Consider the following 129,537-nt stretch of genomic DNA (forward strand, 5'->3'; position numbering starts at 1 on the left):
TGTATCGTCCATGCTTCCGGTCACCTTGCCCTGGTTAAAAGCAGTGGTTCGCGCTTTCAGTTTCACGCGGAATGCTGCCGTCAATCCACGGTTTCTGGTTTGGGAATGTTATCGTTGCTGTGGGTACGACATCGTCAATGCACTTCCTAATGAACTCGCTCACCGAATCAGCATATTCGTCAATATTGTTGTGGACGCGATGCGGAACATATTCCAATCCGCGTGATCGAAGCAGTCTTGAAGCGTGGATTCAGATTGGTCGGACCAGCGTTGAACAGACCTGAGCGCGGGAGCTTGTTGTTTGAGTTTCTGTTTGTAGGCTGGATCAACAAAATGGAGTCGTGGTCAGCTTTTCCGAAAGGGGGCGGGGAGGGCCTTATAAGCGTCGCGGAAATTAGTATAACAATGGTCTATGTTTTTCCAGCCCTGGTAGCACAATCGATATGCTGATAGAATTTAGGGAGTTTGTTTTTTAGATTAGCCTTGTTAAAATCCCCAGCTACGATGAATGCAGCCTCAGGTGTGTGGTTTCCAGTTTACAAAGAGTCAGATAAAGTCGTTCAGGGCCATCGATGTGTCTGCTTGGGGGGGAATGTATACGGCTGTGATTATGATTGACGAGAATTCCCTTGGTAGATAATGCGGTCGACATTTGATTGTGAGGAGTTCTAGATCAGGTGAACAGAACGACTTGAGTTCTTGTGTGTTGTTATGATGATCACACCACTTCTCGTTAATCATAAGGCATACCCCCCCGCCCCTCTTCTTACCGGAAAGATGTTTGTTTCTGTCGGCGCGATGCATGAAGAAACCAGCTGGCTGCACCGACTCCTTAGCGTCCCTTGAGTTAGCCATGTTTCCGTGAAGCAGAGCACGTTGCAATCCCTGATGTCTCTCTGGAATGCTACCCGTGCTCGATTTCATCAACCTTATTGTCAAGAGACTGGACATTGGCGAGTAGTATGCTAGGGAGTGGAGCGCGATGTGCCCGTCTCCGAAGCCTGACCACGAGACCGCCACGTTTTCCCCTTTTTCGGCGTCGCACAGGGTCGCCGGCTGGGATCAGATCCATTGTATTGGGTGGAAGGCAAAACACTGGATCCGTTTCGGGAAAGTCATATTCCTGGTAGGAACGATGATGAGTTGACGTTAATCGTATATTCAGTAGTTCCTCCCGACTGTATGTAATGAAACCTAAGATTACCCGGGGTACCGATGTAAGAAATAACACGTAAAAAAACAAAATACTGCATATTTTCCAAGGAACACGAAGCGAGGCGGCCATCTCTTTCGGCGCCGGAAGTCCAGGTGTGGGAGGAGGCTTCTGATGTTGACATGCATGAGGCCAAGGCTTTTTCGATCACAGAAGTCAACAAATGAGGGTGCCTGGGGACATGCAGGGCCTGGGTTTACCTCCACATCACCCGAGAACAGAGGAGTAGTAGGATGGAGTGCGGCTAAAGGCTATCAAAACTGGTCGCCTAGAGCGTTGGGGACAAGGAATAAAAGGAGCAGATTTATGGCCGTGGTAGAATAGATTCTGGGCATAATGTGCAGACGGGTATGGTGGGGCACGGGTACAGCGGAGGCAAGCCCAGGCACTGGGTGATGATAAGAGAGGTTGTATCTCTGGACATGCTGTCTCAATGGGTGACGTCACCGCATGTGTGGGAGGTGGGACAAAGGAGGTATCAGAGGTACGGAGAGTGGAACTACGGGGTCCATTGCAAACCCAAACAATGATAACTAGCTGACAAACAGTATACAAGGCATATTGATATTTGAGAGAGACATACAGTAAGGCATAAAGTGATTGCAGGTCTTGATTGGGAGAGCTAGCTAAAACAACAGGTGAGATAACAGCAGCTAGTCAGCTAACACAGCAACAGCAGGTAAAAATGGCGACGACTAGGCAGAGAGGGTCGGATTGACTACACACAGAGCCTGAGTTAAAACACAGAGCCGACAGATAAAACACAAATAAACAGAATGGAGTACCGTGAATTAATGGACAGTCCGGCAGGCATCAGCTATGTAGCCAAGTGATCATAGTGTCCAGGGGCAGCCGTAGATGGAGCAGGGGAGCCGCCCACTAAGCTAGCACGCGGTGTTAAAGTTAGTAGCCCGGGGGGGTGGTCTGCTCAGACGGAGGGGGTCTGCTCAGACGGAGGCCGGTTGAGGGCACAGCGGATGGGGTATTCGTCTGCAGACCAGACGTGGTCGTGTCGACAGAGAATCCAAGCCAGATGGCGATGGCGAAAGAGAGGTTGTGATTGTAGAATTGTGTTTGCTAACTGATGCTAGCTTCGTGGCAGTGGCTCTAGCTGCAAGCTAGCTGTGAGGATCAGAAGTAGTGGCTCAGGGATTACGGCAGGAATCCGGCGTTGTTGTCGAGAGACAGTCCGATGCTGGTAAATTGGTGAGTAATATCCAGGCTAATAACAGGGCTGGTGTCTGTGCAGAAGGTAAAAGCTGCTAGCAGCGGCTAAAAATGGCTAAGATAGCTTGTAGCTGATTAGCTGGTTAGCTACTGGGGGTTCTTGAATGTGTTCCAAAGTTTAAAAAAATTATAGCGATTCCGTATCACATTGGTGAGGTAGGTTACCGGAAGGTATAATCGAGTTAAAAATCGAAAAGAGATAGATTTTTTGTAATATATACAAGAAATACGAAAAAAATAAAAATGTACACGAGAGGACTGAACAAACACGTCTACAACTGCTACGCCATCGTGTGACAGCACATCATGGTACCAACACAACATGTAGCAGCACAAAACATGGACAAACATTATTGGGCACAGACAAACAGCACAAAGGGCAAGAAGGTAGAGACAACAATACATCATGCAAAGCAGCCACAACGCAGGAAAGTGTCCATGATTGAGTCTTTGAATGAAGAGATTCAGATAAAACTGTCCAGTTTGAGTGTTTGTTGCAGCTCGTTCCAGTCGCTAGCTGCAGCGAACTGACGAAACAAGCAACCCAGGGACGTGTGTGCTTTCGGGACCTTTAACAGAATGTGACTGGCAGAACAGGTGGAGGATGAGGGCTGCAGTAGATATCTCAGATAGGGGGGAGTGATGCCTAAGAGGGTTTTACAAATTAGCATCAACCAGTGGGTCTTGCGACAGGTATACAGAGATGACCAGTTTACAGAGTATATAGTGCAGCGATGTGTCCTATATGGAGCATTGGTGGCAAATCTGATGGTCGAATGGTAAAGAACACCTAGCCGCTCGAGAGCACCCTTACCTGATGATCTATAAATGATGTCTCCATAATCGAGCATGGGAAGGATCATCTGAATCAGGGTTAGTTTGGCAGCTGGGGTGAAAGAGGAGCGATTACGATAGAGGAAACCAAGACTCGATTTAACTTTAGCCTGCAGCTTTGATATGTGCTGAGGGAAGGACAGTGTAACATCTAGACATACTCCCAAGTACTTGTATGAAGTGACTACCTCAAGCTCTAAACCCTCAGAGGTAGTAATCACACCTGTGGGGAGAGGGGCATTCTTCTTACGAAACCACATTACCTTTGTTTTGGAGATATTCAGAACAGGGTTAAGGGTAGAGAACTTGTTGGACACTAAGAAAGCTTTGTTGTAGAGCATTTAAAACAAAATCCGCGGAGGGGCCAGCTGAGTATAAGACTGTATCATCTGCGTATAAATGGATGAGAGAGCTTCCTACTGCCTGAGCTATGTTGTTGATGTACATTGAGAAGAGCGTGGGGCCTAGGATTGAGCCTGTCACCAAGGCTCAATCCTAGGCCCCACGCTCTTCTCAATTTAGTCTTCTTGTCAGTAACAACCACATCATCAACTTTAAGGGACATGGGCAGCTGTGAGGAGGAGGGTTTATTCTCCAGGTCTTTAACCGTTTTCGAACTTCTTGGGGTTAGACCCACAGAGAGAGAACTGCTCCTTAAAGTAACTAACTTTGTCCTTCCGGGATAGCCTGAGTGCACTTATTTCTCATTTGCCTGAACGAGAGGCAGTCAGCCTGAGTATGCGTGTGCCGAGCATTTCGCCAAATGCAATTCTTGAGGTGGAGGTGGAGTAACTCTTCAAGACCACGGTCGAACCAGGGGCTGAACTTGATTTTAATTCTCATTTTCTTTATGGGGGCGTGTTTTTTAACAATACCACGGAAAATATCAAAAAAGAAGGTCCAAGCTGATTCTATACCATTTTACATTGTATCTATCTCTCTCTCTCAACTCTCAAAATGTGATGGCTCAATTGGCTTTGTAAATAATGGTTGGTGCAGATTTAAGGTCCGTTTGTCATTGATTGTACCTTTTGAGACTTTAGATAAACGCCGTGACTTTACTGTGAAAACGTTTGTTCGTGATTGATTCAACTCCATAGAAGCTGAGTGTGAGCCAAGTCATTATTATGCCTGTTCCATACACTTCAAAACAAGGTGTTATTGAAGTGAGTCTCTGTCCATCTCTGGCATTCAACCTGTGAGAAATTAGAGAAATGTTTTTCTCACCTTTTTTATTCATTTGGTCTAACACAATTTTACCCCAAGTACTATTTGGTTCACAAACAAAGCATTATGTTATTACAGTTTTTTCCAACTGCTTACACACTTTTTCAAAACTGTCTCCTTTTTTCAAAACTCTACACACAATTCCCAAAACTGCACACACAAAATGCAAAATGCCTCACATCTCCTTCAAAATGTAACACTGCATTCAAAATGCCATACACACATGTCAGAATGAAGCATTTGCATCAAATGGCAAACACTGCTTTCATAATAGTACATTTTTGGATATACCATGTAAACACTGTTGTTCTAAATCTAAAGCTCTTTGGTCTTTCATAGGCTTATATCTACATTTTAATACAATGTTCTACAGTGAAAGTAATCTGCTGAGAGGGGTAACAAGTACACTGTAAACACCAATGCAATGTAGAAACAGAAAATATTTATTAGGCCAAACATTACTGTTGTATACAGTAGCATACAACAAAACCATAAACATATGTAAACCAAAAGTATATTCTTTAGAATACAGTAAAGAACACAATTGTATGTGTGGGGTCCCGGGGGGGCAGTCCAGGAATTGGTAGGGGGGAGGGGGGGGGGGGCAGTCACCAGTGCTAAGCTACGCTTCATCTCTTCTCCGGCCTGGGTCTGGCCACAATACTTCGTCCACATCACAAGATACGTTTTCTCTTGCCAAACATCGAGGGAAGTATCTCCTAGCATGGCGTATCCAACCTTGGACAGAGGCAACCTCTATGTCCCCACATGCGTCCTCCATTGCCTGGAGAAGCGGCATGCGGGCATAGGGTTGGCGATCATACACTTTCCAGCGCCAGGCTGAGAAGAATTCCTCTATGGGATTTAGAAAAGTTGAATATGGGGGTAGGTACAAAACTACAAATTGTGGATGGGTGGCAAACCAGTTTTGGACCAGAACAGCCCGGTGAAAACTAACATTGTCCCATAAAACCACAAATCTAGCAGGCTCCTGATCTGGATCAGGGACAAGCATTGTGTAAATTGCATCCAGAAAAGTGAGCATATGGCTGGTGTGGCATTGTGATGGAGGACCCCGTTTTGAGTGATGGCAGCACACATAGTTATTTTACCCCCACGCTGTCCAGGGACATTGGTAATTGCCCTCTGTCCTATTACATTTCTTCCGCGGCGCCTGGTTTTGGTGAGGTTGAAGCCAACCTCATCCACATAAATAAATTAATGGCGAATTACATGGGCATCCAGCTCCAATACTCTCTGTAACAGACAAAAGGATATACAGATGAGTAAATATGGTATGTCTGAAGTACTGGAAGTAGTGTTGCATACATACCTCTACAAAGTCATGTCGCATATTCTTGACTCTGTCAAAGTTTCTCTCAAATGGCACCTTGTAAAGTTGTTTCATCGTCACTCGGTGCCGTTGGAGGATGCGTTGTATGGTCGACAGGCTTACAGCATTGATGTTGTTAAATATGGTGTCATTATTCAAGATATGCTCTCTTATCTCTCGAATCCTAATTGCATTGTTGGCCAAAACCATATTTATAATTGCAGTCTCTTGTACATCTGTAAACAAGCGTCCTCGTCCTCCATGATGTTTTTGCCTTTCCACTCTGTACAGAATTCAAACACAGTATGTGTTCCGCATAGGAACTGTAAACAATGTACAAAAAAAGGTAGTACAGCATGATAACCAACCTCATTCATTCAATGCAGTGCAGTACATGGATGGCTTAGAGTTACAAATGTTTATGCAATACTATGCAGTCATACGTATTTTACAGTACATTACCGTAATGCTAAAATAGTCATTAGATAGTTGCATACCTGTTCTCATTTCTGAAGGTTCGAAGTATGGACGCCACTGTAAATCGACTCAAGATCACATGATCAACAAGTGTTGCCCTAATCTCATCAGAGATGGCTCTCCTTCCTTCTCTTCTTTGCCCTCGTCCTCTTCTTCCTCTTCCTCTCCCTCCTACTCCTCTTGCTCTCTGTCCATTGTTGGCGTCCATTGTTCAAAACAGGTAATCTGACCTTTGACCTATTTATAGGCCTATACTACAGTAAAGCAGTGATTGGTTAGTGATCAGTTAAGCTATTAGTGTTTGCACATGTGAGGAGTGTGTGTGTGACCTGGTGAATAWGTGTAGCATTTTGATTGGTTGTGTTTGGAAAAGGAAAGCAAGTCKCTTCCTGTTAGATTTTTGTGTTTTAGGTAGAGAATTGTGTGTAGTGTTTTGAAAAAAGTGTTTTATGCAATTGACAACTGAGTCAAAGGCTGAGAAATAGCTTATGGTTTTGGATATTTGGTGTGTAGTTTTGCACTTTGAGTGAGAGGTTTCAAAAATCGTGTGACATGAAAAGATTTTGTGTGTAAGCAGTTGGAAAAAACTGTAAACGAGGCTTGAAGTGAAGTCATAATATTCACAACGTATTTTTATCGTTAATTTAATTTCAGTGTTTCATCTTCAACGGCCAGTTTGTGATTAGCTGTCATACTTATTATAGTATACTCCTTTCTCTACTAAGCCATGCTGGCAGACAGACAGTCCATTTAGTCACGTCTTTACTCCCATTTACCTGCAATAAAACACCCCAGAGCCTGGCAGCTTGTCACAGCAATTACTCAGGACGAGCTGTGTGCGCGCCTGCATGTGTGTGCGTTCAGGTGTGCGTGTGTGTGAGATCTGGCTGTGTTCCAGACTCTGATTAATCAGTGTTTATTCCATTCCAGTGCCTAGTCAAGACATCCGGGAGGTGACAGGGCTGACTCTGTTTGAGGATGTCATCTATTGGACCGATGAGAAGTCCAAGTCACTGAACCGGGCCCACAAGACCTCTGGGGCTCAGGGAACAGAGCTGCTCAGATACTGGAGAGTCATCCACAACATCAAGGTGTACCACCCTCTCCGCCAGCCCGACGGTAATTATCNCATACTGTAATAATTTCGCCACTATATACCTATTTATTGCCTCACCCCCCTTATCCTACCTCATTTGCACACACTGTATATAGACTTTCTCTATTGTGTTATTGACTGTATGTTTGTTTATTCCATGTGTAACTCTGTGTTGTTGTTTGTGTCGCACTGCTTTGCTTTATCTTGGCCAGGTCGCAGTTGTAAATGAGAACTTGTTCTCAACTAGCCTACCTGGTTAAATACAGATGAAATAAATAAATACAAATAAAATTGAGTGTACTTTTTCAGACTTTAGATAAAAACCTTGACATTACTGTGAAGCGGTTTGTCCGTGATTGATTCAACTCCATAGAAACCGAGCATGAGCCAAGTCATTAATATGCCTGTTCCATACACTTCAAAACAAGGTGTTATTGAAGTGAGTCTCTGTCCATCTCTGGCATTCAACCTGTGAGAAATGAGATAAATGTTTTTCTCATCTTTTTTTGAGTTATTCATTTGGTCTAACACAATTTTCTCCCAATACTATTTGGTTCACAAACAAAACATGTTATTAAACAAGGCTTAAAAACCTCTTAAGGATCCGACCCTTTTCATAAATGTTTGCCTAAAATGACATACCCAAGTCTAACTGCCTGTAGTTCAGGCCCTGAAGCAAGGATATGCATATTCTTGATACCATTTCAAAGGAAACACTTTGAAGTTTGTGGGAATGTGAAATTAATGTAGGAGAATATAATACATTCGTTCTGGTAAACGATAATACAAAGAAAAACGCATGCATTTTATTGTATTTCTTTTGTACCATCATCTTTGAAATGCAAGAGAAAGGACATAATGTATTATTCCAGCCCAGGCTCAATTTAGATATTGGCCACTAGATGGCAGCAGTGTATGTGCAAAGTTTTAGACTGATCCAATGAACCATTGCATAGCTGTTCAAAATGTGGTATCAAGACTGCCCAAATGTGCCTAATTGGTTTATTAATACATTTTCAAGTTCATAATTGTGCACTCTCCTCAAACAGTAGCATGGTAATCTTTCACTGTAATAACTACTGTGAATTGGACAGTGCAGTTAGATTAACAAGAATTTAAGCTTTCTGCCCATATCAGATATGTCTATCCTGGGAAATGTTCATGTTACTTACAACCTCATGCCAGTCACATTAGACATTAGCCTACGTTAGCTTAACCGTCCCGTGAGGAGAACACCGATCCCGTAGAGGTTAATTAAAGTGAAGTCACGACATTCTCAACGTATTTTTATTATTCATTTAATTTCAGTTTTTCATCTTCAACAGCCAGTTTGTGATTAGCTGTAGTACTTATAGTCTACTCCGTGCTCTACTAAGCCATGCTGACAGACAGACAGACAGTCCATTTAGTCACGTCTTTACTTCTCTTTTCCTGCAATAAAACACCACAGAGCCTGGCAGCTTGTCACAGCAATTATTCAGGACGAGCTGTGTGTGTGTGTGTGTGTTCAGCAGATTCCTCCTAAAGCAGTATCAGATGGACGTAATGTAGAAGTGGCATGTTAATCCATTGTGTATGTGTGTGTGTGTGCGTGCGTGCGTGCGTGCGTGCGTGTGTGTGTGTTCACGCGTGCATGTGTGTGTGATCTGGCTGTATTCCAGACTCTGATTAATCAGTGTGTGTTCCATTCCAGTGCCTAGTCGAGACATCCGGGAGGTGACGGCGCTGACTCTGTTTGAGGATGTCATCTATTGGACGGATGAGAAGTCCAAGTCGCTGAACCGGGCCCACAAGACCTCCGGGGCTCAGGGAGCAGAGCTGCTCAGATACTGGAGAGCCATCCACAACATCAAGGTTTACCACCCTCTCCGCCAACCCGACGGTAATTGTCTAGACACTCAGTGTGTGTCTGCATGCCTTTGAGAGAGAGAGAGAGAGAGAGAGAGAGAGAGAGAGAGAGCGAGAGAGAGAGAGAGAGGTGTTTCTTTTTAATTGTAATGAGCAAATGTGCCCTCAGACTAATGATGCTGACAGCAGAGGGGAAAGGGCTCTAGCTGTGGATGTTGGTTTTACTCTTCCTCTCTCCGCCGCAGTGCCCAAACACCAGTGTCAGGTGACCAACGGAGGCTGCAGCCACCTGTGCCTCCTCTCCCCCGGGGGAGGTTACAGGTGTGCCTGCCCCACCCACTTCTACCTGGCTGCAGACAACAAGACCTGCCTGTCCAACTGCACAGCCAGCCAGGTCAGTGGCCCTTTTCTCCTACTGCTTACAAAAACATTTGACATAGTCATTCAGCAGACGCTGTTATCCAGAGTGACTTACAGTTAGTGAATTCATCTTAAGGTAGCTAGGTGGGACAACTACATTTCACATTCATAGTAAGTAAATCTTTGCTTAGTAATAATTGGAGGAGTGCTTATATTTGACCTGTTACACACTTGCTTATCCCAACTCCCCCTGAGACACCCATAGGTAGTCGGGTCAGGGCCAGGGTCACCATTATCCACCGCCCCTGGATCAATTGGGTTAAGGGCCTTGCTTAAGGGCACAGCGGCAGATTTTTCACCTTGTTGGCTTCGGAATTCAAACCAACGACCTTTCGTTTACTGGCCCATTGCTCTAACCTCGAAGGCTACTGTATCTGCCACCCAATAAAGCAGCTACCAGCTAAGTCCGTGCTAGTTGGAGGGGAGTGGGGGGGTGCTGTGGGATAATTCAACATACATTTTTAAGAGGTACTTTTTAATATATTTTTGGAAGACGTGCAGGAACCAGCAGGGGCTCTGACATTAGTATTTGTAGTTTCAAGTAAGGTACTTTAGTGTCCCAAAATCTTCCTGAATGATGATGATGATGACAATGATGACGACGATGATGATGATGATGATGACGAAGATGATGGAGATGATATCTGAAGCTTTCTGCTGTTTTTGTGTCCTATAGTTCCGCTGTGGGACAGATGAGTGCATCCCCTTCTGGTGGAAGTGTGACACGGTGGATGACTGTGGGGACGGGTCGGACGAGCCTCCAGACTGCCGTGAGTCACCATCAACACACACTTGACAAGGACACTTGACAAGGTCCCTTTAGGGCTTGTAACATTTTCTGTACACACCAATTCACAATTACTCAATCAATTCACAGCCCCCTAGTGGAGCAGGACTCTAACTGCACAGTACAGTACAGAAAATGTTCTTTATCCATAAAATGAAGTGGGCAGAGAACAAACCCCTTTTCACATTATTTAAGATCGAATTTCAATATTATTTTTGAAATGATCAGTAAATGTAAAAACAAAAAAGCAATACGCACCATAAAAGTATTTATCTTGACATGTAATACCCCTGTCTGTTAGGTTTATGTACTCTTGTTTGTATTTCTTTTTTTGTGTGTGTGTTCATAATAAAAATGAAAAATAAATTGAAAAAAAATTAAAAAAGATTTTTTTTTTTTTTTAATAAGAAAATGTTACAACCCTTTTTCCTCGTCTTGTTTACTAGCTGTGTTTCTATAAAGTCGGTGCAATGTCTGTGTGTGTGTGTGTTTCCTTCCTCACAGCTGAGTTTAAATGCCAGCCAGGGAGGTTCCAGTGTGGGACTGGTCTCTGTGCTCTGCCTCCGTTTATCTGTGATGGGGAGAACGACTGTGGGGACAACTCTGATGAAGCCAACTGTGGTAAAGACCTTTTATTATATCATTCACATTTCTGGTCATTATTGTAAAAGACAATGCATCCTCATTCCTTACCTGGAAAAATACAGGAAATAAATATGACACTCTCCATCCTATTCTGAATCCGCCCAAACGTTTCCCACAACTAACAAAAACTACATTGTAGACTACCTTGGCTACGGCTAACACCTTTGTTCATACTATCTACAGAATCCTACATCTGTCTATCTGGACAGTTCAAATGCAGGAAGCGTCAGAAGTGCATCCCAATGAACCTGCGCTGTAACGGACAGGACGACTGTGGAGACGGAGAGGACGAGACAGACTGCCGTAAGAATCAAATAGTCTGTAGATGGATCTCTATAGATGCGGTCTTAAAGAACAGGCTGACTATGTGATGAAAGTTTGCCAGCTCCGTACTTTGTGTCGGGGGATTTCAATTTCACTTGGCCATGAAAAATGAGCCTGCGCAAGACATAGATAATGAAGTATTGAAAAGGCTTTAGTTGTTAGCACTCTGGTCATTTCGTTAGCGGGAGAGACGACCCTTTTGATGAGTGACAAAGAGAAAAGAAAGGAACAGTCAAGAGATACTCAGACCCTGAACAGACAGACTCTGTGACTTCCCCTCTGATTTTTAAGTCTTGGTCAATGATTCACCCTGTTAACAATTCTCTTTGGATTATAGAAAGCCCCCAGCCTTCTATGTTCATACTGCCATACCTGGTTAATTCTGCTCAAAGACACAAGGAAGGTCCATTATTAATAAAAGCCACATATCCTTGTTATAACAAGAAAAGTATGTGTGATACTTTTTAGTTGACCTAGTTTGACTTCGCTGTGGAGTTTGATTGGAGTTTCATCCCCTGCTTGTTACCCCTCTAGCTTGACATTTTAAAGTTCTGAACTTCTGGATGCTTCTTTCGCTTGTCTGAAATGTACAGTACCAGGTAAAGGTTGAGACAATTCCTCGTGTGTGAGAGAGACAGAAAGAGGGTCTTCATAAATACCTGTAATCACACCTGTCTGGTTGTCATCATAAATCAAAGTGACAGCTCTAAGATACACTGGAGCAAGGCCTCAAGACACACACACACACACACATACACACCATCCATGAACACCTTATTAGATCACAGTGGCGGGTTAACGACTCATCTCACAGCTCCAGCCCTTGAAGCAGTCTAATCTCCCTCCCTGCACCCCCTGAGCCCCTGTCTCTGGCTGCAGTCACATCCAGCCCCAGCCTGGCTCAGTGGTTGAGCTGTGTTGCCCTGAGGCCACTGGGAACAGAGTGGGAACAGAGAGGAAGACACTGATAATTGCACCAGCAGGGGGTTGAGCCATGCTGGCAGGCTGGAGGGAGGGAGGGGAAGGATGGGGAGTCTGGAGGAATGTACAGCACCCGGTAAAGTGTGTCTCTGTAGGGTCTATTTTAACAAACCTAACACAAGTGTAAATCTAAGCGCTGGCGGTAGAGCTGTAGGTTGGGTGGGTGTGTCAGAAATATTTGTTGCTATTTTCGCAACCAGATTTATGGGCGCAGTAGCTGGCAGTAGCGCAGAAGGGCTGGGTTTCGATTAATAAACAAGTTGAAGGTGTATCAAGGCTTGACCTCTCACTGGCCAATCAGAACATGCTCCATGGCTAAATATGTGGTTGCTTCAAGTTATCAAGAGCTTGGGATTATAAGGTTCTATCTGCAAAAATATGATTCTGCAATGATTGGCATTAGAATTCCGAACCCGGCGTAAGTTCTTAAGGACACACCTAAAATATTTCCACCCCTCCCACCTCAGCGCAAACCAGCTGACATTAGACAGGTAAACGGACAAACCTGGCGTTAGGGCAGGAAAATGCCAGTTTTTAACATGACGAAATAATGTCAACTAGCGTGCATTTGACACTTGCGCCTCCTTACCCGCCAGCCGAAAATAGAGCACTGCGTGTGTTTTTGCGTGCGCGCGTGTGAGCGGCAGAGAGATACAGAGAGGGTATTCCAGGAGCTGAGTCTCACCCTGGGTGCAGATTAGGGCAGACAGAAGGTGGTTTAGCCCGCGTCTGAGGGGATGCCTTTCTGAGACGCAGGGAGGTTTAAACAGGGCTAATCATGCTGGGAGGGCTGAGGGTTTAGAGATGCAGCTGGAGCTCTAACCACCTCCATCCTCCTCTTGCTGGGAAAGACTAAGCTGTGCTCTGGGTGTCAAGGTACTGTGGCATAAGGAGGGTGTAGAGGAAAAATGAATTTGACTTTCTCTGTTGCTCCACACCCTAGTTTTGTATGCCACGTATAAAATGATTTGGGTGAATTTGATGTAACTACAATACATGTGTATTGCTATTGTTTTGGTAGTGTCTTTATCATTTTGGTACCTTCAGTCGCATTAGCCGACAAGTTTTGCGATTTTATAACTGGCCATTATTGTATAGCTCGTGACGACGTCTCTTTTCGTCTTTATCCTCCCTGTTGATCTCCTGTGCCATCGGTCTCCATCCCCAGCTGAGAGTACCTGTTCTGCCAACCAGTTCCAGTGTAAGACCTCCATGCACTGTATCTCAGCCCTGTGGGTGTGTGACGAGGACCCGGACTGTGCCGATGGATCGGACGAGGCCAACTGTGGTGAGTTCTACTATTCTATGCTATTGTACCTTCAGAAAGTATTCACACACCCCTTGACTTTTCCACATTTTGTTCTGTTATAGCCTGAATTTAAAATGGTTTAAATTGAGATTTTGTGTAAATGGCCTACACACAATACCCCATAATGTCAAAGTGGAAATATGTTTTTTGAAATGTTTACAAATTAATTAAAAAATGAACAGCTTGAGTCATTAAGTATTTAACCCCTTTGCTATGGCAAGCCTAAATAAAACAAGAAGACATTCAATATAGTTATTGATTACACTTTGGATGTATCAATACCACCAGTCACTACATAGATATAGGCATCCTTCTTAACTCAGTTGCCGGAAAGGAATGAAGGCGCTCAGGGATTTCACCGTTAGGCCAATGGTGACTTTAAAACAGTTACAGAATGTTAATGGCTGTGATAGGAGAAAACTGAGGCTGGATTAACAGCATTAATCTAAATGACGGAGGGAAAAGACGGAAAATATTCCAAAACGTTCATCCTTTTTGCAATAAGGCAGTTAAGTTATACTGCATAAAATGTGGTAAATAAATTAACTTCATGTGCTGAATACAAAGCGTTATGTTCTGGGCAAATCCAACACAACACATCACTGAGTACCACTCTTTATATATTCAATCATGGTGGTGACTGCATCATGTTATGGGTATGCTCATCTGCAAGGACTGTGGAGTTTTTTTAGGATAAAAAGAAACAGAATTGAGCTAAGCACAGGCAAAATCCAAGATGAAAACCTGGTTCACTCTGCTTTAAACCAGACACTGGGAGAGGAAATCACCTTTCAGCAGGACAATAACCGAAAACACAAGGCCAGAAATACACTGGAATTGCTTACCAAGACGACGTTGAATGTTCCTGAGTGGCCTAGTTACAGTTTTGACTTAAAATGGTATGAGAAAGTATGGCAAGACATGAAAAAATGGCAACTTGACAGAGCTTGAAGATTTTTTTAAAGAATAATGTGCAAATATTTTACAATCCATGTGTGCAATGCTCTTAGAGACTTACCCAGAAAGACTCACAGCTGTAATCGCTGCCAATGGCGATTCTAACAAAACGCAACACAACAAAATGTGGAATAAGTCAAGGGGTATGAATACTTTCTGAAGGCAATGTATGTTATCTTATATTATATTCTAGTCTACAGTCTTAGAAAAAAGGGTTCCGAAAGGGTTATTCGGTTGTCCCCATAAGAGAACCCTTTTTGGTTCAAGGTAGAAAGAACCCTGTTGGGTTCCATGTAGAATCCCCAAAAGGGTTCTACCTGGAACAAAAAGGGTTTCTTCAAAAGGGTTCTCCTATGGGGACAGCCGAAGAACCCTTTTTAGGTTCTAGATAGCAACTTTTTTTCTAAGAATGTCGTCTAGTCTAGTCTTTTGTAGCGGTTTTTGATCACAATGGAATGGCCTACTCTACGGGGACATTTCTATCTCGACTTTGTGTCTCATTGTACTATATGCAAGCTTTGAGCGGGTAAACGCAAATGTGTAGAATTAAATTGAATGTGATAGACGACGTTATGCAGACATCAACTGACATTTTTTATTGGTGACCACCTCATTAATGCTGGCTGGTCTTTGATATGCTCATAAAGCACTTGTTAATATGGCCAGCTCCAGAGATTAGCTGGAGGAGGTTAAGTCATCTTACTGGCTCTTCCTCTCATCAACTGGACTGCTAGGGCTTGACCTTGGCATTTCCACTGCTGCCTGTGCATTTAATGGTGACATTTCGGGGGATTGAGGGGATGACAGTAAGTTCTCTCTATGATTTGAGTCGTTCTCTCTGGTTTTCAGTCAGTGTGCAATTTTTTTTAAATTTCTCTATGGGTCATATTTTAAAAGGTTTCTTCTCTTACCGATGATAACCCGACAGATATTAAGCATGAGAGGAGACGTACACACTTACAGAACATATTGTATACACCCACTGGCTTTGACTTACCTTAATCGACGAGAGGCAACATAGAGTTCTGGAATCCCCAGCGTCGTATTTTTAGAATGTGATATAAATCTTTCAGGCATGGGAAGGAATGGATTTAGTATTCAACTGCCGCAGTGTGCTCAGGTCAAGTTTGAATTCTGTTAATGCCATACTAAGTTTGGGAATTAGCTCTCAAACATGGTACTGTGTGATTGTCAATTAATAATGCATTATGTATTTATCTTTTCTCCCCATAGTTCGATTAAAAGTCTGACATGGAGATTTTACAGTGTTGGGACACCATGTAAAGACGGATTATTAGATTGTTATTTTAGAAAGGAAACAGGAAAGTTACTGTTCTTCTAGTCTTTCTTCTTGACAGTAGCAGGCGTTTTATATACAGTATGTAAAGTAATGTCTTAGTCTTTATTGGTCATTGTCTTGTCTTCCTTAGAGAGAACTCAAGGGACTGACGCTCACCATCACACACACCTGGCAATATGCAAAACATCAACATGGATACCGTTCCAGACACTTTGCTTGTTTTACGCCTTTATGGACTGTTGTTTCTGTGCCTAGATGAGAAGACATGTGGTCCTCATGAGTTCCGGTGCCAGAACAACAACTGTGTCCCAGAACACTGGAGGTGTGATGGACAGAGTGACTGTGGAGACAACTCAGACGAACAGAACTGCAGTAAGTCCCTCATCTTCGGTCTGTTGTTTACGCTGGAAGGAATGAACTTGGAATGAACTTTTGTGTAACACTATGTAACTTGCGTACTCCCTGACTACTATAACTAGAGCATTGAGTTTTGCGCAATCATGTGACGTAGCACAATGCTATCCTGTATTTGAAGCCTTCTCCAGAAATGATAATTGCACCAAAATTGAAAGCGATTGTCTGAGTATGACGCTGGATCATCTGACACAAAAAGAAAAGACACAAAATGAAAACGCTTTAAAGGTTAAAATCCGGGTCACGTTACATGACTGCGCAAAATACAGCGACCTAATATAACTACCAACAAATACTTCTGCTTGGTATGACGGGGAATGTCCTGGGGAAACATGCCTCACTGTCATGCGCCTAAAATCACTGTCATTCCTTATTCCCTTACACCTCTCAGAGCCAGCCACCTGTCCCTCCAGGGACTTTGTGTGTGACAACGGAGAGTGCATCTCTGCTCGTTTCCATTGTGACGGTGACAGGGACTGTGCTGATAACTCTGATGAAAAAGGCTGTGAGACGCGCTCGTGCCCTGCGGACCAGTTCCAGTGTCTCAATCACCTCTGCATCTCCAACAAGTGGCTCTGTGACGGCCAGGAGGACTGTAAGATGGGGGAGGACGAGAGGAACTGTCAAGGACCTGGTATGAGCTCACAGACACGCTCGCACGGACACACGCACTCACAGACGCACACTCACACTTGATTACTTACTGTATAGCTGTTGGATATATGTTGGATAGCTGTTGCTGGCTGCGGCTGTAGGTGGGGACTTGCTTTCACTGTCTCACTCAAAACAACCATGTTAATACTGCCCTCCGTTGGAAAGCATGCTTGTGTGTCACACATCTTGTAATAGGGGGACTCTTTGTTCGTTTGTGTTTGTTTGTGTTCAGCAACAGTTGCCGTTTTATGATGTCACCAGTAAGCATAGATACAGTTGGCTTACTGTCTTGCATTGACAGCTAGAAAATAACCCTTAATACCTTTAGAAACAAACTGAGGTATTCCCACACGTGGACCAATTCTCCGTTGACAGCAGTTACAGATTTCACTCCACCGTGGTATATCCTGACATTCACGTTTATTCTAAGATTTGTAATCCCTTTGTGCTTCATTGCAAGAATTGAATGTATGCCAAACTTGAAGTCTTGTGGAGAAATAGATGCAAGGCCAGTGTAGCTTCGAGGCACTTCAAATCTCGAGCAGATGGTTCAATATCAGCAAGCTGGTCTTCTCTCCTGTCTGCTAACCGAAGGTGTGAAATTAAAATGAGCTTTGTCTCTCTCACCGAGATGCCTCTGCCTCGCTGTCTGTCTGTCTGTCTGTCTGTCTGTCTGTCTGTCTGTCTGTCTGTCTGTCTGTCTGTCTGTCTGTCTGTCTGTCTGTCTGTCTGTCTGTCTGTCTGTCTGTCTGTCTGTCTGTCTGTCTGTCTGTCAATTCAATGGCATGACATAACAATATACTATACATATTGCCAAAGCTTACTTTGGAGATTTACAATATTAACATCATTTAAATAATAATAATCAATTTTGTCAACGGGATAACAGTAACAACAATAATCAAAGTTCAAAATAAATATACATTGAACAATAACAATAAGCATAGAGGACATGTGCAGGTTGGTTGGTCTGTCAGACACTGTCCCTATGGCAGGCAGCAATGTAGTGTGCTGCCAACCCATAGCTCTATGCGTCCTCCCCCAACAGGATGGGTAGCTTATTCTCATCAGAGAGGTCTTTGAAACCTTGAATAAGGATTTCAAATATGGGGAACTGACTCTCTAAATGTTTGATATTTTTTACATTTTGTCAGGAAATTCAGCTCCGTCTCGGGTTCTGCTGTGGTGCAATGGTTGCACAGCCTTTCCCCTACAGGGAGCCAGGTTTTCCTGTGTCTACCCTTCCCAATGCCAAGAGCCTGTACTTTGTCAAGGTTTTTCTAAGGTTTTGATCAGTAACCATGGTCAAATAGTTTGCCACGGTGTAGTGTCGATTTATGGCCAGATAGCACTGCATTTTGCTTTGTGCTTGTGTTTCCCTGTAAGTAATGTAGTTTTGTTTTGATCGTGTTGTAATTTGGTTTATTCTGATTGATTGGATGTTCTGGTCCTGAGGCTTCAGTGTATTAGTAGAACAGGTTTGTGAACTCAGCCCCAGGACCAGCTGGATGAGGGGACTTTCTCAGCTCTTGATATTGCATGGCTTGGTAATGATATGAGAGGGGGTCACTGTATTTTAGATGTTTTCAAAACATTATTATTAGTCAATATTGGCCTAATTCTGCCCTACATGATTTGTTTGTAGTTTTGGAGGAGAATCTTACAGAACTCTCCATGCAGGGTTTCAATCGGGTTTTTGTCCCATTGGGTGAAATCTTGTTTTGCAAATGGAAACCACACCTCGCTGTCATAAAGTGTGATTGGTTCAATGACACATTCAATTTGTTTTAGCCTAATTTTAATAGGTATTTCAATTTTAATTTGTTTTTTAATGGCATGGAATGCCTTGCATGCTTTCTCTCTCAGTTCATTCACTGCCTCATGAAGGTATCCAGTTGAGCTTATTTTTAAACCTAAGTAATTGTAGTGTGTGCAGTACTCTATATACTTTGGTCTACTGTAATTCCCTGAGATCTGGGAATTGGTCTGTCTCTCTCTGACTCTTCTCTCTCTGAGTCTTCTCTCCCTGTCTATTCCCTCTCTCGCGCTCTCTCTCTCTGTCTGTCTGTCTGTCTGTCTGTCTGTCTGTCTGTCTGTCTCTGTCTGTCTGTCTGTCTGTCTGTCTGTCTGTCTGTCTGTCTGTCTGTTTGTCAATTCAAGTGCTTTATTGGCATGATTTAACAATGTACACATTGCCAAAGCATACTTTGGAAATGGAATGATTCATTAACGACATCATCAAAAATCATCAAGATTGTCACAAAGAGGAAAATCACTAAGTACAATAATCAAGGGTGTGGTGGATGGGGTTGTATTAGAAATATAAATCACTAAGAAAATAAATAACACGAAGGCATGTGCAGGTTTGTTGCTCTGTGTCTCTCTCTCTCTTTCTCTCATAATAACTTGTTTTTTAATATTTCAGCTGAGTACTTTCTTTATATATTTATATGGAAAGTACCTGTGGACAGCCGTGGCTGCACTTGCACTGTAAATACCTCCAATTGGAAGGACCACACCGTGACATGCATGAAAAAGCTTTTCCCCCTCTCTCCCAGTGAGTCCAGATGGGAGTGAGACTGAATTGCTTTGATTTGTCCAAAGTGCTCCAAAACACGTTAGGAATAGCACTCAGAATGGACCCTCTGAAGAAGCTCTGTTTCTGTATCTGCAGCCATTGTGTTGCACTTGTATACCTGGTGGTGTCGTGGCCAGTTGAGACGTATTTTCAGCACCGGTTTATTAATGGGGATTGTCTGTGTCGTCAGCTTCTTTTGTCTAGTGTGGTCCTGCGTGGTTCAGTTGGTAAGAGCGTGGCGCTGGCATCATCAAGGCTGTGGGTTCAATAACTACACATAATACGAATGTATCCACTCACTGTACTGTAAAGTAATTTCGAATGAAAGTGCTACGTTATCTGTTTCAGCGGTCCTTCCGTCCTGCGCCCTGAGTGAGTATGAGTGTGTCGGGGGAGGCTGCGTGTCGGCCCGCCTGAGGTGTGACGGCCAGAGAGACTGCTCAGATGGATCTGATGAGGTGAGTGCTCTCTGATGAAGCCCTGATTGTCGTGGCTGAGCCTCATCTGTGCGATAATGCAGGATACCTTTCGTGTCTGTTTGCCTTTAATGTATGCCATTTGTTCGTAAGGTCATCAACATCGGAAAATGTGTCCTAATTATCTTGCACCATATTTTCATGGGATTCATCCCCCTGAAATGGTATTGAATGATTGCTAGGACTACTCATCTTTGTGTAAAACGTAAAGTCTGCGTTTTGGCAATCAACATCCTTATCTCTCAAATACCTGGATACAGGTAGTTTGGTCTTTTTGCCTGTTTCCTCCAAACATCAGGGTCCCTTTAGGATCTCAGTGTAATTAAAACCATGCTCTTGGTTCAGAGTCAATAGTTCACGTCCATGTTGTGGCAGCCTACCTCTTTTAATAAGGTCTTTCTCCTCAGCCAACAGAGTCCCCTGGAGAGAGCGACGTCATCCTAGACGCATGCATTATATATTAAAAGCAATTTCACCAAAGGCCAAGTACATGTTGATTAATTCAACCTATAACTCACAGTTTGTAACACGTCATTCTGTCATGTTTTGTACAAAATAAAATGCGCATTTGATCTGAAAATGACGATGGTCATTGTCATTCTTCGTCTTCTTCTTCTAAGCATACATCATAATGTAATGTTAAGGCTTGGACAAGCCTTTTTCGAGATCTGGCAGTGGAATGGCTTGGTGGCAGACAGGGGTGTATGTGTTTGTTGTTTTTGAGGTGTGTGTGTGTGTGTTGTGCCGACAGGTAGACTGTGTGAGGGAGTGCAGGGAGGATGAGTTCCTGTGCCTGAACCGAGCTCACTGCATCCCCAGCCGCTGGCACTGTGATGCCCTGCCTGACTGTGTGGATCACAGTGATGAGCATAACTGTGTCCAGGGTGAGCCTAGAACACACACGCATACATGCACAAGCTCATCCCACACACACACACACACATACACACACACACACACACACACACACACACAATGTTCTTTACAACATGTGTGATGTATTATTCACTCAGTCAGTATTATGTTAAAACTGTGTGTCCATTGCGGTCTCCCTTCAGTCAGAGTGCTCTCTGTAATTGTGAGGAAAGGTTGATGGGTGCCGTGGCGTAAAAAGTACCCAATTGTCGTACTTGAGTGAAAGTAAAGATACCTTAATAGAAAATGAGTCAAGTTAAAGTGAAAGTCACCCAGTCAAATATTAATTGAGTAAAAGTCAAAAATAATTTGGTTTTAAATATACTTAAGTATCAAAATAAATAATTGCTAAAATATACTTAAATATCAAAAGTATAATTAATTTCAAATACTTTATATTAAGCAAACCAGACAGTACTGATTTCTTGCTTTTTTTAAATTTACGGATAGCCAGGGGCACACTCCAACACTCAGACATTTACAAGCAGAGCACATGTGTTTAGTGAATCTGCCAGTTCAGATGCAGTAGGGAGAGATGCACTTATCTCTTGATAAGTGCATGAACTTTCCATTTTCCTGTTCTGCTAAGCATTCAAAATGAGTAATTTGGGGTGTCAAAGACAATATATGGAGTAAAAAGTACATTATTTTCTTTAAGAATGTAGCGAAGTAAATGTACATGTTATCTAAAATATAAAAAGTAGAGACTTTTTATAAAAATATAAAAAGTAGAGACCACCAAAAACGACTTAAGTAGTACTTTGAAGTATTTTTACGTAAGTACTTTACACCACTGGATGGGTGAGGCAAGTAGAAAGATGGTTGCAGTATTAATCAATATAATGAGAAACCGTTGTTACCTCATCTTCTCAGAAAAGCATTCAAGCTCAACATATTGCAGAGGTGTGGACTCAAGTCACATAACTCTGACTCGAGTCTGACTCTAGTCACAAATTTCATGACTTGAGACTCGACTTGATAGAAAATAAAATAACTTGAGACTTGACTTCGACTTGGAGCCTCAAGATTCGGGAACTCTGACTAGAGACTGATGACTTTAAGTTATCTGGCCAGGTTTGTCAATCATTTTGAGTCACAGAGTCTTAGTGGAATTACTTTCCACGCAGGTAGACACAGTAGTCGCAGCATCGCACTTTCAAAATAAATCAACCGATTGGAACCGATTGGCTAGTGAAACACACACACTGTCCACTGATTGGACCAGCAAACGGTCAATCAACACAGGTTGGATGAGCTAGTGAACAGATTGCTAATTTGCTGTACAGCTATAGGATCGGGTGCAGCGCAGTGTCAAATTGTAGGGGGAGAGGATTGCCATAAATAAATATGCAGCTCCCCCCAAGAATTTGATAATAGAGAATATTAACTGTTTATTTGGCAAGCACACCATCAATGGTGCATCAAGCAACAATTACTAGAATAGGCCTACTGGTCTTTTGGTATGTCAATCATATGTATGGGACAAATCTTATTTTTGGTGAAAAACAAAATGTTGGTGAAAAATCATATTTAGGGAGAAAAAAAATTTGTTTCCTACTATATTGTTTCTCTTGCAGCAGCCCACACTTGCCGTGCGGATGAGTTTATCTGTACCAACACACTGTGTAAGCTTTACATCTGGGTGTGTGATGGAGAGGATGACTGCGGAGATAACTCTGATGAAGACTCCGACATGTGTGCTAAACTGCCGTGTCCACCGAGCAGACCCTACCGCTGTAGGAACGACAGGGTGTGTCTGCGCTCGGAGCAGGTGTGCAACGGAGTCAACGACTGTGGGGACATCTCCGATGAAGAGGACTGTGGTGAGTTCAATCGTATCTGTTAACTTTTGAACTTAAATCATTCAGATGATCACAAATAACCCAGAATCACAGATGTTTTATTTCACCTTTATTTTAGCTGGGAGTCCCATTAAGACCATTATCTATTTTACAAGGGAGTCCTGTACATACACAATTTACAAATATAACATCATACAAACATACAAGATTACAAATCATACTCAAGAGAAACAATCCCATTCGCACGCACACGTCCATCATTGTTGGTGTAAAAAATGAAAGCTAGAGATAGCAATGGCCTAGCTATGGTGTTAAAACATGCCTGTTCTGTCTTTGGCCCCATGGCTGTTACCTTCTCCTTCTCCCTCTGGCTTGCCCTGTACCCTGGATCAGAAGACGTGATGCGGACCCCAAGGCCCTGTGGTAAGGTGGAGTTCACCTGCAGTAACCATCGCTGCATCCCGCAGGAGCTGCAGTGTGACCTGTTCGATGACTGTGGAGACGGGGGCTCGGATGAACAGGACTGCAAAGGTGGTACGTGGCTTCTAAAGTTCCTCGCTCTTCCTTTGTCTCTCTATCTCTCTTTCTTTCAAAATATCCCTCCCTCGATATCGATCTCGATCTCAGTCTTTGTCTCTCTCGCTCTCTGTATCTGTCTCTCCCCCTCTCTGTATATCTCTCTCTCTCTCTCTATGCCTGTCTGTAAGATTGTAAGATTGTATAAGGAAGGAACAGAGGAAGGAAGGCAGGATAAGTCCTACAAAATCTTCCAAATAAATGCTCTCTCCTGGATCGAACATTCTGAAATAAAAACATAGCTGAAATAAAACATAAATAATGCATTCTAGCCCCTGATTTTGGGCACTGTCAGCATTTGGGGCGGCAGGTAGCCTAGTTGTTAGAGCATTGGGCCAGTAACCAAAAGGTTGCTGGATCGAATCCCAGAGCTGACAAGGCAAAAATCTGTTCTTCTGAACAAGGCAGTTAACTGTTCCCCAGTAGGCCGTCGTTGTAAATAAGAATTTGTTCTTAACTAACTTGCCTGGTTAAATAAAAAAATATCTGTGCACTCAGGGTATGTTTATTCCCAGCACGTAGAGTACTCTATTTACAAAAGCTGAATGAGAGAGAAAAGGGCTGTGCTAATGGATGTTTTTATTATTCAAATCACCATGTTACACTTTCAGTTTATTAATCAATGCACACTCTTAGAGAAAAATATATGAAAGGGTTCTTCGGCTGTCCCCATAGGAGAACCCTTATTGGCTCCAGGTCGAACCCTTCTGGGTTCCATGTAGAAACCAAAAACGGTTATACCTGGAACCAATAAGGGTTCTTCTATAGGGACAGCCGAGGAGCTCTTTTCGGGGACCCTTTTTTCTAAGAGTGCACAAACAGCATCCAACTTACACCATGTATGATGTGTTATTGTGATGTCCGTGTTTTATACAGTGGTTTCCAAGGACGGAGTATGTGGAGAGAGAGTGGGTCTATGTGGAGATGACGCATTCTGCAATAATACAGGAACAGATTCACTCTGTCAGTGTAAGGCTGGCTTTCAGAGGAGCCAGACGACGAGGCAATGTGAAGGTACAGTACAGTGAAGATTTTCGCCTTTGATCTTCTCCGTCTCAGGGTTTTCTTTTGCATTCACTTGCTGCTAAGAGTTTGAAATGTTACGTTGCCTTTCGAATAGAGATCAGACAGCAAAGAAGGCCACACGTTACAGTACCATGCACCATCGCTTCAAGTCGGGGCTTATCACTGCAGAAATGCTCTGATGGCTCCTGTTCACTGGACAATGGCAATGCGTAGCGTAGCGTAGCGTAGCGTAGCTACTCTGCCTTTGCCTTCTTTTTGATAAATGTGTTGGGCAAGTTTTAGATATGAACTATCAAAGATAGAATTCGTACTACTCCTAAGAGGTTATCTCTGTATATTGAAGGACAGAGCTCAGACAGAATTGTGGCGAAACCTCTTAATTATTTGTGGCTTGACGGAAATTATAGCCTTCATTCTTTATCTTTTTCTCAGAGATCAATGAATGCCTTCAGTTTGGCATGTGCTCTCACTACTGCACCAATACCAAAGGATCCTTCAAATGCACATGTGACCGTAACTTTAAAGAAATCGACGGTGAATGTATAACCAAAGGTAAGAGCTTGCCATTACTATTTTGATTACATATACAGTGCATAATCAGATGCATGACAATTTGATATTCACACATCACATCAAAATTCTACTTAATTATGCTTGATCAATTATGCATCACAACTATTCTGATTGCTACGATCTGTTTTGATTACAATATGCTAATTGTGTACACTCTTTATTTATATTATTTCCTTTGTGTTTTTTCTTCTACCTTAATGAACTCAACGGGCAGGACCAGAGGATCAGGTGCTCTACGTTGCTAATGACACTGAAATCCGAAGTTTTGTCTATCCGTTTAAGCAGAGCCACGGACAGAAACTGCATCCTCGCATCGAGGACAACGCTAAAATCATTGGGATGGACGCTCTTTTTCACCGACACAAGTTTGTCTGGGCCACACAGTTTAACCCTGGTGGAATGTTTTACAAAGACATCGTAGACAGAAGTCTCACTAAGTCAAATAGCGGAATCATAGTAAGTAAAGGGTTTGAGTGGGCTGAAGGTGGAGGGTTATTACTTATTATAAACTAGGTAGTTCAAGCCTTGAATGCTGATTGGCTGAAAGCCGTGGTATATTAGACCATATACACTCTAAATATGCTCCCAACAATTCAAATAGCGGAATCATAGTAAGTAAAGGGTTTGAGTGGGCTGGAGGTGGAGGGTTATTACTTAATGTAATCATTGTTATTACTGTATCTGAATGTTTTTGTTTTTGTATCTGTTAATTCACACTCTAAATATGCTCCCAACAATTTAGTTGTACCCGTTAAATTGTTGGGAGCATAATTTAGTATGCGACTTAATTATTTTATACAGTTTACTCTCAGTCAGCACCTCTATAAACATTTTTTGGGTTTGCATTAACATATTCATCTGTTACATATTAACAGTGTTGGGATTAGTTACTTGAAAAGGTAATATATTACTTTGTGGAAAGTAATGCATCATATTACTCGTTATAGTACTTTGTGATACTTTCATGAAAAAAATCTCTAACTCTCGCAGTTTGTTTGACAGTCGGAGGGAGCAAGGCGAGCCATTCACGTTCTATCAAAGATAGGCTACTTACTAACTCAGATTTGATCACTAATTGCTCATTTCATCTATGGCGATGCTTTACTTCTTTGTTGTGAACAATATTTATTTTGTTTTTCTTGCAAGTCCTAGACAATTACAGTTTCAAGATACAATACATACTAATATGTACATACCAATATGTACAGGGGGAAAAGAAACAAACAAGATATAAAAAAAATAATAATAAAACGTACAAATAAAAAAGAACAAAACAGATTAAAGACATATGTCTCAGTGTTTACAAATTCAGTCAGTCTATTCAAATGTTATTCTCAAAGGCTACCAACCCAGAGCCACATAGGAAAACAGATTGTTTAAAAAGACAGAGAAGGACAATGCTATCTCCCATCCGCAAGACCAAACATTGTTGTTAAATTAGCTCTTGCAAGTGGGACATAGCATGTGACCAATTGACCAGAGTTTAGGGCTTGGCCCCGCATAGTCTGACAGTGGCTCTTTCCAGCTGTGCAATGTCCAAGTACATAAGCAACCAAAATCTGCAAAGGGCAATACCCAGTTCAAACCAATTCCATAGAATAGTTTTTTTTTGCCTGCTGTTATTGCAGCCATAACAATCCGCATCTCTTGATAAGATAACGAAATGCTAGGGTTACAACCAAGCAAGAGGAGGGATGGGCCTTGCAGGTATGTTCCTGCCTTGAATAACATTTATAATATTAACAACATGAACCCAAAGAGTCTTTACTGGTACACAGCTCCAAAACATATGCATATAATTGCCCACCTCAGATTGGGTACATTTATTACATAAATGATTTAAATAAAGAGTGGTAGCCTGGTTTATGGTCCTGTAGGTTTTCAACACTGTAGGGAGTCTGAGACAATAACAAAAATATATTAAATAAATAGGAAGAACCAGGGAGAGAATATTACTTGAACAAATCCCTTGCAGGTTGAAGATATCCTTTAAAACATGATTATCTTCCTTAGACCAAGGAGGGAAGTTAAAGGGCATAGAGCCTGATAAAATAAAATAGTTATTGCAAATAGGAGATAACTCGTGAAAATTACAAGTTGTTCCCAGATAATTGTTCATTTGGTACCAAACAGTCAATGTATTTTTTGCAATCGATCCCATAAAAGATGAGGCAGTATTTTGCTTTATCCCAGAATTAGGATCCCAGAATATTAATGTCCATGATTTTGGAATTAGACATTCGACGAGCAGCTGTCCACATACTTTTGGTCAAGTAGTGTATTCCTATGTCCTTAAAGAATGAAGTTGGGGGAGGAAGTTAATTAATACTGGGGAGTATATTCATTTAAATAACCAAAACCCTCAAATAAAGAGTAACACGATATGGACACCATCTACTTAGAGCTTTATTTTCTCTAATGTTGCACTAAAATTCTCATTAACAATGACTTTCAAATTGGATCGAATTGAAATGCCCAGTTATGTAAATCCCTAAAGTGATAGGTACAGAGGTATAGGTATATGACTTGTTTGGCTGTCGTCTTTAGAGGCATATAGCCAGAGAAGGAGCTGAATTATTTAAAGAGGTCAAGTACGGGTGATATACTGTGCATTAAGAAAGATTTCAGACCCCTTGACTTTTTCCACATTTTGTTACGTAACAGCATTATTCTAAAATGTATTAAATAGTTTTTATTCCTCATCAATCTACACACAATACTCCATAATGACAAATCAAAAACAGGTTTTTATATATTTTTGTATAAAATAATGTAAACTGAAATATCACATACACATAAGTATTCAGGCCCTTTACTCAGTACTTTGTTGAAGCACTTTTGGCAGTGATTACAGTATCAAGTCTTCTTGGGTATGACACTACAAGCTTAGCACATCTGTATTTTGGCAGTTTCTCCCATTGTTCTCTCCAGATCCTCTCAAGTTCTGTCAGCTATTTTCATGTCTCTCCAGAGATGTTCGGTCGGGCTCTGGCTGGGCCCCTCAAGAACATTCAGAGACTTTCCCGAAGCCACTCCTGTGTTTTCTTGGCTGTGTGCTTAGGGTTGTTGTCCTGTTGAAAGGTGAACCTTTGCCCAAGTCTGAGGTCCTGAGCGCTCTGGAGCAGGTTTTCATCAAGGATCTCTCTGTACTTTGCTCCGTTCATCTTTCCCTCAATCCTGACTAGTCCCTCAGTGCTTGACACTGAAAAACATCCCCACAGCATCATGCTGCCACCACCATGCTTCACCGTAGGGATGGTGCCAGGTTTCCTCCAGACGTGACACTTGGCATTCAAGCCAAAGAGTTCAATCTTGGTTTCATCAGACCAGAGAATCTTGTTTCTCATGGTCTGAGAGTCTTAAGGTGCCTTTTGGTAAACTCCAAGCGGGCTGTCATGTGCCTTTTACTGAGGATTGGTTTCCATCTAGCTACTCTACCATAAAGGCCTGTTGGTGAAGTGCTGCAGAGATGGTTGTCATTCTAGAAGATTCTCCCATCACAGCAGAGGAACTCTGGAGCTCTATCAGAGTGACCATCGCGTTCTTGGTCACCTCCCTGACCAAGGCCATTCTACCCCGATTGCTCAGTTTGGCCTGGCGGCCAGCTCTAGGAAGAGTATTGGTGGTGCCAAACTTCTTCCATTTAAGAATGATGGAGGCCACTGTGTTCTTGGGGACCTTTTTTTGTACCCTTCACCAGATCTGTGACTCGAAACAATCTTGTCTCGGAGCTCTACAAACAATTCCTTTGACCTCATGGCTTGGTTTTTGCTCTGACACGCACTGTCCACTGTGGGACCTAATACAGTTGAAGTCAGAAGTTTACATACACTTAGGTTGGAGTCATTAAAACTCATTTTTCAACCACTCCACAAATGTCTTGTTAACAAACTATTGTTTTGGCAAGTCGGTTTGGACATCTACTTTGTGCATGACACAAGTAATTTTTACAAGAATTGTTTACAGACAGATTATTTCACTTATAATTCACTATTATCACAATTCCAATGGGTCAGAAGTTTACATACACTAAGTTGACTTTGCCTTTAAACAGCTTGGACAATTCCAGAAAATGATGTCATGCCTTTTGAAGCTTCTGATAGGCTAATTGACATCATTTGAGTCAGTTGGAGGTGTACCTGTGGATGTATTTCAAGGCCCACCTTCAAACTCGGTGCCTCTTTGTTTGACATCATGGGAAAATCAAAAGATATCAGCCAAGACCTCAGAAAAAAATGTGTAAAGCTTCACAAGTCTGGTTCATCCTTGGGAGCAATTTCCAAATGCCTGAAGGTACCACGTTCATCTGTACAAACAATAGTACGCAAGTAAAAACACAGTGGGACCACACAGACGTCATACCGCTCAGGAAAGAGACACGTTCTGTCTCCTAGAAATGAACATACTTTGGTGCGAAAAGTGCTAATCAATCCCAGAACCACAGCAAACGACCTTGTGAAGATGCTGGAGGAAACAGATACAAAAGTATCTATATCCACAGTAAAACGAGTCCTATATCGACATAACCTGAAAGGCCTCTCAGCAAGGAAGAGGCCACTGCTCCAAAACCACCATAAAAGCCAGACTATCGTTTGCAACTGCACATAGGGACAAAGATCGTACTTTTTGGAGATTCTCTGGTCTGATGAAACAAAAATAGAACTGTTTGGCCATCGTTATGACCATCGTTTTGTTTGGAGGAAAAAGGGGGAGGCTTGCAAGTCGAAGAACACCATCCCAAATGTGAAGCACGAGGCTGGCAGCATCATGATGTTGGGGTGTTTTGGTACAGGAGGGGCTGGTGCTCTTCACAAAATAGATGGCATCATGAGGCAGGAAAATTATGTGGATATATTGAAGCAACATCTCAAGACAGTCAGGAAGTTAAAGCTTGGTCGCAAATGGGTCTTCCAAATGGACAATGACCCAAAGCATATTTCCAAAGTTGTGGCAAAATGGCTTAATTATGGATAGGTGGGACAGTAGCGTGGGCCAACATCCGGTGAAATGGCAGAGCGCAAAATTCAAATTAAATTACTATAAATATTAAACTTTCATGAAATCACAAGTGCAATACATCAAAATAAAACTTAACATGTTGTTAATCCAGCCAAGGTGTCAGATTTCAAAAAGGCTTTACGGCGAAAGCAAACCATGCGATTATCTGAGGACAGTGTCCAGCACACAAATGCATAACAAATCATTTTCAACCAGGGAGTTGCGACACGAAAGTCAGAAATAGCGATATAATATATCCATTATCCTTGAAGATCTTCTTCTGTTGACACTCCAAAATGTCCCAGTTACATTGCAAATGGTCCTTTTGTTCGATAAATTCCTTCTTTATATCGATAAAAACTCAGTTTAGCTGGCGCGCTTCAGTCAATAATCCAAAGTTTCCCTCCGTCAAAATGCATACAAAATGAATCACAAACGTTACCAATAAACTTATCCAAACAAGTGAATCAACATTTATAATCAAACCTTAGGTACCATAATACGCAAATATACAATCAAATGTAAGACGGAGAATCGTTATTGTCTTTACCGGAGATAAACAAAAAGAACGCGCTCTCTCGGCCATGCGCTTGGAAACACTACAGCCAAAATGGGAGCCACTTAGAAAAACTACAACTTCTCCCTAATTTTTCCAAAAACCAGCCTGAAACTCTTTCTAAAGACTGTTGACATCTAGTGGAAGCCCTAGGAACTGCAATCGGGGACGATTTCGCCCTATTATAAAAGTGCCAGGCATTGAAATCAGTGGTATGCTGAATAAAAAAATAAAAAAATGGTTTGTCCTCTGGGTTTCGCCTGCCATTTCAGTTCTGTTATACTCACAGACATTATTTTAACAGTTTTAGAAACTTTAGAGTGGTTTCTATCCAGATCTACCAATTATATACATACCCTAGCTTCTGGGCCTGAGTAGCAGGCAGTTTACTTTGGGCACGCTTTTCATCCGGACTTCAAAATACCACCCCCTATCCCAAAGAAGTTAACCTCTATGGAATCGATGCCCCCCCCGAGGGACGATTGAGCTAACATGCGCTAATGTGATTAGCATGACATTGTAAGTAACAAGAACATTTCCCAGGACAAAGACATGTCTTATATGAGCTTAAATTCTTGTTAATCTAACTGCACTGTCCAATTTACAGTAGCTATTACATTGAAAAAAGACCATGCTATTGTTTGAGAGTGCACAACAAAAAAACGTATCACGGCAACTGGTTTGATACATTCACATCTGAAGGTAAATAATGTACTTACATTCAGTAATATTGCTCTGATTTGTCATCCTGAGGGTCTCAGAGATAAAATGTTGCGTAGTTTTGTTTGATAAAATATATTTTTTAATTCAAATGTAGGAACTTGGTTCTACAGTTTGAACCCCTGCTGTGTCTGTCCCCCCCCCATCTAGATGTGTGAAGGTTACTGTCTTTTCTGTAGGGAAGCTAATTATCCATAATTTATGACATTCCTGGGAGTGTGTAAACTGACATTTTTTATTGTATGTTCTCTATAGTTATGTACTTGAAAATGTATCAATTGACCAATTCGGTACATTTGGGCAGACGTGATACAACATTTCGAACAGTAATGCAATGGTTCATTGGATCAGTCTAAAATGTTTGAAATACACTGCTGCCATCTAGTGTCCAAAATCTAAATTGCGCCTAGACTCCGAAGTGATATAATGGCTTTTCTCTTGCATTTCAAAGATGATGGAACAAAAACAAAAAACAGAAAACGCATTTGTTTCTTTCTTTGTATTATCTTTTACCAGATCTAATGTGTTATATTCTCCTATATTAATTTCACATTTCCACAAACTACAAAGTGTTTCCTTTCAAATGGTATCAATAATATGCATATCTTTGCTTCAGGTCCTGAGCTCCAGGCAGTTAGATTTGGGTATGTCATTTTAGGCGAAAATGGAGAAAAAAAAGGTCCGATCCTTAAGAGGTTTTTAAGAGAAAGGGAAGGAAGTTCCTAGGAATTTAAAAGGACAACATCTTCCTACAGTCTTTAGGAAACTCAGAAGTATACATATTGGAATAAAAAGTAGTGAAAGTAAGATTGATTAATTTGGGAGGGAAGGGTACAAAGTTCACTGTTTATTGTCCCTAATGACATCAATAGATAACAAATGTTCAGTTTGCTTCAGTTTCATTGCCAAGTGCCTACTCAGTCTATTCGCGTTCTCATAGTCATTCTGTCTCGCTTTCAAATGAATAAATTCAGCCCTAGAACTAGTCACCATCTTTTTCTCAGTTTTAAATGTGGTGAGTTATCGCTGCCCATCTTTGTTACTTCCCATAATGTATGTGGGCCTACCCCTGGTTGTGCATTGACTTGTAAGAAATCATTCATGGCAGTCAAAATGTAGTTTAAGAATTCCCTACCACCATTTCTTAAAACTTGTGAATCCTGGAGAAATCTCAAAATAAATCAATAATGGAGAATGGTCAGATAACAGCATAGTTAAAATCTCTGCATGGGATGTACATTTCAGAAAAACAGGGGAGGTGAAGACATAATCAATTGGTGAGAAAGACTGATGATGGGGAGAAAATAAGATCATCTCTAGTACAAGGATTTCCTAGGGGCCAGGCATCCACACTGTTCATGTCATCTAAAAAGGTCTTAATATAATTTGATGGTGCCCAGAGTGCCAAGATATTATCACTGGTGGTATTAATAGTAGGATCTAGAGTCAAGTTAAAATCTCCCCCAAGGATGGTCACTGAGTCTGGGAAGTCTAACAATTTAAGCTTCAGGTCTTCAAAAAAGGATTTATCAAAAGCTTTTGGTGAGTAAATGGAGGACAAACATAATGTAGTGCCATTAATAGTAACAGAGGTATAACAACTCTGTCTATCAGTGTCTCCCCCACAGACCCCCACCTTCATATTAAGATTCCTCTTAATTACAATCATAGCACCTTCGGTTTTGTTTGGGGCACAAGAGTAGGCTATTATATTATCAATAGACTTCAGAACATATTTTATATCAGTGGCTTTCAAATGGCTCTACTGTAGGTAGCCGATATCAATATTTTTACATTGTAAGTACTCTAAACAAGTTAAGACGAATCAAATCAAATCAAAATGTATTTGTCAAATGCTCCGAATACAACAGGTGTAAACCTTACAGTGAAATGCTTACTTACAAGCCCTTATCCAACAATGCAGTTTTAAGAAAAATGTGTTGAGTAAAAAAATATATATAATAACAGTAGCGAGGCTATATACAGGGGGTACCGGTACAGAGTCAATGTGCAGGGGCACAGTTTAGTCTATCCATGAGTTAGCTTGAGATGTAAATATATCCAAGAGCCTGTGATTTGAAAACAGATAGTAATACTGTTTAGAGAGACACGTAAAATAAAAACATAACATAAAACCCCAAATTGATCGTGCAGACTACAATTGTGAATGCATACAATGCGACGGACCGCAGACCTGAGTTGGCAGTCCCTTGGATGCTGACACAATGTGTCGACGCCATGCAAACCTTCCCTGTGCTAGTCTACAAGTGTTGCGCTATCATATGGGCTGCTTAATTATCCATATATACTTTAAGCCAAACATTTGTGAAGATTTCCTATCTTTTCATTCAAAATCTTTCTCTCGAGTCGCCACTTCTGGTTATAGAACATGCACATAGGCTACACGGACCCATAGAGATGTATTATTGGCCAACGTGCAATCATTGGAAAACAAATTGGCGATCTACGATTAAGACAATCCTGCCAACGGTACATTAACTGTACTATCTTATATTTCACCGAGACGTGGCTGAACAACGATATGGATAATATAGAGCTGGCTAGCTTCTCCGTACATTGGCATGACAGAGCAGCTACGTCTGGTAAGACAAGGGGCGGGTGTGTGTGTCTATTTGTCAATAACTGCTGGGGCGCAATGTCAAATATTAAAGAAGTCACGAGGTATTGCTCGCCTGTGGTAAAATACCTCATGTTAAGTTGTATACCACACTATCTACCAAGAGAGTTCTCATCTATATTATTCGTAGCCGTCTATTTACTAACACAAACCGACGATGGCACGAAGACCGCACTCGTCGAGCTGTATAAGGCCATAAGCAAACAAGAAAATGATCCTCCAGAAGCGGCGATCTTAGTGACCGGGGACTTTCATGCAGGCAAACTTAAATATATTGTCATAGATTCCAGTCACCCAAGTCATAGACTGTTCTCCCTGCTACCACACCGCGATTGGTACCGGAGCACCCAAGTCTAGGACCAAACAGCTCCTTAACAGTTTCTACCACCAAGCCAAGACTGCGGAACAATTAATCAAATGGCCACCCAGACTATTTATATTGACCCCCCCCACCCACCTTTGTTTTTACACTGCTGCTACTCTGTGTTTATTATCTATGCATAGTCACTTTACTCCCACCTACATGTACAAATTACCTCGACTAACCTGTACCCCCGCACATTGACAACCTTGAATATATTACATTAGTTTTGATGGTAGCAATTCCAAGTTCCACACTGTCATACGACAGCCATAAGTGTAGCAAAGCGAGACGATTTACTCAGTGGGTCTCTATACTCCTTAACTGCTCTGCCTATGAGACCAGACCAGAACAGAACAGGATCTAACAGCCACTCAATATCTCTGACATTAATTGGTTTGATTTGAGCCCTGGGAAAGGGAGTGAAGGGGACAGAAAGCCCCCAAAGACCACACTGTGTGACTTCAAAGAGCACTGTAGCACTGATTTGACACTTGAACTGAAATTACACTATATATACAAAAGTATGTGGACACCCCTTCAAATGAGTGGATTTGGCTATTTCAGCCACACCCATTGCTGACCGGTGTATAAAACTGAGCACACAGCCATGCAATCGCCATAGACAAGTATTGGCAGTAGAATGGCCTTACTGAAGAGCTCAGTGACCTTCAACGTGGCACTGTCATAGGATGCCACCTTTCTAACAAGTCAGTTCATCAGATTTCTTCCATCCAAGAGTTGCCACAGTCAACTGTAGATGCTGTTATTGTGAAGTGGAAACATCTAGGGGCAACAACGGCTTAGCCGCAAAGTCGTGGGCCACACAAGCTCACAGAATGGGACCGGCGAGTGCTGAAGCGCGTAGTGGGTAAAAACCATCTGTCCTCGTTTGCAACACTCACTACCGAGTTCCAAACTGCCTCTGGAACCAACGTCAGCACAATAACTGTTTGTCTCACCATGCGCAATGCCAAGCGTCAGCTGGAGTGGTGTAAAGATTGCCTCCTTTGGACTCTGGAGCAGTGGAAACGCATTCTCTGGTGTGATGAATCACGCTTCACCATCTGACAGTCCGACAGACGAATCTGGGTTTGGCGGACGCCAGGAGGATGCTACCTGCCCAAATGCACAGTGCCAACTGTAAAGTATGGTGAAGGAGGAACAATGGTCTGGGACTGTTTTTCATGGTTCGGGCTAGGACCCTTAGTTCCAGTGAAGGGAAATCTTAATGCTACAGCATACATTCCAGACGATTCTGTGCTTCCAACTTTGCGGCAAAACAGAATGGGGAAGGCCCTTTTCTGTTTCAGCATGACAATGCCCTTGTGCACAAAGCAAGGTCCAGTCCATAAATACATGTTTTGTTGAGATCGGTGTGAAAGAACTTGACTAGCCTGCACAGAGCCCTGACCTCAACCTCATCAAACACCTTTGGGATGAATTGAAACGCTGGCTGTGAGCCAAGCCTAATTGTCCAACATCAGTGCCCAACCTCACTAATGCTCTTGTGGCTGAATGGAAGCAAGTCCCCGCAACAATGTTCCAACATCTAGTGGAAAGCCTTCCCAGAAGAGTGGAGGCTGTTATAGCAGCAAAGGGGGGACCAACTCTATATTAATGCCCATGATTTTAGAATGAGATGTTTGACAAGCAGATGTCCACATACTTTTGATCATGTAGTGTATTTTGACAGAGAAGGAGAGAAAGGGAGAGAGAGAGCGAGAGAGAGAAAGGGAGAGAGAATGTGTGTGCCTACATGCTCTAAGTTTGTAAATCTATTTCCAGGTAAGGAGTATGAAAGTCATGTCAGTAAATGTGTAAACACATTCTTCTTCTCCAGTGTCCTGACTTCAGAAGGCCCAGGGATATATCTGCAGATTGGGTGACTGGCAACATTTACTGGACAGACCACTCCAGGATGCATTGGTTCAGCTACTACAACGCCCACTGGAGGAGGCTCAGATATTCCATCAACGTGGGCCAGCTGGGAGGGCCAAACTGCTCTCGTCTCATCACAGACATCGCCGGGGAGCCTTACTCTATCACTGTTAACCCAGCTCAAGGGTAAGATTAATCCTTACATTAATTACATTTGAGTCGTTTAGCAGATGTTCTTAGCAATTGACAATTAGTGCAATCAACTAAAGTTGCTAGGTAAAACAACCACATATCAGATTGCCAATTTTTGGACTATATTTTCTCTTTGGGCAGATACACAACAAATTATGCCTGGCCCTCTGCCCTGTCCTTATTACCTGCTATAACTACCTATTCTTCCTTTACTTACTTCCTGTACTTCCTATAGGATGATGTACTGGACAGTGGTAGGAGACCACTCCCACATCGAGGAGGCTGCCATGGATGGGTCTATGAGGAGAATCTTAGTGGAGAAGAACCTCAGGAGACCCAGTGGTAGGTGCTCTCGAACTTCTGGTCATGTGACATATAACAATACCTCCAGGAAGCACCCATAAGCAGGATGTATGGAGCGGGTGTACTTGTATGTTCATTTTCTACATATCATATCTGTTCTGATCAACATCCTGTTCCTTTTAGCGTAGAGCGATACATTTTGATAGAATGCAGCACTTGTCAGAAGGAACGTTTGCCGCACTTTACAACAGTTCATATAGAGCGACCGGTATGTTTTAAATCTTCACAGGACTTGCCATTGATTATTTCAACCAGCGTTTGTACTGGGCTGACACAGAGTTGTCTGTGATTGGGAGCGTTCGGTTCGATGGATCGGATTCTGTGGTGGTGGTGAGCAGCACTCATGGTGAGCAAAGCACAGACGAACACAGAAGACATGCATGTCCTTAACCCTTAACACTCGTTGAAATTGGCCTATGTGGACAGGGCTGAATGTAAATGTTTCCGACAGAAGAAATATGGAAAGCATATGCATGACCATGGTAGCAATTAAAAGGGAACCGTTTGGGGATTATGGGGAAATTATTAGACTAAAGGTGATGACACAACAGTTCATCTAACACAAGACTGAATCCATTACACTGTTGAATTTATGTGCATTTTACATTTTTTGTTGATAACTAAATCTGAAAATACTCTGGATACATTCAGTAACATGATAAGAATATTCTTGGGAAATATGGGGTAGATGAAACATAAGACAAAAAAATGACGGGTTTGAGTAAGAAGTCTTACTGGTGTTTCCAAGTGGTCACACACCTCTCCAAAGTGTGCACAGATCCTAAGTCATTTCAATGAAGTCAAATAACGTCTTCAACTATAAGGTCATGTTTTTGAGCTGTGCTAGCTGTGCCGTTGAGGAATTAGAGCAAGCACACTTGCAGTTGTTTTGTTTGGAACACAGCCCTGCATCCCCACCTTTACACAAGTACTGTTGTTGTTTGCACAATCCAAAAATGGTCCATTTTATAAATTGTAATCTGAGTCAGGTGGGCATGGCTGGTTGAAAGCTTGTTCTATTGCCAACATGACTAGCTAAATGATAAAATACGATCTTACAGTGTTAGGCTTTCTCCAAGGCAATTCAGAGAGGCAGGTCATCATTTTGGTGCGCGTAGAATGGAGTCATGAGCGCATTAAGATGCGTGTGCCGCTGAAAAATCGCTTCACAATACAACAAACACAGGCTCATTCTAATCAGAACAACCCCGGGTATAAAGCCATGTCATCTTGTAACTGTACATCAAACTTAGTGATCCTAAACGTTGACACTGTATATAACATGAGTTTTGCGATATGGAAATGTGAAGCGCGCATTTTGGACACGCGGGTGTTTGGCATCAAAGCAGTATTTTTTTATTTTTTATAATCCTCAACATCTTGTCTTTCGAAATACATCGAGTCATCTTAATGTATGGCCTTTCCCTCGCTCAGACAGCCAAGAATGTGCTAAAGTTAGCGGGAGGGATGGGGGTGAAATATCGTGTGTGGTGCTCAAGTTCAGAGTGGCTGTCAGTCAACCCCCATACAGAGCTCTGATGTCATGTACTGCATAGCATGTTACTGTACAGCCTGTATAGCATGTTACTGTTACTGTACAGCCACTTCTTTCCAATGTGGGCGCTTATCAGCATCCAAATCTGCCATTTTCAACCCTTATACAGGTACGAGAGGAAAGGCCTACGTTGCAGGTTGCATCTTCTTTAATTGTCCATTCCCTCAAGTTGTTGTCATTCTTATCAAATGCACTCGGCTCATCCCTTCAAGGGTGGAGGGTAGAGCAATAGAACATTTTGCTAAATATTATTTTATATTATTTGGAATTTAGATGAATTATTGAAGGACCCATTTTCTCACTTACTAGTCTAGTGTTACAGTTGTTACCACTTGTTCTGTCCCAAGGTCTTTCCCAGCCTGTAAGGATTGATATCTTTGAGGACTATATCTATGGGATCGGGATGAGGAATGATGTCTTCCGGGTCCATAAGTTATGGAAAACAGCCAATGGAACGGCTCCATCTGGGAGTAGAGAGACCCTCATTATCTTGGTCCTCCATCGATTCAAACAGCAAGACGGTAGGCTTTATCAATCACTTTCTCTTTCCCTATTTCTCTCTTTTCTGTCTCTCTCACTCTCACTCTAAGTCTGTCTGTCTGTGTCTCCTCGCTCTCTCTCTCTCTCTCTCTTCTCTCTCTCTCTCTCTCTCTCTCTCTCCTCTCTCTCTCTCTCTCTCTCTCTCTCTCTCTCTCTCTCTCTTTTTGTCTCTATCTTTGTTCTCTCCTCTCTTTGTTCTCTCTTTGTCTCTCTCAATATCCCTGGCTCCCTCCTCCCTTTCCTCTCTTTCCCTCTTCTCAATGACTGCTGGCAGTTGGTTTGTTTACTGTCGTCTGGTTTTGTGGGTGTTCTGTGAGAGTTGAATGACAATGTGGTCATCTGTTTGTGGGAACTGTACTGCATGCCTCTGTATGCCACTTCTAAGGGCCAGTTGAAGCCCTCCCTGATGGCATCATTATCCCTAGCTCCAGCCAGCGGATCACACTGTTTGTCTCTCTCTCAGTTAAACACAAATAATAAAAGGATCTCATGTTTGACTTTGAAAAGTTTGAGCCTTTCATATGACAGAATATGAACTTTCTCTTTGTGTGTGTCATCTTGATATTCATATTATTTTTGTCTGAGTTACATAGTGCATTCGGTGCTGTCTGTGCATTTTACACTAACTGCAACCAGCCAGGTCCACTCAAGACACAGTGGTACAGATACAGTCCGTCTATGTACTACACTCTACAAACTCACACATCCTCCTTTCTAACCTTTATCCCATTGGACGTGTCAGTGTCCAATCCGTGCCCAAGGATGGACTGTGATTTCCTGTGTCTGCTCAACCCTGCCGGAGCCAGCTGTTCCTGTCCTGAGGGGACCACGCTAATAAACAGACTTGCAGGGACACCAACACATCAGGTACATTAAGACACCAATGTGTTTCGGTATAGTACGCCTACTGTCAACCAGCTAGCTATGCAATGAGAAGGGACACTAACATCTTCAATACAGTAGGCTGCAGGGACACTAACATCTCAGTACAGTAGGCTGCAGGGACACTAACATCTCAGTACAAGTAGGCTGCAGGGACACTAACATCTCAGTACAGTAGGCGGCAGGGACACTAACATCTCAGACAGTAGGCTGCAGGGACACTAACATCTCAGTACAGTAGGCGGCAGGACACTAACATCTCAGTACAGTAGGCTGCAGGACACTAACATCTCAGTACAGTAGGCTGCAGGGACACTAACATCATCAGTACAGTAGGCTGCAGGGACACTAACATCTCTCAGTACAGTAGGCTGCAGGGACACTAACATCTCAGTACAGTAGGCTGCAGGGACACTAACATCTCAGTACAGGGCGCAGGACACTAACATCTCAGTACAGTAGGCTTAAGGGAACTAACATCTCAGTAACAGTAGGCTGCAGGGACCTAAACATCTCTATCTCAGTACAAGTAGCCTGCAGGGACACTAACATCTCAGTACAGTAGGCTGGCCAGGGACACTAAAACATCTCAGTAACAGTAGGCTGCTGCAGGGACACTAACATCTCAGTACAGTAGGCTGCAGGGACACTAACATCTCAGTACAGTAGGCGGCGCAGGGACACTAACATCTCAGTACAGTAGGCTGCAGGGACACTAACATCTCAGTACAGTAGGCCTGCAGGGACACTAACATCTCAGTACAGTAGGCTGCAGGGACACTAACATCTCAGTACAGTAGGCTGCAGGACACTAACATCTCAGTACAGTAGGCCAGGGACACTAAATCTCATACAGTAGGCTGCAGGGACACTAACATCTCAGTACAGTAGCTGCAGGGACACTAAACATTCAGTACAGTAGGCTGCAGGGAACACTAAACATCTCTCAGTACAGTAGGCTGGCAGGGACACTAACAATCTCAGTACAGTAGGCGGCAGGACACTAACATCTCAGTACAGTAGGCGGCAGGGAACTAACATCTCAGTACAGTAGGCGCAGGGACACTAAACATCTCAGTACAGTAGGCTGCAGGGACCCTAACATCTCAGTACAGTAGGCTGCAGGGACACTAACATCTCAGTACAGTAGGCTGCAGGGACACTACATCTCCAGTACAGTAGGCCTGCAGGGACACTAACATCTCAGTACAGTAGGCTGCAGGGACACTAACATCTCAGTACAGTAGGCCTGCATGGACACTAACATCTCAGTACAGTAGGCTGCAGGGACACTAACATCTCAGTACAGTAGGGCTGCAGGTACACTACCATCTCAGTACAGTAGGCGGCAGGACACTAACATCTCAGTACAGTAGGCTGCAGGGACACTAACATCTCAGTACAGTAGGCTGCAGGGACACTAACATCAGTACAGTAGGCTGCAGGGACACTAACATCTCAGTACAGTAGGCTGCAGGGACACTAACATCTCAGTACAGTAGGCCTGGTCACCCTGCAATACTTTCATTTGATCCACCTCCAACTGAGTCTGGATCTTTCATATATTCTTTCCTATGCTGAGTAAATTGGAGTGAAAGTGAAGGTACCACGCAAGCAGTCCTGCATAGAACAGTCAGTACGGCCCATTTGAGTTCCAGCCTTTTAGAAAGGTGGTTAATCTACTCGTTAGATATTAATGGGAGCAGTCGGTTGCCATGGTTTTAATCTTAACACGTGGGTACATCATTTGCTTCAGGTGAAATGTGTCGCCCCGCCTGCGAGAACGGAGGGCGATGCATCACCAACGAGAAGGGGGAGCTGCGATGTTACTGGCTGGCCAAATTTCTCCGGGGAGCGCTGTGAAGTCGACCACTGTAAAGACTACTGTCAGAACGGGGCACATGCTCAGGCTCTTCCATAGGTAAGCCTCTTTGCTACTTGTGTGGTGTGTGTGTGTGTGTGTGTGTGTGTGTGTGTGTGGTGTGTGTGTGTGTGTGTGTGTGTGTGTGTGTGTGTGTGTGTGTGTGTGTGGGTGTGGTGTGTGTGTGTGTGTGTGTGTGTGTGTGTGTGTGTGTGCTCCCTGCTCTTCCACTGGACCTCCAGGACAGGAAGAGGCCGCTTCATCTCATCCATGAACTATGGAAATGAGCGTTGGGACCTGGTTGGGACCAAGGCCCCTGTCCTGTCAGCCAATGAGATCCTTCCCACAGATGCCAGTTCTGCTGTGACAACTTCTGGCTTCATGATTGATAATCTGCTTCTAAATAACTATCGCTCTGCATCACGTGTCAAACTTATTCCATGGAGGGTAGAGTGTCTGCAGGTTCACTCCTCCGCTGTACTCGATGGATCAATTAAGGTCACTGATTAGTTAGGAACTCCCGACACCTGGTTGTCTAGCTCTTAATTGGACACCGATCTAATGGAAATAACTCAAACCAGCAGACACTCCATGGAATGAGTTTGAATCTCCTGCTTTATGTAGTTGTTGATTGGACATTAGTGAGCATTTGTGCCTGTGTCTTCCGGTGTCAGGGAGCCATAGGAAAGTGCAGTTAAACATCCCTTAGTTTGACTACCCCTGAGAGATGTAAGCTATAGATGTATCTGAAAATACAGCATGTACGGCCCCACTTTGGTATTGCATTAGCGGAGACGTCAGTACCACCATGACTATGCACGGCACGCTTCATGTGTGGCATAGCTATCTATTTTTGAACAGTTGTTAAAACACATTAAAGTCCCCAAAGTCCAGGTTCCGTTCCAGTTTTTTTTTTCTTTTCTCTTCAGAATAAATAATTGAGAGTGGAGATATAAATTAACGGCGTGGATCAAGCTTCTCTCTTTTCTTTCTCTTCCGAGGACATTTTTTGGGGGGGAGGAGTTTGAAGCGAGGAAATGAGGCGGTCAAATATGAACGCGTGAAATAACAGTTAAATGTTAGTGTTGGCATGGCGACATCAGTAACAACTTACCTCTTGGCTGACAGATGGAACATCAGGAGAGAGAGCACACACAGTACGTTTCTATTCATCCCAGTCAGGAGCGGGCAACAGATGTGGTATTTCAGATGTAAGCTCTCCGAGCGGTCATAGGACCAGTGTGAAACCAGTGTGAAACCAGTTGAAATCCTTCCAGTGCAAATAGACATGGCTGTTTAGAAAACATTGGACCTTGGGGGTCTCTTTGTGGACATCCCCTTGGATGGGAAATGGTTTTCAATCTCCAATATGAAATGTGAGAGAAATCACATCTGCCTTGTGTTTGCTTGCTTTCCCATTATGACGTTGGACAGTGGACATGCTTGTGATTATATTTATATCAGCTAAGCAATTTGGAGCCAATTTCAATAGAATGTCAAATAAATCAAACTACACCCCCCTCTATCTCTCTCTCTCTCTCTCTCTCTCTTCCTCCCTCCTCCCCATTCTCTCTCTTTCCCTCTCTCTCCCCTCTCTTATTTCCCTCTCCCTCCCTCCTTCCCATTTCTCTCTCCCTCCCTCTCTCTTTATCTCCCTGCCTCCATCCATCTATGTCTCTCTCTCTCTCTCTCTTTCTCTCCCTGCCTCCATCCATCTATGTCTCTCTCTCTCGATCGATATCTCTCAGGGCGGCCTACATGTCGTTGTGCTGTGGGGTTCACAGGGCCGGTCTGTGAGAGGAAGGTGTGTGATAACTACTGTCTGAATGGGGGAACCTGTGACGTCAGCAGGGGGAACCAGCCAGTGTGTCGCTGTATGGCTGAGTTCACTGGGGAGCGCTGTCTCTACCGTGAGTCAGATACACACACACACACACACACACACACACACACACACTAAGATTGTCCTGTTTTAGGACAAGCAATCGATCAACATTTCGTGTTGCATTCAGTCTCCGCAATGAGAAGAGAGGGGTTTGTGGTTTCCACATTTACCACAACACTAAAAATGAGTTGGAATATTTTGTCAGTCTCCTCATATCTGGCGGTTTAAAATAAGTTTGATAGGAACATCCCTTCAAAAGCTGCTTGCTTGCAACGGCTCAGTATCAAGGGCTGAACAAATGGATGTTGCACTGACTGACACACTGGAAGACCAGGAATGTAACACATGAAATACATAAGCTTCTTTTTCTCCACCTTGGTTCCAGATATCTGCCATCACTACTGTACCAATTCGAAGGCTTGTACTCTGTCAAGCAAGAGCCACGTGGAGTGTGTGTGCTCAACCAGGTATGAGGGAGTGAAGTGTGAAGTGGACCGATGTCTCCAGTGTCGAGGGGCACAGTGTATTGTCAACCCGGAGACAGACAACGTGTCCTGCAAGTAAGTATCGTCTGAGTACAATAGGTCACACTTGATTTGGATAGTCCAAATAGTCCGTCTTTACAGATGGTCATACTATCTGTTGATAAGCAACTGCTTGCTAAGGTTAGGGTTAGAACAGGTGTTAGGGTAAGGATAAGGTTAGGGTTAGAACAGGGGTTAGGGTAAGGATAAGGTTAGGGTTAGAACAGGTGTTAGGGTAAGGATAAGGTTAGGGTTAGAACAGTTGTTAGGGATAAGTTAGGGGTTAGAACAGGTGTTAGGGTAAGGATAAGGTTAGGGTTAGAACAGGTGTTAGGGTAAGGATATGGAGGGGTTAGGGTTAGAACAGGTGTTAGGGTAAGGGTTAGTTTAGGATTAGAACAGGGGTTAGAGTAAGGGTTGTTTTAGGGTTAGGGTTTGATAGTTAGTTGAAATGTTACTGATACTCTAGCGATATTTAAATAAAGTGATATAGAATTACTAGAATGGAACATTTGACTGATACCCATCACAGAACATTCACTTGAAAGGAATATCCGTTCTAGTAATTATATTTCTGTGGATGCTGCCACATGTCAGCATTCTCCTGTCTCCATGGTTCAGGGCTTGCGTCATCAGACAAATGCACAATGTTTTATAAATGCCTTATAAATGTGCTTTGTAATGCTTCATGAAGTCGTTGCCATGTTCCTTTCTTGTCCTTACAGCTGCAGTAACGGCAGAGTGGCAGCCACCTGTCAACTGTGTGATGGATACTGTTACAACGGAGGAACCTGTCACCAAGACCCTGAGACCAGCCTGCCGTTCTGCCAGTAAGTCAGCACAATTGTTTGTATTTCTCTATTGATTATATTTCTTTCAATTGAGTAGGTTGTCATCGTCAGTTGTCGTCATCAACTAGTGGCAAAAGATCAGAATTGGGCTGCCGGTGTAAACGCGGCCATTGTGTTTGTCTTCATTCTGCTTTCAGTTGTATCACACACACACAGCACTGATACAGTACAATTAGTGGTATTGAAAGTGGTTGTGTGGTTTTGCTGTGAGAGACAGAGCAGGTGCTGTAGTAGAGACTGGATACTAAAATGGGAACGTAGTAGAAAACAATGAGGTCTCACACTGAGGTGGCTTATTTCCACGTTTTTCCAAGAGAAAAGGGTTTCAGGTTTCCTTCCTCTCTTGCAAATTATATGATCTCCTATATTAAAGTATACAGAGGCTTTTGGTTGTGTTTGTTTCTGGGGCTTGCATCACTCACAAGAGGCTTTTCAAAGTTGATCAATCCTTAGTTGCATCATCCATTTTTTTTTACTTTTGAAATTACTCATATTCAGTATTATACAGTCTGTATAGCCAAATTAATAATATATACCCATTGATTCTTGAATAATATAACGTATAAATGCCTCATGAGCATAGTTCAACTGTCCTACCCCATCAGAACCCAAAATATAATCTTATTTTACTCCAATGTTTGTAAACAATGTAAATGTAAACAAACACTGTATATCCTTAAAACATTGTTAAACTATAATTGTGAAATCATGGACGGTCAGCCCTTGCATCCATAGCTCTGGCTATCAATTTGAGAGTGGTTACATTTCTCCAGGCCCTTCCCTCAGCCTATTACCAAAACAGAGGCGTTTTTTTTTGTTTAGTTAGTTTTTTGCTTTTATCCTTGTCATCCAATTGCTTGTTGTATTGGGTTGGTAGTGGAGAAAGACAACACGTACCTAGAGGGCTTTACACTACCGGTCAAAAATGTTAGAACACCTACTCATTCAAGGGTTTTTCTTTATTTGGACTATTTTCTACATTGTAGAATAATAGCGAAGACATCAAAACTCTGAAATAACATATATGGAATCATGTAGTAACCAAAAAAGTGTTAAATTAATCAAAATATATTTGAGATTCTTCAAATAGCCACCCTTTGCATTGATGACAGCTTTGCACATTCTTGATATTCTCTCAACCAGCTTCATGAGGAATGCTTTTTCCAACAGTCTTGAAGGAGTTCCCATATATGCTGAGCACGTGTTGGCTGCTTTTCCTTAACTCTGCGGTCCGACTCATACCAAACCACTTCAATTAAGCTGGTTGAGAGAATGCCAAGAGTGTGCAAAGCTGTCATCAAGGCAAATGGTGGCTATTTGAAGTGTAAAATATATTTATATATAAAATATATTTAGATTTGTTTAAAAATAATTTGGTTACTACATGATTCCATATGTGTTATTTGATAGTTTTGATGTATTCACTAGTATTCTACAATGTAGAAATTAGTAAAAAAAAAAGAAGGAAAAACCCTTGAATGAGTAGGTGTTCTTAAACGTTTGACCGGTAGTGTATGTGTCATTCCATAGATCTCAAACAACAATCTGTGGGCTATTCCTGCAGTTGAACTTATTTTGCTCCCACTTGGCGTGACATTGGATGGATTGCTTGCCATAATGCTTTGCTTTCTCACCTGAACACGCACACATCCTATGGAAACACTACGATGGAATAGGGCCTAGCTCCATCTGTTCGATTTCATACTCCGTATCCTCCAATACGTCCGAGCTGGTGGACTGTGAGAATGTATTGTGCTCTATCTACTTTTATCTATGTGTCCAAAATGGCACCCTATTCCATATGTGGGCCCTGGTCAAAAGGAGTGCATTATATAAAGAATAGGGTGCCATTTCAGACGCAGACTTTGTCTCTGTGTTCCTCAATATATGATTCGTTCATGTGGCGATAATTTCTCTGTGCTGCAGCTGCACGCCTGGGTTCTTGAACCAGCGCTGTGACCAGCGGGCCAATCCGTGTGATAACTACTGTCAGAATAAAGGGATTTGCACGTTAACTGCCTTAAACAAACCCCAGTGCAAGTAGGTCTGACTTTTACCCCTCCTCTCTGACCCTCCTTCCTCATCTCCTTCCCTCCTCCTCTCCTGCCATTTCCCGAGACCAGCCCTCACTGTCTCACTATCCAGCAGCATCCACTCTGTACATCACTCCCCAACTCAGACTCTCACCAGTACCTCTGTCTCTGTCTGTTGTCTAACATATTGTACGATAGAACCCCTTACAGCACATGTTCCTCGTCCCCTCATTCGCAGCACAAGCACACCTTACGGTTCTCTCTTTGCCCTAGCCTCTCAATACATGTCGTGAAAACAGGATAATAACCCAGTCGCTAAGTGATCGAGAACAACTCTTTGCAGCTAAGCATATTCCCAAGCAACAAATGGTGTGATTTATATAGGTCAGCTACAAGCTGTCATTCCCTTCAGGACTATGATTCATGTGGTACCTGCAGCGAGCCACAGTCCCTCTAATGAAAGTTTGATTAAATGCTGCTTACAGTCTATTTAATATTAGCTAATATCATTTCATCATCATGCGGTCCCCCTTGTCAGATTACATATAGCGTAATTGCATGTCTTCCTATCCTCTGGGCAAGGGAGGGGAAAGAGAGAAGTAGTAATGGATCACTGTCTCTGGATTACATCCAAACCTTGATGAATCCCATATGGCACCCTATTCCCTACATAGTGCACCACTTTTGACCAGATCAAAAGTAGTGCAAAATAAAGGAAAAAGGGGTCCCATTTGGGATGCAGACTTCGTGTGAGATTATGCTTATTTTCTTTAACTCGATGAGGGAATGAATTATGCATGCATGTTCCCTGAGACTTTACCAAATGAGGAGATGAAATTAAGAGATGTGTGTGCGTGTCACAGGAGACTGCTGAGGGGAGGATGGCTCATAATAAGGGCCGGAACGGCGCACCTGGAAACCATGTGTTTGTTGATATATTTGATACAGTCATTACCACGAGCCCGTCCTCCCTAATTAAGATGGCTATAGTGTGTGACACCATAGCCTTCTTGTTAAAGAGACTTGGTTTGACCAACAGACAGCTATTCATACTCATTGTGACTTTTCTAGGTGTCCAGCTGATTGGTCAGGTACACAGTGTGAGAGACCTGCCCCCAAGAACAGCCTGTCTGGCAACATCAGCGGGGGTGAGTAGTTATCGCTCGCTCTCTCTCACAAACACACAGAAACATACAGATGTAAGATCTTAATTTGATCACTCTTTTGTTGCTTAGAATGTGCAAACTAGAGTTTAAAAAGGCTTCTAAAGTTTGATGTCCATTACGGAAAATGTATCAACCCCTACAAAAATGTCCATTAATTATAATCCAGGTGATAATTCATATTTCCTGTTGCTGCAGGATTATTTTCCTGTTGTAGCAAACTGGCTCAAATTAAGATCCTGCATCTGTACAGACACACACACATTCACACACACAAACATAGACACACAATCCTACAAGAAAAAGACAGTCTATTTTCAGTTCTAAAAGTGCTATTGTCTGGATTTGGAGACCTTTTCGGGCTCTTTGAACCACCCTACCCTCCCAGAGATTGGTATTTGATCTTGGTCTGCAGTCTGACATTTCACTGTCGACGTGCTCTCAGGGCTTAACTGTGCAGACTGAGCCTTTTACCTCCATAGACTGACTTTAACTTTAGCAGAGCCATAGAAATGCAGTCCCCATATGAAGAACCTTGTTGGAAAGTTATTTTTATGTTGGATGTTAACATATTGTATTGTTTCACTACAGAGAGGAGGGAAAGTATGTTACGTATTGAACATGTTTAACTCTAATAGTTTGGTCTGTGTGTTACAGGAAGCATGGCCATCATTGTCCCACTGGTTCTGCTGGTGATTCTCATCACTACCATGGCCTTGGGGGTTTTCATATGCAAGAGGAAGCAAAGGTATGTCTTTACTTCTAAGTAGACAGATTCCAAAAGATACCCAGTCACTTCATACTACATACAGTGCCTTCGGAAAGTATTCAGACCCCTTGACTTTTTCCACGTTTTGTTAGGTTACAGCCTTAAATTGATTAAGTCGTTTTTTCCCCCTCATCAATCTACACACAATACACCATAATGATGAAGTAAAAACAGGTTTTTAGTGTTTGCAAACAAGTGAACTGAAATATGAAATATGAAATATCACATTTACTTAAGTATTCAGACCCTTTACTCAGTACTTTGTTGAAGCATCTTTGGCAGCGATTACAACCTCGAGTCTTCTTGGGCATGACGCTACAAGCTTGGAACATTTGTATTTTTGGGAGTGTTGCTGCACAGCTATTTTCAGGTCTCTCCAGAGTTGTTCGATCAGGTTATAGTCCTGGCTCTGGCTGGGCCACACAAGGACATTCAGAGACTTGTCCCAAAGCCACTCCTGTGTTGTCTTGGCTGTGTGCTTAGGGTCGTTGCCCTGATGGAAGGTGAACCTTCACCCCAGTCTGAGGTCCTGAGCGCTCTGGAGCAGGTTTTCATCAAGGATCTCTCTGTACTTTGCTCTGTTCATCTTTGCCTCGATCCTGACTAGTCTCCCAGTCCCTGCCGCTGAAAAACATCCACACAGCATGATGCTGTCACCACCATGTTTCACCGTAGGGATGGTGCCAGGTTTCCTCCAGACGTGACACTTGTCATTCAGGCCAAAGAGTTCAATCTTGGTTTCATCAGACCAGAGAATCTTGTTTCTCATGGTCTGAGAGTCTTTAGGTTCCTTTTGACAAACTCCAAGCAGGCTGTCATGTGCCTTTTACTGAGGATTGGCTCCCGTCTGGCCACTCTACCATAAAGGCCTGATTGGTGGAGTGCTGCAGAGATGGTTGACATTCTGGAAGGTTCTCCCATCTCCACAGAGGAACTCTAGAGCTCTGTCAGAGTGACCATCGGGTTCTTGGTCACCTCACTGACCAAGGCCCTTCACCCCCAATTGCTCAGTTTGGTCGGGCGGCCACTTCTTCCATTTAAGAATGATGGTGGTCACTGTGTTCTTGGAGACCTTCAATGCTGCAGAAATTATTTGTTACCCTTCCCCAGATCTGCGCCTCGACACAATCCTGTCTTTGAGCTCTACGGACAATTCCTTCGACCTCATGGCTTGGTTATTGCTCTGACATGCACTGTCAACTGTGGGACCTTATATAGACGGGTGTGTGCCTTTCCAAATCATGTCCAATCAATTGAATTTACCACAGGTAGACTCCAGTCAAGTTGTAGAAACATCTCAAGGATGATCAATGGAAACAGGATGCACCTGCCCTCAATCTCGTGTCTCATAGCAAAGGGTCTGAATACTTATGTAAATAAGGTATTTCTGTTTTTTACCAACTTGTTTTCGCTTTGTCATTATGGGGTATTGTGTGTAGATTGCTGAGGATTTGTATTTATTTAATCCATTGTAGAATAAGACTAACGTAACAAAATGTAGAAAAAGTCAAGGGGTCTGAATACTTTCCCGAAGACACTGTACATGTTCTGTTGTGTGATTATTGGTCATGCGTATCATAGTAAGCAGTCAGGAAGGTTTATAATGCTCTCCTAACCTCGTCAATATTATCATTCACAGGGGGAAAATAGTCCAGCGGCAGCCCATGGTGAATGGTGGGCTAAACGTAGAGATCGGTAACCCCTCGTACAACATGTACGAGGTGGACCACGACAATCACTCTGATGCTGGGAATCACCTTCAGCCAAGCTTCACCCTGGACCCACACAAGGTTTGGAAACGCTTACTCCTGTATCCTCCCTTTTCCCTGAGTTACTAACAAGGGCTACGCAATACCCACACTAGCGCACTACATAGAACGCATGCCCGATACATTGATTCAGTGGTATGCCAGTGTGGATATTGGCATGTAGCCAATAGACAAAGATGTATTTTATTCTATTCTGGAAGGTAAAACTGTAACGGTTGTGTTGTTGGGTTGGTGTGTGATGTTAACGTGGTCATTATGTGTTGTAGGGTTGGTGTGTTGGTGTGAGGTCTAGTCACCTGCACACTCTGTCAGTTCACCCTGACGGAGTTCGTCATCTCCCGAAGGAGATCCTTCCTGGACAGGTAAACTCCTTGTGAATTTTACTGTCCTCTCTGGGAGAGATGCTGTGTAAAAGCCTGGTGTATGTTGATACAAAGCCAAGGCCATTGGGTTCCAATCCAGGATCTCATGTTGTATTCATGAAAGCTACGGTAAAGGCTTCCTCCAGAATGTGTGTAATATGTGTTATAATTAAGCAATATGGCCCGATGGGGTGTGGTACTGTATGTAGACCGTATACCACAAACCCCCGAGGTGCCTTATTGCTGTTATAAACTCATTACCAACGTAATTAGTGCAGTAAAAATACATGTTTTGTCATACCCATGGTAACTTGTAAGTCGCTCTGGATAAGAGCGTTTGCTAAATGACTTAAATGTAAATGTAAATGTATATGGTCTGATATGCCACTGCTGTCAGCCAATCGGCATTCAGGGCTCGAACCACCCAGTTTTACAATTGAAAGGAACCCATCTGCTGTTGTTCCACATGGCTAGAGCTTGTCTACAGTCACCTGGTGGGATGTCAGCGACAGTGTCCTTGTCTTGCTTGTTAAGCAACAATAGGCTCTGGACGTGCTGCAAAATGCTTTATCACATTAATTAACACGGCCGATTGTTGTTTATACCCAAATAGGCTGGGCATCTGAAAGATACGAGATACTTTAATAACGAATGAATCTAATTTAAGTCATGTTGGCTTATGAAATGGTTATTAGCTCATCCTGGCCATGTTTAGTGTAAAAGTAATACTCTCCGTGTGTTGTTGTGCTTTTTTCCCCAGGCCATGAACTACTCCAACCCAGTATACGCTAAGTTATACCTTGATCAGGGACAGAACTGTCGAACGCCCGTCATCAACATTGAAGAGAGAAGAGAGCCACTCCCAAAGAAACTGGAGGCAACTATACGAGAGACAGTTGCATAGCCTTTTACAGTACGCTATTGGTATAATATTTTATATGAGCTGTATAAATGTACAAAATGAAAAGGAGGATTTTTATATGTCCATATCACACTAGAATTGTCTGTTTTCATGTCATGTCTGAGGCAGCATCAGGCAACACTGCGATGTGTATCTTTTGCATTGCACTGAAAAACAGCACCTGAAAATGACCTTCCTTTCAACACTTTCCTTCAACTGAAGTAGTCCCTGCTATGAGGCTTTGAGCTCGCAACTGTTACCAGCCGATCACTAATCAATCGCTAATCAATGTGTCGCAAGGATAGGACAACAACAAAAAAGTGTACTATGGTGTCACAGCCTACATTCATGTATACGGTATATACCTTCTCAAATGACGATAAAAGATGTAACAGAAGTTTTATAATTTTATATATGATTTATATATGTCCAGTTTGGCTTGGATTTTCTGACAAGATATTACGTGTAGTACTTTTATACAAAACTGTACAGTGCATCGCTATGTAATAAATGGGGGGTTCTCTTGACCTTTCAAGTATACTGCTGCTCATATGTATATTGTGTTGCTGTTTTGTATATAAAAATGTTTTGTTGTATGCCTCTGGTTCCCAAATTTGATTGCAAACAGGGCCTTTTGCTCAGACTTAAAAACATTGCAACTGAGTAAACATGTCTGGGCCCAGTTTCCCGAAAGCATCTTAAGGCTAAGTTAATCATTAGAACGATAGCATCTGGGCCCAGGACTGTTCCCTTACCTGTTGATTGTCTTTGGGGGTGGTAATTGTTGGGTCAGTAGGGGGCACTATATGTCCCCTAAGTTGTTTTGCATCACTGAATTCTTGCTAATGTCCTATCTTTCTCAGTTAAGCCACAGCACCAAAACCAGGGACCTGTTGTACATTATCACATTTTGGGATATATTTCCATGACCAGATATCTTCAAAAGCAAGGAGAAAAGTAAATGACTTAAACGATATGATCACTCATGAGAGTGTGTGGGGCACTGCTATATTCAATGTACTGTATCCTTGCGATCCTAATGATTTTCAGGCTCTACATGCACATTGATTGTGTTTTCCTTCGGGGATTGAGTCTCACAGCTCCTCTGTCTTCTACTAGGCACAGTTTAATTCCACTAGCTGCTCCTTATCTGAAAGCACACCTGCCCGCACACACTGCAGAGGGTTGGTTGTGTTGTCAGCCTCCCTGTGATTTTCCCCAACCTCTCTAACCAAGGGCCACGCAGAGTATCCAGATTGAAAAGGTGAGAGAAACTCATGGCTAGCAGACACCTTATTATATAATATATATTGAAAGTAGCTTATTTGCTGGGAGCCCTGCATTGCTGTATGGAATGCTACTCTTGAATGATGTCTTCATTGTCTTTTCATTGGTTGGTGACTCTCACGGTAGTCAACACTACTTGAAAACTTTCAATCATAGATAGATAGGCTCGTCCCTTCCTTTCTAACTAACAAGAAATCCATCAACGTGGATTCATCTCTCAATCCACCCATGCCACTTTGTAAGTCACTCAAAACAACAACACATGCACAATTGGCATCCAATATGTTGCAAAATGCTGTTATTGACATTCCATTCTTCAGTCCCATGTTTTCTCACAGTAAAAAGCTGTGTGACATCTGGTATTGTTCGAGGTCTAACGTTAGGCCTGGGAGCTCCTATGTCGTTCTCAGGGAGCGAGAGGACATCAATTGGCTTCTAGATAATGCCTTCTCCCCTGCAAAGTTAGCTTTAACTACCATGAGTAGGCTACTACTTTAAGTGCCACAGTCGAGAGGAACAACGTTTTCAAAGGCGCAGAGAGGGAAGTTAAGTATGATGATACAGGACTTCTCATTGACCGGGTCTATCCCCAATTAAGCTTGTTAACAGCCTTTCCTCCTTCTTTAGGCAGCTATGTTTAGGTGCAACCAAAAAGGATTTGAACAATACGATGAAACATGGTATTACTAGTGCTTGACCACAATAGTGTACGGCTTCAAAAGATATCAGCACTGAAGGACACATTGATTTAGCTTTCTGATGAGAGGCAGAGAGAAGGGTTGAGGGAGAGACAGAGGTATTGTTCGAAGACAGGAACACGATTGCCATTAAATGGTAAATTATATTTCAACGTTTTCTTATAAAGTATCTCTTTAATGAAAAACCTTACCTACCTACTTTTAGTCAGTCTGAAATTAATAAGCTACTATCACACAAACATGGAGCTAAAAGTTTGAATTAAAAGGCTAGAAACACCTGGGTTTTGTCATGGGCCCTATATTTAGACTAAAGACATCTCTTTTCTAAACCACCCACAACACACCTTGTACTTAGTGCTATTCTCCTCAGCTAAGCAGGAAGCCTACAATCACTATTTTCCCGTTAAGTGATAATACTTGTTTTGAGAATTCGTCTCTCCAGTCTATAACTTCATTTTGATCACAAATGTGGATTAAAAAAGACAGAGCCAGAACCTCCTCTGGAATATATTCTCGGGAACAGAGAACCTGGCCAGCTAAAACTAAAGTTGCAGTCTTTCAAAGATTATCTTGAAAATAACCTTAGGAATACAAGAAACACACAAAAAATAAATACTTTTAAAAAAAAAAGATCTCCGATATCTGCCTTCGTCGAACACCTCAGATCATATGGGGTGGATATGCTGCTCTGCTTTCCGATCCTGTTTCAGAAGACCGTCTCCAGGAATGTGCTCTAGTGTATTATGGAAACATCCGCCCTTGCTGTGTTAATTGGCTGCTGGTATGCAGACTGTAAAATCTTAACCCAGAAGTAAAATCTTGTGCAATTTGGTCAGCTGCGCAGAATCTGTCCACGGGAGATTATGCAGACGGTGAGTAAAATACAGTTACAGTACGCCATGTTCTTTGCAATAATATTTGAGTTCCCTGTTATAATGTAATACTTGGAGTGTAAATTGACACGGCTTGTAAATATTGTATAGGTTACAGTTAGTGAAGATACACTATTAGACAGTACCAAGTTGTAGAAAGCCCAAAAGTGTTACAACTTCCCCAGTCTCCCCTACTTAGGCTATGTAACAGGAAAGGTAACTGTCTAAACAAACACTCAAGAACGGACCTCACAAGTGAACTAATGAGGAGGGTACGTTCATTTCTTTGAGCACTGCAGGAGCCGACACTTTGAAAGGAAGTAGGCACAGGGTGGGCACTGTGTAAAACCTGCCACAACCTTCTTGTTCTGTTGCTCATTCTAGTGAGAAGTAGCTTCGGCATAAGGTAGGAAGACCCACACAGTAGGCTACAGGAGGAAATCTTCTGGACATCAGACACCTTCTTTGCTATTTCTTCTCATGGAAATGCAAAGCAATATCTTCGGAGATGTATGGATTTCCGACAGACAAGGGTCTAATTTCACTTTAGCTAGACATCAGTAGAATCCGTGGTTAGGCAGTATATCAGGGTTCCCCCAATAGGCAGCCTACTGGTGATATTATTTGGCCCCAGAAGTGTTCTAAGCAAAATATACAGTTGAAGTCAGAAGTTTACATACACCTTAGCCAAATACATTTAAACTCAGTTTATCACAATTCCTGACATTTAATCCTAGTAAAAATTCCCTGTCCCTAGTCAGTTAGATCACCACTTTATTTTAAGAATGTGAAATGTCAGAATATAGTAGAGAGAATGATTTATTTCAGCTTTTATTTATTTCATCACATTCCGTGGGTCAGAAGTGTACATACACTCAATAAGTATTTGGTAGCATTGCTTTAAATTGTTAACTTGGGTCAAACATTTCGGGGCTTCCACAAGCTTCCACAATAAGTTGGGTGAATTTTGGCCCATTCCTCCTGACAGAGCTGGTGTAACTGAGTCAGGTTTGTCGGCCTCCTTGCTCGCACACGCTTTTTCAGTTCTGCCAAAATGTTCTATGGGATTGAGGTCAGGGCTTTGTGATGGCCACTCCAATACCTTGACTTTGTTGTAATTAAGCTATTTTGTCATAACTTTGGAAGTATGCTTGGGTCATTGTCCATTTGGAAGACTCATTTGCGACCAAGCTTTAACTTCCTGACTGATGTCTTGAGATGTGCTTCAATATATCCACATCATTTTCCTGCCTCATGATGCCATCTATTTTGTGAAGTGCACCAGACCCTCCTGCAGCAAAGCACCCCACAACATGATGCTGCCACCCCGTGCTTCATGGTTGGGATGGTGTTCTTAGGCTTGCAAGCCCCCCCTTTTTCCTCCAAACATAATAATGGTCATCAAGGCCAAACAGTTCTATTTGTTTCATCAGACCAGAGAACATTTCTCCAAAAAGTACGATCTTTGTCCCCATGTGCAGTTGCAAACTGTGTCTGTCTTTTTTGGTGGTTTGGAGCAGTGGCTTCTTCCTTGCTGAGCGGCCTTTCAGGTTATGTCGATATAGGACTCGTTTACTATGGATATACAGTGGGGCAAAAAAGTATTTAGTCAGCCACCAATTGTGCAAGTTCTCCCACTTAACAGATGAGAGAGGCTGTAATTTTCATCATAGGTACACTTCAACTGTGAGAGACGGAATCTAAAACAAAATCCAGAAAATCACATTGTATGTTTTAAGTAATTAATTTGCATTTTATTGCAAGACATAAGTATTTGATCACCTCCCACCAGTAAGAATTCCGGCTCTCACAGACCTGTTAGTTTTTCTTTAAGAACCCCTCCTGTTCTCCACTCATTACCTGTATTAACTGCACCTGTTTGAACTCGTTACCTGTATAAAAGACACCTGTCCACACACTCAATCAAACAGACTCCAACCTCTCCACAATGGCCAAGACCAGAGAGCTGTGTAAGGACATCAGGGATAAAATTGTAGACCTGCACAAGGCTGGGATGGGTACAGGACAATAGGCAAGCAGCTTGGTGAGAAGGCAACAACTGTTGGCGCAATTATTAGAAAATGGAAGAAGTTCAAGATGACGGTCACATCATCCTCGGTCTGGGGCTCCATGCAGATTTCACCTCGTGGGGCATCAATGATCATGAGGAAGGTGAGGGATCAGCCCAGAACTACACGGCAGACCTGGTCAATGACCTGAAGAGAGCTGGGACCACAGTTCAAAGAAAACCATTAGTAACACACTATGTCGTCATGGATTAAAATACTGCAGCGCACGCAAGTCCCCTGCTCAAGCCAGGGCATGTCCAGGCCCGTCTGAAGTTTGCCAATGACCATCTGGATGATCCGAGGAAGAATGGGAGAAGGTCATGTGGTCTGATGAGACAAAAATTGACTTTTTGGTCTAAACTCCACTCTACGTGTTTGGAGGAAGAAGAAGGATGAGTACAACCCCAAGAACACCATCCCAACGTGAAGCGTGGAGGTGGAAACATAATTCTTTGGGGATGCTTTTCTGCAAAGGGGACAGGACGACTGCACCGTATTGGAGGGAGGATGGATGGGGCCATGTATCGCGAGATCTTGGCCAACGACCTCCTTCCTCATAAGAGCATTGAAGATGGGTCGTGGCTGGGTCTTCCAGCATGACAACGACCCGAAACACACAGCCAGGGAAACTAAGGAGTGGCTCGTAAGAAGCATCTCAAGGTCCTGAGTGGCCTAGCCAGTCTCCAGACCTGAACCAATAGAAAATCTTTGGAGGGAGCTGAAAGTCCGTATTGCCCAGCGACAGCCCCGAAACCTGAAGGATCTGGAGAAGGTCTGTATGGAGGAGTGGGACAAAATCCCTGCTGCAGTGTGTGCAAACCTGGTCAGAACTCCAGGAAACGTATGATCTCTGTAATTGCAAACAAAGGTTTCTGTACCAAATATTAAGTTCTGCTTTCTGATGTATCAAATACTTATGTCATGCAATAAAATGCAAATTAATTACTTAAAAATCATACAATGTGATTTTCTGGATTTTTGTTTTAGATTCCGTGTCTCACAGTTGAAGTGTACCTATGATAAATATTACAGACCTCTACATGCTTTGTAAGTAGGAAAACCTGCAAAATCGGCAGTGTATCAAATACTTGTTCTCCCCACTGTATATATATATTTTGTAATATACAGTACCAGTCAAAAGTTTGAACACACCTACTCATTCAAGGGTTTTTAATCATGTTTACTTTTTTCTACATTGTAGTTTCGTATAGATTCGTTGTTGGACATAAATGACTGTAAAATCACCAGGAAATCAGTTTAGAGTGATTTTGATTCGGGAAATCTGTTCCCAAGTATTTCTACGCATAAACAGAGATGCATGGGTGATCGTATCCCAATGTTATCAAGGTTAGAAATTATTATGTTTTTCTTAAATACTGCTGTACAATGAGTGTACCAAACATTAGGAGCAGGGCATGGACTCTACAAGGTGTCGAAAGCGTTCTACAGGGATGCTGGCCCATGTTGACTCCAATGCTTTCCATAGTTGTGTCAAGTTGGCTGGATGTCCTTTGGGTGGTAGACCATTCTTGATACACACGGGAAACTGTTGAGCAAAGCAGTGTGCACCTACTACCATATCCCGTTCAAAGGTACTTAAATCTTTTGTCTTGCCCGTTCACCTTCTGAATGGCACACATACACCATCCATGTTTTAATTATCTCAAGACTTTAAAATCCTTATTTAACCTGTCTCCTCTCCTTCATCTACACAGAATGAAGTGGATTTAACAAGTGATATCCATAAGGGATCATAGCTTTCACCAGAATCGGAATCCACGCTTCAAGATTGTTTTGATCACACGGACTGGGATATGTTCTGAGTAGCCTCTGAGAATAACATTGACGAATACACTGATACGGTGACTGAGTTTATCAGGAAGGGTATAGGAGATGTAGTATCCAGTGTGACTATTAAAACCTACGCTAACCAGATACCGTGGATAGATGGCAGCATTCGCGCAAAACTGAAAGCACAAACCATCACATTTAACAATGGCAAGGTGACTGAGAATATGGCCGAATACAGTGTCGTTATCCCCTCCATAAGGCAATCAAACAGGCAAAAGTGACAGTATAGAGACAAAGTGGAGTCGCAATTCAACAGTTCAGACACGAGACGTATGTGGCAGGCTCTACAGACAATCACGGACTACAAAGGGAAAACCAGCCATGTGGATAGATGGCAGCAACGACGTTGTCCGGAAGCAATGACGTCTTGCTTCCGGACAAGTTAAACACCTTCTTCGCCCACTTTGAGGATAACACAGAGCCACCGACGCGGCCCACTACCAAGGACTGTGGGCTCTCCTCTGTGGCCGATATAAGACATTTAAGCGGGTTAACTCTCGCAAGGCTGCCGACCCAGACGGCATCCCTAGCCGCATCCTCAGAGCACGCACAGACCAGCTGGCTGGAGTGTTAATGGACATATTCAATTTCTCCCTATCCCAGTCTGCTGTCCCCACATCATTGTTCCTGTACCCAAGAAGCAAAGGTAACTGAACTAAATGACTATCGCCCCGTAGCACTCACTTCTGTCATCATGTGCTTTTGAGACTAGTCAAGGATCATATCATCTCTATCTTACCTGACACTCTAGACCCACTTCAGTTTGCTTACTTCCCCATTAGTTCCACAGATGATGTAATTACCATTGCACTGCACACTGCCCTATCCCATCTGGACAAGAGGAATACCTATGTAAGAATGCTGTTCATTGACTATAGCTCAGCATTCAACACCCTAGTATCCCTCCAAGCTCATCATTAAACTCGAGGCCCTGGGTCTGTGCCCCGCCCTGTTCAACTGGGTCCTGGACTTCCTGACGGGCCACCCCCAGCTGGTGAAATTAGGTAACAACACCTCCACTTCGCTGATCCTCAACACTGGGGTAACCCACAAGGATGCGTGCTCAGCCCCCTCCTGTACTCCCGGTTCCCCCATGACTACGTGGCCACACACGCCTCCAACTCAATCATCAACTTTGCAGACAACACAACAGTAGTAGGCCTGATTACCAACAATGACAAGACAGCCTACAGGGAGGAGGTGAGGGCTCTGGAGAAGGTGGAAAGCTTCAAGTTCTGAAATGGTCCACCCACACAGACAGTGTGGTGAAGAAGGCGCGACAGCACCTCTTCAACCTCAGGCGGCTGAAGAAATTTGGCTTGGCACCTAAAACCCTCACAAACTTTTACAGATGCACAATTGAGAGCATCCTGATGGGCTGTATCGCCGCCTGGTACGGCAAATGCACCGCCCGCAACCGCAGGGCTCTCCGGAGGGTGGTGCGGTCTGCCCAACTACCTGCCCTCCAGGACAACCTACAGCATACGATGTCACAGGAAGGTCAAAAAGATCATCAAGGACAACAACTAACCGAGCCACTGCCTGTTCACCCCGCTATTATTCAGAAGGCGAGGTCAGTACAGGTGCATCAACGCTGGGACCAAGAGACTGAAAAACAGTTTATATCTCAAGGCCATCAGACTGGTAAATAGCCATCACTTGCACATTAGAGGCTGCTTCCCTATACACATAGACTTGAAATCACTGGCCACTTAAATAATAGAACACTAGTAACTTTTAATAATGTTTACATATTTTGCATTACTCATCTCATATGTATATACTGTATTCTATGGTATTCTACTATATCTTACACTATGCTGCTCTGACATTGCTCACCCAAATGTTTATATATTCTTAATTCCATTCCTTTACTTTAGAGTTGTATGTATTGTGTTTTGTGTTGTGAAATTGTTAGATATTTCTTGTTAGATATTACTGCACTGTTGGGGCTAGAAACACCAGCATTTCGCTATACCCACAATAACACAATAATATCTGCTAAACACGTGTATGTGACAAATACACTTTATTGTATTTTATTTGAATTCACCTGATCAGTCTTTGTCATTGAAAGAACAGTATTTACTTTTACTATAAGTCCATATAACCTACTATAAGACCAGTGGTGTAAAGTGCTTAAGTAAAAATAAGTCGTTTTTGGGGGGTATCTGTACTTTACTTTACTATTAATATGTTTGACTACTTTTACTTTTACTCCACTACATTCCGAAAGAAAATAATGTACTTTTTACTCCATACATTTTCCCTGACACCCAAAAATACTTGTTACATTTCAAATGCTTAGCAAGACAGGAAAATGGTCCAATTCACACACTTATCAAGAGACCATCCCTGGTCATCCCTACTAGCTCTTATCTGGCGGACTCCCTTAATAACACAAATGCTTAGTTTGTAAATGATGAATGTTGGTGTGTGCCCCTGCCTATCCGTAAATAAAACAAAACAAGTAAATCGTGCCATCTGGTTTGCTTAATACAAGTGAAATGATTTATACTTTTACTTTTGATACTTATATTTTCGCAATTATATAAACTTTTGATACTTAAGTATATTTAAGACCAAGTACTTTTAGACTTTTACTCAAGTAGTATTTTACTGGTTGATTTTCACTTTCACCTGAGTCATTTTCGATTAAAGGTATCTTTACTTTTACTCAAGTATGACAATTGGGTACTTTTTCCACCACTGTATCAGACATTGTTGATCACTGCTTCAATTAACCCATTATTCAGAACATCAGTTTGTCATCCATTTATTCCATCCTCACTGGCTGACTCAAGTCCACAACAGCAGCAGTGAGTATTACCAGACTTGTGAAGTCCACATTCAGCAAAAGTAGTAAAGATTAGCAGCAATCCCAGTAAAGCCTGCTCCAGGACAGTCAACTTTCTATTAGGCTTCATCTCGTCTTTGACCCAATGACCTGCTCACATCAGCGTCACATACACAACGTCTGACTCAAGGCTTGTGTCTCAAATGGCCTCTTATTTCCTATATAGTGCACTACTTTTGACCAGAGCCCTATGTGCCCTGGTCAAAAGTTGTGCACTATGTAGGGAATAGGGTGCCATTTGGGACGACCCATGGTAGATAGGCTGTTAGGTATATAGTCTGACTCATGGTAGAGCTGTCGAATCCAGGCCTGGGTGAGGCAGACAGGAGGGTGGCTCCTGGGTCGCATTTCTTAACAAACAAAACAAATTCTCCTCAATTTCCAATTGGTAGTTACAGTCTTGTCCCATCGCTGCAACTCCCGTATGGACTCGGGAGAGGCGAAGCTCGAGAGCCATGCGTCCTCCGAAACACGACCCCGCCAAGCCGCACTGCTTCTTGACACACTGCTCGCTTAGCCTGTATGCCACACCAATATGTCGGAGGAAACACCGTACAGCTGGCGACCAAAGTCACAAGGAGTCGCTCAAGCGTGATGGGACAAGGACATCCTGGCCGGCCAAAAACTGTGCGCCGCCTCATGGGTCTCCCGGTCGCGGACAGATGCGAGACAGCCTGGGATCGAACCGGGTCTGTAGTGATGCCTCTAGCACTGCAATACAACGCCTTGAACCGCTGCGCCAACAAACCAATTTGCAACAAAAAAAGAAATTCTGATTCAGGTAGTCCAAACATGTTTTCGTCCTGTTTCCATCCAGGATGGGTCATCCAGAGGCAGACAGGAGGGGAAGTTGGCACCTGCCTTCCAGCTTGTCACCCTTAAGACAGGGCATGTAGCATCTGGCTAAGGGAGACTGCCTGGACACAACTTCAGACTCATGGTAGTCTGTCTGTGGAATCGGATTTGAGGCAGACGGAAGAAGAGGGAGGCACCTGCCCTTCAGTATGTCTCCAACCCCTTTCCCTCCATACTGTATTTGTTCTACGTTTATTGGACAGAGATCGTGTGGGACAGCTGAACCCATCCTGGCACCGGCATACATGTGTGCTTCGTTGGCTGCACAGTGACTGCTAGACCACCCCAGGCCACTGTCTCCAACCATTAATCCAGGGCATCTGTCTGGGGGAGGCTGGGAGAATCCAGAGCCACTGCAGGGTCGTAGCAGGGCCATGCCATTCAGCAGAGTCCCAGCTCTACTTCCAGAGCAGGCTAGAATGAGGGCAAGCCAAGTCTAATAGATGGCATCTGGACAAAGCAATGACTATAAATTGGGACAGAGCCACATTCTGTGGCACAGCATCGACAGTGCGACGAACCTATCTCTCTCTCCAGGCGGCAAAGGGCTTATTTTGCTCACATACATTTAGGGGATTACAGTGTTATTGGCTGGTCAGTCAGAGTGAGAATAAACAACATAGCTGTAGCATTCTAAATCAGATGGGAAAAGGAGCATGTGGGAATAGTTCCCGAGACTCATGTTAGTTCCCAGAATGAATGTCTAGGCTTTAGCTCAGTGGGCTAAATCAGTTTTGAGATCAAACCAACAAGCTGGATTCAATTTACATTATTTGAATGATCATTGAGCTAATATCATAAATTGGTAAATTATCATTTTCTATATTATAGTATAACCGTAATAACTTTTCTATTCACAAGTGTAGATATCCCACAAAAATATTTGAGGCTTTTGTCCCTGTTGGTCAAGGAGGTGTTGAATTTGCCAAAGACTATTGTTACAGTATGGATTCTTCAAGAGGGTCCACCTACACCCCAAGGGTATGGGGACTTGAAGGCGGGATGTGCTGTCCCCCCTCCTCCTAGTAAGACTGAGCAACTTGTTGTGTCTTGATTGGAAAAGTTGGTTGAAAAGAAAAGAACGCTCTAAAACTACCCACGGATCAACCTTTAATACAATCTGAGGAGCCACGGTTCTGAACCGATGCTCTGAAACAACTAAACGATAACTATTTCGTCACTCAAGAACATTTGGAAAACTTTCGAGGATTCTCAAATGGGATCTAACATCTGTGAAAATTTGTGGCATATTTTCCTTCGGTGAAATTGTGAACCGCTACTATGGATTGCGCAGTTTGCAGCCTCTCACATGCGTCAATCCCGGGATATCTGCGCATTGTGTTTCTCTGTTTGATGCAGTTGAGAGCGCTTGCCCAGTTAGGTAAGTCGAATAAATCATAACGTTTTAAAAAAGTACAGTAAGACGTGAATGCCTCGACTATTGTCCTTAATAAAAAAGGAAGATAACACAATTTAGTTTAGCGCACAATTGTTGACTGATGAGAGCTTTGCAGTTTGATTATTTATTATGATCGAGGGAATAATACAACGTGTATTTTCAGTGTTCTTTCACTCCTCCAGATACTTTTTCATAACAAAAATTCATAGATAAGACTTGAGAGGATCAGAACATTTCCTCAAACTTTTCCATTGTCAGACAGCTGCATCAGATTTAAGGCAGTGTGGTATGGCGGTATGGACCATATGGTAAGAAAGCAGCAGTGTATTGGACACATCCGCAGACAATATAGCAGGGCTGAAAATCATTATAGCCATACAGTTACAGTCTGGATTGCTTTTGGGGGAGGTGGAACAAATGTCTCCCTTGGTACCTAAACCAGCCTTTTGTTGTTCTACTTCTAAATTAAATACTGTTAAACAATCATGGTATAGTTCTGTATAGGTCTATGGCTATTGTTATGCTTTGACACCTTACATAACAATGCACTGGACCATATTATTATAAGTGCTCTAAAAATACAACCAGCTGGAGAAATTGGCACTGTGTTGCTACGGTCTCTTTCTTACAGTAGGCCTATAATGTAAGTTGTATATAATGCATAATACTGTAGGCCTAAGTGTTTTAGAAATGCAAGCTGCTGGAGAACTTGGCACTGTAGCCAGTTGCCGAGGAGGACACAATTAGAGGTTGTGTGGCTGTGTCATTTGGTGTCTAGTTCTAAAGCCTTGCATACCTGTCACTCACCACCAGCCAACAAGTAGATAAGTAGATATGCATAAGGAGTTTTGTCGGGGGCAGCTTTACAGGATTGTAACTATGTAACCAGTAATACAACATTAAAACAATGTCAATACAGCATTATAAATATAGCCTATGTGCGACAGTACAGAACAGACAGTACATACATGAATGCCACTGTTAGATTGTGAATCAAATAATGAATGGCATTTTAAACTTAGACAATTGTAGACTCGGAGTTGGACGTTTTCTCCCCAACACTGTAAGCCCCAAGGCATTTTTTACTCAAAAACTTATAGTAAATTGAACCCAAAGTAAATAAAAAATCATTATTGTTTAAGTTGTTTGTGTGGTACTGATATATATATTAAGTTATGACAACAAATGTACTTTTCTTCCGAGCATGCGCTATTGCAGGTAGATTTTTGTGAATTGTATTTAATATCTGTGTTTTTGCATGTACATTAAGTGATTGATGAAATAACTTATGCTACACATGCTATTTAGTTCGATTTTTTTGCACGCGTTACTGAAATGGTTGTTTCAATATAAATGGCTTAGGTAGTCCCCTCACACTGTTCCTAACCCTGGCAGTCATTATGAATGCAGTTTGTGGGTGAATACACGTCACTTTGCAAGCCAGCATAATGTGACCTGCAGGTAGGGTTGCAAAACTCTGGTAAATTTCAGAGGTTTTCCAGAACTTTCGGTTGGGAGATTCCTGGAAATCCTTCATCCATATTTTTTGAAAATCTGGGAATTTTGGGAAAATGTATGGAATTTTGCAACCCTACTTGCAGACCTGATGTGGCCTTTAAACCATGAGTTTCAGGGCACTGTATTGTGATACAAAATAAGGCCATATGAGATTTATACTGAATAGAGTTTCATTATAATGATAACATTCGCCTAGGAACTCACTCGGTGAAGGCCAGAGGACTAAAAATGAATGAATTCAGCAGCTATGTCTCTGTCACTAACAAATACAGTCATGGGTGGTAACTCTACAATTCACTCAAAAAGGCAAGGCACACTGGGAAATTATATTTGAGAAGTGGCTTTGTGGGGGCATTACTCAGAATGTTCAAGCTGATACAACTCAAAGGGGCACCCTACAGGGTCACAGTGACTCTATCTGTTTTCACTGGCATGTATTCATGGCTACCAAGGGAAGCCAGGGTTCCCAAAATATTTGACAAATAAAAAATATTTATATTTAGTCTCTGTGTTTTCATCATTTTCTATCAATTCGCATGTGGCTGAATCTCATCAGAGAAATCATCAGAGTGAGGGAAATTGCGCCCCTGAGTCTCAGTATGTGTTACCCATGAATCTGATGCTTTCTGGAACAAAAGAGTATGACACGTTGCCACCACAGCATTTGATTGATTGATCCCATTTGAGAATCCTCCCTTGATGAAAAATAATAACTGGCCAATCAGCGTTGAGCTGACCTCAACTGTGGTTTGTCCTGCTGCAGCAAATTGCCCCCAAGGGTAGCCAGTTTGGATTTGGTTTCACACTAATTTGGACTTGTGGTTTTGACTTAATTCTCTGTACAGGCCAATTATTATGACGGAAATTCTGATCTAACCATAAATTCATATATTGTGCCACAACTGAAGTTCAATATATAGGATAGATGTAGCCTAGTAGTCTCACGTTAACTAGCTAGCTAACTTAGCTGGTTCATTGTTGCCCATGCGAGGTAGTTAGGGTAGCAAGCATTTCAGCTAGGTAGCCTCTGAAAACTAAAACTAAAAGCATACAGAGCCCATAGACCGTTTTGCCAACATGAAAGAGAGGACGGCATTAGCTAAGTAGGGTAAGTCCCAAAAATGTGTTTTACTTGCACACACACACTCAGAGAGAGAGAAAGAGAACCATGGAGAGCCACATGACACTTAGCAACATTGATTGGACTAAGTCATTTTTGGTATCTTTAAGTTTGTTTTCAGTGTATTAAACTAAGCATATATAGCCTTGTTGATTTGATGATGTTTCAGTGATTAAGTTAAAATGGTGCTGGAATAGCAGAGGCAGTGCTCCCGTTGTCTTTGTGCTGACTTGCGGTAAACTCCGCGGCTATAAATCAGTAGCTGTTCAGTAAACTTTCGAAACCATGAAGTTGCTTGACCATTCTGTAGTTCATATAACTGTTTGTTACATGCAATATTTGCTTGGTGGACTTCACCGGACAGATGTTGCTCTCCGGTTTTGTATGTTTAGTTTAAACTTATTCCGCCACTGACTGACTGTTGTCTTTTTGTTGTCATGTCTTTATTGTGGCGTGGCGTATGAACTAATAGTATGAACTAGCAGATACCATAGACTTCCAGTAAGTATGCTAACGCTAGTTAGCAATTGCACTACCGCAAGTCAGCAACTTCCTTCAAACTGCCTGTACGCAGAGACATAAGAAAATGGTATCCACGAGTTAATCTGACTCTGGGGAAGTAAATAAAGGGCCACATTGCCAAAATTCTGAAGTATCCTTTTAAGTGCAACAGGTTTACTCAAAGGTTTTGAGTAATTGGGTTATACAGTGCAGGGGACTAGTAGTTATACCATTAGGGGAAGTAAGCACTAGTTCCTTGGTGTTTCTCCTCTCCCACATCCAATTTGCTCCTTCAGCAGAGTTGTCACAACAAATCAATCAAAGAATGGGCCCTGACCCTTCAGTTCACCACAGCACGGCGTGTGTGTTGGTGAGTGCGCACATGTGTGCGTGCGCCTGTATGTGTGTGTGCATTTGTGCATGTGTGTGTGTAGCCAGAGAGTTAAACCACTAAACAACTGCCCTGAGAATGGACTCTGATGGCCATCACCTCATGAGACAACAGAGCATTCTTTCACTAGCAGCACCATGGTTGGGGTCATAGGTCAGATCATGATGGGGAGCCTGTTGTTGTGTGTCACCTACTCTGTGTCTAAAATGGCACCCTATTCTCTATATAATGCACGTGTCTGTAGGGCTCTGGTCAAAAGTATTGCACTATGTAGGGAAAAGGGTGCCATTTTGGATGAAGTCTTAGCTTATGTGTTATGGCTTTTCAACCTCTGCCATATCGTAGATTCAGAGCTATGTATCTAATAGAACTCAAAGGGTTTTCTTTTATGGAAGCTTCTCTATTGTCAAACATGTAAAGTGTGGTGTACCGCAGGGCAGCTCTCTAGGCCCTCTACTCTATTCTATTTTGGCCAATGACCTGCCACTGGTATTAAACAACGCATGTGTGTCCATGTATGATGATGATTCAACCATATATGCATCAGCAACCACAGCTAATGAAGTCACTAAAACCCTTAACAAAGAGTTGCAGTCTGTTTTGGAATGGGTGGCCAGTAATAAACTGGTCCTGAACATCTCTAAAACTATGAGCATTGTATTTGGTACAAATCATTCCTTAAGTTCTAGACCTCAGCTTAATCTGGTAATGAATATTGTGGCTGTTGAACAAGTTGAGGAGACTAAATTAGTTGGCATTATCTGAGATTGTAAAGTCTCATGGTCAAAACATATAGATTTAATGGTTGGAAAGATGGGGAGAGGTCTGTCCGTAATAAAGAGATGCTCTGCTTTTTTGACACCACACTCCAAAAAGCAAGTTCTGCAGGCTCTAGTTTTGTCTAATCTTGATTATTGTCCAGTCATGTGGTCCAGTACTTCAAGGAAAGACCTAGTTAAGCTGCAACTGGCACAGAAGAGAGAGGCACGTTTTTCTCTTCATTGTAATCAGAGGGCTGATATAAATACTATGCATGCCAGTCTCTCTTAGCTAAGAGTTGAGGAGAGATTGACTGCATCACTTCTTTTTATAAGAAACATTAATGTGTTGGAAATCCCAAATTGTTTGCATAGTCAACTTACACACAGCTCTGACACACACACTTACCCTACCAGACATGCCACTAGGGGTCTTTTCACAGTCCCCAAATCCAGAACAAAATCAAGAAAGCGTACAGTATTATATAGAGCCCTTATTGCATGGAACTTCCTTCCATCTCATATTGCTAAAATAAACAGCAAACCTGGTTTCAAAAAACAGATAAAGCAACACCTCACGGCACAATGCCTCTCCCTTATTTGACCTAGATAGTTTGTGCGTATGCATTGATATGTAGGCTACAGTACATGTGCTTTAAAAAATGTTTTATGTAGTTCTGTCCTTGAGCTGTCTATTGATGTTCTGTATTATGTCATGTTTCATGGTTTGTGTGTACCCTAGGAAGAGTAGCTGCTGCTTTTGCAATATCTAATGGGGATCCTAATAAAATACCAAATACCAAATTCCATCCAACCAAGTTACTCCATATAGCAGGGGTGTCTAACTCATTTTGCCACATTCAGTCTTCAACAAGGTCCAGAGGGCCGCACTGAAAATGTGTATTATATTTCCTTGCCGTCCAAATGTGTTGTATTTACAAATCCTCTATCTCTCTGCATACACACACCTCGTGTGGAAGCTTTACACCGTGTCTGTGTCTGTGTCTGGGAACTAATTCTCTCCAAGCACTAAGGTCAAAGGTTTTCCAAACAGCCATGTTTTCCAGAGGAGAGGAAAGGAGAGGCTGTTGCTGTTGGGTAAACCTAGTCAAATTGGCCTTTAACAGAGTTTACAGCGCGGTAGGGAGGTAACCTCATAAATAGTCTCTAGGGAACTCTCACCCCAGGACAAACCTTCATCATTAGCCCAGGGGGGCAGACTGTTGCTGGATCCAAATGATGCGAAATATGTCACGTCATTTGGGGGTTACTGTAAGACATGTGCCAAATGCCATGTTTTGTAATTGATCATTCAACATAGATTTCATAATGTAGTCACCAAGGTAGGATTTCCAAAGAATGCTCGTCATTAGGTAGAAACGCAGGTCTTCCTATTCCTCTGTCATAGCTCTGACTGTTATCCTGAAGTCCTAGTCGTTTTGACCCATTTTCAATTTACAGACAGGGAAGTGTGATATTGGTGCAGGTTCTTTGACACTTGAATAGACATGGGATGTGAGAGGTCTGACTTTAAAGTCATTTTCTCTCCGTTTTTAGCCTTCAGCTGCGAGCTATGTTCAGACCCTGTCATGGATCGCTGGCTTTATTGTCTAACCCTCCAGGGGTGAGTTTAGAATGGAGGGGAATTAGGTAAATGAATGTGTGTTATTTTTACCTGTTTGAATATACCCTCCTCATCACTCCCTCTGAACGTTACAGTAAATTAACTCTAGTTCCACAGTTTAAGGAACTGACTGAAGTTATACAGCCACTGGAATTACATATTTTGCTACCTTTTTTTGGTACCATGCCCTGCTCACTCCCTTCCTCCAACCCTTCCTCCAACCCTCCCTTCCTCACTCACTCCCTCCCTCCCTCCCTCCAACCCTCCCTTCCTCCCTCCACAGTCCAGGTTGACATCACAGTAACTACCCAGAAAGACTTATATTACAAAAATATTCATCTTAAAATTAAAATGTATCCTGTGAATGTAACGTGTTTTCTTGCTAACTTTGTCCTTCTGCCTCCCCCAGCTCCAGAGTGCTACCCGGGAGGATACCGCATGTTGAGAAACCCATATCGCAGCGTGGACTTTGACTCCAGTGACCTGCAGAACACCGCCATACAGGACCTGATCTGTGATCACTCCCTATCCCCAGGATGGTACCGCTTCAGCATTAACAACAAGCCTGCAGAGATGCCCACCAGCTGTGTGGAAGTAAGCTACAGCTGTTAAACCATGCCGTCTTGCCCCTAGTGTGTAAAGCGGTTCCACAAGGCTCCATTTTAGGGCCTGTTTTATTTACCATTTGCATAAATGATACAGGCAAAACTATGATTAACTCTTCACAGTGCAAGGGATTTTCATGAATTACGTTGTCCACGACAGGAGATACTGTACTTAATCAAGTGGTTTTCATGATGGAACATGTTGTGCATCCAATATTTAAAGTGTGGTGTATTATGAGAATTATAAGGATTATTCTTTATAAACATCCAAACTGTAGTTACCAATGCAAGGCATGAATTACATGGTTCATTTCCATGTAAATGAGTCCATACAACTGATCTCATTCAATACAGCTGTGTTTGGTTTTTGCTTTTTGCTTTTTGCGTTTGCTTTTTGTTGACAGTGAAAAGTTGAGTGTAAACTGTATAATGAGTAGCTACAGAACAGGTGGAAGCTTTTTCACAAAGCGTCTCAAAGTAGGAATGCTGATCTAGGATCAGGTCCCCCCTCATATCCATTACAATTTAAAAGGCAAAACTGATCCTCAATCAGCACTTACTCTGAGATGCTTTGTAAATACGGGTCATTGTCTTCTCTCCAGATGAACAGATGTGGCACCCAGGCGCCTGTGTGGCTGTCTCTCACTGATAGCTCGTTGCCCCGCCCAGGGGAGGTCCGCCAGCTCTCGGCCTGTGCCACCTGGCAGTTCTTCCACGGGAGCACCAAGGACTGCTGCCTCTTCCGCATCCCCATCTCAGTACGCAACTGTGGGGAGTTTCTCCTGTACTACCTGCAGCCCACCCAGGGGTGTATGGGATATTGTGCCAAAGGTGAATTAGAATTACAGAATCACTGTCGGTTTGGTGTGATGGGATGTATGGGTGACTGCTTCGCTGGAATTTGGAATTTGTTATTAGCCTTAAGATATGTCTGCTGCTCTATTTGTTCACTCTGGTCTAAAGCCTTTAAGTACATAGTGGAATTGAGGAAATAAAAAAAATCAACTGTATTTCTTTTGTTTTTAGTCATATCAGAATTTGGACCTAAATTATGCCCCACGGGTGAGGTGGAAGTCAATGGGCAATGCAAAGGTAAACAACCACAACAAGCTCATAGAAATGTTATTCACATTTATTGTGATTCTTTATTTAATCATGTCTGGTTGGTCCTTGATATCAGCTTCTTGTTCATCCCTCGTCTTTCCCTTGCTCAGCAAGTCTCCCTGCATTATCCTACAAGCCTGTGATCATCCCAGAGCTGGTGGGCAGCAGTGTCCACCTGCGATGCACCTTCAGTGGGGTGAAGACCTCGGGACTCCCCTTGGGCTATCTGGTGGTCTGGGCCCGACACCTGGCATCCAATATGAAGGTGGAGATCAGGAAAGATTTTATCATGGAGACCTTCTCATTGGTGGAGATGGACGGAGTCCACTTCAGACTGGGGGAGACGGTAATAATGCCTACCAGACGTGTGTATGTGGATGTGTGTGTGTACGTGCGTGTGTGTGTGTGAGTGAGCTTACGTGCGTGCGTTTGTGTGATGGGGGATTGGGGGTTGACCATCTTTGGTGGCTTAACCAATGGATGGATCCTGTTGACCTTTTGACCTTTCTGACTGGGGTTCAACATGTAGAAAAAAAGAATAGAAGAAGGTATGTCAGATTGTCAGGGAAGAGAAAGGAGGTCAGGAAGGGTAGAGGAATACATCCGACTCAGTTTAGGGTTGGTCTTTCTTACTTTTAATTGCTGCGAGGACTCTTTCACATGATTCCCATCAAATGCTTTCTTTGCAACTGGTATGTGGCATTGAGGCTCTTCTTCTAACACAGATATTAGATATCTTCAACCTGTCCCTGTCACGGGCTGTAGTCCCCACTTGCTTCAAGGAGACCACCATAGTCCCAGTGCCCAAGAAAACCAAGACTATTGCCCTGTTACACTCACCCCTGTAATCGTAAAGTGCTTCGAAAGGCTGGTCATGGCCCACGTCAAGGCCAGCATGCCAGGCACACTGCACCCACTCCAATTATCCTACCGCTCCAATAGATCCACGGAAGATGCCATTTCCATCGCTATTCACACGGCCCTAAGGCATCTGGACTAGAGGAACACCTAAAGTATGTGAGAATGCTGTTCCGTGACTACAGTTCAGCATTCACCACTATTCTTCCCTCCAAGTTCGTCACCAAGCTCAGAGCCCTTGGTCTGGACACTACCCTCTGCAACTGGATCCTGGACTTCCTGAAGGGCAGACCACAGGCTGTGAGGATTGGCAACAACATCACCACTGTTGTCAAGAGGGTGTAACAACGCCTCTACTTCCCAAGGCGGCTTAAGAAATTTGGCCCGAGCAGGAGTGTTGTGACACACAGGAGGAAGACATTGAATAGGACCACCGCAAGCACACTCCTTTGCCTCACACTAGTGCCAACTCCAAACGGTTCAGACTCCTGACCTCCAGCTGTTATCCTGCACACACATCACAACTGCTGCTACCAGACTGTTATTTACTATTGCTAATACTGCACAATTTAAACAGTTGCCCCCAAATCCACCCCTCCCCAATACACGTGTAAATATTGGACTATAAATTGTGCCTTCCTGTATTATACTTATGCGTGAATGTTTATTCTATTCTACTCAGCCATTTACTTTATGTTCGTATTCTTATATTTTCTTATTTCTTATTGTTGTTGCATTGTCGAGAAGGAACCTGCAAGTAAGCATTTCATTGGACGGTGTATACCACGTGTATCCTGTATACGACTAATACAACTTGAAACTTCAGATAGCAATTACTGTGTTAGCGCTTTGTCTGCTAAATTACCATATATCCCTGCCATTTGAAGCCATGTGTGGATGGATACTGCGTGCGATACTAGTTGTGTGTATCCATGACAAGCTGTGCAGTACAAGGCAGGCCTGGCCTCACTCATCAGGCTCTGTTCCACACATGCTGATGTCACAGCTGGGCTAGATCAGGGGTGACTACTTTACTGGGGATTGAGTTAAACACACAACGGCTCCAGCTCTAGCACATTGCTCATGTAGTTTACACGCCATATGACTCAGTGAAATGTTTGGATGAATTACACATACAAGCCAACACAAAATAGAACGACCATTTTTATGACCCTAAGCCTTATGCTTTTTTGAAGGGAAAATATTGAAAATGCTGTTTCATTTGTGTTATAGATAGCTTTGTCACTGACTTGCCAGGTGAACACTTGATAGTAGCTACTTGTGTCATTATTAACGTCGGATTATTTTACAGTTCTCCTGCAGTGTTTCCACGTTCCTGGGTAACTCCAGCCGGACACAATCTCTGGCCAAAGAGAGTGAGAGCTTCTACGCTGGAATTAAGGTAAACCATCATGACTGATGCAATTTACTAAAACCCTCATCGCTCTGAATGTGTTTGAAGCTGGGATGGTTGTTGGTTGACCTCTAAATTGTGTATAATCCATTGTTGAGCATTAAACTCCTCCTGAACTGCATCGCGAGCTGTAAATTAAATGAACATTGAGCCCAGTCTGTCCAGGAACCTGTGTCTGTACTCTCTCTCTCTCTCTCTCTGCAGTTTGTTCCAGATGTGCTGCACATTGCGGAGGATGGTAAAGAGCATGCTGTAACCATCCACAGTACACTGCCTATCCCCTGTTACGGGACAGAGCACGGCCGACCATGTGGAGTCACTCTCACTCTGAGTGTCCGTGACTCAGGTGAGAATTAGAATAGCCTAATTTCCATAAACATGCCATCTCTGTGTTTGTTTTTCTTTCTGTCTTTTATTTAACCTTTATTTAACTAGGAAAGTCAGTTAAGAACAAGTTCTTATTTACAATGACGGCCTAACCTGGCCAAACCCTAACCCGGACGACGCTGGGCCAATTGTGCGCTGCCCTATGGGACTCCCAATCACGGCCGGTTGTTATACAGCCTGGAATCAAACCAGGGTCTGTAGTGACGCCTCTAGCACTGAGATGCAGTGCCTTAGACCACTCGGGAGCTCCACTGTGTGAGCCAGTGCTTACTGTACTAGTGCCAGAGAGGTTTAAAACCAAAAGACTCAACATGTGATTACTTCCTGTTTGTTTACACCCATCCAATCCTTTCTCAGATCTAGGGGCTAGGGGTTGATTTCATATTCAGGCTATCTGTCTTGCAGCTCAGTGGGGGTATTTACTAACCAGAGACTGTTATGTGTCCTGTTGCCCTCCCAGACAGCCTGGATCCCAGCGTGGAGGCCCCCAACATGGCCCTGTCTACCTGCCAGGTGGAGCTGCAGCCTACTGCAGCCTGCAGCCGGAGCCAGGGGTGTGCCTGGGCCAGCCTCACCCTCACCGCCGTCACAGACTTCACCCGCGACGGCAACCGCCCCAGCCTACTCAGCGCCACGCCACGCTCTGACGCACCGCGCCTCTGGAGGGGATACAGCCCCACACCCCTCAAGGTCCGACCGGGAGACCCATAGAAATATAATTAGAGCACATTACAACACTACAATGGAATTAGAACTTTGGAATATTCTAATTCACTTTTCTTCGCAAACCCCGCCTCCGGATGGGCTATAGCCCCACCCCACTCAAGGTCCGAGAGAGCGAGAGATAATGTAGCTGTAAGCCTCAGAACAGCTGCTTATAACACTAACAGAACTGCAGTAAATGTCTGCATGACATAGCACCACAGTGTTTACATGGTTAAAGAGAAGACTGTTATGAACCAACGACAAATCACTCACACTGCTTTTCTACGTGGGCTTCCACTCTTTCCTTTAAACTAAGTCTGAACATTACTCATGTAGCAAAACCGTTGTGTCCTCCTAAACCTCCCGACTTCCCCTTTGTTGTGTCATCACCCAGTCATGCAGACAGGCTAGCCACATCTGTTGCTTTTGCGTTTAAGCCAGTGAGATATGAAAGCATTTCGGCCTGTTTTTCAGACACACCCACACACACCACACACACCACACACACACCACACACACACACACACACACACCACACACACACACACACACCACACACACACACCACACCACACACACAACACCACACACACAACACACACACACACACACACACACACACCACACACACTTGAAAGCCCTGTGCTGTTGCCGACACTTTAATCAGCAGGACCAGAGTGGGTCACGCTAAGCTTTGTTCCTCATACCCCTACAGGTCACAGTACAAGATGTCCCCACTGCAAGCTGCTACTCTCTGACTGATCCACACATCATCACATTGGATGGCAGGTAGGTAACTGGGGCATGGTGGTTAGCATGCTGTGTCCTCTGTTGCTCAGAATGAAAGCATCTGCTAAATGGCATATATTATTATTATATATTAGGGTGTTACATATAGACTTGGAGACGAGTACCGACTTCCGATTTCACATCCCCATTCTTTTCCCCCACAATAGACCTTCTTGTACATTGAAATACAGTGTGTTTCAAAAATTATTCTCATTTACTATGCATTTTCCCCCACATCACTTGTTTTGGCCGATTTTAATGATCAAGAAGAGCTATTTAAATCACCACTCCACCTCCTGCTAACTGATTAAGTTCTTTACTGTAATTATTATTATTTACTATCCTCTCACAGGTCACTACATGAGAGTTTGGTCAAAGCTGGTACTTGAAAACATTGCAAAAAACACCCACTAATCAGAGATAAATATGTTAAAAATGTTTTTCAGACCGAACAGGTCTGAAGGGGACCAGTCCATAACCTTCTAAATAGATAGAACATTTTAAATTCTAATTATTTTTTAAATAATTGCTTCACCTTCATCGTACTTATGCAATCTCTAGATTGCAGAATCGAAATACCCTTTTTGCTTGATTAGATTGAAAAGTGTTTTTTATACGCTAATTATTTGAAACTAGGTCTGGTCTCACCATTTATTTGAACTTGCCAGTAAAATAACTTTAATTGAACTTATTTGATGCGCATGTTCAATTCTAACAAATTGTCACAAACATTTTCACAAGCAAGATGCACAATACATAAATGTTGTTTTGGTATTTTAAGTAAGAACATCACAGCTATGATATCAGTCCAATTTATCATCACTGTTTTAAGACATGTTTCTCCCCATCAGACGCTATGAGAACCAGCAGACGGGTACCTTCATCCTCTACAAGAGCCTCCACCGAGCGTTCGAGGTCCAGGCTCGTCAGTGGGACTGTGGCAGCCGCCATTACGCTGTGTCCTGTAACTGTGGAGTGGCGGCCAGGGAGGGAAACGAGGTTGATTGATTAAATTGTTATTTTTATTTTACCTTTATTTTACCAAGTTTGTCTCATTGAGATTAAACATCTATTTTACAAGAGAGACCTGGCCAAAACAGCAGCACAAAAAGTTTAATAAAAAAGACACATTTACAAAATAAAACACAAAGCACTACAGTTTCACACGTCAATTCACTCATTGATCAGGCAAGATGCTTTGAGGAAATCACTTATTGATTGAATGATTCATAGATTAATTAAATTAATTTGAAAATTAACCCTAAAAGTGCTAACAGAGGTCAAATGGAGGAATGAAACGTAATCACTCTTTTGTATACTAGTGGTGCGTGGCTAAGCTGTAAATGTCTCAATAGTAAACTTTGTGACAAAAGCACAAAATTTGGTACAGAGGTAGATGTATGTACCCTGAAAAGATATAGATATTCTCATTCTCATCGGCGGGGCTGCAGTGGAGCAGGTTGAGAGCTTCAAGTTCCTTGGTGTCCACATCAACAACAAACTAAGATGGTCTAAGCACACCAAGACAGTCGTGAAGAGGGCACGACAAAACCTATTCCCCCTCAGGAGACTGAAAAGATTTGGCATGGGTCCTCAGATCCTCAAAAGGTTCTACAGCTGCACCATCGAGAGCATCCTGACTGGTTGCATCACTGCCTGGTATGGCAACTGCTCAGCCTCCGACCGCAAGGCACTACAGAGGGTAGAGCAAACGGCCCAGTGCATCACTGGGGCCAAGCTTCCTGCCATCCAGGACCTCTATACTAGGTGGTGTCAGAGGAAGGCCCTAAAAATTGTCAAAGACTCCGGCCACCCTAGTCATAGACTGTTCTCTCTGCTACCACACGGCGAGCAGTACCGGAGCGCCATGTATAGGTCCAAAAGGCTTCTTAACAGCTTCTACCCCCAAGCCATAAGAATCCTGAACATCTAGTCAAATGGCTACCCAGAATATTTGCATTGCCCCTCCCGCCTCCCCTCTCCACACCACTGCCAATCTCTGTTGTCATCTATGCATAGTCACTTTAATTAACTCTACCTACTGTACATGTACATACTACCTCAACTAACCGGTGCCCCCGCACATTGACTCTGTACCGGCAGCCCCCTGTATATATTGTAATTTTTTACTGCTGCTCTTTAATTACGTCTTACTTTTATCTCTTATTCTTATCTGTATTTTTTGAAACTGCGCTGTTCGTTAGGGGCTCGTAAGTAAGCATTTCACTGTTGTATTCGGCGCATGTGACTAATAGTACATTTTTGATTTGATTTGCTATGGAGCCATCCCAGCTATGGACCCTGGGAGGGCGTGGCAGCCAGTATAAATAAAAAATAAATGAGCTTTCATTCAATATCTCGATACCAATTTGAGAGTCTCATCTTTGATATGCAAATTGAACTGAGTTGATAGCCCATAGCATTCCAGAGTTAGAGCTAAAAGTCTTATGGGCACCGGCGCCCATATCGCCTATATCATCCATTTTGGTGGCTCAATCGCCAATTTGTCAGCCTCTGAGTACCACAGAAACACTTTGAATGAATAACAGACAAATGTGCATAACAAGTGGCTATGGATAAAATGTATCAAAGTATCTCTTAAAACATGAAAAACATTCAAAACGTATATTTTGAAATATCACATTTTGACTGTAAATGTATGACTTTTTTTTATATATGCTTATTTTGGGGAATTTAAACTATTTACTTGTGTTTCAAAGGTTAATAAAAACAAAAAGTGGTACTTTCTGACAGACGCCAAGTTGGCGTAAAAGAAATGACCACAATTGGCACTTTTAAGCAAAAAATATGTTGCCGCTTTTATGGTTAAAGAAATGCATATACAGTGGGGAGAACAAGTATTTGACACACTGCCGATTTTGCAGGTTTTCCTACTTACAAAGCATGTAGAGGTCTGTAATTTTTATCATAGGTACACTTCAACTGTGAGAGACGGAATCTAAAACAAAAATCCAGAAAATCACATTGTATGATTTTTAAGTAATTAATTTGCATTTTATTGCATGACATAAGTATTTGATACATCAGAAAAGCAGAACTTAATATTTGGTACAGAAACCTTTGTTTGCAATTACAGAGATCATACGTTTCCTGTAGTTCTTGACCAGGTTTGCACACACTGCAGCAGGAGTGGCCCACTCCTCCATACAGACCTTCTCCAGATCCTTCAGGTTTCGTGGCTGTCGCTGGGCAATATGGACTTTCAGCTCCCTCCAAAGGTTTTCTATTGGGTTCAGGTCTGGAGACTGGCTAGGCCACTCCAGGACCTTGAGATGCTTCTTACAGAGCCACTCCTTAGTTGCCCTGGCTGTGTGTTTCGGGTCGTTGTCATGCTGGAAGACCCCGCCACGACCCATCTTCAATGCTCTTACTGAGGAAAGGAGGTTGTTGGCCAAGATCTCGCGATACATGGCCCCATCCATCCTCCCCTCAATACGGTGCAGTTGTCCTGTCCCCTTTGCAGAAAAGCATCCCCAAAGAATGATGTTTCCACCTKCATGCTTCACGGTTGGGATGGTGTTCTTGGGGTTGTACTCATCCTTCTTCTTCCTCCAAACACGGCGAGTGGAGTTTAGAACAAAAAGCTCGATTTTTGTCTCATCAGACCACATGACCTTCTCCCATTCCTCCTCTGGATCATCCAGATGGTCATTGGCAAACTTCAGACGGGCCTGGACATGCGCTGGCTTGAGCAGGGGTACCTTGCGTGCGCTGCAGGATTTTAATCCATGACGGCGTAGTGTGTTACTAATGGTTTTCTTTGAGACTGTAGTCCCAGCTCTCTTCAGGTCATTGACCAGGTCCTGCCGTGTAGTTCTGGGCTGATCCCTCACCTTCCTCGTGATCATTGATGCCCCACGAGGTGAGATCTTGCATGGAGCCCCAGACCGAGGGTGATTGACCGTCATCTTGAACTTCTTCCATTTTCTAATAATTGCGCCAACAGTTGTTGCCTTCTCACCAAGCTGCTTGCCTATTGTCCTGTAGCCCATCCCAGCCTTGTGCAGGTCTACAATTTTAGCCCTGATGTCCTTACACAGCTCTCTGGTCTTGGCCATTGTGGAGGTGTCTTTTATACAGGTAACGAGTTCAAACAGGGGCAGTTAATACAGGTAATGAGTGGAGAACAGGAGGGCTTCTTAAAGAAAAACTAACAGGTCTGTGAGAGCCGGAATTCTTACTGGTTGGTAGGTGATCAAATACTTATGTCATGCAATAAAATGCAAATTAATTACTTAAAAATCATACAATGTGATTTTCTGGATTTTCTGGACCAACTGTGGTCTCTCACAGTTGAAGTGTACCTATGATAAAAAATGACAGACCTCTACATGCTTTGTAAGTAGGAAAACCTGCAAAATCGGCAGTGTATTTAATACTTGTTCTCCCCACTGTATACATATATATATACAGCTTGTAAATACAGTAGAAAACTATAAGGATAACACAATACAGTCAATTACTTATTTTATTTTGTGGTCCTTAAGGTGGTCATGCTGGACATGTGTAACGGTCAGCTTCAGGAGACCAGGCCCCAGCTCTCTCTGAAGAACCTGGGAGGATATAACAGTGGGTCCAGAGGGACCAGCGGCTCCAGTCAGTATCGGATCAAGATCCATGAATCTCACCAGGGAAAGAAAATTACAGTAGGTATTGGTTCATTTAAAGTGACTACTTTTACCAAATAGGTTTATCCATTCAATTGTTGGGAGCATATATCACTTGTGCGACTTTCTTTCTTTTTGTACAGTTTTTTCTCAGGTAGTCAGCACCTCTACAAGCATTTTTGTGTATGCGTCAGCTATTTACTAAAGTCATTAACGCCACTTTTATGGGCTGTTTCCTCCCTCACTGTCTAGACAGGTTTGGGGATGTGTGAGTTTGTGAGCCCACTGAGCCCAATATTGAATGAAACGACTTTTACAAGTCATGGAAAAACACATTTCTGCTCGGGGCAATCTGCAACACTGTACGATTGATGTAATGTAATGTCCAACACTAGGACTCCAGATAGAAAGATTTGGAGTTTGATGTTGTCGTTTGGATGAGTCCCGCTATGTACTACACTGATCCACACAAAAAAACGTTCTATAATATGCAGTTTGCATTAAGATCTGTTAGAATTGGCGTCCGGGTGTAATAAAGGTTAACTCTTACTTTTATAATATACAATAATATATGCCATTTAGCAGACGTTTTTTATCCCTTCTTATGCCTTTTTGTAGTTGATCTTTCCGTCTGGGGCCTTTGTGAGGGCGGACATCAGTGATTGGGGGATGAGCCTGTCAATCAGAGCTCCCAGTGTGGACTACAGCAGTACCACGGGACTCTGTGGGACGTTCGACCGGAACGGTCACAACGACTTCCATGGACCTGATGGCACCACCTATGGGAGCACTGAACAAGAACGCTTTGTGGAGGAATGGAGGTAACTATTAATGATTCTATATAGATCTGAGAGGGGTCCCCTGAGCTTGTAACTGTTCAGTGTACATTCCCCCCCACCCCTTTCCTTTTGGTCATTTAGTTTGTTTTGTTGTTCCGTAACAACCTTGGGTTACCTTTTCTATTTTAGCTGGCATGAGAAAAGAAAGCCTTGTTCAAATCCTGTGTTATCCCCAAGGCTTACTCTAATTCAGAGTCTGATGAGATAGCTCGTTGTCTGATCCGTATCCCTCTGTTTCTTCTTTGTGTCAGGCTAGCCGCGGGGGAGAGCTTATTTGACACCATGCCCCCTGTAATGGAGGTGGAGGAACTACGGCCTTTCTGTCGGTGTCAGGAGGGCTACAGCATGTCTCTGCATTTCACCACGGGCCACACCGGCGATCGCCACTATAACTTTAACCCCTCGTCGCCCCAGCACCAGGCCCAGTGCCAGTCTCACGACAACGTGGATTACACCTCTGTCTTCCCCTGGGTGGACACTACCTCTGAGTACATTAGGAGCTCTGAGCCAGAACAAAGTGACCACCAGGGAGTGTCCATCCTGAACGGGCCAGCTCTGCCTATGGAGATACACAAACAGCCGAGTTCCCAGATGGTGGACTACGGTGGTTTTGGGGACCACGGTGATAAGAGTGAGAGAGAGATTGACAGGGAGCTCAGAAGAGACTTCCTGGTTCCCGTAGACGACAACAGGCCCAAGACAAAGAGACAGGTGCTCATTCTTTGAATCTTTTCTTCTATTTCTGTTTTTCTTGTTGTATAGTGTCCTTGAGTTTATTTGAATGGCCCTTTATTGTTATTATTGTCATTATTGCTATTATTACTATTGTCATTATTAGGCGCTGTACGAGTTCCAGCCCATCTTCACCTCTCAGTCCCTGAGCCAAGCGGACCTGGAGAGCTTAGCCTATTTCTTCCCTGAGGACCACCACCTGTCTGCAGAGCGACCAGTGGCCCAGCCTGTGTGGCCCACCCCGAGTGGGCTTACCTCGGTCAAGGCCCTGGAGGTGTGCCAGCTAGCCCTGGGGAACTCCACGGTGGGGACAGTGTGTAGAGGGCTGCTGGGCCGGAGGCTGGATGAGGCAGTGGACCTGTGCATCCTGGACCTGCAGCTCAAGGTATTTCTGTTTGTGTCTGAAATGACGCTCTATTCCTTATATAGTTCACTACTTTTGACCAGAGCCCACAGGGCTAGGAAATATGGTGTCATTTCGGACACTACCGTTGTTGATTTTGTAACTTGTTAGTATAGGTCTTGGCTAGGTCCCTTTTGTTAAGCCAATTGTATAGTATGCTCATGGATTTCAGTTTCCATTGACTGCAATGTGAGTGCAGTTAACCTTGAACTTCCTGAACTTGATGTTGTAGGATGACCTGGCCTGGGAGGAGGCTCTGGTGCACTACCTGGAGAACGAGTGTGAGAGGAGGCTATTGGAGAACCGGACCCAGAGGGTTCTGGAGCTGGGGGAGTCCAGGGCTGGGATGGAGGGGGTTGAGGGGATCATTGGGACGGTACTCACCGCACTGCGCTGCCCCAACTTCTGCAATGGGAACGGCCAGTGCACTGAGTGGGGTTGTCAATGCTATCCTGGCCACAGCTTCTACGACTGCAGTCTGGCTATCAGTGAGTATTCACTTGCAAACTGCTCAGAGATTGGGCATAATTTTGCGTCAAAACATCTTATCTTAAAATTGGATTTCATCAGCGTATTGGTCATGTTGTTGTTAAGTCTGCAACATTAGACTACTGCACTCTCAAGTTATTTTTAATATTGGATACAGTGAGTAATCCTAATCCACATCCACAAAGGAGTGCTGATTTAGGATCAGGTCCCTATGGTCCATATAATTATAATCTAAAAGACAAAACTGACCCTAGATCAGTACTCCTATTCTGGTAGGAACATAGACCCTGCTTGAGAGATGGGAGATAGTAGGATGCTGTTTATCACCAGGTAGAGGTCCGGGCATCCATCCGTGACCTCTCTCTGTGTGTTGTGTGATTTATAGTAGCTGATCTGGGATCAGGGTCCTAGGGGAATATGGCAGGGCGCGCCAATAAATCCAGCTAATAGCTCGACTGATCACAGGCGAGCATCAAGTCTGCCCCTGGGCCAGAGCACAGATCAAGGAGGGGACATTGAAGGGGAATTGTCTCCTCTTTGCGTTGATTGTTTGTTGTTATGCTGTGGGGATAGCATCTTACCTTATCCAAGCAAATGCCACCGACTTCAAGAGTTGAATATCACTTATGACATTGTTTTCTGTAGAAAGTAGAATCAAACTAGAATCAAAGGAGGCAGACGCACTAGTACTGTACTTTATGCAGACAGAGTCAAAGTGACTCTTTCCAAATGTCAAACTCATTCTGGCAGGTATTATGAAACAGTGTGCTGCTTCATGACACTGTACTTGAACATGACCTCCCAATTCTATGACTTTGTGTCTGGCTGGGGATGTATTTATTGCGACCGTCTCTGTGATTTTACTAACTGTGTTGTAGTCAAGGACAACGTGCCATTTTTGTCACATCGTACGTAATGTATACATGAGGGCCCTTGGATTGGTGAATCTTCCATTTTGGTTTGTCAGCGAGTGGGCTTGTAGTTGCACGAGACTTGCATATTGAGTCTTTCTATTTGGAGCTTCCTCACTTAAACCTATTCCACTCCGTCGTTCCTCAACTCTGACGATCTATCTCTCTTCTCCTCTCCCCTCTCATCCCTTTCTCCTCTACCCCCAGGTCAGCCCGTGGAGCTGACAGACCTGGAGAACAGTGGCCTGTGTGACATCAGAGCGTTCGACTGTCGCAGCGTCCGGGTCTTCGGCCTCGGCTTCATCGACTCTCCCAACCTGGGCTGCCACCTCACACGACTGATGGTGAGAGAAAGAACTCAGACGATCGTCACGGTCATACTAGGACATACCCCAAAGTGTTGCTGTAGTAAACAGAGTGGGGAACACACAAAAAGAAGACAGGGTGCTGAAATCTCTCCAAATCAGTATTATTTTAATTGAAAGAGTTCAGCAAAACTATGGTGCTCTAGATTCCATTTTCCTATCATAGGAGGGGGGCTCATTGCAGTAGGCCTTATAATCATCCCTCAGACAGACTGGTAAACTGCTAGTTTACAACAGGACTCCAATGGCAGCTATGTGAATAGGCAGAAGGTGGTGGGAGAATGGGTCTGTCTAACCAACCCAGTATCACAGATTATTGTGAAATAGACATAAATTGCTTATTGGACTGTATATTTTTTTGGTGTGCAGTTTACGATCACAGATAAAGACAGTAGGTTACTTAAGACAGAAATGGTAGGAGGGAGGTTGGTCAGGGAGGATGGGTTGGCATAAAACGTGAACGTCTTCCAACCCAAAGGTTGTGTGTTCAAATCTGATCACAGATAACTTTGCCATTTTCGCTAATTAGCTACTTTGCAACTACTTTGCATGTTAGCTAACCCTTCCCCTAACCTTAACCCTTTATCCTAACTCCTAAATTTAACCTGTTAACTACTTAGCTAGCATGCTAACTAACCTTAACCCCTAAACCCCCTAACCCTTAACCCCTAGCCTAGCTAACATTAGCCACCTAGCTAGACTACCTAACATTAGCCACAAAAAAATGGAACTTGTGTAATGTACACCAATGCGTTATGAAGAAAGAAAATCATGTAGTACACACGAAATGCGTTGTGATAAATTGTACAATACTCTTTTTTTTGTGTGTGAAAAAACTTTTCCGTGTGCCTGTCACGAATTTCGAATAAGTCATTTGTGTCTATTTCACAATAAGCTGTGTGTCACGATCGTGTGGAAGAGATTCGGACCAAAACGCAGCATGAGGAAAATAAGCCATCTTCTTTTAATAAATGAACGAAGATGAACATGAAACGAAAACACTATACAAACAAACAAAAAACAACAAATGATCGTGAAGCTAAATAACGCAAGTGCACAGACAAGCAACAAACGTTAAACAAGACAACTACCCACAAAAGCCTACTGCCTATGGCTACCTTAAATATGGCTCCCAATCAGAGACAAATGAATGACAGCTGTCTCTGATTGAGACCCAATCTAGGCAGCCATAGACATAACTAGACAACCTAACAATACTCTATCCCATACACATACAACACCCATAGACTAACCAAAACACACACAACATACAATGCCCACCCCAACTCACGCCCTGACCAACTAAACATAATCAAAATAACATAAAAATAGGTCAGGAACGTGACACTGTGATAGGGTGTTGGTCGAACAAACTACTGCTCCACAGGACTGGGAGTCAGTCATGATCAACATTGTAATTACACATTAGACACACAGTATTCACATGCTCTGATGGTGATCTATCTATCTATCTCCTCTAGTACCTGAATGGTGACCGGGTTCCGAGAGAGAAGCAGAGGACCAGAGCTACCTTCCTGAGCTCCAAGGCTTTAGACTGTTCCGTCCCCTCACTGAACAGCATGATGACTATCAACGCTGTGGACTTTATGGTGGATGAGAAACCCTATGCCCGCTGGGAAGTCAAGGTAAAGTTATGTACAGTATTATATAGTTATGTCAATAAAGTTAATTCATTGCATCGTTCATTTTACTAAAGCACATGGAAAGTCACCTCATTTCCTTGCAAGAAACTGTGATTATGGCTCACTTTTTTCAAAGTCAACTTGAAGTCTTCCGCTTTGCCCTATTCTTGACATTCTCCTCGCCTGCTATATAGCCTATATATCATGTTCCAGCATGTCCCTGAGTGGTTTGGGATCGCTGTTTGTTTACTGCCGTATTAGAAGACATTAGCATAAATCTTAATGTAGGAGACAGAGCCGTGGGGCCTCTCTCCTCACCCCCAAGGTTAGCCCAAAGTCAGGTCTGTCTGCTGAAGTGGATTATGTGAGCCTGGGTAAGTGGGCTTAGAAGATGAGCCCAATATTACCTACCTTAGCCCTGGCTCTGCCATTAATCTACAAGGTTTAGGGGAGTTTGAGTCACCCGTCCCTTAGGAGTGTGAGGTATATTTGTATTGGATGCTGTGAAAATGTCCAAGTGTGCAATAGCATGAATTTCAAATCCTATATCAAATTGTTTTAATGTTGTTGTTTTTTACAGTATATGAGCTTCAAACTTCTGAAATCATATTAAATGATTGACTTAGCTAAACCACCAAACCTTTTGACCAATCAAACCAAGCTCAAAACAAGGAAGCCCTCCTATATGAAACGAATGTCTTGAACTGGTTAGCACTAGAGTGGGTTGAGTATTGGTCGGTTACAGTGTTGTTCCTTCCTGTCTCAGGTGACCAATGACGGCTCTCAGTACAGTGAGCCTAAGTTGATAACAATCTACGATGGTGTGTGCCAGGTGTGTGAATCAACCCACTCCGGACTCTGTAAGTTAAAGGTAACTACTATATACCACACAAACACGCGCACACGCGCACACATGCATGCACGACCACACACACACATACGCACACACACACACACACTCCTATTTCCCCTAAAAGACGCAGTGTATCTCCTCAAAAACCATGCAGTATTAGGAAAACTCTTTACCACTCGTATAACGAGAAGTGAAAACCAGGCCGTCTCGTAATGTCTGCAGGGTAGTTGTTGTTGAACATGTTGTCCAACATGTTTCGTGAAGTGTTGTGGTACATCTTTACTCTTGGGTTGACTGTACAGTGGAAACCAAGCTCTGGAATACCATTTGTCTCTAGGATGACTAAAACAGACACTCACAACATCACTTTCAGAGCTCCCTACGTCCAAGGATGTTTGTTCTAAACCACAGATGTTATGAATGTCCTCCCCACACACCATACAGTACGCACGCACGCACGCACGCACGCACGCACGCACGCACGCACGCACGCACGCACACACACACACACAGGGGACTACTGTAGCTGCTCCTGCCAATTATGTTTTAATCAAATTGAGTTACATTGGGAAGAGATGGATTTGTTAGTGTTTGTTTTCTTATCATTTCCTGCTGTGATTTTCTTCTAGGGTCTCCAGAGAGAGGCTCAGACATGTCCTAGTGCAACAAAAAATGAGAAGATCACATTGCATGACACTTTATTTTAAAAATTGTTGCTTCATAAATGTGTGCTAGTTCATATCTGTCACACACTCTTCCTTGAACCTTTTTATTCCTATTTATCATCTCAGTAAATGTAGTAACAGTGAATGTCTGTCTGTCTGTCTGTCTGTCTGTCTGTCTGTCTGTCTGTCTGCTGTCTGTCCTGTCTGTGCTGTCTCTGTCTGTCTGTCTGTCTGTCTGTCTGTCTGTCTGTCTGTCTGTCTGTCTGTCTGTCTGTCTGTCTGTCTGTCTGTCTGTCTGTCTCTGTCTATCGTCTGTCTGTCTCTGTCTTCTTCTTCTCTCCTCTTACCACCTTTTCTCTCCTTATCAGCGAGCTATTCTCTCGTCTCTCTCACCTTCCTCTCTCTCTCTCTCTCTCTCTCTCTTTCACCTTTCTCTCTCTCTCTCACCTTTCTCTCTCTCTCCCTCTCTGTCTCTGTCAGGAGAGGACATGCAATATAGATGGAATGTGTTTTGCTAAAGGAGACTCCAATCCTGCCAGCCCCTGCCTCCTCTGTAATCCAAACACATCCAAATTCACATGGTCCGTAAATGAAGGTAAATCAAATCCGTCAATTGGAAATGACTGCTGAATATTGTGGAACAAAATATGCTTGAAAAGTCTCAAACTACACACTGATACAACAGACTGCAAACAGCTATGGTAATCGTGATCGGCATGTAAGGTTTGAAAAAGGATCAACATGTTGTCAATCGGAGAATATCAATTGCATATCCTTGATTCCTTGCGTCCTCTCTCCTCCTTTTCAAAAACCATTCGATGAGAAGGTCAGATGTCCCTCCCCTCTGACCTCCTCATCCAATGGGTTTTGCGAAGGAGGCGAGGAGAGAGGACGCGAAGGATCAAAGAAATGCAATTCAAATTCTCGGCAAAGACTAAAGTGGTCGGTGACCGTCTTGAGGAATTGAGAGAAGGAAACGATAGATAGCGGTGCTCTTGCCACGGTCATTCATTTTCACTTGGAGGGGGGGCTGTCACACTGGTATAGAGAGGAGAGACAATCTCTCCTCCCCCGCCCCCCCCCCCACCCTCTCTTTCTACCCCTCCTCAGGTATATTTAGTCTGCCTGCCGGCTTGCAGCACACCCGCCGGCCCAGGGCTACAGATGCTTCCTATATCTTCGCGCTGCATGGTTCACTTCATTAACACCGTCTAATAGGGATTAATAACAGACAGTCAGACAAGATTGATCATGATTGGCACAGGGTACATTTGATGGAGTGGAGAACTTTGGAGTTTTATGACTTTCATGACTCAGATGACATGATTCTCTTTTAGTTGAGTTATAGGTCAGGAAGTTTCATTTATGGGCTTTGAACAGATTTCCTTTTGAAGGTTATATTGTTGGATTATACTTGCAAACACACCCATGCACAAACACACACACACACACACACACACAAGAACACACACACAAATGAGAAAATAGTCTCTTAGTAGGCCTTGAACAGGCCCTGCCTTTCTCTCTTCTCAGGGGCTGTGTGTTTCTGAAGCAGTCTGTCCCTGTGTTACTGTCTATGTCATTAGGTCTCAGCTCTGAGGAAGATGCCTGGTCCCATTAGCTGTGTCATCAGTCTCTGTCCCAGTGTTAGATCAAAGGAGAGCAGGCCATCTGCAGGGGCTCTGTTTCTGTACCTGTCAGGACCTGTCTAACAGCACTCTGCAACAGAGGAGCCTGTCTTCGCATGTCTCTGTGTCCCTGTAGAGAGACTGTACGCCTCCTTCTCCCTCCCACCCTTCACCCCCTCCCTCTTCCTCTCCTCTCCCTCCCGCCATCCCAACCCTCTCTCTCCCTCTATTTCTCTCCCTTTCTCCTTCCCTCCCTCCATCCCACCCCTCATACTAACATGTTGTGACAGCCTTTTGGGGCTTCACAGTGTCTGTGACGCTCTCTGTAGTAGACTACAGTACACCAGTTCCCCCTCAATTTCCCTGTGTGCTCGGAACTACCCTCTCAAACAGCTGGAGTACAATAATGAATACTGTCTGTCAACCACAATGGATAAAAAGAGAATACTTTTTACTGTTTTATCTTTTGTCTGTACCTATCTATCTATCTTTCTCTCTGTCTCTCTCTCTCTCCCTCTCCCCCTACCCCCAGTCAACCAGCCCCCCAACCTGCACCAGCCTCAGGGGGGCCTCAGCACCTTCGCGGGGGAGAACTTTGTGTTCCAGTTCACGGCGGCGGACCCCGAGGGCTCGGCGCTCCTCTTCCTCCTTGAGCAGGGCCCTCCCGACGCCAGCCTCTCCCCCGCCGGCCTCCTCATCTGGAAAGTCCATCCAGTGGAGACACAGGGGAAGTCTCGGCAGAGCTTCGAGTTCACGCTGTCCGACGAGTGCAATGCCCAGAGCAGCTACACCGTCGAGGTGAGAGAAGGGGGGGGGGGGGTTGAGGGAGGGAGTGTCTTGTAAACAGTTTATTCCTACCTCCCTCATTCCCCCCCTCCCTTGCTGGGTGGTGCGCCACGGTTTAGCCCCCAAAGCCTGAAAACAGACCTCAGTCAACATATGCATTCATCACGGATGTGTTTCTCTCCACACCATAGCTCAGCACGTGCTTATCCTCTGTTGACGTGATGTCTGTCAGCTTAGAGCTGGAGAGGACACTGGTTACCATGGGATGCGTGTGACAACAAGTTGACAACCCAGGGTTTTGTCATTCCCAGGTTCATGCCCATAGTTGGTGATAAAACAGTTTACCCCAAGGCTGTGAGACAACTACAGTGTCTGCACCTTACCCTGTGAGCCCAGGTCTGGCTTGGCACGGACAGCAATAAAGAAGACGTTGATATGATGCTGATAATCACCCTCAACTCCCATGGTATAAAACAGTAATACAAGGATCTCTTTCCGTGATTATAAGAGAGCTGGAAGCAGATGGTTGTTTTCTGTCTGAGTGTATTGTTGAGTCAGAGTGGGTATTCATCTCTTTATTAGCAGTGAGAAGAGTTGAGGATCTAGGGAAAGTGAAAATAGCCAGACGCTGTGATTAAGCAGACCATATGAAGCGATTCTGTTCTTATAACAGGCTGAATATGATGACATTTAATTGGCTATGGTGAAAGCTATGTATGTGACAGCTGTTTGTCTGTCCTTCCGTCTATCCGCCCATCTGTCTCCTCAGGTGGCTGTGAAACCGTGTGGGTGTTTGAACGGCGGGACGTGCGTCACCAACGTGGCCTTCCCGGCGGGCAGCGGAGAATACCTGTGTGCGTGTCCCCAGGGGATAGGAGGGGTCCTGTGTCAGGAGGACTTTGACGCGTGTCTTTCGGCTCCGTGCGGCGCCGGGGTGTGTGTTGACACCGTCGATGGCTTCCTCTGTGAATGCCCTGCAGGCCTGAGAGGTAAGGCGACAGGAACACACGCGCACGTGCACACACACAAAGACAGAGAAACCCAGAACTGTGTATTGACACTGTCAGAGATCTGATATGTTTCCCCCTCCCCATTCACCACAAGCAACAACAAAGAGCCCAGAGTCTTAGTGGTGTTTGCAATGTATTCATAACCCCTGCTGAAAACACAGATCTGTGCTGCCGTGCGTTAACAAACAGCGGCAGGCTAGTTCCAAACATCCTGATCACTCCCTCTAGGCTGTGTGTGTAACTAGTGTTGAAAGGTCAGGGGTGAGGTGAAGTGGGGGTCGGGAGTAGCTAAGAGCTGAAAACAGTGACGTGCGTTGAGGTCTGGCGGCGTGTAGGCACTTTCTATTGAGCCCCCCTGGTCTCCGTCACTCACTCACACATGCACACACACTCATAAAGCGGATTTTTGCTACGGTGTTTATCGGTATGACACGATCACAAAGATAACCATCAAACAACCACAACCATCCATCAAACAACATCGGGTAGGCGGCTTAACCCTTGGTCACACGTTCACAGGCCCTAATAGGTTGTGCCCCTCTCAACTACTGCCCTGCACAAACAGGCGACTTTCAGCACCACGGACAGCAACCCAAATGCCAGCGAAAAGGCCTACGTGTGACAGCGCTACAAACGCAACATGCCTAGTCGTAAGCACTACCGATTGAGAGATATATATTATGTCCTCACACAATAGACATGCAATGTAATAATAGTAGATGGCACTACTGTAAATAAACACTTGCACTTGTAAACGAAGTCCATCCGTCTGTACTTCTGGGCAAAGTCATCAGTGACTGAACTGTAACACTCGTCCCAGTTGGCCCTCGGTATTAAAAGTCGGTTTCGGTGCAATGGAGATGACAGCAATGGGCTTAAGACGTTGGTGGCACCCGTGGGGGAACTGGGTTTGTATCCCGCAGGTTGCACTCGCTCTCATCTGAACATTGATATTGTCCATTATGTTACAGTAGATTAGCCCCCTCTCTACTCTGATCGACTGTTTACTCTGAGTTTTCGCATTCTGCCAGGCCCAGTTCATTGCAACTCTGCTTGAATCGCTCATAGAAACGATCAACGTTTTGTCGCTGCCCCTTCCAGTGCTTTCGTTGTGATTCTGATACTGGTAAAGCAGAAACCCATATCCATCACTTTGTTCTGCAGAACACGGAAGAAACAATTTTACATAGAAAATTCATAGACTATGAGTAAAAAGCGAACAATTTGGCGGTCTCTAAATGGGTTGCTAACTGTTTAATAGTGCCACATAGTGGCCCCTGGGCCTGTTTGATGAGCTGGCGCTCTCATCGTTGGCACGAAATGCCCACTCCTACCGAGGTAGCATGACGTCGCATTATTTAACTAGGTCTTTCGAAAATCTCTCGGTTCTTTTTTTTGTGCATCCTGAACATCTCCGTTGTTCATTGATTGCCAAATCTTTTAAGAACTATCTGGCTTTGGATATGAGACACAGATTTCTCACGCTTGTTGAGTGCTATATGCAAGTTGTTCAAGTCGCAGTAACCGGCTCTTGTCTACACGCTGTCGCTGGCGAAGAAGCAGGCAGGGGAAGCAGTGGAGTCGGCTGTTAGCAGCGCAGCCACAGAGTCAGTCTTTCCGTTGACACCACTCATATTGAAATGATTGTGTTATTTTCTGTTGGTCGTCCATCCCTTATCACCCGCTGTTTCGCTCGAAAAGGCAACTTTGAAAACTGTTTCAGATGCAATAACGTTAGCCATCCTGATCAGCTTACTTTATCTAGCTGTAAAACGAACGTAGGACAGCCGGGAGCTTTTTTCACGCCATTATGCATGGGAATTTATTATTTGAGTGCAGTGAAGATGAATGGGACATATTGACACTTGAAAGGCAGCGTAGCTCTCTGCCTGCCTTTTGGCGTCCGTTAGCTGGCAGTTGTCACTATAGGGGGTGCTGTTTCAACTTTGTAAAATATCGTCCCCAAATTAAACTGCCTCGTACTCAATTCTTGCTCGTACAATATGCATATTATTATTACTATTGGATAGAAAACACTCTCTAGTTTCTAAAACCGTTTGAATTATATCTGTGAGTTAAACAGAACTCGAGTTGGGGCAATTTTCCTGTGAGGAAGTGAGAAGTCTGAAATCATGCAGGCTGTTCTGAGGTCGGTTTATTAATTTGCCTGTCTTCTATTGGTTGAGATGCACTGCATACGCCTTCCCCTGGATGTCAGCAAATAGTGAGAATTTGAATGGAGTTGCTAGGCAGATCTGAGGCCTTATAAATAGGCTCGGAACGTGATGTCCTCTCTTTCCTTCGTTCGCCATGACGCAAGGCAGACCTCAGGATGGCGTTCTAGAAAGCTCCCGTTATAGCCCTTAGATATATCCGGCTCTGATTTTATTCGATATAGGTGTTAGAAACATCATAACGTAGTTATTTTAAACCGAGTTATTTCAGTTTATGTGAGTATATTGCGATTTTCGAAATTTTCTTTGTGCTGCGCAATAGTGAGTTGMGCACGTCTTCGCCACATGGCTAATGTTTACAGCTAATTCCAAAGTTGAAGGCGACAATCTACAACCGAGCAACGATTCTTTTGGACAAAGGACAACTTGCCCAAGATTCTGATGGAAAGCCTCATTCAAAAAGTAAGAGAACTATTATGATGTTAATTCGTTGTTCTGTGGAAAATTTTTAAATGATTATTCCTCCATTCATTTTGGTGGGGTCTCGCTATAACGCACCTGTATGTCGAGTAACGTTAATTTAAAAATCTAACACAGCGGTTGCATTAAGAACTAATGTATCTTTCATTTGCTGTCCAACCTGTATTTTTTTGTCAAGTTTATGATTATTTATTGATTAGATTAGGTGCCTCTCAAGATGGCGCGGACAGATTGCCTGAAATGTTGCTATAATCACATTGTATAACCACGATTTGTGCTGCTAAATATGCACATTTTCGAACAAAACCTATATGCATTGTGTAATATGATGTTACAGGACTGTCATCTGATGAAGTATATCAAGGTTAGTCAAAAATTATATATCTTTTGCTGGATTGTTACGATCGCTAACCTTTCTGCTGGTAAATTGCTTGTGTTTCTGGCTATTGTGTAAGCTATATAATGCTTATTTTGTGTTTTCGCTGTAAAACACTTAAAAAATCAGAAATATTGGCTGGATTCACAAGATGTTGGGCTTTCATTTGCTGTATGCTGCTGTATTCTTCAGAAATGTTTTATGATGAGTATTTAGGGTATTTGACGTTGGTCTCTGTAATTATTCTGGCTGCTTCAGCGCTATTTCAGATTGCAGCTGCAATGTAGAACTGTGATTTATACCTGAAATATGCACATTTTTCTAACAAAACATATGCTATACAATAAATATGTTATCAGACTGTCATCTGATGAAGTTGTTTCTTGGTTAGTGACTATTTATATCTTTATTTGGTCGAATTAGTGATGGCTACCTATGCAGGAAAAAAATGGTGGGAAAAAAAAGTTGTGTCTTTTGCTACGGTGGTTAGCTAATAGAAATACATATTGTGTCTTCCCTGTAAAACATCGGAAAAAATAAAAAATCGGAAATGATGGCTGGATTCACAAGATCTGTATCTTTCATTTGGTGTCTTGGACTTGTGATTTCATGAACATTTTATTATATGATATCCCTGTAGCTTTAGGCTAGGCTATGCTAGTCTGCTTTTCTGATGGGGGGATCCCGGATCCGGGTTTGTGACTCGTTAGAGGATAAGGTAGAAACATGCATGCACAAATCATGTCAGTGCCTTGCTTTGAGTTCGGAGTTTGGCCTACTTGTGTATTTTGTAGCAGATCACCGCAAGTTTGGAAAGTGCTAGTTCAGAAATCGATTTTATCATGCAGAGAAAAAATGAAGATAACAAAATTATTATTGATAAAATGTATATTTATTTATTTTTCATTGCAGTTCTTTTTTCATTCATTGTGCCTACCCTGACCGCACGTCACTGGCTGAAAATACATGAACTCTCTGTTGTTGTATTGGGCTTCCTTGGCTCTATGTCTCTATGTCTGTGAGCTTGGCTCAGACCTTGTTTTTCTGCCTTTGTGGGTATTAGAGCTACCTGTTGTAGTAATGGACTTTGGCTCTCTGGCTTTGTGTTGTCTGTTGTAATAATGTCTGTCTGTCTCTGGGACTCTGTGTAGGCGCTACCTGTCAGGAAGATGTGAATGAGTGTGAGAGGACACCCTGCTTGCCTGGAGTCCAGTGCTTCAACAGCTTCGGCTCCTACAGGTGTGGAGGCTGTCCCCACGGCATGCTGAGAGATGGGACCACCTGCACAAGTAGGCATGGTCGATCAATCAAATGTATTTATCAACACTTTTTACATCAACAGGTCGGCATGGTCAATCAAATCACGAGTGCTACTACACTACTGTATCAATTAGCCAATTCACTCCCATAGAAACAGACTGTGGGCCTTGTTTATCAATGTAGAAAAGGGATTGATTTGATATGAATATAAGGAATGTTACAAAGACATTCCAGAGGTACTTGCAACTTTCTCCCACCTGTAATATGGAAGTGGATGGAAATGTAAAGCTGTATGCACCTGTAACTGTGGGAAGACCAGACAGTCACTATTATCTTTGACAAGACAAACAGAAACAATATGACATTCCAGCTCAGCATTCCACAATTCCCATATCTGGATATCATTACTCACACAATAATGGGAATAATTGCCAGTGCGCTTTGAACCGCTCACATGATTACCAACAGGGATGCATGTCCAATGGAAACCAGAGGGCAGGTGATGGCTCGCCCCTTCTCTCCCTCCTCCCCCTTCCACCCCATAAATCATTTTTGGGTGTGTTTTCATTTCTTCATTTTTGGGGGAGGTATCGGGGTTGAGCTGAGTTAATTGGTGAAGCACTTCTTCCCTGAGGGAGAGCAGAGCAGAGTGTATCCTGACACCTGGCCCCAGGCTCAGAGTGCTGCCACAACACCTCAGGTGTGACAGCTAACTGACAAAGGCCATTAGAGGTGAAGTGTGGGAACCTGGAAGGGTGCAGAGGAGGGAGGGCTGGGAGGAAGGCGCATGGCAGAATACAGTGATGAGGTAAGGGGCCTGGCTAGCAGCAGGGAGATGGAAGAGGAGCATGACCTGGTGGAATACAGAGTGATCTATCGCCTGGGCCACAGAGCTGAGGTGAGGCAAGGTGATGTAAGGTGAGGTGAGGTCTTGGGCCTGGGTGAGAAGGGAGCACAGAGCATGGCCTGGTTGAATACAGAGTGATCAACAGTACTGCCTGAGCCTAAAGCTGAGGTGAGGAGATGTGAGGGGGGAGAGTATGGAAGGAGCATGGCCTAGTTGAATACAGAGTGATCTACCGCCTGGCTGCAGGGCGAGGGGAACAGGGCGAGGGGAACAGGGCTAAGGAGAGCAGGGGCGAGGGGAACAGGGCTAGGGGAACAGGGCTAAGGGGAACAGGGCTAAGGGGAGCCCGGGCGAGGGGAACAGGGCTAAGGGGAGCAGGGCTAGGGGAACAGGGCGAGGGGAACATGGTTAAGGGGAGCAGGGGCGAGGGGAACAGGGCTAAGGGGAGCAGGGGCGAAGCTGGGGAACCATCCATAAGACACACATACAAATGTACCTAGAGGAAAATCAAATTTTCATTCAGCAGACGTTTGTTTCTGTAGTCCACGGTAAACCACTTGAATTCTGCAGGAGTGCAGGCACGCACGTACGCACACGCATTTGCACACGCGCACACCCACACACACACACTTAGTCACCATTTTGCTACCGAAAAGCCATGCCATGTTTCCACCAACATCCCTCTTTTCTTTTCCAAGCATCTTAGCCTTTCTCTCTCCCTGATCTTTTTTCTCCCTCTGAGCGATGAGTTTCGACTGAGTGGTCCTCTGCTTTGTTTATTATAGTGCCACGCTGCCTCGGCAGGAGTTACACTGCCAGGTTTATTTCACTTGCCATCGCTCCGCTCTGCCGTCATCAATCACACAGTCTCTCTATCTCTCTCCTCCTGCTCTGCTCTTCTTTCTCTTTTTAAAACAGTTTTTTTTTACACAAATCTGCTGCTCGCAGATCTATTGTGGAGCTGTGATTTCTAGCGTTGTAGGTGTGGGATGAAAAGTGTTGTAAAAAACAAAAAAAAACAAAAGAGCTGATAAACTGTGGACCAACATTCTTGAATAGAGTGTGAGAAGTTTCTATGAAATGTTGAATAAAAACAGTATTGGTTGTGTGACAGCATAAGACAAAATGTTTGGCGCTGAACCTGACGTGTCCTCTATCTATCTCTCCCAGCATCATAAAAGCACTGAGGTGTTACGAAGCCCACCTCTTACTCTCTCCATGTGTCCACATCTGTCTCTAACACAACAGCAGCTGTACGGTCAATCACCACTGTCCCTACCACCACCACCACCACTACCACCACCACCTCTAAGCCCTCACCCAACAACAGACCAGACCAACACAATCCACCCAGGATGGACACTGGCAGATCTGGAATCCCACCGACCAATCAGCCTGGATTTCCAGAGACCAACAGGGCACCTGTCAAAGCCCCAGCTGTACATACACCGTCTAAGAATGGACAAAAAACTGGCAAGTACCCCGAGTGTACCAAACATTAGGAACACCTTCCTAATATTGAGTTGCACTCCCCCCTCCCCTTTTGCCCACAGAACAGTCTCAATTCGTCGGGACATGTACATGGACTCTACAAGGTGTCGAAAGCGTTCCACAGGGATGCTGGCCCATGTCGACTCCAATGCTTCCGACATTTGTCAAGTTGGCTGGAAGTTCTTTTGGGGTGGTGGACCTTTCTTGATACACACGGGAAACTGTTGAGCGTGAGAAATCCAGCAGCATTGCAGTTCTTGACACAAACCGGTGCGCCTGGCACCTACTACCATACCCCGTATTCCCCAAAAGACCCTGACTGATACTCTTCAGATCGCCTACAAAAGGCTGTTTAACACCAGGGCTCGTATAACAGCCAATCAGGGGTGTCACATTACTCCGCGACTGAGTACCTCATTGGCATTGGCAGCTACAGCCAGCCCAGTTAGCGGCCTTGCAAAATTGCCTGTCATCATCATCACACTAAAGGGCTGGAGATGGGATTGAAAGGCACACAGCGAAATATGTCATCTCCTGTCGACCCCGTCGTTCCGATAAAACCACCCATCGTCTGAGTGGATTCTGCTGCCCTAGTCAAAAATGAGACAAAATTCACAGGCGATAAGCCTTAATATGTGGAGTCATAACGCTGATAAATCACTTCTTAATAAAAGACAGATGGTCCATTCTTTTTCCTATTTTGTCACCGTGAAGATGGAACGCTTTATTAGACTGAGAGGGAGAGGAAACGCTGTGTGGCACGCAAATAGGGAAAAAGAGAAGGGTTGCCAGTGTCACGTTTCAAAGCTTCTAACTGCACTGCGATGACAGTCATTCGGTCTCAGTCTGCTCTCTTCCATAGATCCGTCACAGAATAGAGATATGCTGAGAAATGTGCAATACCAACATAATACAGCATAGTCTAGACATAATACACTTTTGATGATGTGGCGGATGATGTGGTGCCTGTGCAAGGTGCGAAACAAAGGACAAGGACGAAGTTATGGGTCAAACTTGACAGAATCCATCTAAAAGTGCCAATGATACCAGCAGTTTTAGTTCTAAAGTACATAGCTTTGTTTAAGACTAATAGGGCGATTGGAATTTTCATCACTCTTCTTTGTGGGTGGGGGTGAGAGGGGAGCCCAGGAGGGGAGTGAAGGCCTATGGGTAGAGGGAAGCTGATGCAGCTGGATTGGGGGTGAAGGCAGGTCTGGAGGTGAAGACAGGGGACACAGTCGGGGTCTCACACACACACATCTCTCTCGCTCACTCCAAGGGGTTTCTGACCTTGATAGCGTATCAATCAATTACTCCGAGACTTTCATCCTGAAGCACCGTAATGAGCCTCTTGCCGTCAAAACACAAAGTGCCAACTAAGACTTTCTCCACGGCCCTAATTTCAGTTATAAAGTACCTTTATATAATTGGTCTTCCCAGACTTTGCATTTTAATCAAAGACATTTGAGCAATTAGCAACTGTAGCAGCTTTGGATTTAACTGCGTGTTCTGCCACATAAAATTTGTCAGGCAGTGTTGAATATATCACCCCGGTAGGCAACTGTACGTCAGTGATATTTGTGAGCTGTTTACATCTATGGGGCTGTACTTATTTGATTTATGACTAATCGTGAAATATGCAAACGAAGACAGCATGGTGTGGCCGATGCAGAGGCATTGGCAGCTGATTACAGCATCCCATCTGAGCATAAACAAAGGGGGAACATCGCTGTTCGTGTGAAGGCTAGGGGGAAGGGAATGAATTGATATATATGTACATGTCCTGGGGCTGAAAACAGTGATTATGTGTTCCAGGCTTAAGGCTATCATCCCATGCAGGGAACAACAACAATGTGACAGGTACGTGTGCCAGCCGACCGTGCTTCCTGGGGGTCCAGTGCATCGACCGACGTCCACCCTACACGGGCTATGTCTGCGGGCGCTGCCCACCGCCCCTCAATGGCAACGGACGCACCTGCACCAAAACCGCTCGAGGTAAGACTTCGGCTTGAAGTGTTACACCACCTCCCTGGCCATAGTTACTAGCCTGGTCCCAGATCTGTTTGTGCTGTATAGCCAACACCTGTTGTTGCCTATGCCAAGGACCATAGGAATCGGCAAGACAAAAACAGATCTGGCACCAGGCTATCTAAATACGTTAGTACTTTAAAAAATATGTCAATAAAAAGTACGTGCACCACACATTGACTTTTTAGTATTTATTCTACTGTCACTGTTGGAAAACTATTTGAAAACAATCTGATGTAGTGTGAATGGTCCTCAAGTGCCTTTGTGCCTTTTACATCCCTATTAGCCCTGGTCTCAGGGCAATCGTAAGATTTGGTATGTAAACATGTTTCCTCCATTTAGTGTTGTATATTTAATTATATTACGTTACATTATGAATGGAATAGCGGTTGTACAATATCGTACGATTTAGGGGACGTATAGCGTCAAATGTTTTACCCGTATAGCGTCAAATGTTTTACCCGGTCGTACAATAGCAAACGAATTGGATGAGTTAACATACATCTTGAAGAACGTATAGTAGTATACGTCTTTTTCTGAGACCAGGTTGCTTGTTGCATCCTAACAACCAAGGAGAATTACTTAATTTGTATTAACCCATCCCGCCCTTCAGAGGACACAAAAATATATTTTTGTTTTTACAGCTTTTTTGTTACATGTGCATACATTTTACATGTCACACTTTACATATACATATTTACGTTGTTGGTTAGGAGAACAAACGACAAAGGTTAGGGTAATTTATGTAAAATGTGAACACAAACAGGTTAGGAGAACTAAGGTTAGGAAAAGAGTTAGGGGAAGGGTTAGCTAAAATGCTACAGTTGTCCCCGACACGACTCAAACACGCAACCTTTGGATTGCTAGATGGTCGCGGAATATGCCCACCCATCCTTCCCCACCAACATCCCTACCTTAGTTTCTGTCTAAGGTAACTAGACCAGGGATCATCAACTATATTAGGCTGCAGGACAAAAAAATTTGAGCGGATGGTCGGGGGGCCAGAACGTAGACTGCAAATTGATCACAAGAAGTCCGAACAGATATTTAATTTCAAGCCTTGCTTATATTTTGTTTACGATTACTTGTCTCTCTATTATGCGTGGGAATACTTGGGAACATATTTCTTAAATTATAATCACTTGGAGCTGATTTCCTGATGTTTTTACAGTCTATTATGTCCAGCAATAAAAATATAAATTAAATTCAACTTTATAATTTTTTTCTCAGAAAACTTGGGAGGCCAAATAAAAACCCCACTGGCCAAACTCGGGTCGCCAATAGAGGAACCCTGAACTAGACCATTAGAACATATCATACGTCTTGGAGGTCCATAAAAATACATACAGTATGCTTCATATGGCTCTGAGGCCAAGCTGCCCTATCAATAAGCTCAATATGCTAATCATCATCACTTTTTTTGTAGATCAGTGAAATGTGGAAAGCTTTGCACTCTATCTTCTCCTCTCAGCTTAGTTCTGTTTTATATCCTCCGTATTTGTCCCTTCCTTCTTTGGGACTCTCTGTCCCTATGTGTCTACTGTCCACGTCAACAGCAGGCACTTCCAGATGATAAATTAATGTCAGTGGAATATGCTTTTCTTGTGCATTCGTCATTCATGAGGATGTGAAAAATGTAAACAGATTTGTTTAGAGTGAGAGTTAAAGTATTTCCCATCATTAGTCAGTCCTACTATTGAGTGGCTAGGACCCATGCCGTGTTGTTTGGAAGAGCACAGACTAGTTTACAGTGTTTCGAATATTTTTGGGCAATGTTTATGTATTTTGTTTCTTTACCCTGCCAGTGTGATGGCATTTTTCTTAATTGTACTAGATAAATCATTTTAGTGCATCTCCTAATTTGTGCAGCCCCCGTTCTAAATCACATACTGTAAGTGTTTAATACCCAACCCTGTTGTTTTCTACACAGTCAGTTCCCTTTCAGTCCAGCCGTGTGTGTGTGTGTGTGTGTGTGTGTGTGTGTGTGTGTGTGTGTGTGTGTGTGTGTGTGTGTGTGTGTGTGTGTTGTGTGGTGTGTGTGTGTTGTGTTGGTGTGGTGTGTGTGTGTGTGTGTGTGGTGTGTGTGTGTGTGTGGTGTGTGTGTGGTTTATAATTCCCTCACTGTGTATCAGACTCCTCTATGAAGTGATTTGGGCATCTTTTGTGAGGTTTCAATACAGGTGATGTTTCCAGTCAGTCTCAGTAGGGGACAATAAATCAATGAAGAGTTGGGTGGCGTCTCTCAATATGTCATTAAAGCTGGTGTCGGTTAATATTTGGCGGGTAACACTATTATTTCATTTCAATTAGAATTTAAATAACTTTATTGTTCCCATGAGTCGTCCAATGGTCTTGATTCTGTTCCAACCATGTTCTGTGTCAACATCAGTGTTTATAGCAGATGTTAATTAGATTAGAACAGATATTTACCACATCTTTGTTTTCTCTTGCACTGTGTCTGATGACGCAAAGATATTTTATACTGCTGTAATACGTTTATCTGGAGAGTCCAGCTTGTCTACATTCCAGTTCAATCCTAACCCTCAACCACAACCCTAACCCTTAGAAAAAAGGTGCTCTCTAGAATCGAAAAAGGGTTCTTTAGCTTTCCCCATAGGAGAACCCATTGAAGGACCCTTTTTGGTTCCAGGTAGAACCCTTTTGGTTCCATGTAGAACCCATTCTGCAGAGGGTTCCACATGGAACCCAAATGAGTTCTACCTGGACCCAAAAAGGGTTCTACCTGGAACTAAAAGGGCTTCTCCTATGGGGACAGGCGAAGAACCCTTTAGGAATCCTTTTTTCTAAGACTGTAACTTTATAGGTATAGAGTTTTTTTGTGTGTCACATCATTATCTCCCCATGTCCCCTCAGATAACCCTCACCTGACCCAGCAGCAGCTAACAATAGCCAAGAGCAGCAAACTCTACCACCACAGCAACAGTAAAGTGTCCCAACTCCACCTTCCCACCTTGCCCCCCAGGCACGCAGTCAAACATCTCTCCTCCCTCTCCTCGCCAGTCTCCAGGGGAGCCTATCAGAGCCCTCCGCACCTTCCCCTCTCGCCTGCCCGAGGGCCAATCACTGGGTGGAGAGAGGCGGCCACGCCCCTATTTCATAGACACACCCCTATGTCACCTGAAGGTTCCAACAGCCTCACCATGGGCAGTCATCATGCCATCAGTGCCCTCACTAGGACTCGTGCCAAAACAGGTGCCAATGCCAGCGCTACCTCACTCAAGGCGACAACCAGAGAGTCTGTAGCTGTCATGCGGAGTGCCACCTCTTCCAAGGTTACTCCTCCATACTCCACCTATCCCAAGGTTACTCCACCCCATTCCAAGGTTACTCCACCCCATTCCAAGGTTACTCCACCCCAATCCAAGGTGACTCCACCCCATTCCTCAGCCAACACAGGGTCCAGGAAGACAACCCAAGGGAAGCTCATAAATGTGGTAGTGGTGCCCACCATGACCAAGCCCTGGACCCTCCCTAAAGCTGTGGCCCCGTTGACCGCAGCCCTCTCCTCCATTACCTACTCCCTCTCTGAGTCCGAGTTCTCCGCCGACGGAGCACTGACGGGGCCTGGCTCGAACCCCTCTGACCTACTTGACCACCCACAGGAACCCCTGGTCTCCCTCACCCTCACCACCCCTGCCCGGAAGCACCACCACACACCCCCCCTTACTCCCCCCCTCCACAGGGCCACGTCTCCCCACCTCCACCGTGGGACCAGGATCAGTAATACTGTGGCAGTGGAGCGGGAGCGGCCTCTGACCTGCGCTGACATGCCCTGTTTCCCAGGGGTCCCCTGTGAACCCACCAGGGACGGGGGCTTCCACTGTGGAAGGTGTCCCCTGGGATACACCGGAGACAGACAAACATGCAGAGGTATTTTTATTGTATTTATTTATTTAAAAACAAAAGATTACAGATCAATGTGATTATAAGACAAAAAGGAACATTAGAGTTGCAAAAAAATGAAGAGGCTTGTGAAGTAGGCCTAAGGTTGATCCCTCCTCTTGAGGAAGAGCTACTGCTGAAGAGCTACTGCTTTGACAAACACTATCTATTAACACTGTGTCACTGCTTGAGAAAGAGCTACTGCTTTGACAAACACTATCTATTATCACTGTGTCACTGCTTGAGAAAGAAGCTACTGCTTTGAGAACACTATTCTATTATCATTGTGTCACTGCTTGAGAAAGAGCTACTGCTTTGAGAAACACTATCTATTATCACTGTGTCACTGCTTGAGAAAGAGCTACTGCTTTGAGAAACACTACTATTATCACTGTGTCACTGTTGAGAAAGAGCTACTGCTTTGAGAAACACTATCTATTATCACTGTTCACTGCTTGAGAAGAGCTACTGCTTTGAGAAACACTATCTATTCATTGTGTCACTGTTTGAGAAAGAGCTACTGCTTTGAAACACTATCTATTATCACTGTGTCACTGCTTGAGAAAGAGCTACTGCTTTGAAGAACACTATCTATTATCACTGTGTCACTGCTTGAGAAAAGCTACTGCTTTGAGAAACACTATCTATTATCACTGTGTCACTGCTTGGAAAGAGCTACTGCTTTGCGAAACACTATCTATTATAAATCAAATCAATGTATTTTATATGCCCTTCGTACATCAGCTGATATCTCAAAGTGCTGTACAGACCCAGCCTAAAACCAAACAGCATGCAATGCAGGTGTAGAAGCACGGTGGCTAGGAAAAACTCCCTAGAAGGCCAAAACCTAGGAAGAAACCTAGAGAGGAACCAGGCTATGAGGGGTGGCCAGTCCTCTTCTGGCTGTGCCGGGTGGAGATTATAACAGAAAATGGCCAAGATGTTCAAATGTTCATAAATTACCAGCATGGTCAAATAATAATAATCACAGTAGTTGTCGAGGGTGCAGCAAGTCAGCACCTCAGGAGTAAATGTCAGTTGGCTTTTCATAGCCGATCATTAAGAGTAGCTCTACCGCTCCTGCAGTCTCTAGAGAGTTGAAAACAGCAGGTCTGGGACAGGTAGCACGTCCGGTGAACAGGTCAGGGTTCCATAGCCACTCTATCACTGCTTGAGAAAGAGCTACTGCTTTGAGAAACACTATCTATTATCACTGTGTCACTGCTTGAGAAAGAGCTACTGCTTTGAGAAACGCTATCTATTATCACTGGTCCATTATAGAGACCTTTGACCATTGCTATTTACCGGCTTGTATTGAATACCACCTGTGGCATCAGTCTTTTCAATGACTGAAAGTGATGCCTTTCTCTAGCCTCTCCAAAAGGCATCCTAATGATGGTCGTTTTTCAAGATGACTAGCTGAGTGCTCCCTGTACAGAGCAGCGTGGGTTGGGTTGAGTTGACAGATGTTTCTGTCAGAATGCCTGTACATTGTGAGGTTGGAGTTGGAATAGATGGAAGCAGCTTGTAATTGGCCTATGGTGCTGCCTCTGTGTGTGTTTGTGTGTGTGTGTCGCCTGCCTGCCTGTTATCTATAGCTGTGTGCAGGCATGCGTGTGGCAGGAACATGGAGTGTGCCGCTCCCAACACATGCCGCTGTAAACCAGGCTACACCGGGACCAACTGTCAAACAGGTAAAACGCTGTCTTTCTCTCTCTCTCTCTCTCTCTCTCTCTCTCTCTCTCTCCCTTCTCCCTCCCTCTTCTCCCCTCTCATTCTTTCTCTCTCTCTTGCTCTCTCTCTCTCTCCCTTCTTTCTCCCTCTTCTCCCCTCACTCTTGCTCTCTCTCTCCCTTCTCCCTCCCTCTTCTCCCCTCTAACTCGCTCGCTCTCTCTTAGCCTCTCCAAATACCACATCATCATCCTGACATTATTCTTTTTGATTCCCAGGCATTGCTCAACCTTTTGTATCGTTTGATGTCTTTACAATCTTCTCCTCAGCGATCTGTAAACCTGAGTGTAGGAACGGAGGCCAGTGCGTCGCCCCGGGGGTGTGTGAGTGCCTGAAAGGCAACCACGGGGAGACGTGTGAGACAGGTAATTATACGTCTGCGTCCCAAATGGCACATTTGCCCATAGGGATCTGGTCAAAAGTAGTGCGTTATGTAGGGAATAGGGTGCCATATCGGACGCGGCCTATCTGTTCTCGTTAGGGCCAATCAGAGCTGTCTCTGTGTGCTGTGTCAGACTACAGACAGGAGCTTGTTGTCACACAGAGAAAGCAAGCTCATCAGTAAAAAACAGAAAGGCACTGCTGAGAGAAGGCCGGTCCATGTCCGGTACTGTACAGTTGGGTGTGTGCGTGCGTGTGTGCGAGCGAGTGAGTGCAGATCTAATTAAGCAGTTGTGGGCATTTGATAAGCCCTCCCTCCTTGAGCTGGTCTGACACATTACTGACAGAGGCTTGAAACACTACTGCCACCTACAGCTCAAAGTCAGAGTCCACCCCACCAATGCAATGGAGATAAGGTTAACCAAGCTGTAGTGAGACACTGGATCCTAGTCCTAGCTGACTGATGTAGAAATGTGAGGGCAAAGCCTGGCTGCTTATCGTCATGAATATTTTCCCATTAACACTTTATTTGAAGGCTACCTACAGAAGAACTTCATAACACATTCATAACCCATGCATAACACATTCATATCATCTCCACCCACAGCTCTGTGCAGTCTGCCCTGTGAGCACGGAGGAACATGCGTGGGACCCAGCACCTGCTCCTGTCCCTACGGCTTTGTGGGCCCCAGATGTGAGACCAGTGAGTTCAACACACATCATCACAAATCATTCATCATGCAAATTGAATATGCCATCACTCACACATTGTTCAAATTATGTAGGACCCACACACATGACTGCTTCTCCACGTACAGAGGGTCGTGTGTACAGCCCAGTACATCCCTGGGGCCAAGTTCCTGCCATCCAGGACCGGAAACGTCCTCTCACTGTCAGCTGCGTTTATTTTCAGCAAACTTAACATGTGTAAATATTTGTATGACCATAACAACATTCAACAACTGAGACATAAACGGAACAAGTGGAATAATGTGTCCCTGGACAAAAGGGGGGTCAAATCAAAAGTAACAGTCAGTATCTGGTGTGGCCACCAGCTGCATTAAGTACTGCAGTGCATCTCCTCCTCATGGACTGCACCAGATTTGCCAGTTCTTGCTGTGAGATGTTACCCCACTCTTCCACCAAGGCACCTGCAAGTTCCCAGACATTTCTGGGGGGAATGGCCATAGCACTCACCCTCCAATCCAAAAGGGCCCAGACTTCGCTGGCCATGGCAGAACACTGACATTCCTGTCTTGCAGGAAATCGAGCAGTATGGCTGGTGGCATTGTCATGCTGGAGGGTCATGTCAGGATGAGCGTGCAGGAAGGGTACCACATGAGGGAGGAGGATGTCTTCCCTGTAACGCACAGCGTTGCGATTGCCTGCAATGACAACAAGCTCAGTCCGATGATGCTGTGACACACCGCCCCAGACCATGATGGACCCTCAACCTCCAAATTGATCCCGCTCCAGAGTGCAGGCCTCGGTGTAACGCTCATTCCTTCGACGATAAACGCGAATTCGACCATCACCCCTGGTGAGACAAAACCATGACTCGTCAGTGAAGAACACTTTTTGCCAGTCCTGTCTGGTCCAGCGATGGTGGGTTGATGCCCATAGTTGACGTTGTTGCCAGTGATGTCTGGTGAGGACCTGCCTTACAACAGGCCTATAAGCCCTCAGTCCAGCCTCTCAGCCTATTGCGGACAGTCTGAGCACTGATGGAGGGATTGTGCGTTCCTGGTGTAACTCAGGCAATTGTTGTTGCCATCCTGTACCTGTCCCACAGGTGTGATGTTCGGATATACCGATCCTGTTCAGGTGTTGTTACACGGGGTCTGCCACTGCGAGGACGATCAGCTGTCCGTCCTGTCTCCCTGTAGTGCTGTCTTAGGCGTCTCACAGTACAGACATAGCAATGTTTTGCCCTGGCCACATCTGCAGTCCTCATGCCTCCTTGCAAATCAAATCAAATCAAATTTTATTAGTCACATACACATGGTTAGCAGATGTTAATGCGAGTGTAGCGAAATGCTTGTGCTTCTAGTTCCGACAATGCAGTAATAACCAACAAGTAATCTAACCTAACAATTCCACAACTACTACCTTATACACACACACAAGTGTAAAGGGATAAAGAATATGTACATAAAGATATATGAATGAGTGGTGGTACAGAACGGCATGGCAAGCACTGCAGTAGATGGTATATGTAGATTACTGGGGTATTCCAATACATATGAGTAGATGAGTATTCTGTAAGGTATGTAAAGCATAATGGATTGCATTAGTTATAAAAGGTGGGCTAGTGGTACACTGTATTACTAAATGGTATGGGCAAGATGCAGTTATGATGATGTAGAGGTACAGTATATACATGATAGAGATTGGGTAAATGTAGGGTATCGTAAACATTATATTAAAGTGGTCATTGTTTAAAGTGGCTAGTGGTAGCATTTATTACATATATTCCATCAATTGCCATTTTTAAAAGTGGTCTTGGAATTGAGTCATAGTATTGTTTGAGCAATGTGCGGGGTCCGCTAAATTTTATGGTAGGCGTTTAAACAGTCTGATGGCCTTTGATGATAGAAGCGTGTTTTGTCAAGTCTTCTTCGGTCCCTGCTTTTGATTTGCACTTCTGATACTGGACCTCGCCTTCTGGATGATACTGGGGGTGGAAGCGGTGGGAACTATGGCATGCTTGGGTGGTTGTTGTTCCTTGATGATCTTTATGGCCTTCCGTGACACTCGGTGTGTAGGTGTCCTGGTGAGGGCAGGGTAGATGCCCCGCCGGTGATTAGCGTATCTGCAGACCTCTACTACCCTCTGGAGAGCCTTAACGGTTGTGGGCGGAGTAGCAGTGCTGTACCAGGCTGTGGTGATACAGCCGCGACAGTGAGCGTCTTCACCGGAATTGGTGGATCGATCTGTAGAGGAAGTTTGTGAGGTGCTTTTGGTGACAAGTCCGATTTCTCTTCAAGCGCATCTCTGAGGTTGAAGGTATAGCGCTGCTGCGCCTTTCACAACCGTCTGGGTCTGTGTGGGGTGGACAATAGTTCAGTTTGTCGCTGTGATGTGTACACCTGAGGAACTTAAAAACTTTCCAACCTTCGTCCACTACTGACCCGTCGATGTTGGATTAGGGGGGATGCTCCCTCTGCTGTTTCCTGAAGTCCTACAATCATTCTCCTTTGTTTTGTTGACGTTGTGAGGTTGAGTGTTATTTTGTTCCTGACACCACACTCCCGAGGGCCCTCACCTTTCCTCCCTGTAGTTTCCGTCTTCGCTCGGTTGTTGGTAATCAAGCTGACCATCTGTTAGTGTCGTGATCCGCAAACTTGAATGTATTGATTGGAGGCCGTGCATGGCCACGCAGTCGTGGTGGGTGGGTGAACAGGGGGAGTACAGAGAGAGGGCTCGAGAACGCACCGCTTGTGGGGGGCCGCCAGTGTTGGAGGATCAGCAGGGGTGGAGATGTTGTTATCCGTACCCTCACACCTGGGGGGCGGCCCGCGTCAGGAAGTCCAAGGACCCATGGTGGTTTGCACAGGGCGGGGTCGAGAACCCAGGTTGGCTCGAGTCTGATGACGAGTTGTAGGGAGGGTACTATTGGTGTTAAGATGCTGACTGTAATCGGTATGAACATCGGCATTCTCACATGGGTATTCCTTCGTTGTCCAGATGGGTTTAGGCAGTTGTGCAGTGTGGTGGCGATTGGCGGTCGTCTGTGTGACCTATTGGGGTGCGGTAACGCAATGTGTGTGGGTCTAGGGTGTGCCGGTAGGGTTGGAGGTGATTATTGGTCACTTGACTTAGTCTCTCAAAAAGCACCTTCATGATTGACGGAAGTGAGTGCTACGGGGCGGTAGGTGTTTGTTAGCTCATGTTACCTTTAGCTTTCCTTGGGAAACAGGAAACAATGGTGGGCCCTCTGGTAAGCAGTGGGGAATCAGCTAGACTGGGATAAGGAATGATTGAATATGTCCGTAAATCACACTACAGCCAGCTGGGTCGCGGCGGAGTGCTCTGAGGACGCGGGCTGGGATGCCGTTCTGGCCTGGCAGCCTTGCGAGGGGTTTAACACGTTTAATGTTTTACTCAGCGCTCGGCTTGCATGTGAAGGAGAGCCCCAGGTTTGTGGGTAGGGGGCGCGTGTCAGTGGCACTGTATTGTCCTCAAAGCGGGCAAAAAAGTGTGTTTAGCCTGGTTCTGGGAGCAAGACATCCTGGTCCGCGACGGGGCTGGTTTCTTCTTGTAATCCGTGATTGACTGTAGACCCTGCCACATACCTCTTGTGTCTGAGCTGTTGAATTGCGACATCGATTTTGTCTCTGTACTGGGACTTAGCCTGTTTGATTGCCTTGCGGAGAGAATAGCTACACTGTTATGTAATTCTGGTCATGACTTCGGTTCACCTTGCCCTGGTTAAAAGCAGTGGTGTCGCGCTTTCAGTTTCACCGGCGAATTGCTGCCGTCAATCCACGGTTTTCTGGTTTGTGAATGTTTTAAATACGTTGCGTGGGTACGAACATCGTCAATTGCACTTCCTAATGAACTCGTCTCAGCCGAATCAGCATATTCGTCAATATTGTGTTGACCGCAATGCGGTAACAATATTCCACATTCCGCGTGATCGAAGCAGTCTGAAGCGTGGATTCAGATTGGTCGGAACCCAGCGTTTGAACAGACCTGAGCGCGGGAGCTTGTGTGTTAGTTTCTGTTTGTAGGCTGGAATCAAAACAAAAATGGAGTCTGGGTCAGCTTTTCCGAAAAGGGGGCGGGGGAGGGCCTATATGCGTCGGGGAAATTATAGTATAACAATTGATCTCTAGGGTTCTTTCCAGCCCTGGGTAGCACAATCGATATGCTGATAGAATTTAGGGATGTTTTGTTTTAGAGAGATGCAGGCATGCCTAAGGCACGTTTAACACAGATGAGCAGGAACTGTGCGACAATCTTTCTTTATGGTGTTTTTCAGAGTCAAGTAAGAAAGGCCTCTTTAGTGTCCTAAGTTTTCATAACAAACTGTGACCGTTAATTGCCTACCGTCTGTAAGCTTTTAGTGTCTTAACGACCGTTCCAAAGGTGCATGTTCATTAATTGTTTATGGTTCATTGAACAAGCATGGGATAACAGTGTTGAAACCCTTACTAATGAAGATCTGTTTAGATTTTGGGATTTTTACGATTTATCTTTTGAAAGACAGAGTCCTGAAAAGAGGGGGCGTTTTACTTTTTTTTGCTGAGTTTATTGTACTAGTCGGTGTCTAAGAGGAAGGGCCAAAAAATGTGTCAAAGGACTCCATGTCACCTGAAGCTCCATATGCGTTCTCTGTGCTACCGCTACGCGAATCGGCTGGTACCATGAGTGCCAGTTTCGAGGTCCAATAAGGCTCCTTAACAGCTTGTCACCGCCAAAGTCCATAAGGACTAGCTGAACAATTAATCAAATTGGCACCCGGTGGGACTTAATTTACATTGACCTCCGCCCCCCCCACACACTTGTTTTTACACTGCTGCTACTCGCTGTTTATTATGTATGCATAGTCACTTTACCTCTACCTACATGTACAAATTACCTTGACTAACCAGTACCCTCGCACATTGACTCAGTACCGGTACCCCCTGTACATAGCCTCGTTATTGTTATTTTATTGTGTTTGTTTTTTAGTTTTTTTTAGTTTGTTGGTTAAGTGCTTGTAAGTAAGCATTTCACGGTAAGGTCTACTACACCTGTTGTGTTCGGCGCATGTGACAAAAAACATTTGAAATCATTTGATACCTTTAATTAGGCTTTTATTTTCCAAGAGTGGATCTTTGTCAGGTTACTCACGTTGAAATTGGATTGGACTTTGAATGGCAAACCAATGGTGTTCATGCCAATGCTGTGTCTCTCCTCACCACAGAATTAAATAGAACTGTATTGCTAGAGTTAGAAAGGTCTATGACATAAGCCACTCTAGTAATATTGTGACCTTGGAATTATGTGGTTTTATCTGCCAAAAATATGATTCTGAGATAATTTGCTGTAAAGTTCCCGAACCCTCATTGGTTTGAATTTGTTATTTTTTATCTTGTATTATTTTTAACTTAACATCAATTGGGGTATACTATATACTGTAGGTAGAGAACATTTTACCGAACAATGCCATGTCAACAACTCAGTTTTGACAAAAATCCAGATAGAACCTTATAATTATATCGTATCTCTGTGTTGCTCACTCTATCCCATCTATCTGTTCCGTAGTGGTGTGTAACCGCCACTGTCACAACGGAGGAGAGTGCGTGTCTCCTGATGAGTGTTCCTGTCTGCCTGGCTGGACCGGACCCTCCTGTGAGACAGGTACTGCTCTGGTCCTGGACAGGGTTGCTCATGCAGCAGCAACTCTTCCTGGTGTGTTCTGACCTTCCTGTCCTTCCGCTTGCTCTTTGGGGTTCGAGGTCTGGTTGCTGTAAAGCGCTGTGTGACAGCTGTAGACGTATGAAGGGCTTTAGGAACACGTGTGATTGATTGGTCCGTTGAATTGTTGGTTGATTGATTGATTGGTTGAAGTGTCTGTCCTCTAGCTGTGTGCTCCCCTATGTGTCTGAACGGAGGGACTTGTCTTCGTCCGAACACATGTGGCTGTCCCCAGGGCTTCTACGGCGCCCAGTGTCAAAACGGTAAAATACACTCTTCATTTAATTGTTGCACTTAGGAGACACTTTTATCCAAAGTGCTTCACAGTAAAGTGGCTGCATACAGTTTTAGCATGTGGTCTCTGCGGGAAATGAATCTACGACCTTGGCATTGCTAGCATCACACTCTTACCAGCTGAGCCGCACACACACACAATTCATCCCGCCCATGTCCTTGTCCACATACTATCCTGACAACACACAGAGTCATGGGCCCGCTGTGGGAGTTTTAACTTGTGTATTTACTTGTTGAATGAAAGGAAAACTAATCCAATAGATTGACAGGGGTTTAGGTTTGAATTGAATGAGCTCATCAAGGGCTCTGGCAGAGTTCCACTGTGTCCAATTATCAAGGGATTTCTCTAAGTAACTGTCTACTGGGGACTCTTTTTGTCCCTCATATATCGTGAAGCCTCAGTTTTGGACGGACCACTGTATCGATCAATGGAGTGATGTCTCCGCCTTTTTTGAAATGGTGCATCTCTCTCTCTCTCTCTCTCTCTCTCTCTCTCTCTCTCTCTCTCTCTCTCTCTCTCTCTCTCTCTCTCTCTCTCTCTCTCTCTCACCCCCATCGCTCCCCACGTCTCTCTTTATCTCTCTCTTTCTCCATCTCTCCCCTCTCTCTCAACCTCTTGCTGTTTCCCAGCTGTCTGCAGCCCTGCCTGTAAGAACGGGGGCGTATGCATGAGAAACAGCGTCTGCTCCTGCGCCGAGGGATACACCGGATGGCGCTGTGAAAAAAGTGAGTAAAGCCACGCCACCTCCCCCTCCACGGCCCGCTCCTTCCACCTGCTCCTCCACGACCCGCCCCTTCCACCTGCTCCTCATCTGCCTCCTCTTCCTCCTCCGCCTCCTCCCTCTCCTCTCTTCCTCCTCTACCCCTTCTCCCCTCCTCCCCTCCTCCTCATCATCATCATCATCATCATCATCTATTACCCACCACCATATGTGTGTCAGCCTGACAAAGTGCCCTCAACACAGTGGAGCCAGTTATTCCAGAGCCTTGTTAATGTACAGCATATTGGCGGGTAAATTGAGCCATATGGATGAGGGAAGCATTTGATGGATGCAACCAGTAAGAGGCTCCGCCCGAGGGAGCAGGAACCAACATTTCAGAGCTTCATGTGGAAACTGGGAATAGTCAGATTGATGCTATGGAGTGCTATTGACTAAGAATAGTGCTGCATGCAGGGGGGGTTTACGTGAAGGTTTTAATTTAGCTATACATTACCAACTTGCTACTAATGGGTTATTAGTGCCGTTGACAGCTTCAGCAATGTGCTCATTGCAGAACTGTCTGTCCTCTCCACGGCATTGATTACACCTATCAGGTACAGTAAATGCATGGGTCAGTTGAAAATCTCTCTGCCATGCGAGATACTGTACTTATTCTGGTGAATATGTATGAGCTGAGTTGGTAAGTTTTAGTCTCTCCCTCCCTCCCTCCCTCCCTCCCCTATGCAGGTGTATGTGAGCCCATGTGTATGAACGGCGGGCGGTGCGTGGGTCCAGATGTGTGTGACTGTCCATCTGGATGGAGAGGAAAGCGGTGCGATAAACGTAAGTGGGCTCATGTAGGAGTCCCACAGTTGCACCGCTACCTGTAAACAGATGCTTCCATGCTAGCTGTGGAGGCACGTGCCTACGGAAACAATTAATCATGGTGTTTGGGATGTGTAGTGGTTCACCGATAGCAGGCTTTGTCATGCCCTCACAAACAAGCATTTAATGGCAGCAGGTAGTCGCATAGAATGTAAACAGCTTGTAAACCGCTTTATACAAGCCTGTTTATAACACAATATGAACACAATTACAACATAGCAAAAGATTTTGGGGTAACACTCTGTTTATTTAAATGGTACCTACACAATACATTTAAAACATTCATAAGCCATACATAACTCATTCATAAGCCATACATAACGCATGCATAAGCCATACATAACTCATTCATAAGGCATACATAACGCATTCATAAGCCATACATAACTCATTCATAAGCCATACATAACNAAGCCATACATAACTCATTCATAAGCCATACATAACTCATTCATAAGCCATACATAACTCATTCATAAGCCATACATAACTCATTCATAAGCCATGCATGACTCATTCATAAGCCATACATAACTCATTCACAAGCAGTGGTTTGTGAATTGATTGGTGTTGTGTTTGTCTCTCCCCAGCCACTTGTCTACAGAAGTGTCTGAATGGAGGAGAGTGTGTTGGCCATAACACTTGCCACTGTCCTCCAGGCTGGCAGGGCATGCTATGCCAAGTCCGTAAGTACGCCTACATACGTGAGCCTGCTCGTACACACACACACTTACTTCCTCCCCGAAGAGAGTGGTGTGTTTAGGTTAACTATCTGAAATCATCTGTTAATTGCCTCCCACCAACCTAGGTCTCCTGTGGAGAGTGGAACTGTCTCTGTGATAAGTGTTCTGTCTCCTCCCCTGTTATGTGTCTAGCGTAGGCCAGGTCTCTACTTAAATAGAGAACTGGGCTCAGGAGGCAACACCAGAGGAGGCTGGTGGGAGGAGCTATAGGAGGACGGGCTCATTGTAATGTCTGGAAGTCAAACCTGTGGTTTCCATATGTGTTTGATCCCGTTCCATTGATCCCATTCCAGCCATTACAATGAGCCCATCCTCCTATAGCTCCTCCCACCAGCCTCCTCTGGTGTTGACTCCTGAGACCAGTTCTACACAGTCCTGGGCTGGTTTATGATGCCAATGAGAAACTGATTTAGACAGTGGTTATTCCCCCCAAAGTTACCGCTGATAAAAATCTTTATTGACGTTGATTTTATTCATGTATTTATTTTCTAAGGGGGAAGATCAGCTTTAATAATGCAGATAGATTGTGGCTTTCATCAATGTAATTGTCTGCATCATTTCCAATCCCCCACATATTTTGGGGGGAAATATATATGTATATTTATTTTCAAATATATTTTCCTTTATTATTTTCCCCTAACCCTACCACCCCTCCCCTAATTGGAGAAAACTAATAAACAATAACACTTAGGCTTCTACTTCCAGCTTTTACATACTATATACATTTTATGGACACGCAATACTTCTCTTTTATTGACGTTTCTTGCCAGTTTCATATGTCTCTAAAACGTCCCTCGTCAGCCCACTCTCACCACCACCATGCTTAAGAACTTTTATCACCTGGTCCACGTTAACCACGTTAACAACCAGCTGTGTGTTTGTTACACACACAAACGCTAACAGCTACATCTCATCAGAGCGTCACTAATAGTTCCTGCATAAGCTCGTTCAGCATCCCAGCATTAACCAGCCAATACGTGACTTTGAAGAATGACTCGGGAGTCACGAGAGAAGTACTTAACTCCCTTTAAAGTGAAGTCACCGTCCGTAAAGATGATTAATCATTTCTGTTTACTCTGCCTCAGCCCTATTTAGTTATTTCTATCAAACCACTAATAGCTGTAAGTAAATCTCCCAAATATACGGCGCAATAAAATCTATAAACTCAGAACAAGAAGCAGAGAGAATTCAGTCCACACAGGGGTATTCAAGTGTATAATAAAGTCATTTCTGTCATAAATTCAAAGGCAGACTCCGTCACAGTGTACGCATTTAGCTATGCATGGTAATGATTCAGAGGTTTGATGGGATGATTATGGTAACTGTGTTGTCATGGCTCCATTTTGGCCCCTCTCTGGGACTTACCCAGAATCCTCAGGGTGGTAATATGAGTAGAGAGAGATTAGTGTCAGCTCTGTCGTTATGATGGTGTCGTTATTAGGATGCGAGGCTGATTTAGGACTTCACCTGCTGCCTCTCTCTCTCTCTCACTTTCTCTCTTCTCTGCATTGTGATTCTCATTTCAAATTTGTCATTCCCACATTGTGATTTCTCTATCATTTCTACAGCACTCTGTGAACAGAAGTGTCTTTATGGGAGCCGCTGTATCCGCCCTAATGTATGTGCCTGCAGGAAAGGGTATTCAGGGGTCCTGTGTTCCCATAAGGTAAGTAGATACATCACCCCAACACATACTGTGACTGGAATCAAGAGAGGAATTGGGAATATAATTTGAAAGCTGAGCACCAGGCTTACGCCTAAAAGTCAGAAATATCTTATTGATGGGGGGCTTTTCCAGCTTTTTGCATTTGCTGGTCCATTTCAAGACTGTGTGGATGCACGGTGGAATAAGTGTGGCCAAAATATGTGTGGTGTTTTTCAGCTCCCAATTCCACGAGGCTAATGGAGGACTGGGAGCTATGTACTGAAGAAGCTGGGCTGAAACAAGACAATGAAACTCCTAATGGAACCCCCACACTGAATATTAGGATGCTCAATGCTCACGGCTTCTGTTTCTTCAAAATAATTTGTAATATATGGCACAATTCCAAAGATTAGGATCTGTACATGACCAATGTATGTATAATATTTGTATAATTTTTTTTCTTAGAACCAATAATACTGTACTTTATCTATTAAAGTCTGGCTTTTTTTTTAAAGATTAAAATAAAGCACTAAACTCTCCTTTATACTGTGGAACAAACTCACCAAGTTGGCAGTTTACGATCAAACTAAAAACTCACTTGGAATTGTTATTTATTGGTTGTCTGATGTTTTATAATTTCACACTGTTGTATATATCATCAAATAGGTTTTGTATTACTCACAAATAAAACGCAGGCAATGTATGATATTAAAGTCCATTTGTTATGTACAATACATAGTCTTGATCCTCATTCTGCGTACAATCGTTTCTTAAAATGGGAGAAGAGATGCGGTTGGTGTAATGTCTATATTATTTAAACAGAGAGTCGCCATTGAGATCAGGGTGTCTTTCGCAAAGGAGCCCTGCACATACAAATCATAGACCAAACACATGAAAATCAGAAAACAAACTAAAATACAGCACCAGAAACAATCAAGAAAACAGCCAGATTAGTCAGCAAATTGTTCCCCAATCAATATTGACATTTTCCCAAGCGGCATCAGAGCGTCCAATTGCAGTCTATTTTGTAGTTGGTTCCAGTAATGAGGTGCATTAAAACTAAAACCTAATTAAAACTAAAACCTAATTCGGTGGAGCTCTGAGGAATCTCAAGAGTTAACCAACCATGTGACCGGGTTTGGTATCTCATGTTTTTTTAAATATATATATACATTAACAACAAAGTTAGGTAAATTGGAAGCTTGTCTAGTAGGAATTTGTGAACAAATAGGGAGTAATAAATTGATCTATGGGACTTTAATGAGGACTAGCCGACCTTTTGATACAGGATGCAGCGGTGAGTATTAAAACTGTCACCAGTGATAGAAACGAATGGGGCTATGGTAGACGACATCCACAGGTTTAAGAGTAGTGGCTTCTGCAATCTGATAAATGGTGTCATCATAATCAAGAACTGGCAAGAAGGTCGACTGTACAACCTGCTTCCTGCTATTTAGGGAGAGGCAAGATCTATTTCTAAAAAAGAAGCCCACTTTAAATCTTAGCTTTTGAACGAGCTCGTTCCGTATGTTTCTTTAAGCAATAACACTTGGTCAATCCAAATATCCAGGTATTTGTAGGCGGGAACCCGATCAACGGGAGAACCGTCCAATGAATAAATATGTAGTCCATCTGAAACATTCTTGTGAGAACTAGAGAACAACATATGTTTAGTCTTGCCCGCAATAAGTACACATTTTAAGACGACCAGGGCTTTCTGTAAGGTAACAAGGTCAGATTGCAGCTCTAACATACAAAAGGTGTGATGGGTGCGCACTTTGCAGCTTTTTTGTACCTACACACTGAAGAAGGCTGCAAAGCCATAATGTATGTGTGGGCTATCCCTGATTCAGTGAAAATAATGAAAGAAAATAAGTCAGCTTAATGCTACATCTTTTTGAGTGCGTACCGTCGTATCTTTTGCTTGTCTCAATTCACGGGTTTTACACACCAGCCAAGCTTCTGGGAGAGCGCGATGGTCCCCTTTTGCTTTGTGCAGCTCTAAAAAAAAGCCTGGTCAACAGTTGGGGCAATGACGTATAAACTCAGCAAAAAAAGAAACGTCCCTTTTTCAGGACCCTGTCTTTCAAAGATAATCTTCTATCCAGATCTTCATAGTAAAGGGTTTAAACACTGTTTCCCATGCTTGTTCAATGAACCATAAACAATTAATGAACATGCACCTGTGGAACTGTCGTTAAGACACTAACAGCTTACAGACAGTAGGCAATTAAGGTCACAGTTATGAAAATTTAGGACACTAGAGCCCTTTCTACTGACTCTGAAAAACACCAAAAGAAAGATGCCCAGGGTCCCTGCTCATCTGTGTGAACGTGCCTTAGGCATGCTGGAAAGGAGGCATGAGGACTGCAGATGTGGCCAGGGCAATAAATTACAATGTCCGTACTGTGAGACGCCTAAGAAAGCGCTACAGGGAGACAGGTTGGACAGCTGATGCGTCCTCGCAGTTGGCAGACCACGTGTAACAACACCTGCACGGATCGGTACATCCAAACATCACACTGCGGGACAGGTACAGGATGGCAACAACAACTGCCTGAGTTACACGCAGAACGCACAATCCTCCATCAGTGCTCAGACTGTCCGCAATAGGCTGAGAGAGGCTGGACTGAGGGCTGTAGGCCTGTTGTAAGGTAGGTCCTCAACAGACATCACCGGCAACAACGCCGCCTATGGGTACAAACCCACCATCGTGGACCAGACAGGACTGGCAAAAAAATGCTCTTCACTGACGAGTCACGGTTTTGTCTCACCAGTGGTGATGGTCGGATTCACGTTTATCGTTGAAGGAATGAGCTTTACACCGAGGCCTGTACTCTGGAGCGGGTTAAATTTGGAGGTTGAGGGTCCGTCATGGTCTGGGGCGGTGTGTCACAGCATCATCGGACTGAGCTTGTTGTCATTGCAGGTAATCTCAATGCTGTGCGTTACATGGAAGACCCTCCTCCCTCATGTGGTACCCTTCCTGCAGGCTCATCCTGACATGATCCTCCAGCATGACAATGCCACCAGCCATACTGCTCGTCTGTGAGTGATTTCCTGCAAGACAGGAATGTCAGTGTTCTGCCATGGCCAGCAAAGAGCCCGGATCTCAATCCCGTTGAGCGAGTCTGGGACCTGTGGATCGGAGGGTGAGGGCTAGGGCCATTCCCCCCAGAAATGTCCAGGAACTTGCAGGTGCCTTGCTGGAAGAGTGAGATAACATCTCACGAAGAACTGGCAAATCTGGTGCAGTCCATGAGGAGGAGATGCACTGCAGTACTTAATGCAGCTGGTGGCCACACCAGATACTGACTGTACTTTTGACCCCCCCCTTTTGTTCAGGGAACATTATTCCATTTCTGTTGTGTAACATATTTGTGGAACTTGTTCAGTTTATGTCTCCATTGTTGAATCTTGTTATGTTCATACAAATATTTACACATGTTAAGTTTGCTGAAAATAAACGCAGTTGATAGTGAGAGGACGTTTATTTTTTTGCTGAGTTCATAACAGTGTTGTTTACATACAGATGAATATTACAAGTTTTAACAGATATACCATTATTATTTATATAAATAGTAAAGAGTACAGGTCCCAGTACTGACCCCTGGGGTACACCTTTTGTAATATCCATGAACAATTTATGATCAAATACGTGCATACCAAACCATTTATAAATGAGCCCCCTGGTAATTATGCAGTGAAGGAGTTAGGAGGACAGGGGTTAGAGGGATGCCTACCTAGCCCAGGGGCCACAGACGTTCACTGTGTGAGTCACTGGAGGTGGAGGATGAGGAGGAAATGAGGATTAACAGATAAAACCATCACCAAACTGCATCACCTCTGAGCCAATTATGACAGGCTATTCTGCTCTGGCAGCCTTTTGTCTTTGGTTTTCAAATCTCATTAAAATCAGTCTTAGTTGCCCTGTTTGAGCTCAGTAGGATTAGTCTTTTTGCAAGTCAGTTGATGTTTGTGTAGCTTTGTTCTAATCCCCCGTACTCTGCATACTGGCAGCTAATTCTAGTTCAACCCAAGCAAGCAGCCTCTGCTTTTGAAATAGTGTTCAGAATAATTCTGTGGCAACCTCACCAACTCCTGGATGGTAAATATCACGGGAAAGCCTGAGATCCACCCTCAGTGATTGTCTCTCACGGTTAAAACTTTGAGAAGCGAAACAAACTTTGTTAGGGAAATGACTGTTGTATTCTCTGCTGTTTATCCCTCACAAGATGCTGAAAGATATTAGTTTATGGTAATGTGTTTATTTTGGAATAACGGAATTGCTCACATCAAATAAAAACGCTGTTCATTTTGTCACGGCAATGACAATGTATCTTCCTTTCCAACAAATTCAGTTACAACCTTCATTTACCTTTCTGTGTCTGTCTGAATGTCTCTGTCAGATCCTCAAAAGCTGCACCATTGAGAGCATCTTGACTGGCTGCATCACCACTCGGTACGACAACTGCAAGGCACCCGACTGCAAGGCGCTACAGAGGGTGGTGAGTACGGCCCAGTACAACACTGGGGCTGAGCTCCCTGCCATCCATACCAGGTGGTGTCAGAGGAAGGCCCAAAATATTGTCAAAGACTCCAGCCACCCAAGCCATAGACTGTTCTCTCTGCAACCGCACGGCAAGTAATACCAGTGCACCAAGTTTGGAACCAACAGAACCGTGAACAGCTTCTACCCCCAAGCCATAAGCCTGCTAAACAAGACTGCTAAATAGCTAATCAAATCGGTGCCTGGACTATCTGCATTCACCCTATGTACACATACTGGACTCTACCCACACACTCACACATACTTACAGTAAAACCCCAAAACACACATACACACACACACACTACATACGCCCACACGCACATAACATGCGTACACATGCATACTGACGCCACACTCACTCACACACACACACACACACACACACACTTTCACACTAAACACATACACTGCTGCTACTGTCTGTTATCTATCCTGTTGCCTAGTCACTTTACCCCTACCTATATATACATAGCTACCTCAATTACCTCTTACCCCTGCACATCGACTCTGTACTCGTACTGCCTGTAAATAGCCATGTTATTTTTACTCGTTATTGTTATTCGTTCTTCACTGTGTATATATTCCTTGTGTCACTATTTTTAAAATGTTCTTTATGTTTAACTCTGCATTGTTGGAAAATGACCCGTAAATTAGCATTTCACTGTTAGTCTACACATGTTGTTTACAACGCATGTGACAAATACAAATGTATTTTATTTTATTCTCTCTCTCTCTGTATGTCTCTCTCTCTCTTTTCACCCTGTCCTTTGTTAGTCCCCAGGCTCATTGTATGATCTTTCTAAACCCTCCATAGTTACCAATAAAGTGTGCCTGTACACATCTATGGGTGGTAATCAAAGTATTTTGGGTAGTGCAAAGTTCCCCAATGTTGCATAATGGTCCAGAAGCAAAGGGGAGAAGCAGCTGCTAATGTTACCCTACTAAATGAAAGAAGAAGCTGAGCTACACCTAACTACACCTCTCTTTTAGCACAGACAGACAAGCATGTAGACCTGCACCTTGTTCCTCTCCTCTCTCAGCCCCCTCCTCTCCCTCTCTTTCCTCCTCTCTCGCTCTCCTCTCTCTCCCACCTATCGTTCCCTCTCCTCTCGCCCTTCTCCCTCTGTCAGCGGTGTTAGTGACAGAGCTGCTACGTCAAACATGTCACGCACTTGTCACTAGTAAGTCTCCAATGTGCTGTCACACAAACACAGTCCACACACGGCTGACACAGCTCCGTTCCTGTGGATGTATGCCGGTGCCCACCTACACAAAGAAAGGCTGTCAAAAGTACTTCTGTCAAAATGGCTCATAGTAATTCCACACCAGTGCTATATTGCCATCTAGTGGTGACATGCAGTCTATTGCTATATAACCCGTAGTGTAGACCTGAAATACCAAAACAACAACTTTGACAAAGGACATGCAAATCAACTCCGCTAATGTTTTATATTTTCATTTCCACAATATATGGTTGCATTGATTAGCTCAGTTGGCCCTTTGAAATCATTCAAACCTATTGATATGTAATTGCTGTGGGTATAATTCTCTTTTCACACAACTTCCATTGCTCTCAGGAACACTAAAACTATTGTTGGTATCGTGAAGAAAATCTTGGTACGATGATCTTAAAGTTGACTGAAGTAACACTATATAAGTGACTTGTACGTTCACAGATATTTATATCAAGGCTAAAGATGGCACAAGTTATGGGGGGACTGCCATGGGGTGGAGGAACAGCTGGAGGGTGACTGATACACCTGGACTATTCACTCACGGTCCTGGTCGGAGAGCAATGAAGCTGGTGTCATGACTGTAAGACCAAGGAGTAATTCCTTCACTGGGGTTTGAACTGTGTTTGAATTTGAGTTCTGAGAGTTGTTGACATGCTGTAACGAAGTAGCACTTCCCCCGAAACACTTCCCCAAATAATACGGACAGGATTTCTAGGAACACACATCCTATTGTGAAACTATGCAACATGTTCTAAATATCAGTCATTTGACTGACACAGTGGCCTAGCGTAAACCGGAGGAATGTTTTCACTGTCAAGATTTGCATTATCATCTTTTCGTGACCTTTGGTGACCTTTGCACAGCGTGCAATAAAAGTTTGTGCGAATGTGTGTATGTTGTTGAGGCTAGTTAGACCGGCGTTTGAATCAGCGGGAGAAGATGAAAGACTTCCAGGAAGCAGGAGATAAGAAAATGAAGGTTATTGATGGAGGGAGTAGAGAGTCACAGCACGACCATGTGTTTACATGGGCTGAGAGTGGGAGAAGGTTAATGTAGTGCATCTGCACTGTCACACTGTCACARCCTGACCCCTCAATGRTTGCAGACCTGAAGGGGCTGGATAAGTATAAGCAGTGTAATGGTCAAGCTTCCACCATATTGCTTCCACCTTACAGATCTGCAAACATGGAAGGGTTAGGGGTCAAGAGGCAGYGGTTAGGAGCAAAGTGGGAGTGTTCTGGCTCTCTGTGGGGGGTTATATATATAAACCTCAAGCACCCAAAGAACCACGACCAGTGGCTTCTCCTCTCCAGCCTCCACCTGTCTTTCCTTTTCCAGAGGCCACATGCATGGTGACCGGGCCCAGAAAGGATCCGTTATTCAAGAAATGGCATGATGCTCTGCCAAGGGGATGGCGTGAGCCCAGTTAGCGCAGGATCCCCGCACCCCCAGTCACCGGATCACACGGCGGCAGCTGGTCCCAGGTGCTATTTTCACTCTGCATTTATAAAGCAGTCGCCATGAAACAGACACAGGAGCAGAACCAGTCCCAGACCCCAACTCAGACACCCAGCCAGGTCCACCATGAAGTCCACAGGGAGCGAACAGMGTGCCGTGCKGGACGGTTTCCCCTCSGACCTGGACGAGCTGGATAGCGGAAGCGAGGAGAGCTCCGACAACAAGTCGACGGGCYGCGGCTGTAGCCCCCAGGGAGGGGGCCGGGAGGGGGCCAGGCAGAGGGAGAGGGGGTGCAGCAGGCGTCTGCAGGGCGTTAGCAAACAGAGGCAGGCAGCCAARGCGCGGGAGCGGGACCGGACCCACAGCGTGAACACGGCCTTCACCGCGCTGCGCACCCTCATTCCCACAGAACCAGCCGACAGGAAACTGTCCAAAATCGAGACGCTGCGCCTGGCGTCCAGCTACATCTCCCACCTTGCCAACGTGCTGCTGCTGGGGGACGAGTGTTTGGATGGACAGCCCTGTCTCGGGTACCACAGCATCTTGCAGAGCAGCACCAACATCAACAGCAGCAGCCCCCCACTCAGGCCCATATGCACTTTCTGTCTCAGTAACCAGAGGAAAACGGTGAGTCCTCAAAATAAATCAGTATATATTGGTTGACAGGCTGTGGGTTATCATAGAAGGCTGCATGTAATCTCTATAAAATAAAATGGATGGGATTTGGCTACATTTAGATAATGGGTCAGTACTTTATTTAAGATTGGAGCAATTCCATAACAGCCATCCCAATCAATAGTATTTCAACGGTTTTATTTCAATGTAAACTACTACAATTTCTCTACCCTCACAGCTCAGAGATGGAGGAAAGCACACAGCCATCTGACATGGGCACGCACTACTGTCAAGACAAGGATGCAACAAGGATGCATACCAAGTCACACGGATGTTTACACGTACCTACGAGTGGGGGAAAAAACGATATAACTTTGTACATATTTTTGCAAAATCTTAGGACAACCCCCCACTGAAATGCGCTTTCCGTTCACTACATGTGCGTCTTTTCCACCGTGTTTTGGTAAAATTGTAACTCGAGCGCAATGTGTAAGMTTCCACCTGGCAGTGGGCTATTTCGGTATCAGAAATAGTAAGCCCTAGTGTAGCGCTCCTAAAAAACAGTCTCGCCTCCCCCATGCAGCCAGTCACGTGGTTGTAACCCAAGCCTAGGCCARGCAGCGGTTCGTCAGTGGAGTAGTGGACTGGTTGGCTTGTCTCCTGACTGACTCATCTTTTGCCAACTGAGGAGAGGGTGCTGTGCTTGACAATTATGAATTCTAACTGCCATTCAAGCTCAATTCAATAGTCCCAAATATACTTTGGTAGTAGTAATATTTAAATTCATTTTAACCAGGATAGTACACTTAGTAAATGAGTATAAGCCAATTCTTTCGATGGAGTCTTAATTTAAATGGGGTAGGCAAAACAACAATATACAAAATATAAAATGTGCTTAAATCCAAATATGAAGTGTTATATGTAGGCCCCGCCCACTTGTACAGCAGAAGCAACCAGACTTGGTGTTTACAAACTTCACCACAACATCAAGTCATATTCCATGTCAAATGTAACATGGTGTATATCAAAAGAAAACGTAACATGCATATGTAAACACTCCTTTTGGGAGCTCAATGTTATACCGTATGTTGAGAAATGTTTACTTGCATGTATTGCACAAGCCTTTCCACAATTCACAAACACACAATAGCTCTGCATGTGTTTGTGCAGTATTGGTTGCACCTTTGAAGGCCCAATGCAAATGTTTTTATATCACCATCAAATCATTTATAGTTAACAAAATACCTTACTGTAATATATTTCCATTAAAATTGGGGGGAAAAATACATTTTTTAGCACAAAACTTTCTCAAGCAAGAATTTTGCTAGGACTGTCTGGGAGTGGTCTGAGTGGGYAGGGTAAACTGAAAACTAGCRGTTATTGGCAGAGGGGTTTGGAACTCTTATTGGTGATGGTCTATTAACAAATTAACCACATGGTGCTGTCACCATGGAAACCAAAAACTCKCACCCATGGAAACCTGCTGATCAGAAGGGCCTGTGTAGATTGTATTTTCAACCAGCAACTATCAGGAAATAACACTAATCAAATGTTTCCACACTTTTACAGTGTTCATTTCATCAGCCGTTGCACAATATAATTTAAAAGGCAGGAACAGAATTGACTGCATTGATTTGCGTATATAATAAATTACTTCAAAATCATGCAAAATAAAAATACYATCTTATTTGGATGAATTATCCAAAACAAATAACGATGTTTCACACTGACTGCAATACACTTTTACCTCAATGAAGACCTCTGAATGTATTAACCTAATAGAATTATAGGCCTACCTCCAAGTCTATTGTAATGTGTAACATTGTTGTAAACATACTTGAATTTCTCCTAACTTATGGAAGACAATTGTTCTCTTCACATAGCAAACAATGAGAAGCTGTTTGAAGGAGAAAAAAAAAAWGTATTTTTGTACACTAAGTTAAAAATATATTTGACTTGTAAACACAATCATTAAACTACTTTCAAAATAAATATTGGACTGATGASTTGAATGTGCATGTAAAATACCTTCTTAGGCCAAGTTTACACAGGGAGTCCAATTCTGAACTTCTACTAACTTGAKCAATCAGATCAGCTCTTTAGTCAATAATTGGGKAAAAGATCAGAATTGTGCTGCCTGTGTAAACACAGCCTTAGAAAATCACTCAAGACCATTTACTGTGAATTGTGTAGTACATTAAATCAGGTTTACCCAGTAATAACATTAAGCTGTGTGTGCATTTGGGACCTCAGGTGGAGTTGTATTAGTACAGCAGGCACCTAAGTTTAGTAATTGATTGCAATGCTACACACCAAACATACAAGAAATGTATACCATAAATAAATCAGAACAATATGAATTTTAGTTCATTTTAAAAAGAATTGGTTTAATCAGATTAAAGAAATTAACCAATATTACTTAGCTGGCATTGCATCTTCCAGAGAGGATGRCAGTCAGGTCAAGAGGTGGTTCTACCAAGATGAGTCACTGCAAAACGTTCATCCGATCACCAATTCAACTGTTCATTACAGGTTTGTCCAAAAGGCCAAGGTCAGGAAAGGAGCTAACATGAGGATAGGGCTACCGGTAAATCCTTTGGCGAGAAGGCAATGACTTGTCATTTTAGGGTGCCTTTAAGTCACATAGCAAGAAGGCGCACTACTGCAATACTAACAGATACASCAGTATCAGGGATATCATGGTTATCAGACTGGATGCAGCAAGATCAATAGAGGATCTTAATCAAGTGGAATGTTCCATTTCCAAAACACAGAAGGCATAATAGTAATACCAATAAAGGGAGTTCAGTTCTGCTTCTTTCCAAACAAATCAACACTTCATTTGTTAATCTTATGATTGAGGTTTTAATTCACAATACGTGTGAACTATTAAGGGTAAGTTTAAAAGAAAATGTAATAAGGAATGTACTGTTCACACCACAGCCCTTGAGTTAAAATGTAAATGTTGAAGTTGGAGAGGGGTGAAAGAAAACAGGTAAAATAATAAAATAGGACTGGGAGAGAATAGCACTTCAGTAACAAAAACATTCTACTGCTCCTATTGTGCTGTTTAAAATGCACATGTGGAGGGTCGAGTTCTCAGTTCTCGTCCTCGTCCTCGGACTCAGACTCTGGGAAAACAGAAAAGAGTTGAAACAAATCAGAACATTACAATTTACAGCAACATGAATATTAAGATGACTTTTTCAAATAGGTGACTATTTACTATTAAACGTCGTTTCTTTTTTACCTTCCTCTGCATTCTTCAGCCACTCAACGAATTTCTTCATCTGCTCGAGGAAAACACTCTTTCCTTTAGCAACGTGSGCCTCTGCGTACCACTTAAGAATGGCCTCTTCACTCAACACATCCGCTGTGTTGGGAGAGGGGGCAAGAACAAGGAACATAAGAATGTTCGGTCAAAGGTAATGAGAGCACACCATAAAGGGCACACCATGGTACCTAATGAACGTACCTAAATGACATGTCACATGAGAGCCATTGTGCCCCCCCCCACACACAGGCTGTATCCCAAATGGCACCKTATTCCCTTTATAGTGCACTACTTTCAACCAGGGCTCACACCTTTGTAGAGGAGCACCACAATCTTCTGGAAGGCCTTCATGAAGTGGATGTTGTCATAGCAGTACTCCTGGATTTTCACCAGCAAGATGATCTCAGAGGCTCCCTGGGAGGTGAATGCATTCAGGAGAGGACTGTATTGCTGTGGAGAAGAGAGAAAGACAGGGCGTTAGGGTACAGGAGGGTTAGAGACTAGATGATCTCAGAGGCTCCTTGGGAGGTGAACACTGTAAGGAGAGGACTATTGCTGTGGTGGAGAGGCCCAATTCGTTTCCATTCATCCAATCTTTATTTACTAATAGTAAAGTCAATGAGGAACAGATTCTTAGTTGCAATGACATGTCAGGGGCAAGCATAGCAGCAATATAAGCACCTACATTTACATTTTAGTCATTTAGCAGATGCTCTTATCCAGAGCAACTTACAGGAGCAATTAGGMTTAAGTGCCTTGCTTAAGGGCATATCGACAGTATTTTCACCTAGTCGGCTTGGGGATTTGAACCAGCGAACTTCCAGTTACTGGCCCAACACTCTTAAATCGTTATACAGGAGGGGGCACAAGGTGGTTGACTGGACTAAAACCAGCCAACTAAAACCTAATCACGCTCCAATCTGGCCCATATTCGTACCGCCCCACCCTCCTCTTCCAATACAGCTCCAGAAAACACTAATCTGAAGTTAACTAAGCAGCAACTAATTTAACCTTCATCTAGGTTTGTCTCATTGAGAAATCTTTTTGGCAAGAGACCGGTTCAAGACCGCAGAAGACTACAGTTACAAAGCATTTACCTTCAAGTGTTTGATAGATTGTTCGCAGACCAGCTCTTCCTTCTTGTTCCATTCCACACAGCTCATGACACTGGACCACACGATGCCGATCATCAGTTGTTCAGCGATGCTGGTCTTCTTCATCTCCTCCCTGACGTAGGCAATTATCTAAACACAGCAGGGAACATGTCAATGAACAATGCCAAGCTATCAAGCATATATATATACACTGAACAAAAATATAAACGCAACATGTAAAGTGTTGGTCCCATGTTTCATGAGCCAGAAAAAAAATCCCAGATATTCTCCAAATGCACCCCAAAAAATATTTATTTCTTTACTTCCCTGTTAGTGAGCATTTCTCCTTTGCCAACGTAATCCATCTACCTGACAGGTGTGGCATATCAAGAAGCTGATTAAACAGCATGCTCATTACACAGGTGCACCGTGTGCTGAGGACAAAAGGCCACTAAAATGTGCAGTTGTGTCACACAACGTCACAGTTGTCTCAAGTTGAGGGAGCGTGCAATTCGCATGCAGACTAGAGGAATGTCCACCAGAGCTGTTGCCGGAGAATTGAAAGTTAATTTCCCTACCATAAGTCATTTTAGAGATTTTTGCAGTACTTCCAGCCTCACTACCGCAGACCATGTGTAACCATGTGAGCCCAGAACTTCCACAACCGGCTTCTTCACCTACGYGATCGGTAGAGACCAGCCACCCGGAACGCTGATGAAACTGAGGAGTTTCTCTGTCTATAATAAAGTCGTTTTGTGGAGAAAAACTCATTCTGATTGGCTGGGTCTGGCTCCCCAGTGGGTATGCCTGGCTCGTGGGTGGGCTGATGCCCTCCCAGGGCCACCCATGGCTGCGCCCCATGTCATGTGAAATCCATAGATAAGCCTAAAATGTATTTCAATTGACTGATTTCCTTATATGAACTGTACAGTGCAAAACTGGTTACTAAACCATTTACTCAGTACTTTGTTGAAGCACCTTTGGTAGAGATTACAGCCTCTAGGCTACTTGGGTATTACGCTACAATCGTTGCATGCTAGGAATACGGGACCAAATACTAAATTGTTGACTACTTTAATACACAAGTGAATTTGTTTCAATACTTTGTCCCTTAAAAAAAAGTGGGGACTATGTACAAAAAGTGCTGTAATTTCTCAAATGGTTCACCCGATCTATGAAAACACCCTCAAATGAAAGCAGACAGTCTGCACTTGAACCTGTCATTGTAATTCAAATARCAAGTCCTGCATGCAGTACAGAGTCAAAACYACAAATGTGTCACTGTCCCAATATTTTGAACCCACGGTATAAGAATAAGTCTCACATCTTTGAAGTTGTCCCCACGGGCCATCATCTCTTGGAGCTCTTTCTGCAGCTCCTTACGGGACCCGATGGCCTCCTGGTTCCTGGCAAAGTCTGACAGCTCTTTCAGTCCCGCGTCAGTGAAGTACTTTGAAAAATACTCACAGCTCCGCTTGTTGGCAGGAAAGAGTTCCTGTGACAGATATTGATACAAGTAATTAGTTCCCATTCAATATTTATTTTGTTTTAAATC

At 43.7% G+C, this 129,537-nt stretch overlaps 4 protein-coding genes across 7 annotated transcripts in view; 3 read left to right on the forward strand and 1 right to left on the reverse strand.

Annotated features, from left to right (window-relative positions):
* LOC111953345 (low-density lipoprotein receptor-related protein 1B-like) overlaps window positions 1-52,336 on the forward strand; it is a 232,446-nt gene extending 180,110 nt beyond the window's left edge. Inside the window, 35 exon segments of the mRNA XM_070435534.1 lie at window positions 7,242-7,430; window positions 9,501-9,649; window positions 10,352-10,445; window positions 10,967-11,083; window positions 11,291-11,410; window positions 13,581-13,700; window positions 16,234-16,350; window positions 16,784-17,026; window positions 19,973-20,082; window positions 20,852-20,984; window positions 22,593-22,838; window positions 23,211-23,348; window positions 24,270-24,407; window positions 24,852-24,971; window positions 25,207-25,448; window positions 36,109-36,332; window positions 36,574-36,680; window positions 36,931-37,047; window positions 38,604-38,689; window positions 38,691-38,736; window positions 38,739-38,777; window positions 39,539-39,634; window positions 39,637-39,663; window positions 41,435-41,505; window positions 41,507-41,570; window positions 41,573-41,599; window positions 43,288-43,449; window positions 43,810-43,984; window positions 44,674-44,778; window positions 46,726-46,839; window positions 47,904-47,980; window positions 48,653-48,743; window positions 50,404-50,554; window positions 50,800-50,895; window positions 51,656-52,336. Of these exon segments, the coding sequence (XP_070291635.1) occupies window positions 7,242-7,430; window positions 9,501-9,649; window positions 10,352-10,445; window positions 10,967-11,083; window positions 11,291-11,410; window positions 13,581-13,700; window positions 16,234-16,350; window positions 16,784-17,026; window positions 19,973-20,082; window positions 20,852-20,984; window positions 22,593-22,838; window positions 23,211-23,348; window positions 24,270-24,407; window positions 24,852-24,971; window positions 25,207-25,448; window positions 36,109-36,332; window positions 36,574-36,680; window positions 36,931-37,047; window positions 38,604-38,689; window positions 38,691-38,736; window positions 38,739-38,777; window positions 39,539-39,634; window positions 39,637-39,663; window positions 41,435-41,505; window positions 41,507-41,570; window positions 41,573-41,599; window positions 43,288-43,449; window positions 43,810-43,984; window positions 44,674-44,778; window positions 46,726-46,839; window positions 47,904-47,980; window positions 48,653-48,743; window positions 50,404-50,554; window positions 50,800-50,895; window positions 51,656-51,799 (4,295 nt within the window). The 3' untranslated portion in view covers window positions 51,800-52,336.
* Window positions 52,337-63,340: 11,004 nt separating this feature from the next.
* Window positions 63,341-116,260, forward strand: LOC111953346 (von Willebrand factor D and EGF domain-containing protein). Of its 3 annotated transcripts, XM_070435477.1 has the most exons (35): window positions 63,341-63,666; window positions 70,006-70,190; window positions 70,804-71,032; window positions 71,228-71,293; window positions 71,416-71,651; window positions 73,476-73,565; window positions 73,782-73,923; window positions 74,425-74,654; window positions 75,385-75,458; window positions 76,310-76,457; window positions 79,967-80,125; window positions 80,705-80,907; window positions 81,177-81,636; window positions 81,764-82,042; window positions 82,293-82,548; window positions 83,668-83,804; window positions 85,307-85,471; window positions 86,235-86,339; window positions 87,467-87,581; window positions 89,147-89,412; window positions 90,170-90,389; window positions 94,592-94,729; window positions 96,796-97,020; window positions 98,854-99,033; window positions 101,941-102,957; window positions 104,568-104,663; window positions 104,970-105,065; window positions 105,689-105,784; window positions 111,334-111,429; window positions 111,654-111,749; window positions 112,411-112,506; window positions 113,229-113,324; window positions 113,957-114,052; window positions 115,678-115,775; window positions 115,992-116,260. In XM_070435477.1, the coding sequence occupies exons 1-35, from the start codon at window positions 63,567-63,569 to the stop codon at window positions 116,010-116,012; spliced, it is 6,312 nt and encodes a 2,103-aa protein (XP_070291578.1). In that variant the 5' UTR covers window positions 63,341-63,566; the 3' UTR covers window positions 116,013-116,260. The 3 variants fall into 3 exon arrangements, with proteins under 3 accessions (XP_070291578.1, XP_070291580.1, XP_070291579.1); XM_070435479.1 differs by lacking the exon at window positions 113,229-113,324; XM_070435478.1 differs by lacking the exon at window positions 111,654-111,749.
* A 6,774-nt stretch (window positions 116,261-123,034) lies between these two features.
* Window positions 123,035-123,983, forward strand: LOC111953463 (basic helix-loop-helix transcription factor scleraxis). The gene is made up of 2 exons (XM_023972755.2): window positions 123,035-123,626; window positions 123,853-123,983. Exons 1-2 carry the CDS (start codon window positions 123,126-123,128, stop codon window positions 123,883-123,885), a joined length of 534 nt encoding a protein of 177 aa, XP_023828523.1. The 5' UTR covers window positions 123,035-123,125; the 3' UTR covers window positions 123,886-123,983.
* A 2,560-nt stretch (window positions 123,984-126,543) lies between these two features.
* The window catches only part of LOC111953462 (eIF5-mimic protein 2-A), an 18,657-nt gene continuing 15,663 nt past the window's right edge, over window positions 126,544-129,537 (reverse strand). For both annotated transcript variants that reach the window (XM_023972753.2, XM_023972754.2), the window contains 5 exons: window positions 129,307-129,477; window positions 127,986-128,132; window positions 127,200-127,338; window positions 126,865-126,987; window positions 126,544-126,745 (listed from right to left, as the gene is read on the reverse strand). In XM_023972753.2, coding sequence (XP_023828521.1) covers window positions 126,714-126,745; window positions 126,865-126,987; window positions 127,200-127,338; window positions 127,986-128,132; window positions 129,307-129,477 — 612 coding nt within the window. In that variant the 3' untranslated portion in view covers window positions 126,544-126,713. The remainder of the gene's footprint in view (window positions 126,746-126,864; window positions 126,988-127,199; window positions 127,339-127,985; window positions 128,133-129,306; window positions 129,478-129,537) is intronic.

Source organism: Salvelinus sp. IW2-2015, linkage group LG27 (genome assembly GCF_002910315.2).
Source record: "Salvelinus sp. IW2-2015 linkage group LG27, ASM291031v2, whole genome shotgun sequence".
NCBI classification, from domain to species: domain Eukaryota; kingdom Metazoa; phylum Chordata; class Actinopteri; order Salmoniformes; family Salmonidae; genus Salvelinus; species Salvelinus sp. IW2-2015.

Bases quoted from the DNA above. Each gene is read 5' to 3' on its own strand.
- LOC111953346 (XM_070435477.1), top strand. From the start codon at position 63,567: ATGGATTGCGCAGTTTGCAGCCTCTCACATGCGTCAATCCCGGGATAT. The intron at 83,805-85,306 runs GTGAGAGAAAGA...TATCTCCTCTAG, and splicing joins GCCACCTCACACGACTGATG to TACCTGAATGGTGACCGGGT. The intron at 85,472-86,234 runs GTAAAGTTATGT...TTCCTGTCTCAG, and splicing joins ATGCCCGCTGGGAAGTCAAG to GTGACCAATGACGGCTCTCA.